The 144,179-nt window shown below is 41.2% G+C and overlaps 1 protein-coding gene across 1 annotated transcript; it reads right to left on the minus strand.

Moving 5' to 3' along the window:
* Window positions 1-26,645: 26,645 nt before the first annotated feature.
* Window positions 26,646-99,239, minus strand: LOC124605758 (UDP-glycosyltransferase UGT5-like). Its single transcript, XM_047137644.1, has 7 exons — window positions 99,122-99,239; window positions 73,141-73,343; window positions 55,612-55,793; window positions 55,057-55,516; window positions 43,226-43,448; window positions 42,921-43,140; window positions 26,646-28,672 (listed from the first exon to the last, which is right to left on the minus strand). Exons 2-7 carry the CDS (start codon window positions 73,321-73,323, stop codon window positions 28,396-28,398), a joined length of 1,545 nt encoding a protein of 514 aa, XP_046993600.1. The 5' UTR covers window positions 73,324-73,343; window positions 99,122-99,239; the 3' UTR covers window positions 26,646-28,395.
* Between the last annotated feature and the right edge of the window lie 44,940 nt (window positions 99,240-144,179).

Genomic DNA, 144,179 nt, shown 5'->3' on the forward strand with positions numbered 1-144,179 from the left:
CGCAGTACTGGCCACCTACTACACAGGCGTTCCCGCGAAAAACATTCGTTGGACCGCTGCCGGCGACCTAGGTAAGAAAATAAAATGTGAGTACACCACTTGACGGTTGTTGAGCTGAAGTACAAGCGGCCGTGGTACGGTAAGAATACAATCTCCAAGTGAAGACGAGTTAGACAAAGCCAGAGATGTGTAAAGAGGACTAGTTTCGCAGAGATTAATTGCAAAAAGGTTTGTTGCCCTGGAAGGAGTATACTGGGGCACACTTGTATGTGACACCAGAATAAGATAAGAATATTAATAAATTAAAATGAAACTGTTGTTGTTGTGGTCTTCAGTCCTGAGACTGATTTGATGCAGCCCTCCATGATACTCTATCCTGTGCAAGCTTCTTCATCCCCCAGTACTTACTGCAACCTACATCCGTCTGAATCTGTTTAGTGTATTCATCTCTTGGTCTCCCTCTACGACTTTTACTCTCCACGCTGCCCTCCAATACTAAATTGGTGATACCTTGGTGCCTCAGAATATGCCCTACCAACCGATCCTTTCTTCTAGTCAAGTTGCGCCACAAATTTCTCTTCTCTCCAATTATATTGAATACCTCCTCATCAGTTATGTGATCTACCCATCCAATCTTCAGCATTCTTCTGTAGCACCGCATTTCGAAAGCTTCTATTCTCTTCTTGTCTAAACTATTTATCGTCCACGTTTCACTTCCATACATGGCTACACTCCATACAAATACTTTTAGAAACGACTTCCTGACGCTTAAATCTATAATCGATGTTAACAAATTTCTCTTCTTCAGAAACGCTTTCCTTGCCATTGCCAGTCTACATTTTATATCCTCTCTATTTCGATCATCATCAGTTATTTTGCTCCCCAAATAGAAAAACTCATTTATTACTTTAAGCGTCTCATTTCCTAATCTAATACCCGCAGCATCACCCGATTTAATTTGACTACATTCCATTATCCTCGTTTTGCTTTTGTTGATGTTCATCTTATATCCTCCTTTCAAGACACTGTCCATTCCGTTCAGCTGCTCTTCCAGGTCCTTTGCTGTCTCTGACAGATTTACAGTGTCATCAGTGAACCTCGAAGTTTTTATTCCTTCATTGATTTTAATTCCTACTCCGAACTTCACTTTTGTTTCCTTTACTGCTTGATCAATATACAGATTGAATAGCATCGGGTATAGGTTACAACCCCGTCTTACTCCCTTCCCAACCACTGCTTGCCTTTCATGCCCCTCGACTCATACAACTGCCATCTGGTTTCTGTACAAATTGTAAATAGCCTTTCGCTCCCTGTATTTTACCCCTGCCACCTTCAAAATTTGAAAGAGAGTTTTCCAGTCAACATTGTCAAAAGCAAAAATGAAACTAGTGTACTATAAACAATGAATGTCTCTGATGGGAACGATACTGTGAATCGCTGACTGTGCGCAACCAGAGAGCCATAGATACTGTACTGTATTGTTGGAGTAAAGGAGCGCTGGTCAAAGTTGTAGGTAGCTGTCTGTGAGCGAAAGACGATGAGTAGGCAGTTTCTGTGGTTTGCTGTGTGAAGCCACCAAGAGTTATATTAATGTAGGTATGTCAATATTGTTGAACATGGAAGCAGAAGTCTTCAGGCAAATAAGGTAAAGATGTTAAATAATTATGATTTCTGTTTTTTCCAGCGCGTTAGTATAGCTGAGTTGGTTGATAATTTGTAATTGTTGAGTAACCCCAGAATGTACGTAAACTGTTTTGAGAAAGAGACTGGTTTGGTATTTCATGTCTGTAATGCTTTTAAGATTTGTTAACAGAGCTATGTGTAATTTGATAGTTTGCATTTATGTTGGATTAAAGAAGAATCAATTGTGAATAATGTAACTGCGATAGTCAGATGCTTTTGAAAAGCCAAACTGAACTTGCAATATAATTTTGTTAAAAAAACTGAATGTTAGCAATTCACCGTAATCAGTACTGGCTCCCAATCCAGGTCATATAATTTTTAAGGAAGTTGAATTTTCTTAGATATTCTCGTTTATCAGCCAAAACAATTTCAGGTGCATTTCAAGTATTATGGCCAGCATTGCACGGTGCTGAGCCTGTAGCTAACACTCATAATTTTTGGGAGAGTCCAGAATGTATCTTGTTACTCCGTTATTGCTTTAGAGGTAAGACAATTTAATTTATTTGTTATGTGAACAGGGCCTTAGTATTCAGTACTTAAGGGGCAGAATGTATTTTGCAGTGACTGTAGTTCTTTATTGGTACACATAGTTGCTTTGCCCAAACGATTGGTGAAGTTTTGCTAACAATAACATAGAGTAATCACACAACTTACAGTTACAAAACGCAACATGACAATTCGAGTACTGTAGCCAATCCACAGTTAAGACTTCATTCAACGTAATCGTAAAGTTTTATTATTTCACATTTATTTTAAAGAACGCTGCACTTTGAAAGATACAGCCCACAACAGCAAACATGTCGCGAGGAGAAGACAGTGATTCATGGAGTGCGTCATTTGTACCACGTAAACGTCGCCGTGTAATGTGATAGCCGAAATTAAGAATTCGTTTGATAGTTCATTAAGTTATCAAATCCACATGATTTGATCCTCAAGGGGAATACTGTGCATTTCCCATTGCTCATTGTCCCAAAGTGTAACAAAGTCAAAGATTATTATGAAATTTTTGTCACACTTGAAGCATCTGAACATATCAGTCCCGACTTGGCCCCATCCGGTTGTCATAATTTTCCAAAACTTCAGGAACACCTTCGACGACTTAACTTTCATTTGACGGAGCGCTGCAAACAGCTGTGATGTCGTGGCCCCGTCAACAAAGTCAAGGAGAGAGAATCGAGTTGTCATAAAGGAAGCGTGTGTCTCTTGTTACTCTGAGGTTTCAGTAAATTGTTCCCACTCGTGTTTAGGTGAGGAATAGGGTGTTAGAGGTCACTGTAAAGCCGACGTTCGATCTGAATGACGTTCCAGTGAATCTTCTTAGTTAAATTAAAAACTTGCTTCTCTTACTAAAGGCCGTAACACATTATGGCGTATTGTATGGCCTTGCTAAGAGACACTGGCTCTATGAGAAATAAGGAAATGTGTAACATTTCGGCGAGTAAACCTAATTATTGAACTTCGTGTGAAGATCCGACTATTACTAAACCGATTTTGGTTGCAGTTTCTAATCGGAATGCCAATGTTTCGATATACACGCATCAAAAAATGTTTTGCATCACCCCAGTTCTCAGAACTCCTGAAGGCAGACGTTAACTGTGGATCTTGTACCACAGACAGAGTCCCTTTGACTCTTAAGAGACGTCACTATACCCACCCAAAGACATAAACAACCATACATGAGTAGCGCCTATTAGACGGAGGGGGTCCGACAGCCAATCAGTTCCAGTCATTCCATCAGGAAGGAGGTACACGTCTCGTATTGTCTGTAGTTCAACCGTGCCTGGATGGTCAATAACGCAGTTCGATCTCGTCCGCATTGTTACTTTGTGCCAGGAAGGGCTCTGAACAAGGGAAGTGTCCAGGCGTCTCGCAGTGAGCCAAAGCGATGTTGTTCGGACATGGAGGAAATACGGAGAGACAGGAAGTTGATGACATGCCTCGCTCAGGCCGCCCGAGGGCTACTACTGCAGTGGATACCCGAGAGCTACGGATTATGGCTCGGAGGAACCCTGACAGCAACGCCACCATGTTGAATAATGCTTTCGTGCAGCCACAGGACTTCGCGTTATGGCTCAAACTGTGCGCAATGGGCTGCATGATGCGCAACCTCACTCCCGACGTCCATGGGGAAGTCCATCTTTGCAACCATGACACCATGCAGCACAGTACAGAAGGGCCCAACAACATGCCGAATGGACCGCTCAGGATTGGCATCACGTTCTCTTCACCGATGAGTGTCGCATATGCCTTCAACCAGACAATCGTCGGAGACCTATTTAGAGGCAACCTGGTCAGGCTGTACTCACTCTCCAGTGAGTACAGCAAGGTGGAGGTGTCCTTCTGTTTTGGGTTAGCATTATGCGGGGCCGACGTACGCCGCAGGTGGTCATGGAAGGATATTGGGGAGACATTCGTCACGACAATTCGCGATCCCATAGTGCACATCTTGTGAATGACTTCCTTCAGGATAACGATATCGCTCGACTGGAGTGGCCAGCATGTTCTCCAGACATGAACCCTATCGAAGGTGCCTGGGATAGATTTAAAAGTGCTGTTTATCGATGACTTGACCCACCAACCATTCTGAGTGATCTACGCCGAATCGCCGTTCACGAGTGCGACAATCGGGACCAACAATGCCTTGATGAACTTGTGGATAGTATGCCACGACTAATACGGGCATGCATCAATGAAAACTACATGCTACTGTGTATTAGAGGTATCGGTGTGTACAGACATCTGGACCACCACCTCTGAAGGTTTCACTGTATGGTGGTACAACATGCTGTGTGTGGTTTTCATGAGCAATAAAAAGGGCGGAAATGATGTTTACGTCGATCTCTATTCCAATTTTCTGTATACTTTCTGCAATTCTCGGAACCGAGGTGAGGCAAAACTTTTTTTTGTTGTGTGTAGATGGTGTTAGTAAGAGTGTGTAGTTTGAGTTCGGTGAAAATTTAAAAAAACCTGATGAACATTAACATTTCTACCAGGGTCTGTGCATTGGGAAAGTATCTTTGTTATTTAGTGTGGACTTGGTGGCAGTATTTAGATTATCCATCACTAAAATGCAATGCATGTAGTTTTGAAGTAGCTTATCAGTTTACCGCATTTTGCTAGTAAATCTAGAAACGTAGTGAAAACAAATTTACAGTAGATTAACTCTCAACAGAGAGAAGTTGAGGGACACTTGGGATACATTAAGTCTTTCCTTGAATCAATTACATTAGCTGTTGCTTTGGATCTGATAGCGGGGTTGTGGAGTTCACTGAGGTGTGTGAACTATGAACAATAATTAATCATGCCACCACAGGCGGTACATTTGAAAGTGTGTGAAAAATAGAAATGAGGTGGACTGCGAATTCGCAAAGTTATCGCTCCTTATCTCTCCTGGTCCGTCATTCTGATGATTTAAACGCCGACTACATCAGTTATTGCGCTTAGCCCACATCCTGTTCCGTGTCTCGCTTCGATATATTATTGTTACAGTCAAAACCCGTTTTTAGTTAGAACGCGTTCTTACACGTTAAAACTAGTTTTTACTGAGCCACTTCGTCAAAACGCTGACTTTCGCTTTTGACCAGCAGTAAATTCTAGTTGTAACTAAGGCTATCAGTAGCAACTAGTTTTAACTAGTAAGAACGAGTTCTAACCAAACTAGACAGGACTAGTTTTCACTAAATTTATTTACGCGCAAATATTAAAATTAAGAGCAACTATGTGTTGATTGAAATAAAAAACAGCATTTTTGTATTGTACAATGTAATATTTATTGGAATATTGACCATACAACCAAACACATTCCAGATAGTGAAAACAAGAAGGCACCGACACGAAAATCGCGAGTGTTGTTGCAAACTGGATGACAACGGGAAAAACATAAGAAGAGAAACGCGTGTGTATTGTGAAGAGTGCGGTGTTGGATTGTGAGCAATACCATGGTTTGAGCTATACCATACAAAGAGTCATTTCTAATAAATATTCTTCAAGAAACTGTGTTTCCTTTAGATCTACCACTAAACCGTTTCCTCATTATATAAAAATTATTAATAAATAATTTTTAATTCTGCAACAGCGTTACTATTGTGAAAACCTTCGAATTGTTAGGTATTTAGGTGTTAGATAATAACTTTCCCCCACAACAATCGCACATAAGCGTGTCAAATACGGGCGGTTACGCCACCGGAGTGGCCGTGCGGTTCTAGGCGCTACAGTCTGGAGCCGAGCGACCGCTGCGGTCGCAGGTTCGAATCCTGCCTCGGGCATGGACGTGTGTGATGTCCTTAGGTTAGTTAGTTTTAATTAGTTCTAAGTTCTAGGCGACTTATGACCTCAGACGTTAAGTCGCATAGGGCTCAGAGCCATTTGAACCAACGGGCGGTTACAATAAGCGCTAGAGGCGCGGAAAGAATTACACGCGCGTTATCAGTTCTAGGCGCCAAAACTCCCCCCTGAGCAAGGCTGCAGCGGCTGACAATAGCCCGCCACTGGGCGCTTTTTGCGACAGCAAACAACACGGTCGAAGAGTTAAGCACGTGCAGATCAGCTTTTACATATTTATCATGGCAGATCTAAATCAAGAAAAGCGATGGAAAGAAGACTTTGTGAGAAGGACGTTACAGATTGAAGAACACGACAAAAGAGAAAACCACTACAATGTTATGACAAAAGAATCTTACGATAAATTAGTAGACGAAATTGAGGAAGCACAATCAGCTGAGAAAAAGACACAGAAGCAGTACATCTACATCTACATCTACATTTATACTCCGCAAGCCACCCAACGGTGTGTGGCGGAGGGCACTTTACGTGCCACTGTCATTACCTCCCTTTCCTGTTCCAGTCGCGTATGGTTCGCGGGAAGAACGACTGTCTGAAAGCCTCCGTTCGCGCTCTAATCTCTCTAATTTTACATTAGTGATCTCCTCGGGAGGTATAAGTAGGGGGAAGCAATATATTCGATACCTCATCCAGAAACGCACCCTCTCGAAACCTGGCGAGCAAGCTACACCGCAATGCAGAGCGCCTCTCTTGCAGAGTCTGCCACTTGAGTTTATTAAACATCTCCGTAACGCTATCACGGTTACCAAATAACCCTGTGACGAAACGCGCCGCTCTTCTTTGGATCTTCTCTATCTCCTCCGTCAAACCGATCTGGTACGGATCCCACACTGATGAGCAATACTCAAGTATAGGTCGAACGAGTGTTTTATAAGCCACCTCCTTTGTTGATGGACTACATTTTCTAAGAACTATCCCAATGAATCTCAACCTGGTACCCGCCTTACCAACAACTAATTTTATATGATCATTCCACTTCAAATAGTTCCGCACGCATACTCCCAGATATTTTACAGAAGTAACTGCTACCAGTGTTTGTTCCGCTATCATATAATCATACAATAAAGGATCCTTCTTTCTATGTATTCGCAATACATTACATTTGTCTATGTTAAGGGTCAGTTGCCACTCCCTGCACCAAGTGCCTATCCGCTGCAGATCTTCCTGCATTTCGCTACAATTTTCTAATGCTGCAACTTCTCTGTATACTACAGCATCATCCGCGAAAAGCCGCATGGAACTTCCGACACTATCTACTAGGTCATTTATATATATTGTGAAAAGCAATGGTCCCATAACACTCCCCTGTGGCACGCCAGAGGTTACTTTAACGTCTGTAGACGTCTCTCCATTGATAACAAGAAGATTAAATCGATTCAAGGTTATTAATATTTGTGGGACCAGGAAGTTAGTGACAAGAAAACAGCCTGTACATTACTACTTACGTGTCGAAAAAATTTTCGATCTTATTGAAGCAGCTCATCAGGCCGTTGGTCATGGAGGTCGAGACAGATTAAGGTTTGAAACTTCAAGAAAATATGCAAACATAACATTGGAGATGATAAACATTTATCTGTCCATGTGTGCAACTTGTCAGCGCAAATGAAGCATTAAGAATAGGGGGCGTGTTTCGAAACCTATACTTCATTCAGAAATGAACACTCGTTGCCAAGTTGATCTGATCGACATGAAAACTCAAGATGATCATGGATTTACGTATATAATGGTGTATCAGGACCACTTGACAAAATTTGTTTTGTTACGTACACTGCAAAGGAAGAGGGCAGAGGAAGTGGCACATCATTTAGCAGATATATTTTTAACATTTGGTGCTCCTTGTAATTTACACTCTGACAACGGCAGAGAAATTCATGGATGCAACACAACATTACCACCAACTGGTCAAACTGTCTTCGCTTTGTACAGTTTATGAAAAATCGGGCATATCATTCTGGTATCAAGAAAACATCTTAGAAAGCCATGTTTGGCAAGACCACGAGTAGGGCTTATGATTTCGAGTTTGCCTCTACATGTTATTAAGGAGACACAAGATGAAGATGATCTTAGAGAGGATTTAAATAAAATTAATGTGGTAGAGGCAGTAAATGAGACACCTGATGAACTGAAAATATTACACGGCTCAGAGGAGATTGTGATTATGGCTAGTAGCAATGGACAGATTACAGCTCCAGCCAGACAAGAAGATGCAGAAGCTTTGCCCAGTACAAGTATACAGTCTCCAACAACAGCAACAGCCAATCAAGAGGATCCAGAAGCCGTAGCTAGTACGAGTGCAGAGCCTCAAATAACTCCTGCTTGTCACGAAGATCCAGAAGCTGAGGCTATTACGAAACGACAATCTCAAATAGGAACAGCTATAGAAAACGCTCATGAAAACCTGACGAAACAGGCCAAAAGAATGAAGATGGCTTCAGATTCAATACACGCCATTGCAGAAACCAGTGACAATATAATTATACCGATTCCTGTTATCGACAGAGCCAAAGCAGATCTCCCCAATATTATGGGAGTTGTTCTTCATAAAGATGAACAGGGCTTGCACAAGATTGGAACGAAATATGAGATATTCGACAAATTGTATTGCAGGTATGTATTTCTGAATTGATTCAAATAATCAAGGACAAATGTCAGACATATTCATTACTTCACTGATTTAATGCTCTGAAAATGTTGCTAACTATTCAAGTAATTAATTAATATTTTAAGTTTTAATACTTACATTGTAATATATTTTATAATATGTATTAAGTACCTAATCGCCTTTCAAACAAGCTAATTAAAAGTTCTCTTCCAGACCTGAATTCTACGTGTCCAAAGAAAAATTCTTGCTGCTGGAAGACATGCCAGAGGCAAAGGTATCAGTAAGAATTGCTGCCGAGATTGCAGCCTTAGGATTAGGGCAAGGATTTGTTCGCTGTGTGTGTGTTTTAAGGTACGTATTTCAAAAAGGTGCTTTTGTAGGAAAAAGGGAAACCTTTGTAACTCAAAATGTCACGACAGTTTGCTTTAGAATAAGAACTAATCAAAATTTAATTGTTAATTTTTTTAGTATGTTTATCTTTTATTGAGACTGTAGCAACTTTTGTCAAATGTATGAGTAATTAATATAATTGTGCTGTATGATTATTTTATTTCCACTTTCGTAACTAATACTGTTAATATGGCTCTGTAAAGTTCCTTAAAATGCTCCTTCAGTGTATGGTTATTTCTGTATTACTGTAGTTGACTTTAATGACTTAGATGCATTATCAATATTCTCAATAAGTATTGCATTGCACAACACAAAAATGCTTTTTTTTTAATTTCAATCAAGACGTAGGTGGTCTTAATTTTAACATTAGCCCCTGAATAAATTTAGTGAAAACTAGATCTAGCTTAGTTAGAACACGTTCTTACTCGTTGAAACTAGGTGATACTGATAGCCTTAGTTACAATTAGAATTTACAGACTCTCAAAAGCGAAAGTAAATTAAAATTAGTTTCACAAGGCAAAACGCGTTTTCTCAAAGTGGCTCAGTATAAACTAGTTTTAACTAGTAAGAACGCGTTCTAACAGGTTTTGACTGTAACATTATCACTTCGACGAATGTACAGACATTTATTGATGACAGATAGTAATCTAGGATGGAGAAATAGTAATTAGGATTTAGGTGTTCCGAAGTTCACCCAGAGTTCTATATCATACATCTCTTGAAACCGTTCGCTTTTCGTCCGCAGCTCGTGGTCGTGTGGTAGCGTTCTCGCTTCTCACGCCCGGGTTCCCGGGTTCGATTCCCGGCGGGGTCGGGGATTTTCTCTGCCTCGTGATGGCTGGATGTTGTGTGATGTCGTTAAGTTTAAGTAGTTCTAGGGGACTGATGACCATAGATGTAAAGTCCCATAGTGCTCAGAGCCATTTTTGAACGTTCCTTTTTCCCGTTTCCTTAGACATCTGGTCAAGTATGAAACGTTCAGTGTTATCAACTTAGGATTTCCCATGGAACGATTTGTTGAGGTCTGAAATCGTGCTAGTAGGTTCCTAGAGACAAGTAAACATAGGGGAGATACGCGTGACTGTGTCTTGGTCCAAGTGAGCTGGGATTTGTCTTGGAGATTTTAATCATTTCCCTAGATGTTTCGTCTTGTCAGCCTCCCATAAGATCGTCGAAAGGTATCGGTAGTACGCTCCTGTGTTTGTTTGTCCATTACGAGCATACTGTGTTAGCGTTTAACTTTTTATTTCCAGAAAACACTCGACATCAGCTTGCGTGATGATGGTTAGGTCTCAGACCTTTTCGGCCATCGTGAATCCGCATGATTCCATTGTATGGCTTGTTCGTTTATCTCGAGGTAATAGTGATACGAGTGTCGTTCAATAAGTAATAAGAAACATGTTTTCTTGGTCAGTTTCGGTCGAAAAAATGCAGAATAAGATGTGAGATGTCGTGGAATACTCCTACTTCAGACCTTTAGTTTCATGAAGTTCCGAGAGATAGTGACGCTAAACATAGCCTCCAAAATGGCGTCTCAAACGGAGATGCGTTCCAAGGAGAGAGCTGTTTCTGAGATTTTTTTTTTTTTTTTGTTTGCATAAAACTAGAGCATCGCAGATATTGATAGGCGCTGGCAGAATGTCTACGGAGACCTGGCAGTGAAAAAAATCAAGATGAGTCGTTGGGCGGACCGTCCGTTATCACCGCAACAAGGTCCCGCAAATCCTTCCCATGTCCCACGTGCCCGCCTGCCCGTCACAGCTGTGACTCGTGAAACATTGGAGCGCGCGGACATTCTCATTCGACTTGACCCGCGAATCTCAATCAAACATCATGCTGCGCAAATGGACGTCTTTGTTGGCACTGCTGTCACACTCGTTCGCCAGTTGGTGTACTCACAGGTGTAGGCCAGCTGGCTTCCTGGCCGTTTAACGGAAGCGTCTAGAACCGCTCGGCCACAACGGCCAGCTAGACCTAAAGAGCAACGACGGATCATCTGTACTGTCTTGCTTGCGCCTTACGAGGCTGATCGTGACAATTTTTGTCGAACATCGTCACGGGCAATGAAACATGGGTCTGTCACTTCGAATCACAAACAAAATGGCAATGTGTGAAATGGTGCCACGCTGCATCTCTTCCGAAGTAAAAGTTGAAAGCCTCACCCTCACCCAGTAAAGTAATTCCGACCGTCTTCTGGGAATCTGAAAGGATTATTTTGTTTGATTTCAAACCTCACGGTGCAGGGATCAACCCGCAGGAAACTGAAGAAGAAACTTCAGCGTGTTCGTCGCCACAAAAATGCAAATGTACTTCTGCGTCTCCATGGCAACGAAAGGCCTCACACAAGTCTGCACTCCTGAGAGGACATCATTGGACTGTTTCCCTTATCCACCCTACAGTCCGGGTCTTACGTCTTCAGACTTACATTTGTCTGCCCGCAGGAGTGTATGATACATGGCGGGGAGGCTACTGATGCAGCAAGACGTCGATCAGTAGAGTGGTTGTCGCATTGAACGGAGATTGAAAAAGAGGGAAGGGGGAATAGTATGCTGTATTCTAATACTGAATAAAACCAATTTCCTTTCAGAAAAAAGAAGAATGTATTGCATTACATACTGAATGAACCTCGTACATACAACACCCGTCTTAAACGGTGATTAAATGGCTCTGAGCACTATGGGACTTAACTTCTGAGGTCATCAGTCCCCTAGAACTTAGAACTACTTAAACCTAACTAACCTAAGGACATCACACACATCCACGCCCGAGGCTGGATTCGAGCCTGCGACCGTAGCGGTCACACACAATAGGTGAAAGATATTACATAGTAAAAAAAATACACTACCGCCCATCAAGATTGCTACACCAAGAAGAAATGCAGATGATAAACGGGTATTCATTGGACAAATATATTATAGTGGAACTGACATGTGATAACATTTTCACGCAATTAGGGTGCATAGATCCTGAGAACTCAGTACCCAGAACAACCACCTCTGGCCGTAATAACGGCCTTGATACGCCTGGGCATTGAGTCAAACAGAACTTGGATGGCGTGTACAGGTACAGTTGCCCATGCAGTTTCAACAAGATACCACAGTTCATCAAGAGTAGTGACTGGCGCATTGTGACGAGCCAGTTGGTCGGCCACTATTGACCAGACGTTTTCAATTGGTGAGAGATCTGGAAAATGTGCTGAGCAGGGCAGCAGTCGAACATTTTCTGTATCCAGAAAGGCCCGTACAGGACATGCAACATGCGGTCGTGCATTATCCTGCTGAAATATAGGGTTTCGCAAGGATCGAATGAAGAGTAGAGCCACGGGTCGTGACACGTCTGAAATGTAACCTCAATGCGAATAAAAGGTGACGGAGACGTGTAACCAATGCCACCACATACCATCACGCCGGGTGATACGCCAGTATGGCGATGACGAATACACGCTTCCAATGTGCGTTCACCGCGATGTCGCAAAAAACACGTATGCGACCATCATGATGCTGTAAACAGAACCTGGACTCACCCGAAAAAATGACGTTTCGCCATTCGTGCACCCAGATTCGACGCTGAGTACACCATCGCAGTGTGGTAGATTCTTTTATGTGTTTGTCTATTTTTTATTTGTCTGTTGTCGATGTATTATGCTCGCGGTAAAAGACCGTAATAACGTGATAAAATTGTCTCTGGTAGTGCTGTTAAAAGAATTACTGTTTGTTGCGCGTTTGAAGAGTCTTGGGACAGACGGCTGGATATTTTTAGCAACTATTCATACATAAGATTGCAGGTTTGAGTGCTGTTGTCCACGTCTCTTCCCGTACACGTCGCATTCAATCTGAAACAATTCTGCTATTTCAATACTTCCAAAAATACTAATAAAGTTCCTGACGCTCACCTTTGTTCTCATGAAATAATAACGGTTTATTGTGTCTCTTGTACAATTCTCCACATAAAATCAAAAGAAGCGAACAGAAAACTCTAGTTACCTTTAGTTACGAATAAACCACAGAGAGAGTAATATTCCGAGTCAACGATATAATTATCATAGAGTCTCTCAGATAACGTCTTTGTCACTTAGCTTTCTCACAGTCAATTCAATACATTAAATATTTATTACACTACAACAGGCGCATCCTGTCTGAGATGCAACGTCAAGGGTAGCTGCAGCCATGGTCTCCGAACTGAAAGTCCATACTTCTACAAACGTCGTCGAACCGTTCGTGCAGATGGCTGTTGTATTGCAAATGTCGCCATCTGTTGACTCAGGGATCGAGACGTGGCTGCACGATCCGTTACAGCCATGCGGATAAGATGTCTGTCATCTCGACTGCTAGTGATACGAAGCCGTTGGGATCCAGCATGGCGTTCCGTATTACCTTCCTGAACCCACCGATTCCATATTCTGCTAACAGTAATTGGATCTCGACCGACGAGATCAGCAATGTCGCGATACGATAAACCGAAATCGCGATAGGCTACAATCCGACCTTTATCAAAATCGGAAACGTGATGGTTCGCATTTCTCCTCCATACACGAGGCATCACAAGACGTTTCACCAGGCAACGCCGGTCAACTGCTGCTTGTGTAAATGCTCTGAAAAGCTAATCATTTGCATATCACAGCATCTGCTTCCTGTCGGTTAAATTTCGCGTCTGTAACACGTCATCTTCGTGGTGTAGCAATTTTAATGGCCGGTAGTGTACATACTTAACATTAAACAGAATTAATCAGTACAAAATATTTACAGAATTAGTGTTGGTGTTAGAAGGTCTGAAGAACAATCTGGACACCCATCGAATTTTTATTGGACATAATCTAGAGGTCAGTTAGTGCACCAAATCCTGCATTGTCAACACTGTCACAGTTATGGACGCCCCGTCGATTTACTGCACTATGTCGGGTAAAAAGAGGTTCGTCACGAAATTAGGAGGTATCCCATCACTTTTATCACGTCAGTCTATACCAGCGTCATCCGACTTTTACTTTATTGGAGCGCTGGATCCACCATACAAGCGAACCCAGAAGCTTTCTAGGGAACGGAGATGTAAGGGGTGCCAAATTTCGAGCTTAAATTCAAAAAACCGGAACAGCTGATGTTTCTTGCCGCTATAATTGTTAGTTGTTTTCTTTGCTGATGCACATTTAATAAAATCGTTACTGTTACTCTACTCAGATATCACGTACCTGTAACGCCATTCATTAGTATTTCCAAAAGAACTTGAAAAGCTACAAGGTGTATTTATAATAGTGTTTTATACCAGGGTTGGAACTTCAGTAGTGGCAACTATTTATTTACGTCTCGTACAAAACAGATACGTGTCAAAGAGTTACTGAACTTCAAAGTAGTCATCAGTAATGTGTATAAGCGGTTGCCAGCGATGTGAAAGTCGTAGGATACTCTTAGCAGTGCCAGTTGTGATGACAGTTCGAGCGGCGCCGTCTGTGGCCCGACGAATTTGTAGCGGTTCTGAATCGAATGCCCAGAAGTGTTTCCTTCAGTTTAGAAATCGAGTTGAACTCACGAGGGCTTAAGTCAGGGGAGAGCAGTAGTTGGTATAGCTCTTAGCAGCCCCATCAGTCAAACAAATCAGTAACAGCTTGCACTGTATGTGCTTGAGCATTGTCCTGCAAAAATAATGGCCGGGTCCCGCAGAAAGTGTCATCACTTCTGTCTCTAAGCTGGTCGTAGGTTGTGTTCGAAAAATAAACAGCATTTGATCTGAAGGCCAGTATGGCAGATGCAGCATCTCACCAACATCTCCGGTGCTCATAATCAGCATATTTTGTAAGTGACTGTTAATAACAAAATCAACATTATGCCTCTCTCACTTGTTTGACCTTTTCTGCACACGTCCCATTCCTAATTCATTAGATATGAAAACATTTCTATATATCTTTCTTCCATTCACAGCAATAGATTGACACCTGATGACCAAAATCGGTACAATTTTTTTTCCCAGCATAACTCGGTTCTACATTAACCTATTAGTACGTCTAGGAAGTTTCTCCCGCCGGCCGGAGTGGCCGAGCGGTTCTAGGCGCTACAGTCTGGAACCGCGCGACCGCTACGGTCTCAGGTTCGAATCCTGCCTCGGGCATGGATGTGTGTGATGTCCTTAGATTAGTTAGGTTTAAGTAGTTCTAAGTTCTAGGCGACTGATGACCTCAGAAGTTAAGTCTCATAGTGCTCAGAGCCATTTGAACCATTTTTGAAGTTTCTCCGCCGTGCAACAATTACAGCCAAACTCTGTGAGTAGCTGCACTTTGATTTTAAGCATCGAGTATCTCCAATTTGTATTTCACAAAACATAAAATTTGTATTTTGTGAAGAAACTATTATCGGAAACTGAGACACGTATTTAAAAACTGGCGTAGATACAACGGCTGAAAGCTGTTGTGGTAGCTGAAGGACCCTTGATAACATTATTGTTTCTTATATGAAATGCATTGTAATGATAGTCCGCCACAGCAACTACTATTACAAAGCATTTAATACTGTTTTGATTTCACAAAAGTACAGAAAAGAAATGTTGTTGTTTTACCTCCCATAATAATAACACACAATAAATTTTCAATTGGGATGTTACTCTTGGTGTTTATAATTACATTTCACATTATTTTAGTAATTAAACTTGTGATGACCTATAATTTTTATGCCTTAGATCTTAATAACGTAATAATGATACCTGGAATTGTTTTCTTAGAGGCGAGGTAAGAATGAGGTCTTGACGGGGGAAAAAGGGTGACTCCAAATGCATTTGTTTTCTAGGGCGTCTAAATAACTGAGGCTGGCCCTGTTATATTGTTATCCCACATCTTGAAGCAACAGTTGAGAACTAAAAACTTTCGCCTTCGATGGATCTGACATATACCTTTCTGCCTCACATAATCATAATTCATATTCCAATGTGCTACGTACAAATGTTCGTTTTGTAATGAGCTATGTTGCATTAGAAATGACGTGTTTAAATGAAATCAGGAATTAGCTGCATTACCGATAGGGTTTCTTCATAGTCAGTAACAAAACCATTGGGAAGCAACCTTGTATTCCGGAAAAATGATAGCTCACCCCACAACGTTATCCATACTTTCCACAACGAATTTTGTTTCTTACAAGCCGTGTTCAAATCTGATCAAGATATGCTCATTTACCACTGCCAGCAAGATTAAAATTAAATGCCAGACCTTGACTGGAACCGGAAATCTTGACATTCGTTCTCTTATCGACGTTCCGGAAAAATGATAGTTCACCCCGCAACGTTATTCGTACTTTCCACAAGGAATTTTGTTTGTTACAAGCCATGTTCAAATCTGATCAAGATATGCTCATTTACCACTTACAACAAGATAAAAATTAAATGCCAGACCGTGTCTGGAACCGAAAGTTTTGACATTCGTACTCTTATCGACATTTTTACATACCCATTTCTTTCATAGAACCTGCATCGACCCCCTCTAGACCAGTGTTAAACTCTTCAAGAGTCATTTCTTTGACCGGTTTCATGCTAATAAAATAAGAAATATTGTTAATGAAAAATAAAAGTATTCTTTGATTGTACAGAAACCAGAAGACAGTGATACGAGTTGAGGGGCATGAAAGGCAAGCATTGGTTGGGAAGGGAATGAGACAGGGTTGCAGCCTGTCCCCAATGTTATTCAATCTTTATATTAAGCAAGCAGTCGAAAAAAAAAGAAAATTTGGAGTAGGAATTAAAATCAGTGGAGAAGAAATAAAAACGTTGATGTTTTCCGCTGACATTGTAATTCTGTCGCAGGCAGCAAAGGACCTGGAAGAGCAGCTGAACGGAATGGACAGTGTCTTGAAAGGAGGATATAAGATGAACATCAACAAAGAGAACAATAGAATGTAGTCTAATTAAATCAGGTGATGCTGAGGGAGTTAGATTAGGAAATGAGATAGTTAGAGCAGCAGATGGCTTTTGCTATTTGGGGATCAAAATAACTGATGATGGTCGAAGTAGAGAGTACATAAAATGTAGACTGGCAAAGGCAAGGAAAGCGTTTTTGAAGAAGAGAAATTTGTTAACATCTAGTATAGATTTAAGTGTCAGGAACTCTTTTCTGAAAGTATTTGTATGGATGTAGCCACGTATGGAAGTGGAAAATGAACAGTAAACAGTTTAGATAAGAAGAGAATAGAAGCTTTCGAAATGTGGTGTTACAGAAGAATACTGAAGATTAGATGGGTAGATGACGTACCTAATGAGGAGGTACTGAATAGAATTGGGAAGAAGAAGAATTTGTGCCACAACTTGACTAGAAGAAGAGATCGGTTGTTAGGACATGTTCTGAGGCTTCAAGGGATCAGCAGTTTGGTACTGGAGGGCAGCGTGGAGGGTAAAAATCAAATATGGAGACCAAGAGATGAATACATTAAGCAGATTCAGAAGAATGTAGGTTGCAGTAAGTACTGGGAGATGAAGAAACTTGCGCGGGATAGAGTATCATGGAGGGCTGCATCAAACCACTCTCTAGACTGAAGACCACACAAACATGCTCCCCAGCCAACAAAGTAGCAAGAAAGTGTTATATGTATGTAGTCAGTTATTTATCCTCTCTGGCGTAGTGGAAAGAAAAGATAAGAACAATAATAAATCACTGTATACGAACTTGTATCTTTGGTTGTACTATATTTATACATGAATATTCCTCTTCTTTCTTGCTTGTCTTTTTAAAGGTCCTTTGTCTGAACCTTGCCATACCATGAAACAGTTAGTGTCCTATCGAATTTTGAAGCCACATCTTCTGTTTGTGTTCTTTTTTTTCTGTTTAGTAGGACACTGTTACTGTTAAGTAACCTTCGTAATAGGTTTCGTACTTCCGAAAATGCGTTAGCTTATTGTGCTCTGTTGTTCGGTAGTGTTAATAATTCGCCATGGATGTTCCTCCTTTCCTGCAAATAAAGTAACAAGTGATAATGGCTAACACTCAGCGGTACCTAATCCATCACGTTTTTGGAAATCACGTGTCGTCTGCGAGCGTTGTATCTCTAGGTCTGAATGTATTTGCAGCTCTTACATATGTATATGACAACCACATTTTAACTCTTCCATTGATAACTTTGTTCTGGAGTTGCAGTTAAGGACATAGAAAATACGACACCGGACTCTTTTTAAAATTTTTATTGTTTGTGATTGTCCGATAGATTATTCTACACTAGAATTAGAGAGTTTGAATTGATTAATGGTTTTACAGTGGTACTCTATTTCTAATTCGTTGTGTTGTGTTGTATATCCTTCCAATCGCGATATTTCTATTTATGGATTTCTCGATATATCTGTGTTTTACAAAACTTGACGATCGCTTTGTCAACGGAATCGGAACGGCGCACTGTGGTGGAAACGTGGAGAAGAGCCTGGCACTTTTGCTCCTGCATCCCATGGAAAGTAATTAAAGATAATTTATGGTCCTTCAGTGCACACTCCATTTTCGTGTGCTATTCTGTTTACGTACAGCAACACAGCAATCAGATTATACAAATCAGTCGTCCCTCATGAGCTAAAATTTTTAATAGTGGAATCCAAACAACAAAAGCTATCATACTATGTTGAAAAAAATTGTAATGAAGCTTAGTATTACCTATCTGGACTCTTGAGGGTTTGCTATTCAATTGTTGTTTCTTAGCAATAACAGAGGTAGCTACTTCAATACCAGACGAACAGGGTATCCTTAGTTTCAAATTCGTAATTGGTAGGCTTTGTCAAGCAGTTCTTCCAGTACGCACAAATGATTCTTCGTTAGATCGTAGGAAGTTTGTGTATGCCAGGCAGCTGACAGTCATCCACAGAACACGGTTCAAAAGCAAACTAAGTTTAAAAAGTAGACAGAATTCGATGTTAAGGTTTGCCGTGGTAATGTATCAGTACGGTGACGACTTTTCTGTAATTTCAACTAGCAAGGCTACAGAAAGTATTCTGGAGTACTTCTGATACCTGTTTCACAAATAATGTATTTTCCATGGAAACACTTGAAACGCTCAGCCGTGTTTAATGAATTATTTAGCTATCTGGACAATATAATAAATACGAAAAATCTTAATAATTCTCTGTTCATAGCGCTTAAACTGTTTTTCTTATCGCAAGGGACATCGTGTATCTAATACACTGAAACATTATCTGTGAAACACAGCCCGTCCTTCTTACTTATAATATTAACGCATTTCATTCAGACAGGCGCTGAACGTTCATCATAGGAAGTTTTTAAGAACTTTTTAGTAACTCTCTGGTGAGTGATACAAACGTTGTATCTCCATTTATACTCTTATTTGTATTTATAAAGACAGCATTTCTTGTTACTTTTACGTGTTATAGACGTCATCCACTAAAGTATTATCCAATGTACAAACAATCTGTTAAGCAGACAGACAATGCATTCGCAGTATATTACTGATAGAATAAAGTACTGAAATTAGTTTATCTATGTAATTGTCTTTCTTTACTTCCCAATTACTAGTATGATAAAATTAACCAAGACGTCACTCATTAATTCGATAGTCACAGAATGTTATATTTTTAAGCACAATAAAGTAGTCAGCAGTATTTCACTATACATTTCTTGGGAACCAAGTATTTTCATAAGACACCCCATCGTCAAACTATAAACGTGTACTCCTCATGACTTTTGTTTGACGTACGTCTCATCAATGAAATACACACTCGTTAATAAGTCTGATGAACATAAAGTGATCTAGCCTTTGCCATGTGCAGCTAAAGTCACTTACCTTTCTGTTTGTCACTATGTTGGGATACCTAGTGTCCATTGGTTATGATCTCAGGAACTATAGGAGACAGGCATTGTTTGTTATGGAGATGTTTGTAGAAACCATGCTGTCAGCTCTTGAGACTGTTCTCGTTACTCTTTAGTATGCAAATGCTTTGTGATGCGTTTCGAAAACTATGTTTAGTTTTAGTGAAAAGTCGTTTGGGTGAAGTAATGTAATCCGTTCGCCAAAATAGAATTTCGTGACGTTGTCAAATGAATCATTCTTCACTAAAGGTTAACGTAAAAATCACAAAAACTGAATAATAAATGAATTGTAATTAAATAATACTTATCCATCAACAAGAAATTGTCAAATTTATATACATGCAATGGCAAGATTTTTAATGGTTTATTTTGTTACCATTTTCAAACAAATACAGACTTCTTCGTATCGAAAGATACGAGTCAAATAGTATGTGCATATTTATATGTAGCAACAGTGCAACAAAAAAAAAATCAGTAAAACTGTGACATCTGAAATGATTAAATATCATCGTAGAGCAATATACCTTTCTTAATAAATTGGCTTAAGAAACATAAAAATTTTAGCAAAAAGGATGGTAGGGCCAGAAAATACAGTACGTGATGAAACTGAAAGGTAGACAATGACATTACTTGAGCCATACGATGGGCCAATGCCGGTAAATTATGCTTGCAGTCATGGCGCAGATAACTGAAGAGGCTTAGCCTACTGGTGTCGCAAGCTGTATACACAGTTTACAATTGCATGTGACAAAGGATTAGTAGAAGTCTAAATTAACGTACGTTAACTTGAGCCGGAAGTATATCGAAATAATAGAATTGGACGATATAAATTAAATCTAAATTGAAATAATAATTTATACAATTGAATTATTATAAATTAATAATTATATAATTTAATATCTCTACCTAAGCCGGTCCCAAGCCAGGTTGAAAAAGAAGGAGAGGGAGGAGTAACAGCTCGTGAAAAAACCTTGGTTCACCTCCCTGATGATAGTACTTGGTAAGGGTTCCTTGCCAGGATAACGGCAAAGACCTGGGCAGTGAAAGCGGAAATGAAGATCATCGGAACTGTGGTACTGGCGGAAGACTCAAGGTTTATAAACAAGATACAACATATTTAAAAGCCCAGACACGTCTGTGTGGTAACTACCGGTGCACGGACCAGCGCCTGTTCACCAGTTGACGTGCGGCTGAACACCGGGCTCCAGGAACCAACAGTTCCTGTTTCTACCCAACCAGCTTTAGCTGGAATCTAATTACTAGCAAAATGATTCGTGCAAGTAATATTAACGTTAAGTCCAGGTGTTCAATCCACTCGCCCTGTGACTACAACCAAGCTGTCGGAATCTGGGGTGCTTGAGTTCGTACGACAGAGGAAGTCAGAGTTCTCTGGTAAATTTCGACGAAAGTCTCACATACATATATTGGAACTTTTATTATCCAAACAGTTATTCAGACTGGCAAATTACCGAATCTCACTACAGAACTCGACAGACAGAAAATTCAAGTCCTCGTACTTCAAGAGACTTGATTCACCGATTCGGAAACAACAGACTACCACAACTATCCTATCTTTAGAAACAAAACAGACAAGAAAATATGCAAAGGAGGTGCATTATTCGGTATGGCCTTTATTGAGAATAAGGACATCCTTGACTCTGTTACAGATGTAAATCAAATCATCAACAGACCGTGCGAATTAAGCACACCAACAAAACATATAGATTTGTTAATGTTCACGCATCTGCTAACATTGACAACGAAAAAGAATCTGAAAAGTCAGAAAAGTTTTGGGAAAGACTAGATACTGAAATGTCCAAAACTCCTAAGGAGGACGTAAAAATTCTTCTCGGTGACTTCAACGTACAAATTGGCAAAGAGCGGAAATATTTTAAAAAAAAACAGTCGGCAATTACGCTGTACACAAATTCACGAACAACAGTGTCAGGCTCATCGAGTTGTGCCAACAAAACAATCTCAAAATCATATCAATACCATTTTGAAAGAACCCTGAGAAGCAGAAAACTTGGCGATCCCCGATCCTTCAGCTAGGTGAGTTTCAAGTAGACCATGTAGCGGTCTCCTATGTTTAAAAAAAAATTACATGACTCTGAAGTTTGCAGAGGGCAGTTATAGATTTTGATCACTATCTTACCAGAGTAAAAATCAAATTCACACTAGAAAGGAAATTCCGAAGGAAAACACCACTAATTCCCAAATTTGATTTGAAAAAATCCAAGAATCGAAAGTTACAGAAGTATGAGAAAAACAACCTTCTAACAACTCGAGAGATTTCCAAACGAAAATTATGCAGAAAGCCAGAGAACTGATCCCATTAAAGAAAAATTCCGTGCACCCATGGTGGAATTCAACCTGTGATAATATAACAGAAGAGAGACAACGAGCCTTCTTCAACTATAATTGTGACAAATCAGAACTACACAAGAGAAAGATTTCGAAGTCAGAAAATAAATAACTAAAATGCTTAGACAAACTACAAAAATATATCATAATGAACAACTAAACTCAGTTGAAGAGGACTTTAGGAACCGCAAAACACACAACTTTTACTAAACGTTTGCAAATCAACTCAAAAGATACAATCCACAAAATCTCTGTTTCAGTAAACAATATGGAAAATTGGCACTAACTAACAAAGAAAACTGTAAAGAATTAGCCAAATATTTCTCACAACTTCTAATTTGCTAACAACCCATTACGATATTCCATAACTTACAAACCAGAACACACGAATAGAACTTCACTACCGCCAACTCAAGAAGAAATTTATAGTCACATTAAAGAGCTCAGAAACAATAAGTTATAGAGATGATGGAATTGCAGCTGAACTACTAAAGAACCTTGGTCCAAATTCCTTAAAAGAGATCACTCAAATCATCCAAGAAATTTGGCCGACAGAAAAAATTCCAGAGGATTGGAACTGTGCACTAATTCACTCATTGCACAAAAAGGGACAGAGATCAGATGTAAACAACTACAGAGGCATTTCACTTTTGGTGGTCACTTACAAAGCTTTATCCGTGTGTCTTGTAAAGACAGCACAAAAACAGCTAGAACATACAATTTCAGGTTACCAAGCAGGCTTTCGCCCTAACAGATCATGATGGGAATAGATCGTTAATCTTGAAACTATTTTAAAAATTAAATCAATCAGGTCCAAAACCAATAGTCTGCACATATGTTGATTTTTAAAAAGCATACGATTATATAGATACACAATCCCTATCTAGTATTCCAGAAGAACGCGAACTAGACACCAAAACTCAAAAACTGATGGAACAAACACTGTCAGAAACCAAATCAAAAATTAAATTCATAGATGAAATTTAGGAACCATTCTTAGTTAAAACAGGAGTAAGCAAAGGTAACGGGATCTCGCCACTATTATTCAACATAATTTTAGATGAAGTAATGAAAGAATGGGAAATGGAACTAAGAAAACAAAATTTTTGGAAGTCAGTAGAACTAGGAAGAAGTCACGACAGTGGAGAAACAGCAGTAAAACAAATCGAGACCCTCAAAGAATGTGTAGAGAAGGTTGCCCTGCTTTGAGAAGACCGAATTAATGCGCTCTAAGTTAGACGTCTCAAAAATGAGATCGACAGGAAGTGCAAAATGGCTGAGCAGGGATGGCTAGAGAACAAATGTAAGGATTTAGAGGCTTATCTCACTAGAGATAAGATAGATACTGCCTACAGGAAAATTAAAGACACCTTTGGAGATAAGAGAACGACTTGTATGAATATCAAGAGCTCAGATGGAAACCCAGTTCTAAGCAAAGAAGGGAAAGCAGAAGGGTGGAAGGAGTATATAGAGAGTCTATACAAGGGCGATGTACTTGAGGACAATATTATGGAAATGGAAGAGGATGTAGAAGAAGATGAAATGGAAGATACGATACTGTGTGAAGAGTATGACAGAGCACTGAAAGACCTGAGTCGAAACAAGGCCCTAGGAGTAGATAACATTCCATTAGAACTACTGACGGCTTTGGGACAGCCAGTCCTGACAAACCTCTACCATCTGGTGAGCAAGATGTGTGAGACAGGCGAAATACACTCAGACTTCAAGAAGAATATAATAATTTCGATCCCAAAGAAAGCAGGTGTTGACAGATGTGAAAATTACCGAACTGTCATTTTAATAAGTCACAGCTCCAAAATACTAACGCGAATTCTTTACAGACGAATGAAAAAACTGGTAGAAGCCGACCTCGGCGAAGATGACTTTGGATTCCCCAGAAATGTTGGAACACGTGAGGCAATACTGACCCTACGACTTATCTTAGAAAATAGATTAAGGAAAGGCAAACCTACAATTCTAGCATTTGTGGACTTAGAGGAAGCTTTTGACAGTGTTGACTGGAATACTACTCTCTTTCAAATTCTGAAGGTGGCAGGGGTAAAACACAGAGAGCGAAAGGCTATTTACAATTTGTATAGAAAGCAGATGGCAGTTATAAGAGTCGATGGTTATGAAAGGGAAGCAGTGGTTGGGAAGGGAGTGAGACAGGGTTGTAGCCTATCCCCGATGTTATTCAGTCTGTATATTGACCAAGCAGTAAAGGAAACAAAAGAAAAGTTCGGAGTAGGTATTAAAGTCCATGGAGAAGAAATAAAAACGTTGAGGTTCGCCGATGACATTGTAATTCTGTCAGAGATAGCAAAGGACTTGGAAGAACAGTTGAACGGAATGGCTAATGTCTTGAAAGGAAGATATAAGATGAACATCAACAAAAGCAAAACGAGGATAATGGAATGTAGTCGAATTAAGTCGGGTGATGCTGAGGGAATTAGATTAGGAAATGAGACACTTAAAGTAATAAAGGAGTTTTGCTATTTAGGGAGTAAAATAACCGATGATGGTCGTTGTAGAGAGGATGTAAAATGTAGACTGGCAATGGGAAGGAAAGCGTTTCTGAAGAAGAGAAATTTGTTAACATGGAGTATAGATTTAAGTGTCGGGAAGTCGTTTCTGAAAGTATTTGTATGGAGTATAGCCATGTATGGAAGTGAAACATGGACGATCAATAGTTTGGACAAGAAGAGAATAGAAGCTTTCGAAATGTTGTGCTACAGAAGAATGCTGAAGATTAGATGGGTAGATCACAAAACTAATGAGGAAGTATTGAATAGAATTGGGGAGAAGAGGAGCTTGTGGCACAACTTGAAAAGAAGAAGAGACCGGATGGTAGGACATGTTCTGAGGCATCAAGGGATCACAAATTTAGTATTGGAGGGCAGCGTGGAGGGTAAAAATCGTAGAGGGAGACCACGAGATGAATACACTAAGCAGATTCAGAAGGATGTAGGTTACAGTAAGTACTGGGAGATGAGGAAGCTTGCACAGGATAGAGTAGCGTGGAGAGCTGCATCAAACCAGTCTCAGGAGTGAAGACAACAACAGCAACAAGTTAGACATTCCGAAACTTAAAACAAATTATAGTGAAATCAACAGACACTTTAAGCACCTCGGTGAAATTATTGAACCAACAGGGCTTGAAAAAGGACAAAATACATTGCAGAAAATCAAGAAAGCGCCTGAACTTATTTTATACTTTTATGACAAGAAATGCCTGTCAAAAGGCACTAAAATTGACCAGTACAACCCATTAAAGTAACCGAGTCACGTATGCAAGTGAAATACTCTCACAGAATCGAAAAATAGATTTACAAGGAATTAAGAAAGCAGACAGGAAGATTATTAGAAAAATTCTGGGACCACTTTACACACAAGATGGATACACACTGCAAACCATCGAAACAACAGAAAAAGTATCAAACATCGAAACTGACATCAGAAACAGACGAATGAAATTCTGTGGACACCTAGACAGATTATCTGGAAACAGACTAACTAAACGTCTATTGGACTACGTGACATCCCTTAAAGCATCAATACATTGGATAACTAAAACAGATTTGACAAAAGCGAAAATTGACGTAGCAAACACATCAGACAGGGATACATTCAGAAGCAAAATTGATAAGTCGAAGTGTATTTCAGAGATGCAACCAAAAACATACTGACCAAAGTGGACAGAAGAAAGGAAAAAAACGCTTCGGGGAGAAAATCAAGAAATATTGTGAAAATAAAAACTCTAAGAAAGATTGAAAATTACTTGCTTATCGTTCTCCAATGGAGGCTTTCGCTAATAACAGTAATGATATTAAAATATAACTTAATACCTGTTAATGTAGAGTTTTGTCATTCTTATCCACAGAACAGCAAAACGAGTATGCAACGAGTGACACCGACTAAGTGTGTGGTAGCTGATATCACAATATGGGACACATACAAATGTGTACTTTTCACTTAACTCGTGCTTCATATTATCTGACATCCATTTTAGGCCAAAAAAATTGTTTCTATGCCAATTTGTTAACACAGGTACGTTGCCCTAAGACGATATTTATCACTTTTCGCAATATCATCCTACGAAACGCCTGAAAACCTTTAAAGCAGTTTTTAGCCTGGAAGCCGCATTGCTCATTTTCATAACTATGCAAATTCTTATTCTTTTTAACAGTGCAGTCTGAAGATGATATTGTGCAATTTCTACGACACAATGCGACACGTTGCCAGAGAACGTGTCAAAAAGTTACTAACGTCGGGAAAGCTTCAAACTACAGCATTTTATTGTACCATTGCTCTACCTTATAACTGTGAAAATTATTTTTGTCTTTTAAAGTCTTACCTAAAGTTGCTCTTAACTGATCGAAAGATTACATAAAAATGCTTGAAATTAAAGACCGCTGGTAATTCTACAATTTCATACACTGGATTCTTTTCCCTTCATGTCACACTTTATCAAATATAAATAAGAAAATCTCAGAAAACACATTTGTGTAAAGATATCTTTATTAGGCGACAGTAACAGGATAAATTTTCAAAAATACATTTCCGTTATACAGCATTGTTTTCATAGTAACATAAACAGGTGCTGTTTGAAAACAAAAGTGTGTTCATATGACTGCCTAACACACAACAGTGCTGCAAAAATACTTTTGCTCCATGGAGGAGGTGCAGAATAACGCAGTACATACTTCGTTAAGACTTAAATAGATATGAAAGTGGAGTTGTATTAGACACTACTTACACGGAAGAAGTAGGCAGTTGCGGGTTGCAGATATGGAACTACTTTAGTTTATGTTAAAATTAAGTTGATTCAGGTTAGGTTATCCAGCAAGAATAATATTTATAGAGGTATCAACATAGTACATTTCAAGACTAAGAATAACGTAACAAAACTTCACAGCCATTTCAAGAAATAGAATATTACAAAAGTTGTGGGTGAAATGACCATATGAAGAGTTACTACGAGGATCAGATACACGCAATGTGTCTCTCAGCATGGGGTTACTACCATTATACCTCTTTTCACGGGCTGGTGTTAATAATACAAATTGTATTAGAAAGATACACTTGTAGTCGGTACATAGGTTTGTGGCCTCTTGTAATGGCCAAGAACATGGACAAGATGTGAACTGTAAAAATATAAATGTTTAAATCTGTCTGAATGTGTATTAACAAGTCTGATTCATTGTAGCATCTTCAGTAACGCAATGAGTTTTTTTGGAAAAAGGATTAACTTCCTGTTGATTACAAGACACTTACAGGAAGCGTGCTGGTTCACTTGGGTACATGAAGGGAAGGAAACTGGCTGTATTCCTCTTGAGGGGACTATCTCTAAATAAAGGAACAAAGGAAGATTATGGTTTAACGTTCCTCAGACGTCTTCTGAGACGGAGCACAAACACGGGTAGGGGAACAAAGGAAAATCAAATTGGACCTGCTCATTTCAAGGAAATAGTCCCGGCATAAATCTTAAGCTTAAGATATTTCGAGCGACTACGAAAAGTTCAAGTCTGGATGACCAGGCAGAGATTCGAAACACTTGCATCCCGAAAGTCTGAAAACATTTTGTGTTCAATACAGTCTCAAAACAATATTTTCGTGGTCTGTGTACAATGCAATACAGTACAGTCACTTATGTGTCCTCTACAACACCCACCTTTCAAGGTTACCTTCAGCTCCTTTCATATTCGCTGAATTTAGCTGTGTGTTCCTGAGTAGATTTTCATCGTTAAGCAGCATCAGCAAGGAATGTCCTTGACCAGATAAGAAGACCAGTGCAGTCCGTAAAGGGAGGGAGTAGTGTTAAGAGAAAATAAAATATCGAAGATAATATGTTATTGGGGAAGGAGACACTGCATGCAATTCTCGTTGTACTTGCGGAAACATATAACTGATACACTTGAGAACAACATGCTCCCTAACTCAATGACTGTATTTACACTTAGAATGAACAGTCGGGGGATGGGTCTGATTGTCTTTATCCACAAGTATGTTCACACATTCACGAAAATTATAATCAATTCCACTGAAAACTGTTCAACCTGCGGATCACTGCCTACACAGCGAGACACTTGGTAATAATTTTGACACTTGGTAATGAGACCGAAGTGCCCACAGTTGCGAATTATGGATTTGACCATTAAATCTTTATTTCTGTTTCATAGATTTTGCACTTTTGTTATGCAAACAACTGTGGAATTTTATTGTCGTCATCCCATTATGACCTCTGAACGGCTCACGAACTTTTCAATTTTCGAGAGAGACTTAGCGTCCTCGCTACGTAGCTGACTCCCTTGTAGGTGACGTAGAGAGCAACGCTGGCAGTCACCACAACGAACGCGATGACGTCGAGCAGTAGCAGCTGCCACCAGCTCAGGTCGAGGGCTGCACTACGCATGTGCGGAGCTCCCTTGTGGCGTATCACGTACTCGATCCACCACACGGCTCTGTCCAGCGACGTCTCCTGGTGCTCGCGGTACACAGCTGAGAAGCGCTCCATGTTCTCCCGATAGCTAAGCAGTAAATACAGGGGTGTAATTTCACTTGCTTACTATCACAGAAACATTTTTAAAGAGAGAAAATGTCATAACTTTTACAGTTGCTGCTGTTGGTTAACTAAACAGAATACACACAACACCTAGTACAACACATAAAAGTAGAACTAGAAAAGGACCACCAGACTTACAACATTTCTGTAGCACTCCTATAAATCATGTTGGTCACTCTGAATTAATGGAACACTCGTAACCATGTCGAGCAACAATCAAAGTGTCAGTCACAGCGTTGTGAATGTGAGACTCATTTAGTATCACAACCCTCATCTTGGCAATCACATTAAGATTAAGAAGTTTGAAAATATCACCTACATTGTATTATACTTAACTGAAACAGAGAAGACTAAAGCTTCAAATGACTGAGTTGTGGTGCTATATAAGAATATGAGAAAGTAAATACAGAAATTAGATAGCAGAGGAAGGTACCCTAAGGGTAACAAAGTGTTACGAAAAATAATTTGCAAAAGAAGGGTCATATTAGTAAGTAAATCACTTTTGCATCTATTAATACTGAAGCCGGAATGTGAGTGTTTAACAACGATCATTGTATGATAAAAGGATTAGTTAAGATACTGGGCTTAGGAAAGATCCAGAAACAGGGTTTACATCCTATGGGAAACGACAGAATATGACAAAGAAACAAACAAAATGCTGCTTACTAGAAAATCGAGTGAATTAAAGAAAAATCACAAAACTCTAATTTAAATCACATTTATAACAATTAATATAGTTGTTCAGAAAGTTTGGTCAGCTTCATACTCATTATTATAGCATAAAATATGAGGTAAGTTAGTAAATTGCACAGTGAAAACATCCATGAATGGTAGATGCATCAATATCTAAAGATATGAAAATGGTGTTGAAGCAAAAAAATATTTACTAGTAAAAACAAGTGAATTAAATAGACATTACAAATCTTTCATTGTAATCAGTTACGAAAACATAAATTTTATGCATGTTCAGAAAGTATTGAGCTGATGTGTACACATAATGAAATCTGAAAACTGAGGTAACACAAGTAATATTATCATAATCATATTGATAAAGATGTAAGAAAGTATACGAAAGTATGATCCCCAGTGAATGTAAAGTTCTGTAATTTATAGTGCCCCAACAAAAATTAGTAGGGGATATTAGGTGGAGAATAGCCATGTTTTTGTCAATTAAATAAAATTTTGCTTAGAAAGGTGAAGCTGTAGAAGTAGCTGAGCTTGCCAACTGAAGTCGGTTCTTCAGTAAGCTACTCCCAATACTTCTTTAGGCAAGCCAGAACGCCCAGCCTCAAGAACGCAAGTGTTAGTAGTGCCTCGGACAACGCCACGCATGATGTCTAACCGGACAGGACCTGAAGAGTTTCCTGAGGCGTATGAACTGAGCTTAATTTTGACAAAGTCATTTTCACTGCAGTCTGCATTCATGCCCGTTTCATTTTGTATCTTTCAAACTGGGCTTAACATGAACAGATGGTATACTGATGATAGTGCAGCAGAGTTTGGCTCAAATGGCTCTGAGCACTATGAGACTTAACATCTGAGGTCATCAGTCCCCTAGAACTTAGAACTACTTAAACCTAACTAACCTACGGACATGACACACATCCATGCCCGAGGCAGGATGTGAACCTGCGACCGAAGCGGTCTCACGGTTCCTGACTGAAGCGCCTAGAACCGCTCGGCCACATCGGCCGGCACAGCAGAGTTTTCTATTCACCAACCAGTGTAGTAGTTAGGGAATCACTTTTCGCCTCACCTGTAATATGTTTGCCGAAATGGTAGCAGACTTTGACTGGCTCACTTCTCTATCTAAAATAGCAAATGGAGTGCAGATTCTACGTATTAGTTCCTCACAAAATTGTGTATGAAGATGGTTACTTTGTAGATACTAACAGTTATATATGCAATACTTTCCGGAATGCACTTCTGCGTGTATTCTGTTTGGTTCATTTAAATCTAAGATGTAATTAAACCTCTTCCATCGTTATTCCTAGTAGAATCATCTTTTGCATCCATTGAGGGCTCTACATTTGTACAAAGTAGTCGGTAACCATTACATTACAATGACGAAAAGTGTCTTTTTTCTGTTACTAACAAATTTCAGTAGCTGCTGTTTAATTTATTAAATTATTAGCAGCATAACGGAACATATATCAGATTTTTCTGCGAACCTTGCACAGTATTTGTTGTCTTCCTGATTACCGTTTAGATTACACCTTTATTTCAAGCCGTGAACAATAACCACCTAGTCTCATGTGGGTGAACCCACAAGTAACTTACTTACTTTAGAGCACCACAAGAAGGCCCTTAATTATCCATCACACATGAGCTATACAAACATTTTCTTGGAAACCCCATTTGGCCCAAAGCAGGTCTTTAGTTTTCCACCACACATGGGCTATAGAAACATTTGCTTTGAAATCCTAATTCATAATATATTTTAGTGCTCCACATTGTTACCCAGAGATTGCGCACAATGCAGGCTTGTGATACACGACCGTGCGAGTGCTCATTACCGTAATCCCACGGCTTGCTATAAATAGCCAGAGCAGCATTTCACCACCACACCCATCTCGGTACACCAACATACCACTTGGTCAATGACTGATAGCATTAGCGGTATGCTTGACGCTTTGATGGCATTGGGGCCAGTAGAGTACGTGACACCGGGGAATATCTGCTCGTCAAGAAGCCATCCAGAAAGCAATACGCGTCAAATCAGCGACCACTTTACTGCGGGTTACTGCTGTCAGGCCGTCGCTGTGTGTAAACTGCAGGGAATGATAGGGGTTTCCCTCCCCTCTCTTTCAAATCATCCCATCCTCTGACTTTAAATCACCTATCCAAGCCAGGGATGTTTTTCTTTTTCGTTCACTGGATATATAAAATTTAACATTCAATTTAAATTTGTAGATCTGTACATAGAAAGTTTTATTAAACTGTCACTATTTTAACATAACAAGCCTGCTCATTAATTTTGGAAAAGACGTTATTTGTTTTAACATTTCAAAACATTTCACACAGAATCTTCAATCTCGCGCTGTCATTGTTGCTTTAACCTAACGTAAGTTCCGATATCCGTTATTCGCGAGCTTGCGAGGCAACTAACATTATTTTTCATTTGAGTGCGTGCAGGCTGCGGAAGAACTATGGAATTTCCTCTCATCCTTCAAACAAAGCAAAATTTCGTCATTCCTGAATAGCAATACATTACCGGGAACGTGATTAAACATTGGCAGTTAGTATACTGAGAATACTGCTAAAGGAGTTAAAATAATCGTTGAATCTAAAAGACGAAGTGGTAATGACGATGATAACAAAGAGAAACATAGTGAATCTTTGGGAACTGAAAACTGTGAGAAGTCTCAAGGTAGGGACGGGAGTGGCAGTAGACTTGAAACTACGTTTTCAAAATTGGCATAAGACTAAGCTGTTGCTGCCTGTACGTGAAAAATAAAACCCTTGGTAATGTCCAGCGTGTTTAGTAGTTCGTGAACTTAAGGTGGGAAGTATGGAACATGTACCAATCGCTAATACATTTCAAGAAGTGATTCTGGTAATAATGCCAAAAAACTACATGATTAAACGGTGATCATGAATTGCGTAGAATCATACGAGCAAAGAAAAGGAAAGTATAGAAAGATGCATGAGTGACTGCGAAAAGTTGTGGGAAATGCAACACCAAATAATAATAATAATAATAATTGCATTTCCTGTCGATCTCATTTTTGAGATATTTGTATTCCTTTATGCCTGCTTCATTTACTGCATTTTTATATTATCTCCTTTCATCAATTAAATGCAATATTTCTTCTCTTACCCAAGGATTTCTACTAGCCCTCGCCTTTTTACCTACTTAATCCTCTGCTGCCTTCACTACTTCATCCCTCAGAGCTACCCATTCTTCTTCTACTGTACTTCTTTCCCCCATTCCTGTCAATTGTTCCCTTATGCTCTCCCTGAAACTCTGTACAACCTCTGGTTCTTTCAGTTTATCCAGGTCCCATCTCCCTAAATTCCCACCTTTTTGCAGTTTCTTCGGTTTTAATCTGGTCTGTTAGCAACGTTACCGTAGCAGACACCTGCAGTCACTTTTATGCCACTTAACACTTGTTCTGCCTCAGAGCTACGCCAACTACCTTCTACCGCCAGTATTACGCGCTCAATCTGTACACTGTTCTCATTCTCGGGGATTCCCCCCAGTCCTAAGCACTATTTTACATTATACACGTTCTCTATTTACAATTAAACATACCATAGCATTAAAATATTCAATTACAGTCATTTTCATATATTAAAGTAATATTACATTTATATTTGTACTACACATAATCCGCCTAGTGGGGGCAGTGTTTCTGTTTTATTTTAATGCCTGGTCAGAATGAAGCATTTTACCGACTTGTAAACCGTTAAAATTTTTAGTTCGATTAGCACGGGATGTAATTTGGACGATAATTGTTGTTTAGCTGTTACATTTGCAGATCTGAACAACAAAGCAGTTCTGATTATTATGCAAAATGGCTAAGCAGGGATGGATAGAGGACAAATGTAAGGATGTAGAGGCTTATCTCACTGGGGGCAAGATAGATACTGCCTACAGAAAAATTAAAGAGACCTTTGGAGAAAAGAGCACCACTTGTATGAATATCAAGACCTCAGATGGAAACCCAGTTTTTAGCAAAGAAGAAAAAGCAGAAAGGTGGAAGGAGTATACAGAGGGTCTATACAAGGGCGATGTACTTGAGGACAATATTATAGAAATGGAAGAGGATGTAGATGAAAATGAAATGGGAGATACGATACTGCATGAAGAGTATGACAGAGCACTGAAAGACCTGAGTCGAAACAAGGCCCCGGGAGTAGACAACATTCCATTAGAACTACTGACAGCCTTGGGAGAGCCAGTCCTGACAAAACTCTACCATCTGGTGAGCAAGATGTATGGGACAGGCGAAATACCCTCAGACTTCAAGAAGAATATAATAATTCCAATCCCAAAGAAAGCAGGTGTTGACAGATGTGAAAATTACCGAACAATCAGTTTAATAAGTCACAGCTGCAAACTACTAACACAAATTCTTTACAGACGAATGGAAAAACTGACAGAAGCTGACCTCGGGGAAGATCAGTTTGGATTCCGTAGATATATTGGAAAACGTGAGGCAATACTGACCTTACTACTTATCTTAGAAGAAAGATAAGGGAAAGACAAACCTAAGTTTGTAGCATTTGTAGACTTAGAGAAAGCTTTTTGCAATGTTGACTGGAATACTCTCTTTCAAATTCTAAAAGTAGCAGGGGTAAAATACAGAGAGCGAAAGGCTATTTACAATTTGTACAGAAACCAGATGGCAGTTATAAGAGTTGAGGGACATGAAAGTTAAGCAGTGGTTGGGAAGGGAGTGAGACAGGGTTGTAGCCTCTCCGCGATGTTATTCAATCTGTATATTGTGCAAGCAGTAAAGGAAACAAAAGAAAATACCAGAGTAGGTATTAAAACCCATGGAGAAGAAATAAAAACTTTAAGGTTCGCCGATGACATTGTAGTTCTGTCAGAGACAGCAAAGGACTTGGAAGAGCAGTTGAACGGAATGGACAGTGTCTTGAAAGGAGGGTATAAGATGAACATCAACAAAAGCAAAACGAGGATAATGGAATGTAATCGAATTAAGTCGGGTGATGCAGAGAGAATTAGATTAGGAAATGAGTTTTGCTATTTGGGGAGCAAAATAACTGATGATGGTCTAAGTAGAGAAGATATAAAATGTAGACTGGCAATGGCAAGGAAAGCGTTTCTGAAGAAGAGGAATTTGTTAACATAGATAGTATAGATTTAAGTGTCAGGAAGTCGTTTCTGAAAGTATACGTATGGAGTGTAGGCATGTATGGAAGTGAAACATGGACAATAAATAGTTTGGACCAGAAGAGAATAGAAGCTTTCGAAAGAATGCTGAAGATTAGATGGGTAGATCACATAACTAATGATGAAGTATTGAATAGAATTGGGGATAAGAGGAGTTTGTGGCACAACTTGACTAGAAGAAGGGACCGGTTAGTAGGACATGTTCTGAGGCATCAAGGGATCACCAGTTTAGTATTGGAGGGCCAGTTTGGAGGGTAAAAATCGTAGAGGGAGACCAAGAGATGAATACACTAAGCAGATTCAGAAGGATGTAGGCTGCAGTAAGTACTGGGAGATGAAGAAGCTTGCACAGGATAGGGTAGCATGGAGAGCTGCATCAAACCAGTCTCAGGACTGAAGACCACAACAACAACAACATGAGTGGAAAATCTGTGCCCTTCAGGTGCAGTTGAAAAACGCACAGGAGGAGCTACATAGGATGAGGAGGGAGAAGGGGTAGGGGAATGGGAGCTGGCTGTTGGTAAGAGATCTGCTAGGAGAAGGAGATTTTCAGATAGTTTAACTATTGGTGTTTTTAATAGATATGACCAACTTTCAGAGTCTAGTGGAGAGGAATCTTTAGTAGTTGTAGGTGTAGGAAGTATGCAGCAGACCTCAGCAGTTACGGTGGCTAGGACAGTTGCAAAGTCTAAGAGAAAGAAGAAGGTTCTGCTGTTAGGTAGTTCTCATGGCAGAGGTGTAGGCCAGCAGTTGCAGGAAGTGTTGGGCAGTGAGTACCAGGTCACCAGCATTGTGAGGCCTATTGCAGGATTGACTCAAGTGACTGTTAACATAGGGGGGTTATGTAGGGATTTTACTAAAGAGGATGAGGTAGTGATTGTGGGTGGGGCTGGTAATAGTATTGACAGGAATGGGGAGTATGACATAGATGGTGACCTGGAAAAGATAGCCACTCAGACTGGCAACACGAATGTGCATTTCGTGGGACTGTTTCAGCGTCACGATCGGCCTCAACTTAATACAACCGTCAGGTGTAATAACATGAGACTTGGGGGTGCGCTGATGACAGAAGGCATGGGTCACATTTCAGTGGTGTCGGTGGAGTCTATCAGCAGAATGGGATTCACTAGACATGGCCTGCACCTCAACAGACATGGGAAGGGGAGGTTGGCAAAGCTTATAGGTGACAGCATAGGTGGGGGTAGTGGAATCACTCATGGGAAAATTCCTGTAGTAGTGGGTGTTAGAGCTGCACCTTTTTTAGATTGAAGTCAGCTGCAAGGTATTTTAACAAAGGAACCACTTTCGACAAAGCTTAGGTATCCGAGTAATGAGGGAATTAGTATATTTCAACAAAATATACAGGGTATTAGAGATCAAGTTAGTGAACTGCTTATAGATGTTGAATCTGAAATTATTGGTATATCTGAACACTTCTTAAATAAGGGGATAATTCAGAGGCTTCCTTTACCAGGATACAGATTGGCTGGCAGCTTTTCCATGAGCTCTTTGCGGTGTGCGGGAGTAGCCATGTATGTGAAAAACGGCATCCCATTTGAGTCAATTGATGTTTCAAAGTTCTGCACTGAAAAGGTGTTTGTATGCTGCGCAGGTGTGGTTAAAATTAGTGGAGCTAAACTTCTAACTTGTTATTTATAGATCCCCAGACCCTGATTTCAAAACATATCTGCTAAAGCTAGAGGAGGTTCTTGGCTCACTTTATAGGAAATACAAAAAGTTAGTTATATGTGGTGACTTCAATATTAATTGTATAAGTGACTGTGCAAGGAAACGCATGCTGGTAGACCTCCTTAATTCATATAATCTTATGCAAACCGTATTCTTCTCAACGAGAGTGCCAGGGAACAGTAGAACAACCTTAGACAACATTTTTGTTCATTCCTCATTACTACTGTAGAAGGGCATTCTGTTAGCAGAAAGGTGAATGGCCTTTCAGGTCATGATGTGCAAATTTTAACTCTAAAAGATCTTTGTGCTGCAACACATGTTAAATATAGTTATCCACTTTTTAGAAAAGCTGAGACAGTTGCTGTAGAGACCTTTGTAAACCTTATCAAGGAACAAGAGTGGCAAGATGTTTATAGTGCTGATACATAGACGATAAATATAATGCTTTCCTCAAGACTTTTCTCGTGATCTTTGAAAGTTGCATTCCGTTAGAACGTTCAAAACTGGGTACTAGCACAAACAGGCATCCTGGGTGGCTGACTAGAGGGATAAGAATATCTTGTAGAACAAAGTGGCAATTATATCAAAACGTTAGAAACAATCAAAATTTAAATGCAGCAGCCCAGTACAAACAGTATTCCAACGCGCTTAAAAATGTTATTAGGAAGGCAAAAAGTATGCGATATGCAGATAGAATAGCTAAGTCTCTGGATAAAATTAAAACAGTATTCAATAATCACTTCCTGAATATAGCAGGTGAACTAAATAGAAACCTAGTCCCAACAGGGAATCATATAGCGCTCTTAGAAGAAAGTGTTCCGAGACTGTTACCTGAAATGCTCCTCCATGATACTGACAAGAGGGAGATTGCGTTAATAATTAAATCACTAAAGACCAAGAACTCTCATGGATATGACAGGGTATCTAGCAGAATAATGAAGTATTGTTCTATGTATGTTAGCCCAGTACTTAGCCATATCTGTAACTTTTCCTTTAGGAGTGGTCGGTTTCCTGACCGATTAAAGTACTCGGTAGTGAAGCCACTTTATAAAAAGGGAGACAGGGATAATGTTGACAATTTTAGAACTATTTCTATGCCATCGGTGTATGCTAAAGTTATCGAGAATGTTGTATGTACAAGGTTACTGGAGCATTTAAAATCACATAATTTGCTGTCAGATGTACAGTTTGGTTTTAGAAATGGTTTAACAACTGAAAATGCTATATTCTCTTTTCACTGTGAGGTTTTGGACGGATTAAATAAAAGCTTGCGAATGCTAGGTGTTTTCTTTGATTTAACGAAGGCTTTTGACTGTGTTGACCACAAACTATTACTGCAGCAGTTGGACCATTATGGAATAAGGGGAGTAGCTTACAGTTGGTTCGCTTCTTACTTTAAGAACAGAAAGCAGAAGGTAATTCTCCGCAATATTGAGAGTGGGAGTGATGTTCAATCCCAATGGGCACTGTTAAGTGGGGCGTTACCCAAGGATCGATGCTGGGGCCACTGCTGTTTCTTATTTATATAAATGATATGCCTTCAAGTATTACAGGTGATTCAAAAATATTTCTGTTTGCTGATGACGCCAGCTTGGTAGTGAAGGAACTTGTGTGTAATATTGAAACAGTATCAAATAATGTAGTTCATGAAATAAGTTCGTGGCTTGTGGAAAATAATTTGATGCTAAATCACAGTGAGACTCAGTTTTTACAGTTTCTAACTCACAATTCAACAAGAACCGATATTTTGAACAGACAGAATGGGCATATTATAAGCGAGACGGAACAGTTCAAGTTCCTAGGCGTTCGAATAGATAGTAAGCTGTTGTGGAAAGCCCATGTTCAGGATCTTGTTCAGAAACAAAATGCTGCTTTACTTACCATTAGAACACTATCTGAAATAAGTGACAGTTCAACACGTAAAGTAATCTACTTCGCGTATTTTCATACGCTTATGTCGTATGTATTATTTTTTGGGGTAATTCTTCTGATTCAAAAAGAGTATTTTTGGCTCAAAAACGGGCTGTTCGAGCTATGTGTGGTGTAAGTTCGAGTACCTCTTGTCGACCACTATTCAATAGTATGGGAACTCTGACATTGCCCACACAGTATATATTTCCTTTAATGTCGTTTGTTGTTAGCAATATTAGCTTATTCCCAAGAGTTAGCAGCTTTCACTCAGTTAATACTAGGCAGATATCAAATCTGCATGTGGAATGCACTTCCTTGACTCCTGTGCAGAAAGGAGTGCAGTATTCTGCTGCATCCATTTTCAATAAGCTACCACAAGAACTTAAAATCTTAGCAGTAGCTCAAACACTTTTAAGTCTAAACTGAAGAGTTCCCTCATGGCTCACTCCTTCTATTCTGTCGAGGAGCTCCTGGAAGAGCTGAAAAATTAAGCAAATTCCAGTGTTACATTGTTGGTTTTCTTTATTTTAACTTACGACTTGTCGCCTGAATATGTTTCCTATATTTAATTTTATCTGTTTCTACTATCGTGTTATGATTTCATGTATTGACTCGTTCCATGACCATGGTGACTTCTCCTTAATTTGGTCCCATGGAACAATAAAAAAGAGTAGAGCTATCACAAAGTGTACTGACAGACAACCTACAAGTGTTGGAGGAAGAAGAGTAGACAGAGATTTCATTATACCTGTCTGTGTCATAAGTTTAGGGACTGGATTAATAAAAACTAGAGTAACATTTAGCTGGTTGTTCTACTGCTTCAGGTATCCTACATAGTCTTCTCCCAGCTGTCTCCTACGTACACAACTTTCATACAGCCATGCGAAACTGTCAGAAAAGTCCTTCTTTGGGATTCTGTTCAACTCGTGCATCACATTGTCTTTAATGTCGGTTACATCGTCAATGTGTTGACCCTTTATGTGGATTTCCGCACTTTCGTCATTTTGTGAAAGGTTCGTATTTAAATTCTCATCAACCATGATGATTTTTTCCAGAAAATAGTTTTCATCGTTTTGAATTTCAGTCAAGCTGAAGCAGCTTTCACGTGTTGTTGTTTTTCTTTATGAGTCAAGATGTGAATGACAAACTTCCTCTTCTACAAAACATTCTGAATAAAGTGCTAGACTTGTGATTTAGAGGTATTGTTCCATTGGGATTTGTGACACGGCAACACTTACATGCTATGGCTGTACTTCTACTACTTAAAACTGCCTTTTCACAATAACTGATCGAATCCATATGTGTTGATTACAGTTGTTATTTAAAGCTACTATCATAGTAACGCCACTCACATGCCTTATAAGAGAGGAATAAAATCAGTCTCGGTAGTCTTTGATGGATAATGTAGAATGCTCTAAGCGGCGACAGCGTTCCAATTTAGGCACACAATGGAGAAGAGTGTCAAAAGAGCTTCACATTTGCAATTAAGTGACGGGGAGGAGACAGAAAATCTGTTAGAGGAATGCGTGGAATTATCTAATCATCCCACATAATTGTCAGCAACACAGATAATGCAGCATTAGATTCCCATAGGGAGTTAACCATGACGGTACAAGAAACCATACTGAGTTTCACATCACATTCAGTCACTGATGGAGGAATGTCTAAATCAACAGCACCGTGACAGGATGATAGAGAAGAGTACGAGCCCTTAGGGCTGTATATAGAAGGCCTGTATATAGAAGAAGGAATGCAAATAATGTAGGAGCCAAAACAAAGACTGCTGAAGGTACTTCAAATAAAGCAAAACGCATTTGGTCGAAATAAGACTTTATACACAAGAAAAGACAGAAAACCTTCATTACTTGTTTAAAAACAATTAAAATCATCCTCAATGCATGTGTTTACAAGTCATGTTCAGTTTTGTTACAACTTCTAAGCAGAGAGGCGATGACCAAGACAGGAAACTAATTCTTTCCTCCCCAAGTGTTTTAAATTGTGAAGACCATGAAATAAAATTACATGAGACTAGCGTCCTAATCAAAAGTTGTATTACCATGCATGTTTGCATAGAGAGTCGCAATAAATACAAAAACATAATAATTATATTAAGAGAAAGGAATAAGTATATAGATTCTTTGCAAAAACAGATGAACTGTAACGATCGATTACTTGTAATCGAGTATATTCTCACCTGTCAGACACTCAGATACATTCAGCGTTATGTGAAGATAAATGGAGTTCTATATACAGCTTATAATTTCCACATATTCTGGAGTTCTTAAGCTTTCAATGCAGTTCCCAGGGTTCTACCTCTGAAGCTTTATCCCACAGATAAGAACTTAACATTAGTCTTATGCACTGACCAAGTCCTCTCAGTCATGATATTATAATAGAAATTGAAATCCATTTTGGTTGATAACTGCTTCTTTTCTGCAGCCTACATTTAAATATATTTACACAAAGAAAATGTTATTTCCTTAAAGTAATTGAGACTTTCCATATCTTAATGAAATCTAACAAACATGTAATTTGCTAAATACCAAACAATAGTTTGTATTAGATAATACTGATGAGGAGACTTCAACAGATTTAATCCATTTGAAGCAAAGAAGGTAAGTTTCTAAAGAAAATAAAATAAAATAATTAATGAATTTTTAAGATAAATGAATTGCTAATCATGAGTTAAAGTTTGAATAATACCTATAAAGCCTGTGCCTCATTATTACAAGTACCATTAGATTTAGTCTATCCTGAATAATAGATAGATTAGGAAGCGTTTAATAATACTGTACCAGCATTAAATGAATTTTCCGCCAATGCTGAACAGAACGCAAGAATAACTACAAAATGAAATAATTGCTAAGTGAAAAAGGTATAATTATGTTCATCCATTACAGCATTGTTTCTGTTCACTAGTACATCTACATGGATTTGTCATTTCTGAGTGAGATCCATGTGAAAATGATACAATATAAATAATATAAATGGCATGGTTGAATCATAAACATGATAGAATCTCTCTGAAGTTACTTACATCTGGGAATGCATACCACTACTGCTTTTGTTCTGCTTTCATCTTCTTTCCTTTGCAATGTTCTCAATTCTGTTTTATGGTCATCGTTAAATCACTGATTTCAAATTGTTATTTCAGCGAAGACTGTACATTAAGAGTTAGTAATTGCTTTGAAATGTTTACACATACAGGGTGTTTCAAAAGGACTTTACAACTTCAAAAATTCATATAAATTTATTGAAAGAAGATCTAGAGCTGGGTTTAGTGCTAGTTTGTAGGGAAACACATCAAGTTTTTTTTTTTTTTTTTATCTTAAACTAAAGATGTTGTATGTGGCTTCCATTGGTTATCTTGCTAACATCTCATCGGAAGTAAATTTCTTCCCACATTCTGTGTTGCATTGTAAGTGTAACTTGCTCAGTGGTGGTGTAAATTCTTGCTCTAATTTCAGGTAGATAAGCCAGTACAGGAGGCACAAACCCAATATCCTTGGTGAATCCCCATAAAAAAAGTCAAGTGGTGTCAGGTCTGGGGGGGGGGGGGGGAGGGGGGAGTCATGTAGTTGGCACATCATGGTTAAGTTGTCACTTTACTTTAGGTAATCCCAGACATCAGCCAGGTAGTGAGGTGGTGCACCATCTTGCATGAAGCAATCATTTCGTTCTTGGTTATCCTCATCGATCTGTGGTATCAAAAATTATTGTAACATATCCAGATACACTATCCCATTGATGGTTCTCTCATGGTAAAATATGGGCTCTACACTTTGTTCTTGCTCAGTGCACAAAAAGCATTCAGTTTAGGACAATCACGAACATGTGGAAATGTTTGATGTGGAGTTTTCACTCCCCAAATCCTACAGTTCTGTGTGATAAACATGCCACTTAAATGAAAAGTCATCATTAAAGATGATTTTGACCAAGAAATGTTCATCCTCATGTAATCGATTTAACATATCCGCACAGAAGTGCTTGCGTGCAATTTTATCAGTGTCTTTTATCACTTGTATGATCTTCAGTCTGTATGGTTTCAAAAGCAAACGGTTTCTCAACACACACCAAACAGTCATAGGTGGGATTTGCAGTCCGCGAGATGCACACTGGGACATAGGGCTGTTGACAAAATGTTGTCTCACTCGCTCAACGACGTCATCAGATGTGCTTGGTAGATCAGATGATTTCACATGTCTTACCGAGCACCCTGTTTCTACAAAACATTTATGCCAATAGTAAATTGTAGGCCTTTTAGGAGGATCTTTAGTATACTTGGTACGGAAATTACGCTGAACTGTTGTCGCCGACTTCGATTCTTCAAACTAAAACACACAGCTAGCACCCTCGAGTCCAGTGAAGGCAGCCATCTTTAACGCAACTGCCATTAGCGCTCCTTACGGTGCGTTTCGGCACTAGCGAACTACGTGAGATAAAACTTTATGTATTTCCCTACAAATTGTCACTACAATCATCTCTGTAGGTACTATGAATTAATTTATATGAATTTTCAAAGTTGTAAAGTCGTTTTTGAAACACCCTGTATTAGTTTGTATTCTCTACTGATGTAACAGTCTTCTCATTTACAGATGTTGGTATATTACGTAAATGCAAAGTTTTCGACTATTTGTAAAGTTTTGTATCTCTAAAGTACTCACACAATGTCAGTAGTGTTTGTCTCATTCCCTATTATGAGTTTTGTGCAACTTTGTGGTGAAAGTATCGCTGTGAATTTGTGTTTTACCTTTGATCGCCGAGAACAGTGCGAATAGCATTCAAAACAGTAGTAGTTGTGACATCTTTAAACTCCAGATGATAGCCAATGCCTGCTTGAACCATTTTCGCCACATTGTTTTGTTGGTCACCCATGAATGGAATTCCGATTAGAGGAACACCAAAGTAGCCTGCCTCATTCATACTCTGGAGCCCACCTTGTGTAATGAACAGTTTGATGTTTGGATGAGCTGCAGAACAGAAGAACCATGTCGCCTCATTATGCCAATATATGCTACCATTAGATATCCTGACAGACATAAAGGTTTCACGTACCCAACACATCTTGCTGTGGCAGCCACTTGGATATTTTGACATTTCCTGGACGGCCAGGGAGGTCATCTGCTTCCCACTTCCACAGTACCCTCTGTGGCAGCTGCGAGAAAGCCTCCAGGAAGGCCCGACGCTTGTGCTCGGGCATCGTACTGCCTCGGACGTTGGTACCCAGGCTGAAGTAGATGACTCCATTTTCCGCGCCATCAAGAAAACTTTGAATATCCTATGACATTTCATAAAACAGGCTTTAAGTTATACAGCATTAACAGTCATAAGGCCTTGACGTCTTAGATACCATCTTCTGTTCCTCCATTAAATATTACAATACGTGCATCCCTACATAGCCTATTACATTTCTAGTCGTCCATAATATGTATTGACATTTTATTGTTTTATTTCTTCGAAATTCATCGTTCTAGCCCTCATCACCACCCGCAGCTCCCAACCCCACCCTCACACATACTCGTCCCACCAAACAACTGTTTTTTTCAAATGTCAAATTATCTCACTTATAAAAGTCCAGGTCAACCATTACAATACAACCTTTAACGTGATAAGTAATATGTAAAATCTTATCTCCTCTCTTATTCTTTGCAAAGAATCCCTCGGTGGTGCTCCGTCACGGTACTTAAACTGTACACATTTTTTTTTGCACTGTCCAACTGCTCCTGTTTCTTCTACACAAATTTCCCCTCAATCCACACTGCACGCCTGTAAAATGGCTTTCTGTCATACCTACTGTCGTAGGAGCTGCTTTTCCATTGCTGTGTTATTATGGCTATCAGCAAACTTATTTTGTTCAAAAGGCATTATTCTCCTGTATGTGGATATGATATCTCTGTCTTTTAATGAGTTTTTCCCACTTTTTGTACGTAGGTGATTAGTTATTCGTGTCTGCTATATTTCAAAACCTATATATTTACTTTTTTATCCCTGAAACCCATATTTTATATTAACTAATCTGTCCACTACATTTCTCAGTTCTTCTAAGTCAGTCTTACCTTCAGCCAAAAGTCTATGCGGCATTTGAGCTTTATCAGCTTCCTCCAAACACTCATAGTCTTGTTTAACGTCTCATGATCGGGGTTCACAGTCATGCAGAATTGTTTAAAAGACATCATATTCGCCTTTGTCTGTAGGGTATTATTCATTTCACAGTTGCAGTTTCGGTCTTTGGGCAATTTTCAAGTGGAACGGCAAAAGATTTTGCTTCAGTGCATGTCAGACTTTAACATCCTCCGACATGTACGCATGTCATCGTGATGAACAGACCTTTTCACTATAGAAATACAGTAATATTAGACGAATGCGAAACTGTGTACACAATTTACGTCATTTGACGACGTACAGAACTTCGCACTTGTCTGATGTTGCTGTATCTCTACAATGAAAAGGCCTACTTTTGACGTTGTGCCAGAGGATTTGTGCTGAAGCAAAATCTTCTGAAGTACCTCATGAAAATGGCCCAGAGGCCGAATTGGCAATTGTGAAATAAATAATCCCACACTCAGTGGCGAATATGATGTCCATTAAACAAAACCACTGTATTTCTTCTTAAGCTGACGTTCATTATGTCTTCGACATACTATTTAGACAAGAATGGCGATCAGTTACTTCCCATCCTACACCTTTCTGAACGTTAGCATATCTTCCTAGATTTTCCAATTACATAACCTGTAATTGTCTTTATGTTGGACAGTCCATTAGTGAGATGACTGTGTACATTATCCTCTTCCATCTAAAAAATTCATAAATATTATTTTTATTAATAAGCTTAGAAACTGTGCCATGCATGTGCGGGTCTTTTCCTAATATCGTTTTTTTTCTGCTCTGGGTTTGTCTCTGGCTCATCGCTGGGAGATCAGAGGACTCTTGGCCACAAGAGTGCGGACGTAAGCAGTGGCGGACCGGATTTAAGCCCGAGCTAGGTGAGCTATGGGAAATTGACAGGTTAGCAGCTGTGGCGCTTGGAGGTCAGCGTTTACCAGGAGCGTGTAAGCACTCCATTTTGGCCGAACATTGCTGAAAGATGGCGAGCCCACCTGTGGAGTGTTTTTGGCGGAATCAAGACGGGGATTTATTTAACTTGCAGCTATTCAACCGTGGAAGGAACGAGTCTGTTTGGAGGAAGCACTGTGAACCTTCCCTTTGATAAAAGGCATTAATTTTGAGCTCAGTAAATGCATCCTGTTTCCTTTCGCACCTGCTTGGTATTAGTCTTTTTACATCTGTCTGTTGTGAACGAAAGGCGCTTATTTGTGGTTTTGATCCAAAGCACGTTTTCGTAAGTTGTGGCGAACGTGCATCAAGTTTGTTGTCTCGTCGCCATGTCACTGAACTTTCTTCAAGGCGCTTTCATTAATTTCAATCTGTAAATTTCTTGCCATGATCTTCCTTACTATTTTCCTTTTTAGGCGCCTTGTATTTTAGTCCCTATTACTGCTTCCCGTTTTAATGAAAATAGTGTTGCTTTGAAGTTGTCAGGCTCTGCTCGTTTTTGAATTTCATTCAGATACTACTTAGCCCTCAGCCTAGTTGGCTTTGTATAGTACTTAGGCCTACTGGAACTCGTGTAGTGGCTTATATTTAAGTATAGTAAGGTTTAATTCTATCTGTATGTGTTTGACGAAGAACAGGCTAGTCTTTATTTAATGAAATTTTTGCTAAGAACTTCACTGCATGCTCTAACGGATCCGGTGATATTCACCAGTTTTGTAATACAATTGTTGAAAAGGTATCTATTTTAGTAAGGCAGCTGGGCAGTTGATTACATCAAATTCGTATTACTTGTCCTTTGCTGCCTGTTTGAAGAAGCTGAGTGGATGTTATATGTCGTCCCTTTATTTGCGTTGCTACCTGCCAGGTCTTACACATTGTGTTTGTGTATTTGATCGGCTACTGCTTTTGTTTCCCGGTCGTCCCGAGGTTAGGGGTTTACCTCACTTCAAACTTTTCAATTATCTAGGCAGTAGGTGATTTAATATAAATGGTTTCTTTTAAATTTTCAAGTAAATCTAAGAAATATCGTCTTTAAGATCAGCCTGTTTCTTGTTTCGTCATTTTGTTGTAAATCTCAGTACGTAGTTACTTATGCATTCCTTGCGATTTAGGCAAATTTCAGGCAAACCTTTGAACACTTTCACCGGCTATAAACCTTTTTTGCATGGTCAACAGCCATTAATTCGATTAAGCTGTACATGTTCTTATTTATCTGAATACTACTGAAGTTTAGTACATGTAAAATTTGTGGTGCTTTTAAAATTTTGTTTTGCTTCAACATGGACCGTTTGGTGAAGCTGCTATATATAGTCATTGGTTTCAGCATTTATGTTGTATCCAAGGTTCTCGGGTGTCCAACCGGATCCGTTCGTGGGACTTCTTCCATGTAAGAATATTTGCATCTGGGAAAGCTTCAAGGCCACCATAATCACAATGATTGCCCCACACAACTGCAAGTGTCAGCCATGTACTACCTCCAAACACAGCTTGTACATCACATGTGAAGTTCAATTTGAGTCCACGAAATACATTTGGACCTCCAATTAGTTGTTGTTTATTAAACTGACCAGCCAAGTCAATATCAATTGCCTTCAAAGAACGATAAACAGAAACGCTGCGCCGCCAGCGACGACGCCATGCACGTCGCAAAGGCATTGCTGTGGCACGTTAACTAACAGAACGTAGCAAGCCAACGCCCAGCGAGACCCAGAGCTATGCTTCCACACTCCTCGACGTTCGCAGAGCGAATGACGCTCCGTGCTGCGGCGCAGCGTGAGCGCTGATAAGACGTCACGCGCCGCTTATCGTGACGTCACTTCCGCTGATAAGTTTGATTTTCGAGCAACACGGCCCTAGTAAAACTAGGGGCCGTGTTGCGTGAGCCACGATATTTCGGCGGATAACCGTTCCGCCATCATCAGGTGGTGCTGATGGAATGATCTGTTTGCGCTGTGTCCGTGGTATTTATGTCCGTGGGGTCCCGAGTCGTACCCCGGTGCGGGCGGCCGGCGGGGCGCCGCGTGGTGGGAGGGGTGGGGGAAGCTGCAGCCACGCCCGGTGCTAGGCGCAGACCATCTCCGTCCGCCGTGGCGGAAGTATCTCGCGTCCGCTCGTGCCGTTGCTCTTTGATGGTGTTTAATAACGGTTTCCAGGTCTTGCTAAGTTGAAACCCGATGTCCCTGTTGATGAGGTTATCTGTTACTCGAATTTCTTCTTGCGGAACACGGTCTCCAGGTGTTTGAGCTCCGTTGGCAAGTTCTGTTCATCAGAGATCGAGTGTGCTCTATGTACCAAGGTGTTGAGCATTCGATTAAGCTGCGCCGGATGGTGGCAACCGCCAAATCCAAAGGGCCTTCCGACAACAGAGGTGCACCAAGAACCGAGATGAAGAACAGCCCGAAAAGAAAAGCAAGCTCTGGCCTTTCTGCCGTTTGGTGGCAACGTGTCGTCAAAAATAGGTAGACTGTTAAGGCGACACAAGATTGACACAGCCTTCCGGCCACCAGCAAAGATTCGTGACCTACTAGGAACGGCAAAAGATGACGTAGGGCTGAAGAAAGCGGGCCTATACAAAATCCCGTGCGGCTGTGGCAAATCCTACATCGGCCAAACAGTTCGCACGGTCGAGGGCCGATGCAAAGAACACGAACGTCACACCCGCTTACGCCAACCCAGCCATTCGACCCTAGCAGAACACTGCATTGAAACCGGACACACAGCGAAATTCGAAGAGACAAAAATCCTGACTGCCACAAGTGCCTACTGGGACAGTATCTACAAGGAGGCATATAAATTCGAGTAACAGATAACCTCATCAACAGGGACACCAGGTTTCAACTTAGCAAGGCCTGGAAACCGTTATTAAACACCATCAAAGAGCAACGGCACGAGCGGACGCGAGATCCTTCCGCCACGGCGGACGGAGATGGACTGCGCCTACCGCCGGGCGTGGCTGCAGCTTCCCCCACCACTCCCAACACGCGGCGCCCCACCGGCCGCCCGCGCCGGGGTACGACTCGGGACCCCGCGGACATAAATACCACGGACACAGCGCAAACAGATCATTCCATCAGCACCACCTGATGATGGCGGAACGTTTATCCGCCGAAATATCGTGGAACTTCGACGAACGGATCCGGCTTGACACCCGAGAACCTTGGATACAGCACATTCGCCAGGAAAGCCTGAGATCTCATAGCACTTATGTTCTTAATCTATAGTTATTTATTCCCACTGCAACTGCTTACCGTATTGTGACACGCTTTTATCATTGGGTCCTAACCCATTGGTGCAGTTGATAAGAATAATTTTCGAATGGTATTGCACTATTACTCTGTTAACTGTTTGTACTGTACCTAATTGTAACCTAAGTTAGTCTGGCTTACCAATGAGACATATGTTTTATTGGGTCTAAGCCAATTGGTCACCTTCTAAGTTTGTTATTTGATTTTCTTACTGTCATTCCCCTATTGGAGTATTTTTCTTATCTTAAAGATTTTGATTGTTTTAATAACTTCGTCCGAACAGGCTTTGGAAGTCCCAACGATAGCGACCGACCGCTGCGTCATTCTCGATCGATAGGTGTCACTGGATGCGGATCAGTAAACTGCTCTCCTGGCCGTTGTCAGTTTTCGTGGCCGGAGCCGCTACTTCTCAATAATTGCTTCTTTTCCTCTGAGTACTATTCCAGTCTGTAATTAACAGTCCTCATACACCTAGCAGATTTATTCGTGCCTTCTCATGTTTTCTGGAAGTATGAAATTAAGCTTCTAGTTTCATAAGGTTTTGACTGTCATACTACTGTGTACAGCAACCATTAGTTTTAGAAATTTCGAAGGTGTCTCATTGACTCACGCAGACTTGTTTCAGCTCCTACCAATCAATGCTCCATCAAACACTGGGTATTTCACAGAATAACTTATTTGTTCCACGTCGAAATCCTCCTCCATTTCTACCACACTAAAGTAGAGAGCTATTTTCCACCAAACGATCTCACAGTATACTGTTGCCAATAATTTGTCTTGTTTTGCTCTACCAGTTTGAATCTTGTTGAGCAGCAGACGTACTATGACTTTTCCAAAATTAGATAAAATCTTCCAGTCAACACCTATTCCAATTTATTTCTCGTGATTTCTTTTAGTAACTCTTAAAGTCAAAAGGCACATAAATTCAGATTATATATTTTGTAAGTTCGAAGAAACTGGCGATTAAATACAATTAGCCTCTAATAACAATATTCAGAAACACAGAATTTAAATATGAACAGTGTGGAGCAAAAAATAAAAATTAACTGGTATTATAAAAAAATGTTCAAATGTGTGTGAAATCTTATGGGACTTAACTGCTAAGGTCATCAGTCCCTAAGCTTACACGCTACTTAACCTAAATTATCCTTAGGACAAACACACACACCCATGCCCGAGGGAGGACTCGAACCTCCGCCGGGACCAGCCGCACAGTCCATGACTGCGGCGCCCTAGACCGCTCCGCTAATCCCGCGCGGCAACTGGTATTATAAATATTGTTTATATTTAACACCCTTAGTATCGAGTTCCGTGTTTCTTATAAAATGAACCAATGCCTACGGAGTACATCGAGTGACATTGTTAAATTTTTTTAGTTAATCCGTATTAACCACAAAAAAAGGAACGAGAGAAGTGGAAAACATTTACAGAACGGGAACGCACATTAGACTCCCAGCTGCCAACCTTGTAGGGTAGGGAAACATTGTTTCACTAAAAACGAATGTTTGAAACGCATATCTTTTTAAGGAAACCGACTATGATGAGAATTTAGTATATTGCTTGTTTACTGTCCCCGTTGTTATAAGCAACAGGGCAGCTCAGACCTGGTACCGTCACATCACCAATTACGCACCAGCAAAATACAGTTACGGAAAATTTCATCCACTGCCACAGACTCTGACGGCCCTCTACTTGTCAGAGCACAAGTCCGGGACGTGGAGAAACATTTCAAACATAGGGATCCTTCAAAGATATGTAAAAAATTATAATAAAGAAAACCAAGGGGACAAATCTAGTCCTAGACATAAGTTCCTCGAAAGGCCAGATACAGCAAGAGGTCACAAAGGAATAGGCAGCTCATATCCATTCTAGACTGATTAACAATAGAAAAACCGGAGGGTAATTACTGGATATGAATTACGTAACATTCACTTCTCTGAAGATAGGGAGCGTGAGGTATGAAGTAATGGAAGATGAAAGGACACAGAAACTGGTTCCAGGTAGTCGAATAATCGATGCTTTTATTAATAAGAACACAGTCATTATGTACAGAAATTCTGATCTACGAATCTAGACTTCGAGAACCTATAGAGGTACTCAAAGTACCCTCCGTCAGACACCGTCAGGTGGCTTGCGGAGTATGGATGTAGATGTAGACTTAGCGTAACCATACTATTTAGCTAAGTCTATAGATAATATAATAACTCATTTTTCCGAATTTCTCAACTATAGCGTGTTACTTACATACAACTGTCTACGGAAGTTTATTTATTTTCGACTTCGTAGGGAACTGACACAACAAATTATGCGGACCGTGGGAGATGTAATTAAGTTCGTACAACTCTAGAATATTTATGAATTATAAGCAGACTTGTAAACGAGAATAAAATGTGTGGACATGTACGAAAATTAATGGTTTTATACACTACTTAATGTAGCCACACGAAAAACTGACGCCAAACATAACTCGAAATTTTCATCGTTATCAAAACATTTGTTTTAGTTGTGAAATATATGTAGAGAACTAGTAACTAAACAAATTTCACATTTACCTGAAGTAACAATATACCGTTTACAGAAAACATTTTAAATCTGCAGTGGGCTTTATAACTACTGCTGAAAGTTTACATAAAATGGTCGATGTAAGTGACTCCATCTGACGCTTAATGTAGAGGAGCAACTGTAATACGCTTTGTGAAGAAATAATATGGGACTATTATCAAACAACCATTCAAATATGAACCCCCTCCCGCTGGTTTCTGTGTTGAAAATGTCTTGTACCCACTATTTCTAAACTTAACGCTGCGTCAGAAGATACTAAGATTAGTGATATCCTTTAGGATAAGGATGCTTCATTAGTGTGGTCGCCTCCTCTTTTCCTTCTATTGAACGATGTTCTCTTGCTTTTAGCTTTTGGTGTTTTATTTTGTTATTGCAGTTTCGGCATTTGCGCCATTTTCAAGCATAATATATGGAAGTATAGGTTGTCACTAAGCAGAGATAACAACGAAATATCCACATATCTGTCTAATGTCTGCCTATATTCAAAAATATTATACCTGAAAATGGCATAAATGTCAAAACTGCAATTGTAAAATAAAACACTAACAGCTAAAAGCAAGATAACATCATTTAAAAAATTAAAAATGCTGTAAACAAATATTACGAGAGAACAATGCTTCGTCTTCTGTTCGATGCTTCTTACTCTCTAATCAGTTATAGGTACATCAGTCTTCCCTAATGGTTTTAACCGCCATAACCATCGCTTCTCCAGATCTATGCACGTATTCCTGAATTTAGATCGACAGCTTCTTAGTCTTTATGACAGCCTGCTAATGTACAATCTTAAAACACATGACATCAAGAGTATTTATGAAGAACGTTTCACAAACATCACGAAGTTTGCCAACACTACACACAGTTAAGACATTTTTACCGCCTCTTTACCGCCATTGCGCAGAGGGTACTTCCTTCGGTTAAAAATACCATTACTTACGCCTCACATAATGGCATTTCACCCCTATGGGTCCTGCTTCATGTGCCTTTGTTTCTAGAAAAAGAACACCCAATTCAGCTTGTCCCTCTAATGAGTAAGATACTTTATGTATAAATAAATTTATAGCTCTTGAATAGATAAGGTTTTGTTTGTCGTGAGAAAGATCTGGGACTTTGATTTATTTCGTACATTTTGTTGTTTCCGTACGTTTATCGGTGAGAGACTTAAGAAAATCATTCAATCTAAAAACTTTAAAATGCTACTGAAATATTTTCCTAAATATTCCCCAGAATTACCTATATGAAGTAAAAGGTTATTCTGACACAACTTTATAAAGTTAGCTGTTGCTTTTTAATTTATCTGTGCCTTTAAGTTGCGAATTGCTGTTTTCCAAACTTGTCGCCAGTATAAAAGACTCTTGAAGTTAACTGCCTGTCATGAAATGTTCTCGATGTAAGTTATGTTGGTATGTTTCCATTGTCTGCGAAATACAAGCCCTTAGCCCTAGGATTACATGATTTGCGTGTAATGATTCTTTCAGTAACATTCATGTGCATCATGTAAGGAAATGTGGCACGAAAATTACTGTTCTTCATTTACTGTAGTGATCAACAGACAACGTCGACAGCGTGCTGACGGTGATCGTGGACAGTGAAATTTTATGTAGAATACTATTGAAAAACGATTACAAAAGACCTGTAGATCACTAACAGTTTATACAGATATCTAGGACCATGGATGTCAGTACTATCTGGGAGTGATTAACAATGGTGTAATAATATGCATCTACGTGGTTCTGGACTGAATATTAATAGGAGTTACAAGTAAGAAGTTGTACGTTCCAGAAAATCTGGCTAATGAAATTTAGGCAGTGTGCATATACTCCATAAATTAACAGGAGGTAGTTTGGGAAGCAAAGACTCCAAAGCACCTATAAGGAGGTACAGTTTACGCATTCTTGTTGTCTATGATTCGAAAAGAAGTTGTTTGTAAATAAAATTAGAATATGGATATAATTTCATTACTAAACACAGCCTTCAGAAATGCCTTCACAAAAGAAGACGAAGGAAATATTCCATAATTCGAATCGAGAACAGCTGCCAGCATAAGTAACGTAGAAGTAAATATCCTCGGAGTACTGAAGCAACTTAAATCACTTAATAAAAGCAAGTCTTCTGGTCCAGACTGTATACGAATTAGGTTCCTTTCGGAGTATGCTGATGCATTAGCTCCATTCTTAACAATCATATACAACCGTTCGCTCGAAGAAAGATCCGTACCCAAAGACTGGAAAGTTGCACAGGTCACACCAATATTCAAGAAAGGTAGTAGGAGTAATCCACTAAGTTACAGGCCCATATCGTTAACGTCGATATGCAGCAGGATTTTAGAACATATATTGTGTTCGAACACTACGAATTACCTCGAAGGAAACGGTCTATTGACACACAGTCAACAAGGGTTTAGAAAACATCGTTCCTGTGAAACACGACTAGCTCTTTATTCACATGAAGTGCTGAGTGCTATTGACAAGGGATTTCAGATTCCGTATTCCTGGATTTCCGGAAGGCTTTTGACACTGTACCACACAAGCGGCTCGTAGTAAAATTGCGTGCTTATGGAATATCGTCTCAGTTATGTGACTGTCAAAGAGGCCACAGTTCGTAGTAATTGACGGAAAGTCATCGAGTAAAACAGAAGTGATTTCTGGCGTTCCCCGAGGTAGTGTTATCGGCTCTTTGCTGTTCCTTATCTATATAAACGATTTGGAAGACAATCTGAGCAGCCGTGTTCGGTTGTTTGCAGATGACGCTGTCGTTTATCGGCTAATAAAGTCATCAGGAAATCGAAACAAACTGCAAAAGATTTATAAAAGATATCTGAATGGTGCAAAAAGTGGCAGTTGACCCTAATTAACGAAAAGTGTGAGGTCATCCACATGCGTACTCAGAGGAACTCGTTAAACTTCAGTTACACGATAAATCAGTCTAATCTAAAAGCCGTAAATTCAATTAAATACCTAGGTATTACAATTACGAACAACTTAAATTGGAAAGAACACATAGAAAATGTTGTGAAGAAGCCTAACCAAAGACTGCGTTTTATTGGCAGGACACTTAGAAAATGTAACAGATCTACTAAGCAGACTGCCTACTCTACGCTTGTCCGTCCTCTTTTAGAATACTGCTGCGCGGTGGGGGATCCTTACCAGGTAGGACTGACGGAGTACATCGAAAAAGTTCAAAGAAAGGCAGCACGTTTTGTATTATCGCGAAATATGGGAGAGAGTGTCACAGAAATGATACAGGACTTGGGCTGGAAATCATTCAAAGAAAGGCGTTTTTCGTTGCGACGGAATCTTCTCACGAAATTCCAATCACCAACTTTTTCCTCCGAATGCGAAAATATTTTGTTGACACCGACCTACATAGGGCGGAACGATCACCACGCTAAAATAAGGGAAATAGAGCTCGTACGGAAAGATATAGGTGTTCATTCTTTCCGCGCGGTATACGAGATTGGAATAACAGAGAATTGTGAAGGTGGTTCGATGAACCCTCTGCCAGTCACTTAAATGTGATTTGTAGAGTATCCCTGTAGATGTAGATCTGTTTTATTCACCTAGGTATCTTTATGAATCATGGATAAAATGGTCCCTGCAGGTTAAAATGTGTTGCTGATTTGATGCAGAAAATTTTTAACAATGCCTGTGTTTCATATCTCTGTTCCTGGTTCTCTTGCAAATAGATTATAACTTCTTTCCTCACTTGATACTTACTTTGGAGTAAAACACACCTGATATCATTCCTCCGGGTTTGTCTTTGGGAGGTTGGTGATTCACTATCGCCCCCTTCCAGTCATCCTGCTTTAGGTTTGTAGGATACATCCAAATCGTTTCGTTTCCTCCATCAACGAGCAGCTGATTCCTCGCTTAATTCTTCTCCCTCTAAGATACTACTCCATATATGTTAAATTTTACTCCTCCCTGATTTGCATGCATTCTTGTCTTCTTTCACATTATGTGGAACTAATATTGTACCAACACTGATTTATTTAACTAAGCACTTCAGTGCAGCAACATTAGTACCTACCTTGGGTAGAGGCTTTCGTTGCTTTTCGATGTGCAGCCCTGTCAGTTCTATCACATTTGGTAGCATCGGCCGTGGGTAGTTCATGCTGAAGTGATTATTCACGAGGATCAGGCTTATGTTTGTTTCTGTTTTCAGCACAGATGGCGGTTCAGCACCGAAATACGTTCTCATGACCTCATCTTGAGTCTTCAGTATTACATTCCGCCAAAGGTAATTCAGACGGAGTATTATATACGTGTTGTACATTCGCTCCCAGAAGGACATGTGATCGGAGTAGCCAAGCATGAGATCTGGGCAGTAGGAAGGATTGTTGGGATTTCCATACGAGGTATGGACGGGAGAGGGGATACCTAGGGACACGAAACCAACCAGCGGCGGTGATCCCAGCTCATATACCAAACCGTAGTAGCACTGGTACATGAGATGCTCCAGAATAATGACGTCGAAAGATGGCCGGGATCTGAAACATGAAACCGCTCGTTAACTACTCGATATCAAACCTTGGAAAGCTATCAAATATAGCTTTTCACATCTACACTCCACTGTGCCACTTACCTGAGGAAGTCTTTGATCTGAGAAGAGCCAAGCTGTAGTTCGCAAATACGTTTCCCAGCTTCTTCCATCATACTCATCAATACAATGGGACTTGTTTCAGACATGGATGTAAAATCAAACGTTGCTCGCCAGTAATCGTACGTACTAGACAAGTCTATTTCCGTGTAATTCTGTACATTTTTCTGAAAAGAAATGGTAAAGTATTTCAGCAATAATTTTGTGTACATGGCTACTTATACTGTCTACTCACTGCATAAGTCTGATTTGCTGGCATCGACAAACATCAACTTGCTGACACATATCTTTCAATTTTCTGGCTAACTGCTTTGTGTGTAAGGTCGATATCATTCTTGTTGTTGCAAACTCTGTGATGGGGTTGAGGCGTGGCGCCTTATGCCCCTATTACACGATGCGCGTAAACCGTACACCTATGCACCAGCCCTGCAAGCGTGCATGTCTGTAACTACAGACTGGTTCACGTAGACTTATTACACCATCCACGCGGGATATACAGGGTGTTTCAAAAATGACAGGTATATTTGAAACGGCAATAAAAACTAAATGAGCAGCGATAGAAATACACCGTTTGTTGCAATATGCTTGGGACAACAGTACATTTTCAGGCAGACAAACATTCGAAATTACAGTAGTTACAATTTTCAACAACAGATGGCGCTGCAAATGATGTGAAAGATATAGAAGACAACGCAGTCTGTGGGTGCGCCATTCTGTACGTCGTCTATCTGCTGTAAGCGTGTGCTGTTCACAACGTACAAGTGTGCTGTAGACAACATGGTTTATTCCTTAGAACAGAGGATTTTTCTGGTGTTGGAATTCCACCGCCTAGAACACAGTGTTGTTGCAACAAGACGAAGTTTTCAACGGAGGTTTAATGTAACCAAAGGACCGAAAGGCGATACAATAAAGGATCTGTTTGAAAAATTTCAACGGACCGGGAACGTGACGGATGAACGTGCTGGAAAGGTAGGGCGACCGCGTACGGCAACCACAGGGGGCAACGCGCAGCTAGTGCAGCAGGTGATCCAACAGCGGCCTCGGGTTTCCGTTCGCCGTGTTGCAGCTGCGGTCCAAATGACGCCAACGTCCACGTATCGTCTCATGCGCCAGAGTTTACACCTCTATCCATACAAAATTCAAACGCGGCAACCCCTCAGCGCCGCTACCATTGCTGCACGAGAGACATTCGCTAACGATATAGTGCACAGGATTGATGACGGCGATATGCATGTGGGCAGCATTTGGTTTACTGACGAAGCTTATTTTTACCTGGACGGCTTCGTCAATAAACGGAACTGGCGCATATGGGGAACCGAAAAGCCCCATGTTGCAGTCCCATCGTCCCTGCATCCTCAAAAAGTACTGGTCTGGGCGCCATTTCTTCCAAAGGAATCATTGGCCCATTTTTCAGATCCGAAACGATTACTGCATCACGCTATCTTGACATTCTTCGTGAATTTGTGGCGATACAAACTGCCTTAGACGACACTGCGAACATCTCGTGGTTTATGCAAGATGGTGCCCGGCCACATCGCACGGCCGACGTCTTTAATTTCCTGAATGAATATTTCGATGATCGTGTGATTGCTTTGGGCTATCCGAAACATACAGGAGGCGGCGTGGATTGGCCTCCCTATTCGCCAGACATGAACCCCTGTGACTTCTTTCTGTGGGGACACTTGAAAGACCAGGTGTACCGCCAGAATCCAGAAACAATTGAACAGCTGAAGCAGTACATCTCATCTGCGTGTGAAGCCATTCCGCCAGACACGTTGTCAAAGGTTTCGGGTAATTTCATTCAGAGACTACGCCATATTATTGCTACGCATGGTGGATATGTGGAAAATATCGTACTATAGAGTTTCCCAGACCGCAGCGCCATCTGTTGTTGAAAATTGTAACTACTGTAATTTCGAAAGTTTGTCTGCCTGAAAATGTACTGTTGTCCCAAGCATATTGCAACAAACGGTGTATTTCTATCGCTGCTCGTTTAGTTTTTATTGCCGTTTCAAATATACCGGTCATTTTTGAAACACCCTGTACTTGCCGCACGTGCGCAGTACACAATGATAACGAGCAAAACGCAAACAGAACTTCCTGACCTCTTGCAATGTCGTTCGTTCTGCCGCGCGAAACACAAGGGGTGCCCTGTGACATATTAGGACAACATTTTTTCAAATTATTTATGTGTCTCGAGGTTCCTATTTAATAAGAAATTGTTTTTTATCATTATTTATTAAGTGACTACTATTATCTTATTTAGGTTACTACTGTACTGAATTACAGACTCAACAGTTAGTTTTATATTACGAGACTTGGTTACACAGCTATATGTATTCATACAGCATTTTGCACAAGGAGGACCCACTTGTTTTTAGAACTATTGCTCTGGCAGTGACAGTAAATCTTCGGATTAGGGCACAACGAAGACGAAAACAAAAAGCCTGACGTTTTTGAGTTCGACCACTGCTGAAAGGAAGGGATAGTGGTGGAGGATTATATTCACTGCTTATGAAAGAACTGAGGCCCGAAGATCCATATGAACTTTGGAGCTTCGTGAGGATGAATATGCCCAGTTTCGAGAAGCTGCTATCTATCATAGAAGATGGGATTAGCAAAAAAATGGTTCAAATGGCTCTGAGCACTATGCGACTTAACTTCTGAGGTCATCAGTCGCCTAGAACTTACAACTAATTAAACCTAACTAATCGAAGGACATCACACACATCCATGCCCGAGGTAGGATTCGAACCTGCGACCGTAGCTGTCGCTCGGTTCCAGACTGTAGTGCCTAGAACCGCACGGCCATGGAATTAGCAAGTGTGACAGTAATAAGGGAGGCTGTCTCACATTTCCGAAAGGAAGAATTAAATCATATGTTTATACGTTTTGTGGTCATACCAGCTTACGGTTCTAGACGCTACAGTCTGAAACCGCGCGACAGTTACGGTCGCAGGTTCGAATCCTGCCTCGGACATGGATGTGTGTGATGTCCTTAGGTTAGTTAGGTTTAAGTAGTTCTAAGTTCCAGGGGACTGATGACCTTAGCAATTAAGTCCCATAGTGGTCAGAACCATTTGAACCATACCAGCTTAGATCACGCATAAAATACCGGTCAAAGCCCTATTACGTTGCAGGCTGGTTGTAACATTACGTTTCCTGGCTACTGGAGAAGCATTTAGGAGTCTGGCGTTTAGCCACAGAATAGCACAGCCAATCATTTCGAAAGTTGTTGTGGATATATGCACTGCAATTTGCAACACCTTAATGTACTTAATGGTGCACCTGTGTTAATTTTTCCATATATATATATATATATATATATATATATATATATATATATATATATATATATATGAACTTTGGAGCTTCGTGAGGATGAATATGGCCAGTTTCGAGAAGCTGCTATCTATCATAGAAGATGGGATTAGCAAAAAAATGGTTCAAATGGCTCTGAGCACTATGCGACTTAACTTCTGAGGTCATCAGTCGCCTAGAACTTACAACTAATTAAACCTAACTAACCGAAGGACATCACACACATCCATGCCCGAGGTAGGATTCGAACCTGCGACCGTAGCTGTCGCTCGGTTCCAGACTGTAGTGCCTAGAACCGCACGGCCATGGAATTAGCAAGTGTGACAGTAATAGGGGAGGCTGTCTCACATTTCCGAAAGGAAGAATTAAATCATATGTTTATACGTTTTGTGATCATACCAGCTTACGGTTCTAGACGCTACAGTCTGAAACCGCGCGACAGTTACGGTCGCAGGTTCGAATCCTGCCTCGGACATGGATGTGTGTGATGTCCTTAGGTTAGTTAGGTTTAAGTAGTTCTAAGTTCCAGGGGACTGATGACCTTAGAAATTAAGTCCCATAGTGGTCAGAACCATTTGAACCATACCAGCTTAGATCACGCATAAAATACCGGTCAAAGCCCTATTACGTTGAAAACGCAATAAACCACGGAATAATGTAGACAGAGAGGTAAAAATTGACACACATGCTTGGAATGACATGGGGTTTTATTAGAACCACCCCATATTGCTATACGAGTGAAAGATCTCTTGCGCGCGTCGCTTGGTGATGATCGGGTGCTCAGCCGCCACTTTCGTAATGCTTGGCCTCCTAGGTCCCCAGACCTCAGTCCGTGCGATTATCGGCTTTAGGGTTACCTGACGTCGCAAGTGTATCGTGATCGACCGACTTCTCTAGGGATGCTGAAAGACAACATCCGACGCCAATACCTCACCATGACTCCGGAAATGCTTTACAGTGCTGTTCACAACATTATTCCTCGACTGCAGCTATTGTTGAGGAATGATGGTGGACATTTTGAGCATTTCCTGTAAAGAACATCATCTTTGCTTTGTCTTACTTTGTTATGCTAATTATTGCTATTCTGATCAGATGAAGCGCTATCTGTCGGACATTTTTTGAAGTTTTGTATTTGTTTGGTTCTAATAAAACCCCATGTCATTCCAAGCATGTGTGTCAATTTGTATCTCTCTATCTACATTATTCCGTGATTTATTCAGTTATCAAATTTATACTGACTTTTTGACCACCCGGTATATATATATATATATATGTATATATATATATATATATATATATATACTTGTGTGTGTGTGTGTGTGTGTGTGTGTGTGTGTGTATGTGTATGTGTGTGTTCTACTCAGAGTTTTGCAGTCCCCGTCTGTCTCACTGCGTCAAACTCACGGACTTTCTCCCCTATCACGGCCAGTTTCTCTTTTCTGACACGCTGAAATAAAGCAAGAGACGCAGTCAAATCAAACATGAACTTTGTAAATTAAGGCATTACGATACAAAACGAAAATCACCGTATAACGATGCACATTACTCAGAAGGAAATAATTGCCGACGTACCTTATTATTACACAGCTGTTCATACATACATCTTCCCTCGCTGTATGCTTAACACCTCTTTGTTCCATTTCATTTCTAGAATACGAAGCAATCAATAGTAAATATGCTTTCACAAGCAGCCAGTATAAAAGAGAGTCTACTGCAAAAAAAGCTTTTTTCTGTATTTATGAAACCCACTTACTAAAAACATGCGGAAAAATCCCCAGATGAAAATCTGGAACTAGCCACTAGCCGCCTAACAGTAAGCAAATACCAAGCAGAAAGCACTGTGGTACCGCCTTATGCACATGCGCGAGTTATCGCTGCCTAGCGCGCATGCGCGGATTGACTGCAGTTTAGAACTACTCTCTATTCTGGCGCGCGGATAATGTGTCTGCAAATTTTCGTAGTTTCGCGCGCGTTCTACCGAAATAATCCGTACGTCATAAGAATAAACCTGATGTAAGCATTGCACTATGTATTCTTCCGCCGGCCGCGGTGGTCTAGCGGTTCTAGGCGCGCAGTCCGGAACCGCGCGACTGCTACGGTCGCAGGTTCGAATCCTGCCTCGGGCATGGATGTGTGTGATGTCCTTAGGTTAGTTAGGTTTAAGTAGTTCCAAGTTCTAGGGGCTGATGGCCACAGATGTTAAGTCCCATAGTGCTCAGAACCATTTGAACCATTTTTTTGTATTCTTCCGCGTTTGGTGGAACCTCAATAGAGTTCAGTTTCACGTGGGACTGCAGCCAAACTGTCTCGGGTTTTGTCATAATAAGGGTACGTTTTGTGCTGTGCGTGAAGCGCACATCGACTTAGCGATAATACAGGACAACTGCTGTACTGGCGCATTTAACTTGGACAGCACTGGCCGATCAGCTGGTACAGCTAGCCTGCAGTGATGTGACCAGCTGTGGTTCACAAGTAAAAAGAGACGAGCAGGGGAGCAATCCGGATTCGAATATCATTTAATTTTTAAGCAGAATGAAATAATACACTGCAAATCTCCCACAATGCGCTCCTTAAACCACTAGACGAAAACCGCAACATGTTATCGTTTTTAGCTAACTTACTACTTTAATTAAAAACAAGAATGATGAAAATTGCTGACGTAACGACAGGGTAATTTTTCTGCATAAGCTGTGTTTAACGTTAGAGAGTACTGAAGGATTTCACCGTATAGTTAAAAATGGTTCAAATGGCTCTGAGCACTATGGGACTAAACTGCTGTGGTCATCAGTCCCCTAGAACTTAGAACTACTTAAACCTAACTAACCTAAGGACATCACACACATCCATGCCCGAGGCAGGATTCGAACCTGCGACCGTAGCAGCAGCGCGGCTCCGGACTGGAGCGCCGTATAGTTAAATATTCAAGCCACTGAAGGTATTACAGTCAGTCGTCTGGTAATTTCTTAGCTCCTTCCTTATCGGAATCGGAGAAATACATTTCAGTTCTGGAAGTGTCACCTCCTACGTTGATAACGAGCCAATCAACAACAGAATCCACGAATCCAACCACGCGCAGCATTTTCTCTTATTCTTTTATGACGACCGTTCTATATCCCGCCAGCGTTCGGCAGTGACGTGTGAAAAAGCTGCGTGCTTTAGTTCGAGTACATGTGGCAACTTAACAGTGTTGTTACTTCTCGGGCCAAATCTCGCAACTTGGCTCCAGATCAGTGCTGGTGGGTTCATATTTTAATGGTACAGTAGCAAATGCAGAAATGCAGCATTTGTATAATGTGCTCGATATTGTGAAAATGATTATTTTTCATGTTTCTGCGGTACGTATATATACGATACTCTGTGGTATAAAACGATGAACATAGTCCAAATATAGAGGATTTGGTTTTTAATTTTTGCCTTAAAAATTAAATTATTATGTTTTCTTAACTTTAATTTCTTAATTTAAACAACTTTTATGAACAGTCTTTCATAAAACATCGATAATTAAGAATTTATATTTGAAATGGAAACAGGAATTTCGTGTCAAATATGTAATTAGAAGCAAGAAGACGTGCATCATTCACAAAAAGTGATGATGAGTTTTATGATTACGTGATGTAGGTATTTCAAATTGAATGAGAAAAAAATGATACTGGGGAGATTTGAAGCAACGCACGAATGGCATGATTGGATCTACATTCAGTCACACTACCGATTGCGCTGTACGTTCAAGGTGGCTTTGTCATTTGCAGTATATACAACGCTCTGAAAATTTTATAGCCGATAATCTCCGTAAATTTATGAAAAACATTAAGAATAGCTCATTTCTCGGCCCTTTCTTACAGTGTTCCATGTGCGTGTTTCACTACGGAACAGAAAGCAGCTTCAGTCACTTTCATGCTGCGATTTAACAGCGCGACAATGAGAGCACAACAGTGCAGAGGCTGTAACTGTACACGATTTTTGAAATAAAAACTACACAGCTAAAGCGTGATTAAGAAAAACATTGATGGCTGTTAATACATTTGAAATCTTAAAGTTTCATTTAACGTAACTTCTTAATAAGATATCTAATACATAAGTAGGACCTACTTCCAAGAGCGTAACAACACTAGTATACTAGTGCTACGGCTTCTGAACAATCATCGCGTTTGTGTTTGTTTACATCATGTTTATTCTTATGACGAACGGATTATAGATGGCTGTTGCACTAGACCAGTACCGTTCGCGGCGGATCGCCGGGTAATACCCACTTTACATCGCTCCCGTCTAGAGCTTGTGTATCGGGAGAATGACTCATGCGTTCACAGTGACAGATGGTCTGAAGGGGATTCAGTCCAGTACGTAGTTTTAATTTTCATCCACCAGAGTCCAGTAGTGTACAGAGGCATTCAAGAAACATGTCAAGAGAATGTGTTTGTAAACTTGTCTGTTTATTTCTTGGGGCTTTCTTTTGTTATTTATCTTTGTAAAGTTTTGCATATGCTTTTAGTAGTGTGAATGATGCGTGAATGTGGTCGAAAGTAAATATGTAGATCATTGCTCTACTGATGAACGCTCTACCAACGAGTGTGAGAAAGTTTTAAGACAGTGTGAATGCAGACGACGGGGAATTTTGTATCATAATATGTCAAGTAAGTTTATGGTAAAATGAAAGCTAATCGAGTGCAAATGAAAATAGTTAATGATGTAAAGTATAAACAAAACAAATATTTATTACGGGACAAAGTACAGTTCGAAAGTGGGTTACTTTTTGATTTGTTAGTCATGCAAGGCGCGAACTAACGGGCGAGAATAATGTTTTTCTATTGGCCTTAAGGAACCCCCCCCCCCCCCCCCATGAACCATGGACCTTGCCGTTGGTGGGGAGGCTTGCGTGCCTCAGCGATACAGATGGCCGTACCGTAGGTGCAACCACAACGGAGGGGTATCAGTTGAGAGGCCAGACAAACGTGTGGTTCCTGAAGAGGGGCAGCAGCCTTTTCAGTAGTTGCAGGGGCAACAGTCTGGATGATTGACTGATCTGGCCTTGTAACATTAACCAAAACGGCCTTGCTGTGCTGGTACTGCGAACGGCTGAAAGCAAGGGGAAACTACAGCCGTATTTTTTCCCGAGGGCATGCAGCTTTACTGTATGGTTAAATGATGATGGCGTCCTCTTGGGTAAAATATTTCGGAGGTAAAATAGTCCCCCATTCGGATCTCCGGGTGGGGACTACTCAAGAGGACGTCATTATCAGGAGAAAGAAAACTGGTATTATGCGGATCGGAGCGTGGAACGTCAGATCCCTTAATCGGGCAGGTAGGTTAGAAAACTTAAAAATGAAAATGGATAGGTTAAAGTTAGATACAGTGGGAATTAGTGAAGTTCGGTGGCAGGAGGAGCAAGACTTTTGGTCAGGTGAATATAGGGTTATAAATACAAAATCAAATAAGGGTAATGCAGGAGTAGCTTTAATAATGGATAGGAAAATAGGAGTGCGGGTAAGCTACTACAAACAGCATAGTGAACGCATTATTGTGGCCAAGATAGACACGAAGCCAACACCTACTACAATAGTACAAGTTTATATGCCAACTAGCTCTGCAGATGATGAACAAATTGATGAAATGTATGATGAGATAAAAGAAATTATTCAGGTAGTGATGGGAGACTGGGTGACTGGAATGCGAGAGTAGGAAAAGGGAGAGAAGGAAACATAGTAGGTGAATATGGACTGGAGGGAAGAAATGAAAGAGGAAGCCGTCTGGTAGAATTTTGCACAGAGCACAACTTAATCATAGCTAACACTTGGTTCAAGAATCATAAAAGAAGGTTGTACACATGGAAGAATCCTGGAAATACTAGAAGGTATCAGATAGATTATATAATGGTAAGGCAGAGATTTAGGACCCAGGTATTAAATTGTAAGACATTTCCAGGGACAAATGTGGATTCTGACCACAATCTATTGGTTATGAACTGTAGATTAAAACTGATGAAACTGCAAAAAGGTGGGAATTTAAGGAGATGGGACCTGGATAAACTGAAAGAACCAGAGGTTGTACAGAGTTTCAGGGAGAGCATAAGGGAACAATTGACAGGAATGGGGGAAAGAAATACAGTAGAAGAAGAATGGATAGCTCTAAGGGATGAAGTAGTGAAGGCAGCAGAGGATCAAGTAGGTAAAAAGACAAGGGCTAGTAGAAATCCTTGGGTAACAGAAGAAATATTGAATTTAATAGATGAAAGGAGTAAATATAAAAATGCAGTAAATGAAGCAGGCAAAAAGGAATACAAACGTCTCAAAAAATGAGATCGACAGGAAGTGCAAAATGGCTAAGCAAGGATGGCTAGAGGACAAATGTAAGGATGTAGAGGCTTATCTCACAGGAATATTAAAGAGACCTTTGCAGAAAAGAGAACCACTTGTATGAATATCAAGACCTCAGATGGAAACCCAGTTCTAAGCAAAGAAGGGAAAGCAGAAAGGTGGAAGGAGTACATAGAGGGTCTATACAAGGGCGACGTACTTGAGGACAATATTCTGGAAATGGAGGAGAATGTAGATAAAGACGAAATGGGAGATACAATACTGCGTGAAGAGTTTGACAGAGCACTGAAAGACCTGAGTCCAAACAAGGCCCTGGGAGTAGACAACATTCCATTAGAACTACTGACGGCCTTGGGAGAGCCAGTCCTGACAAAACTCTACCATCTGGTGAGCACGATGTATGAGACTGGCGAAATACCCTCAGACTTCAAGAAGAATATAATAATTCCAATCCCAAAGAAAGCAGGTGTTGACAGATGTGAAAATTACCGAACAATCAGTTTAATAAGTCACAGCTGCAAAATACTAACGCGAATTCTTTACAGACGAATGGAAAAACTAGTGGAAGCCAACCTTGGGGAAGATCAGTTTGGATTCCGTAAGAAATATTGGAACACGTGAGGCAATACTGACCTTAAGACATATCTTAGAAGAAAGAATAAGGAAAGGCAAACCTACGTTTCTAACATTTGTAGACTTAGAGAAAGCTTTTGACAATGTTGACTGCAATACTCTCTTTCAAATTCTAAATGTGGCAGGGGTAAAATACAGGGAGCGAAAGGCTATTTACAATTTGTACAGAAACCAGATGGCAGTTATAAGAGTCGAGGGACATGAAAGGGAAGCAGTGGTTGGGAAGGGAGTGAGACAGGGTTGTAGCCTTTCCCCAATGTTATTCAATCTGTATATTGAGCAAGCACTGAAGGAAACAAAAGAAAAATTCGGAGTAGATATTAAAATCCATGGAGAAGAAATAAAAACTTTGAGGTTCGCCGATGACATTGTAATTCTGTCAGAGACAGCAAAGGACTTGGAAGAGCAGTTGGACGGAATGGACAGTGTCTTGAAAGGAGGATATAAGACGAACACCAACAAAAGTAAAACGAGGATAATGGAATGTAGCCGAATAAGTCGTGTGATGCTGAGGGAATTAGATTAGGAAATGAGACACTTAAAGTAGTAAAGGAGTTTTGCTATTTGGGGATCAAAATAACTGATGATGGTCGAAGTAGAGAGGAAATAAAAGGTAGACTGGCAATGGCAAGAAAAGCGTTTCTGAAGAAGAGATCGAATATAGATTTAAGTGTCAGGAAGTCGTTTCTGAAAGTATTTGTATGGAGTGTAGCAATGTATGGAAGTGAAACATGGACGATAAATAGTTTAGACAAGAAGAGAATTGAAGCTTTCGAAATGTGGTGCTACAGAAGAATGCTAAGATTAGATGGGTAGATCACATAACTAATGAGGAGGTATTGAATAGAATTGGGGAGAAGAGGAGTTTGTTGCACAACTTGACAAGAAGAAGGGACCGGTTGGTAGGACATGTTCTGAGGCATCAAGCGATCACAAATTTAGCACTGGAGGGCAGTGTGGAGGGTAAAAATCGTAGAGGGCGACCAAGAGATGAATACACTAAGCAAATTCAGAAGGACGTAGGTTGCAGCAAGTACTGGGAGATGAAGAAGCTTGCACAGGATAGAGTAGCATGGAGAGCTGCATCAAACCAGTCTCAGGACTGAAGACCACAACAACAACATTAAGGAAAACTGACCAGCCGGAACGGAGTGCTCTTCGCGCGTCTTTTCTCTTGGTGATACAGAATGCTTACAGCTGTCTAGAGTAGTCGCAGTCTAGAATAGTCGGAGCCCAGCCTTTCCATGGTACGGTCATGTGTAGTATGAGCTCCGAAGGAAGTTATAATTTGCCAGTTTTAGTGTTTTAAAGGGAAGGCATATTTATTCCGGTGTTTGTTTCAGGAAGTACGGATTTTTTTAGAAATTTTGTGTATTTCGCATACCATATTGAGCAGATCGCTGACTAAAAACTTGAGTGCATTAGATACCGATAAACCTAATAATATGGCGAGCATTTTCATTTAAGAACAATCCGTGCTTAGTAGCTGTTCAGATTTCGGGAAATACTTTACCATAAACTTGATAACGCGAATGAATGGATTTGTGCATGGCTATGTTAAGATTAGCACGGGCTTGACAGGGAAAGTGTACATTATCAAGGTTCAGAATATACAGAAGTTTCCAGTATTTCCACCTTTAATTCAAAATTAAAACCTTCTCCCGATTCTTGGAATAGTTATGTTCTATGCTGCCTGGTGCGAGTTGCAGTACGGTAGGTTTCTGGTCAGTTTTCCTACCGTCGACCTACTGCAACACGTTCACAGATAGGTGTAGGTAATGGACGAAAGGAACCACGCTGCCGCTGGGTGTTTCACTTAAATCATTGGCATAATACTGAGTTGTTATTATAGTACAGCAAACAGTGTGTTTTTGCTTAGAAGGTCTCCGACTTGTCAAGTTGGGTGGGTTACGATGAAGATGAAGTAATGTGACTGGTCACCAAGAAACTAGGTTGTTATTGGTAGATCTATGTGGGTATGTTTCCTTAAAAGCTCTCTTACAGACCAAGAATCGTGGCTTAAGATCATTGAAACCTCTTTGACTGGTTCATTTCCAAGAAATGGGGTGTTACAAGAAGATATAGACAGGGAGTATAGCTTGGGATGTCATGATTGCTGTTCATACTGAAGAGCCATAGAAACTGCCTAATATCGTGTAGGGCCCGCACGAGCACGCAGAAGTGCCGCAACACGTCTGAAGTAGTGCTGGAGGGAAATGACACTATGAATCCTGCAGGGCTCTCCATAAATTCATAAGAGTATGAGGGCTTGGAGATCTGTTCCGAAAAACACGTTGCAAGGCATCCCAGATATGCTCAATAATGTTCATGTCTGGGGAGCCTGGTGGTCAGCGGAAGTGTTTAAATTCAGAAGAGTGTTTCTGGAGTCACTCTGTAGCAATTATGGACATGTGCGGTGTCGTAACGTCCTGCTGGAATTGCCCAAGTCTCCATACCCTTACACCTCGATCCGCTCGATACAATTTGAAACAAGACTCGTCCGACCAGGCAACATGTTTCCAGTCATTAGCAGTCCAATGTCGGTGTTGACGGGCCCAGGTGAGGCATAAAGCTTTGTGTCGTGCAGTCATCGAGGGTACACGAGTGGGCCCTCGGCTCGGAAAGCGAATATCGATGATGTTTCAAATGCGTGTGTGAAATCTTATGGGACTTAACTGCTAAGATCATCAGTCCCTAAGCTTACACACTACTTAACCTAAATTATCCAAAGGACATACACACACACACATGCCTGAGGGAGGACTCGAACCTCCGCCGGGTCCATCCGGATGATGTTTCGTTGAATGGTTGGCACAATCACACTTGTTGATGGCCCTGCACAGAAATCTGCAGCAATTTGCGAAAGGGTTCCACTTCTGTCACGTTGAACGATTCTCTTCGGTCGTTGTTGGTCGCGTCGTTGCAGGATCTTTTTCCGGCCGCAGCGATGTGGGAGATTATATTGATGTTTTACCGGGTTCCTGATATTCACGGTAAACTCGTGAAATGGTCGTACGGGAAAATCCCCACATCATCGCTACCTCGGAGATGCTGTGTCCCATCGCTCGTGAGCCGATTGTAACACCACGTCCAAATGCACCTACATCTTGATAACCTGCAATTGTAGCGGCAGTAACCGACCTAACAACTGCGCCAGACACTGGTTGTCTTATACAGGCGTTACCGACCACAGCGCTGCATCCCGCCTATTCACCGTATCACTGTATTTGAATACTCATATGCCTATAGCAGTTTCTTCAGCGCAGCCTCTAAGGTATTCTATCCTGTGAGAGCCTCTTCATCTGGAAATAACCACTGCAAGCTACATCTTACTGAATACGCTTCTGTATTCATCTATTGGTCACTTTCTATGATTGTTACCCCCCGTCCCCCCCCCCCCCCCCCCCAATTTTCGTCCAGTACTAAATTGGTGATCCCTTGACGTCGCAAAATGCGTCCCATCAACCAATCCCTTCTTTAGCTCAAGCTGAGCCACAAATTTCTTGTCTCTACAATTCTATTCAGTACCTCCTCATTAGTTACGTGTTCAACGTACCAAATCTTCAACATTCTTCTGTAGCACCACATTTTGAAACCTTCCACTCTCTTTTTGTCTAAACTGTTTATCGTGTATAATTCACTTCCATACATGGCTACACTGCAGACAAATACCTTCAGAAAAGACTTCCTTAGAATTAAATCTATATTAGAAGTTAATAAATTTCTCTTCTTCAGAAATGCTGCCAGCCTACATTTTGCATCATCTCTACTTCGGCCATCATCAGTTATTTTGCTGCCCAAATAGAAACACTCATCTGCTACGAGGCCTGTTCAGAAAGTAAGCTCCGATTGATTGTCAAATTGAAACCACAGTGAACATCAGAAATGTTTTACTTGTAACAATTAGCTACACCTTTCAGCTACTTCTCTACGTAGTCGCCGTTCTGACTTAGACTTTTGTCATAGCGTTGTACCAACTTTTCAATAGCCTCATCATAGAAGGCAGCCGCCAGTGCTTTCCGCCAATTCTCCACGCTGGCCTACACCTCGTTGTCTGTGTCAAAATGTTGTCTTCAAAGACAGCGGTTCATGTGACCAAAGATGAAACTCAGGGGGAGACAATTGCGGACTGTATTGTGGGTAATCTAACATTTCCATTTGAAAACGATACAGGAGCATCTTCATTGCCCCTGCAGAATGCGGCTGAGAATTGTCGTGAAGACGAAACAGCACGACAGTTATGTAATGTTAGCCGCATAGCTTCAGGCGAAATTTCTCACCAGGCCCTCGTACTTGGCGGCAGACACTATTTTCTAGACATCTTTACGCACTCACTGCGAGCTCAGAAATGAGAAGAGCGACGTGATGCTAACTGGGGTTATACTAGAGACACTACCCAACACATCTGTGCAAAGCTTTATCGGATTTTCATAGTCGTTTCCATTTCGCGACCGATCGGAGCTTACTTTCTGAACGCCCCTCGTAGTTTAAGTTTCTCGTTTCCTAATGTGTTTCCCTTAACATCACCTGATTTAATTCGACCACAATCCATTATCCTTGTTTGGTTTTGTTGATGTACATCTTATATCTTCCATACAAGACGCTGTCCATTCAGTTCCACTACTCTTCCAAGTCCTTTACTGTCTCTGACAGAGTTACAGTGTCATGGGTACACCTCCAAGTTTTGTTTCTTCTCCCTATTCTTTAATTCCTACTCAAAATTTTCTTTGGTTTTCTTTACTGCTTATTCAATGTGCATATTGAATGATATCGAGGATAGGCTCCACACAAGCTGTAAATAGCCTTTCGCTCCTTGTATTTTACCCATGCTGCCTTCAGAATTTCAAAGATAGTATTCCAGTCAACATTGTCAAAAGCTAACTATACGGTAGAGCTACATGTCCTCGGGAAAAATTACTGCTACTTTCAGCCGTTCGCAGTACCGCCACAGCAACGCCGTTTTGCTTGACGTTGAAAGACCAGATTAGTCTGTCATCCAGACTGTTGTCCCTGCAGCTACGTACGATAGGTACAATCCTTTGTAATTCTATTGCTTTTGCAATATTTTAAGTACAGGTAGCATGCAGTCTCCTTTAATCAATGTGAACAAGAACCTGCTTGATATAGCGATGTAATTTTTTATAATTTCCTTTTGAAGTGAGTAGCTAAATAACAAGCTAATACTGTACAACGCCAAAGACGTTTTTTTTTTTTTTTTCGAGTGCGAACGATTGCAGCTATCTTTCGGCACCACTGGTATTCCCAGCAACATATCTTATGAGCCGCGCGGGATTAGCCGAGCGGTCTAGGGCGCTGCAGTCATGGACTGTGCGGCTGATCCCGGTGGAGGTTCGAGTCCTCCCTGGGGCATGGGTGTGTGTGTTTGTCCTCAGGACAATTTAGGTTAAGTAGTGTGTAAGCTTAGGGACTGATGACCATTGCAGTTAAGTCCCATAAGATTTCACGCACGTTTGAACAACATATTTTATGATGTGAGTGTCGCAGCACTGGATCATGTGGTAAATTCTGATTCTGTGATCAAAAATATGGTTTGTGAGCTGTATAATGCTGTTATCTAAGTTTTCGTTAAATAAAATTGGAGGTTTCCTTTCTTCTATTTTATACTGAGGGAACTGAGCAAATTTTGTGGCAACCGTTAGCACATGGTACATCGCGATCATGTTATCCTGCTACGTTGGTCTTCAGCACGTCTGATGTTATGCAATTGTGCCTGTGACGAAGAGCTACTGTGAGGAATAATTTTCTGTGCACTGTCTACAAATAAATTAGCTGAATACCCCGTAAGATGTATTGCAAGCAATCTACGTTACAAAACCGCATAGACATATTCACAATGTAGATAAATAAAATATCTGCATCTACAAGATGTGCCTGGAAAAAGCCTTTATAAAAAAGTCTTCTCGGCTAGCATCAACCTACAGCGTCCCTTCAACGCGACGTTTCGATAAGACCAGTGAGAAGAAGATTAGCATCCGGTCTCCTACTTTTGCGTTACAGGCGAAACAACAACGTACATTCCGAAACGAAAGATATTAGGTGTTTGTGTAACCAATGACAGTGATACTGGTAGAGTACTCTCCGTATTATCAATAGCTGCTTCTTTCTTAGGTTCGATCAACACGTAAGTATTACGGCCATGCATCGGGAGCTGAAATGGGAATCTCTGGGGAAAAGGCGACATTCTTTTCGAGTAACACTGCGGAGAAAATTTAGAGAACCGGCATTCGAAGCTGAGTGCCAAACGATTCTGTCGCCGCCGACACACACATTGGGTGTAACGACCGTGAAGATAAAATACAAGAAATTAGGTCTCTTACTGAAGCATATACATAGTTATTTTCCCCTCGCTCTATCTGCGAGTGGAACAGGAAAGGAAATGTGTTGTAGTGGTACAGAGTACCCTCCGCCAGGCACCACACTGTGGCTTTGGAGTATCTACGTAGATGTGGATGTAGATGTAAATGTAGAAGTCAGAATGTTATCAGCGAATTTGTGATGATGTATAATTTCCAAGCAGAGCTTATGTGGAAGCCACTGACCCAGCAAACCAGCTAACTGTATCACATTAAATCTCCACTACTTCCTAGCATCCGTAGGGATAGTACCACTAGACCTTATTACTCGAACATTGTTGGCTTGCTGAGTTTACGTTCTGTATCACCTTATAGCGTCGTATTTGGTCATATATTGAAGACCACAACTGCGCATGGTGCTGTAGTAAAAATAGTAAAATAAAATATAATAAAGACCCCTGTACCACAATTGGATCGTTAATAGAATGTGAAACGAAATCTCGTAGTTATGTATTTTAAGTGCGAAATTTACATATACCCATCCTACCGAGGTTCCTATAGCTGGGCTTTTTATGCGTGGCCGAGTTGCCAAACACTTGTCTTCTCCACCATTGTCCTCTCCAGCTTTTCCTCATCTGCGCGTCTGCGAGGGAGTACCTTCTGTGCATCTGTTACCTTCTTCAGGACGGGTAAAACGATGTTCGGAATTTATGAAAAAAGATGCTTGACGGACTCCAATATTTTACCACGTGATGGTGTTTTGATCAATCGACGAAACGTTCCACCAAGATAGTGCTACCCAGCCGAGCGACTCGTCAGTGAAAGGCAGTGAGTTTCATCAGTTCAGTTTATGAAGATAAGATTTTACGCTTCAGAGTAAGATTTATATAATGGACTCATGTTCATGTGTTGGTTTTTATGGTTTGCACTCTTACCTTCACAGGGTCCGTTGTAATAAGTGTGACCTGGTGCCCTCTCTTGGCAAGTTCGAGAGCTATCAGTCGGAAGGGCAGCTGGTGGCTGATAGAGGGCGTTGGGATGATGCCCAAAATCCTGGCCGAATGCGTACCTCCAACAACCAAAATCAGCGTCAATGTATGCACCAAAATGGTCTTCATGGCACCACTGTCAGGAAACTCTGTAAACGAAAGTAATGTTATTGTACTGACGTACATGGGAGCAGTATTAGCTGTATATACATCTACATCCGAAAGAAAGAAAAAATGTGATGCCTTGTCGATTGTATTGTCGCCAGAGACGGAGCACTCGTTCTGGTGATTAATGAAGTAAGCGGCTGAAATACCGAACACCCTGTCCCTCCAAATTCTCACCTCGCTTCCTGTATCCGCTCACTCTCCCGCACCCATACCGTATATGCCTGTTCAGTTTGCCACGTGTTTTATAGTACCCGGAATAACTTAACCCCAAAATTGAATCCCAGCACCACACACCCCCAGCAGTGAGAATCCTGGCCCACCTCGTGCCACCTTACTTACCTCTCCTTACTCTACGCCCTTTCCACACGATAATTTCAAACCCTTCCGCTCCCACACCATAAAATGATTCCTGACATCCACCCAGACTACGCTGTTAACCTGTCCCACCACTACCTCTTCCAAGAGAAGGCTCCAACCTATCCAACAATTCTACACCTCCCCTCCCCTCACTCTTCCCAATACTCATTCCATATCACATAACTTCCTCTTCGATAACACTACATTTGATATCCTCAGCTAGAAATTCGCAACAGCACCCTAAAGCACTGTACTCCTCACAGTTTTCACTACTCCACGCGTCATCATCCTATTAAGTACATCAAGGTACTTATCTCTATACTTGTCAATATCGTTTATGCATTTTATAATTATATGGTTAAAATCCGTCTGTTGTGGGCTGTAAGTAACAAATAATCAATAAAAATACCTAGATATTTGGACGGAACAAACCAGAAAGCACATAAAATTACGCTATGTTATCAAAAGTGTCCGGACACTCCCAAAAACATACGTTTTTCATATTAGGTACATTGTGCTGCCACCTGATGCCAGGTACTCGATATCAGCGACCTCAGTAGTCATTAGACATCGTGAGAGAGCAGAATGGAGCGCTCCGCGGAACTCACGGACTTCGAACGTGCTCAGGTGATTGGGTGTTTCTTGTGTCATACTTGTGTCATACGTCTGTACGTGAGATTTCCACACTCCTAAAGATCCGTAGGTCCAATTTTAAGTGATAGTGAAGTGGAAACGTGAAGGGACACGTACAGCACAATAGTGTATAGGTCGACCTCGTCTGTTGACTGACGAAGACCGCCGACAGTTGAACAGGGTCGTAATGTGTAATAGGCAGACATCTATCCAGACCACCACACAAGAATTCTAAACTGCATCAGTATCCACTTTAAGTACTACGACAGTTAGGCGGGAGGTGAGCAAACTTGGATGTCATGGTCGAGCGGCTGCTCAAAAGCCACACAGCACGCCGGTAAATGCCAAACGACGCCTCGCTTGATGTAAGGAGCGTAAACATTGGACGATTGAACAGTGGAGAAACGTTGTGTGGAGTGACGAATCACGGTACACAATGTGACGAACCGATGGCAGGGTGTGGGTATGGCGAATGCCTGGTGAACATCTGCCAGCGTGTGTAGTGTCAACAATAAAATTCGGAGGCGGTGGTGTTATGGTGTGCTGGTGTTTTTCATTGAGGGGGTTTGAATCCCTCTTTGTTTTGCGTGGCACTATCACAGCACAGGCCTACATTGATGTTTTAAGCACCTTCTTGTTTTCCACTGTTGAAGAGCAATTCGGGGATGGCGATTGAATCTTTCAACACGATCGAGCACCTGTTCGTAATGCATGGGCTGTGGCGGAGTGGTTGTACGACAATAACATCCTTGTAATGGACTGGCCTGCACAGAGTCCTGACCTGAATCCTATAGAACACCTTTGGGATGTTTTGGAACGACGACTTCGTGCTAGGTCTCAACGATCGACGTCGATACCTCTCCTCAGTGCAGCACACCGTGAAGAATGGGCTGCCATTCCCAAGAAACCTTCCTGAACCTGATTGAACGTATGTATGCCTGCGAGAGTGGAAGCTGTCATCAAGGCTAAAGGTGGGCCAACACCATATTGAATTCCAGCATTACCGATGGAGTGCGCCACGAACTTGTAAGTCATTTTCAGCCAAGTGTCCCGACACTTTTGATGACAAAGTGTATTTAGAGATTTAAGCTTTAATACTTCGTATTTAAAGCGCACAAATGCAGATGTATGCCAGTAACACTTTTCATTATTGTCGATTTCATTGTTTTAAGCTGTAGACAATCTGCTAGTGTATTTATGTTTTTCCCGTATTTTTCTGCAGATCAGAAGATGGTTATTATAGACCGAAACCGGCAGTTTTATGACAAAAATATTTGTGACCATTGACGTGAAGTAAAGGATATTTACTTTAATACTGGATGTCCAGATGCAAATCCATAGTGGACAACAGTAATTTAGGCAACGGCCTTGCCGCAGTGGCTACACCGGTTCCCGTGAGATCACCGAAGTTGAGCGCTGTCGGGCGTGGTCGGCACTTGGATGGGGGACCATCCGGGCCGCCATGCACTGTTACCATTTTTCGGGGTGCACTCAGCCTCGTGATGCCAATTGAGGAGCTACTTGACCGAATAGTAGCGGCTTCGGTCAAGAATCCCATCATAACGACCGGGAGGGCGGTGTGCTGACCCCTCCTATCCGCATCCTCCCCTGAGGATGACACGGCAGTCGGATAGTGCCGGTAGGCCAGTCGTGACCTGAAGCCGGAGTGAGTACAATAGTAATTAAAGAGTCCTCTCGCCCTCACCCCCCTCCAACCCCATCTGAAAAACAAGGAAACAAACAACGTTCCCAGCGACGACGGTACGATAATTTTGAGGGACGTGTGACAGTAATTTGCCCAGATTTAATCTAACGTGGTCGAAAATTCTGCCGAAATACTACAGTTCAGGTAAAACAGTTTCTACTAAGGCTGACTGTTATGATCAACGAAATACGGCTTCGTGGAGTCAACATCTGCTACTTTTACTTTTAACAATTGATAAATGAGTCACACGGCAATTGGCCACTGGTTTATTCTGGCTAAAGCAAGAACAAATGTGAGAACTAATCCATAGAGTTTCATCTTCTAGACAAAGGACTCAGAAGTTACCGTCATGCGTAAGTACTTGTGTCTCGTCACAGGATACCAAATTTGTACGGCTACTTGAACAATTTCGCGACGATGAAATCGTGGAAGAAGATAAGGCCGAAAGTTCATGACGGTGTAGATCCTCTTCCTCGATTACAACTATGACCGAAATGCTTATGGCGTACGGAGAACAGTGAGGCACGGACTTGCTACAACGAGGGTTATTCGGAAAGTAAGGTCCGGCGAGGTGCGAAATGGAAACGGCAGTGAAAATCCGATGAAGCTTTGCATAGATGTGTTGGGCAGTGTCTCTAGTACGTTCGTCGATCGCATCGGTTCTGAGCGCACAGTGAGCACGTAATGTTGCTTAGAACAATAATGTCTCCCGCCAGGCATTAGGGCCTGGTGTGAGATTTCGCCTGATGTCATGCAGTCCACGAAACATAACACGTAACATAACAAAAAAAAGTCGACGTAACATTCCTCCTGCATGACACTTCTCGGCCGCTCTCTGAAAGGGCAACGAAGATGCTCCTGCAGCGTTTTCGATGGGAAGTGTTTGATCACCCACAACAGAGTCCGTAATTGACTCTCCCTAAGTTTCATCTCTGCTCATATGAACCGCTAGCTGTGAAGACGACGTTCTGGCAAAGACAATGAGCAGTAGGCCAGCGTAGAGAAATGGCAGAAAGCACAGGCTGCTTCCTTCTGTGATGAGGATATTGAAAAGTTCGCAGAACGCTACAACAAATGTCTAAATCGAAGCGGCAACTACGTAGAGAAGTAGCTGGAAAGTGTACCTACTGTTGCAAATAATACATTTTTAATTTTCACAGTGGTTTCCATTTTGCAACCGATCGGACCTTACTTTCCGAATAGGCCTCGTAGATGCTACAAACGAGATGATTCTTCGTATTTTTCATTTTTCTTTGTTTAAAGGATTCCTTTGGCAAATTTTTCCAAGCTTACTGTGCTGCAGGTAAGATAGCGAGCAAATGATTGCGTCTCCCGAACAGCGCTGGCACCATAAAATTGACCTGGAGAAATCTTTACATTCGGTGTACTTTTGAAAGAGGGGTTAATACTGCCGTTTCTATGACATTTCGATAGCCCATACGCGCTCATTGGCTAGTTCTAAATGGCGAGTGCTTCAATGTATTCATTCTGTCCCGGCTGGGCCCAGGTTTGGTAGAAGTAACAACACTATAAAAATGTAGCGAAATACTGGAAGACCTACCGCAATCGATGCCTAGTGCAAGGATTCGCAGTTGACGTTATGTATGTGACGTGAAGTGATGTATTATGCACAAATATGTAGAAAAACTTGTTATGTTATGATTACACGATTGACGAACACTCAATGGAAACATGTACATCCGTTAAATATCCGAGTGAATGCGTACGCCGTGGTTTTAAGTGTTAACAGTACATAAAACTAATCATAGGAAAGGAGCAAGCCATTCATTGCTTGATCCTTGGAAAGTGTAGTCCACCAGCGAAGGAGATATCTCTCAGCCTTGTTCTACCGATATTTCTGTTTTGTTCGCCAGCCTGGGACCCTTGCCAGATAAAAAATCCAGAGAAGAGCAGCGTATTTCGCCATGTGTTCGTTTAGGAATGGCAAAAGCGCAATGGATGTGCACAAGCAACTATAGTATCAGTATAAATGCTTATGGAAAAACTGTTCTGAAAGTCTTACCGTCTCTGAATTCAATAGGACCCTCAACATCTGGTGTCTAGAGAACTGAAGTAAAAGGTATACCGAAGTAATGACCTGGCCATGTTTTCATTATTCCTTTTAATTGAAGCACACTTGTATTAATGGAACATACAGCATAAAGACGATTATATTCCGTAGGTTTCGTGCTTAAGGTGTTAACGTCATAACATGTTACTTATTTTAGTGTTGCAGACACACCACTGTTCTAAACGCAAAGTTACGGGCTGTCAGAATGTGTCATCAGTCCCTGGATGTTAAATGGAATCTAAGTGCCTTCTTGTACTTGTAAATTCGCTTGTATTTATTATGCTGAGGGACATAAGGCTACAGAAAAAATACTGTATTTCTTAAGAATGAAAGATTTTTGTATAACGCAGGCACGTAACTTTGCTACCTTGTTTGCTTTAATACTTTCAACCCTGTTGATTGTCCTAATCTGCTTTGGCCCTTAAATGTGCGCGTCTAAGGGATTTGTTTCATCAGTATCCCAGAATTATATACGTTTTTTCATATTCCACCCGGTATAAAGAGCTTTTTCATTTGTTTCCTAACCAGACAACGGTACAGTATTGTTGTGGGACATCTTGCGCCTGTCTAGCCAGCAGTCAACACTACATCCGAGGGAAGTGGTTACATAGCCGAAAGGCGCCGGCCTTCCCGGAGACAGACCTACCTTAGCCATCATCCAACCTACCGCGAAATCGCGTCCCATGTAGCAATAGAGGTCCTTGACTCCAACTGTGCCATACGGTTGTCCATACTTCCCTCACCTATGGTTCGACAGCGTGAGCCACGATTAGTGGCACAGTCTCCAGCGCCTGCAGAGTAAGGTGCTTCGGGGAGCCTGCATGTCCCTCAACTCATGAGCATTGTTAACTCTGCAAGAGGAGACAGACATGGTCTCTCTAAAGACGACCATTCGAGAGAAGGTGAGGCGCCTGTACGACAAATTGGACGCCCTGCGTGACACGGTCAATGGCTGTCAACACATTGGCACCACGACTCCCAGGCATTGGCACCACCACCCTGTTCCTGTTAGGATCCCCGAGGAGTAGGATTTGGACCACGGCTAACGATAGCCCTGCTAACAGCAACTCATACTGTGGTAGATTTTGATGATACCACTCATTATGTGCAATCTTTGGTATGGCCATTACTATAACTACCGATGTAGTTGTGTCACTTCTTACTGACAACATTAAATTTCCACCACAGGAGGCTGATACAGGACTTCAAATCCCACCGCCGTACCTTCAACGTCCAATACAATGGTGTCATTGTATTTATGTCATTGTAACATAGAAATATTTTATTCCTAAACTATTGGAGTTAGACGAGTATAAATCAGTCACGCACTGTACCGCAACCTCTGCCCCCCCCCCCCCCAATGCCCAAAAAGAGAGAGAGAAGAAGAGTATTTCACTTTCTGGGCCAGGCGCCAAATGCAGTCGCATTCCATCAATCAAGAAGGACGCTGTGTTTCATGTCAGTGATCAGCTAGTGGACTTGTAACATTTCATGTCTGCGTTTCTACTCTAGACTAGGCAGCGTTTCATCATACTGGAAATCTGAAACTGAAGTGTCGTTCTGGGAGTTTTAACTCATACTGAGTGTAAGTGCACAAATGTTTAATTTTCACCTGTCCCATCAGGACTTGAACTTTGATTAACAGAGTGAATTGTGTATATACTAGTTAATGATATTTTCTAGCGGTGTTTGTTTTCTTCTTATAGTTCTTACATCTTCAGACAATGTCGATGTTTGGTTCAAATGGCTCTGAGTACTGTGGGACTTAACATCTGTGTTCATCAGTCCCCTACAACTTAGAACTACTTAAACTTAACTAACCTAAGGACATCACACAAATCCATGCCCAAGGTAGGATTCGAACTTGCGAACGTAGCAGTCACGCGGTTCCAGACTGAAGCGCCTGGAACCGCACGGCCACACCGGCCGGCCTCGATGTTTATCTATTCTTCCTGTAAATACATCTTCATTTAGTACTCAAAAAGATACTTTCTTTCCAGTACTATTTTTTCCTTATTCAAGAGTAAATGTCTTTGTCAACTGATTCATTCTAACATTGTACTAAAACACACAACAGAAAAGATGCATTATGTTAAATAAACTTAGTTCTCCCAAATCTGTGTAACATTTATTGTCAGACAAACCAGGTGGACACAACGAGTATTTGATCACCAACAAACCAGTATCAAACTATTTATGTACTACGTTGGATTCATATTGAGCCGTTGAATATGGTACATCCCAAAATCGGCCAATAGTGTGAAAATTAATGACTGCGACCATAACACTAATAAGATGTGAAATTGAACTGTATTTCAACGTCAAAGTTCAGATACGAAGGTAAGTCGATAACTCATATATGAAATTATTTCTGTTTCGGAAATATTTTAAGTTGCATCACTGACCGAAGACGTCATGTAAAATGATACGAGGTACTTTAAGTTCCCGCACTGACTCAGGCAATAGACGCGAGTAGATCACCCAATAAATTTCGAAAAAGGCATGCCAGGCTGGAATGTCAGTATTCATAACTTAAAATAAAAGTATTTCTTTATTTGGCAGTTCACTTTCTAATCGCATTTATCTATACAATTTCCCATTATATGACGTTCTGGAGGGACTCCGTGCATTCAAGAAAATGCTCTTAGTTCAGGAGGGAGCAGCTACGCACACTGTAAATGCCGCAGTAAAACTAGGCCATTTCTCGTTGAATCGCACTAAAATTATGCCATTTCTCTTCAAATGCGAGCTAGATATCACACGAAAATTTCGACATTTCTTTGCGTGCTAGTACGCAAATAAAATGCAGGATTACAGGTTTTGTAGTGCTCTCTCTGCAATAATTATAAACTAGCGTTGAGTGCTAAAATCTGGTCAGCCATGCTACGATGAACTCAAAGTAGCGACGCAGTTTTCTCTTTCTGAGAGAGTGCTACGTTGCTCACAGACTTCGTGCACGCTGTTGTTAAGTGAGTCGATATTCTAGCTACTCTATTTTAGCACATATTGTCCCCAATAAGATCAGTGGTTAATAATATGGCCTCATTCAAAAGAAACTGCAGAATTTATCCATTGAACAGAAATACCATCTGCTCTTGAAAAACCCTTCCGTAACCGTTGAATTGGTGCAGTCCTCTCGGACATTGCAAACTAGCTGTAAAAATCAAGAAACCACACAGTATGGTGTTGAATGCCTATTGATTACAGATATGTGAAGCAACTTACGTTGTAGGCAAATGAAAAGAAAGAGTGTGGTAGAATTCACATGATGACTTTACTAGAGAAATGTTTGTTTGGGACTGATGTGACACGAGTTAAATTCTGATCCAGCAAGTAAAGCGAAAACGAATTTCTCGCCAACGCTCGGAACATTTCGAAAACATTCCAACTATGTTTGTGCACTAATATGTACCGTAAATAAAGCATAGCTTCATCACTTGAAACCAACAATCAATGCAGTCATTGTAAACCGGTTGTTCTGCATCCAAAAAAGATAAAAACGAGAATAAATAAATTAGTTTTATTATGTATCTCTAAAATGAAAAATAATAGCTGACAATTATCACACAAGTTTTGTAACTACTCGCAGTAGGATGAAAAAATAATTTGAGGGAATAACCGGGCTAAACAACGATTAAATGTTAATCATATTAAAATCTGATCATATGGAAACTGACGCATTTCATAAGCATAAGATTCCGTCTTCAGGCTCTACCCATCACAAGGAACGGAACAGACGCAGATGGACTCCAGATGTGCGCATGTCGAGTACGCGTTTGTGCCTATTTACACTGCACGAGAGCCTCTAAGTCGCACAGACTGTGTAAATTCGTCACTCCAACTTTCCTGCTGCATGTTGCACAGAACCAAAGGCACATCTATATCCGTGCGTGTCAAAGCACACGATGTTCCACGACTGGTGCCGATAGAAGCCGATGCGTTCACTCACAAGAGCTACTGTAGCGAAGATGTCTGCAGCTGTGTACTTCACAACTCCCGCTGAGCGCTAACAGACTGATATTGAGGGGAAAGAACAAAGAATATGGCAACTCGGTGCAAAGAACACATGGTCGTTTTAACTTAATAAAATGAATCGAAACAGTGGCTTCTTCACATCGACATTGAAGATTGTCACCATAATAACAAACGTGATGAAGCGTTAAACTAAATTCTCTGATCAATGATCACAGTGGAGGGAAATGAAAAGAAAATAATAACTCAGCGGCCAAAGTGCTGCTGGAAAAGCCATGTAATTTATATCCGAAAGAGAAGTGGTTATGGCAGCGGGGGTTTATAGGTACAGTTTTTTGACAAACTTCGATTCAACGATGGCATGGAATCTTAAAGTTGCCGGTAACTTCTCGGAATTACGCTACGGGCCATTAAAATTGCTACACCAAGAAGAAATGGAGATAATAAACGGGTATTCATTGGACAAATATATTATACTAGAACTGACATGTGATTACATTTTCACGCAATTTGGGAGCATAGATCCTGAGAAATCTGTACCCAGAACAACCACCTCAGGCCGTAATAACGGCCTTGATACGTCTGGGCATTGAGTCAAACAGATCTTGGATGGCGTGTACAGGTACAGCTGCCCATTCAGCCGGCTGAAGTGGCCGTGCGGTTCTAGGCGCTGCAGTCTGGAACCGCTAGGCCGCTACTGTCGCAGGTTCGAATCCTGCCTCGGGCATGGATGTGTGTGATGCACTTAGGTTAGTTAGGTTTAACTAGTTCTAAGTTCTAAAGGACTAATGATCTCAGAAGTTGAGCCCCATAGTGCTCAAAGCCATTTGAACCATTTTTTGCCTATTCAGCGTCAACACAATACCACAGTTCATCAACAGTAGTGACTGGCTTATTGTGACGAGCCAGTTGCTCGCCCACCATTGACCAGACGTTTTCAGTTGGTGAGAGATCTGGAGAATGTGCTGGCAGGACAGCAGTCGAACAATTTCTGTATCCAGAAAGGCCCCCACAGGACCTGCAACATGCGGTCGTACATTATCCTACTGAAATGTAGGGTTTCCCAGGGATCGAATGAAGGGTAGAGCCACGGGCCGTAACACATCGGAAATGTAATGTCCACTGTTCAAAGTGCCGTCATTGCGAACAAGAGGTGACCGAGACGTGTAACCAATGGCACCCCATACCATCACGCCGGGTGAAACGCCAGTATGGCAATGAAGAATACACGCTTCAAATGTGCGTTCACCCCGATGTCGCCAAACACGAATGCGACCATCATGATGCTGTAAACAGAACCTGGATTCATCCGAAAAAATGACGTTGTGCCATTCGTGCACCCAGGTTCGTCGTTGAGTACACCTTCGCAGGCGCTCCTGTCTACGATGCAGCGTCAAGGGTAACCGCAACCATGGTCTCCGAGCTGATAGTCCATGCTGCTGCGCCGGCCAGAGTGGCCGTGTTGTTCTCGGCGCTACAGTGTGGAACCGCGCGACCGCTACGGACGCAGGTTCGAATCCTGCCTCGGGCATAGATGTGTGTGATGTCCTTAGGTTAGTTAGGTTTAAGTAGTTCTAAGTTCCAGGGGACTGATGACCTAAGAATTTAAGTCCCATAGTGCTCAGAGCCATTTGAACCATGCTGCTGCAAACGTCATCGAACTGTTCGTGCAGATGGTTGTTGTCTTGCAAACGTCCCCATCTGTTGTCTCAGGGATAGAGACGTGGCTGCACGATCCGTTACAGCAATGTGGATAAGATGCCTGTCATCTCGACTGCTAGTGACACGAGGCCGTTGGGATCCAGCACGGCGTTCCGTATTACCCTCCTGAACCTACCGATTCCATATACTGCTAACAGGCATTGAATCTCGACCAACGCGAGCAGCAATGCCGCGATACGATAAACCGCAATCGCGATAGGCTACAATCCGAACTTTATCAAAGTCGGAAACGTGATGGTACGCATTTCTCTTCCTTACACGAGGCATCACAACTACGTTTGACCAGGCAACGCCGGTCAACTGCTGTTTGTGTATGAGAAATCGGTTGCTAACTTTCCTCATGTCAGCACGTTGTAGGTGTCGCCACCGGCGCCAACCTTGTGTGATGCTCTGAAAAGCTAATCATTTGCATATCACGGCATCTTCTTCCTGTCGGTTAAATTTCTCGTCTGTAGCACGTCATCTTCGTGGTGTAGCAATTTTAATGGCCAGTAGTGTAGTAATTGTTTTTCCATCCCAGTAGCCCGCTTCTGTTGTGTAAGGTGCAGTAGAAACAGAAATTATGCTAGCTCATCCTCAATTTCGAAACGATTATTCGTCCTCTAAAAGATTTTTTTTTTCGAAGAAATATCGAGTTCCACTTTACCCATTTTTTCGCCCTTAGTAACAGCTTCGTTCTTTTGCGGTGTCCACTGCCCAGTGCGTAAAATGTAGCGGCTGCTGAGACAGCAATAGCTTCTGATTTACTATTAGCAATTAGCACTCGACACCATAAAATCCGTGCACTGATGTGCGCTTTGTGGCGTCTCTCTCTCTGTCTCTCTCTCTCTCTCTCTCTCTTTCTCTCTCTCGCTAACTACATGAGATTTCTCATGTTCACATTATTACTCTTTGAGGAACTTGTAAATCGACAAACAGTCGCTGTATATCGAAGAGCAGGAAAACAAACTTCTGGAAGCCATGGCAGATGTTACTGACCTAGGAGGCACTGTTCAACACACCGCATGCTCACAACGTATCCGGTGCCTGATGAGATGACTCCCGATATTAACAAAAGAACACGACTTAGTCAAAAAGAGTTTTACCATTTTTGTGAAATAGTTTGTGCTCCTATTCCTTGATGACCGATATCTTTGATGGATTGAATCTGGAGACGAAATCTTGTACATTCGAGTCACTTTCAATGTGATAGATTCTAATGCGATTAGCATTATTAAACATGGTTAAGCCCAAGCATTCTTTTACTGCCTCAAGTTTGCTCCATCGACCTATCTATAAGGTGCATTCAAAAAGGAACGAACCAGAGACTTTAAAATGAAACCTGCTAAAGGGACCGTAATGTCATTGCGTACGAAAGAAAGTGTGGATCCTATAAAAGCACTGAGAACCGAAACTCGTCACTAGAGGGACATGGCTTCATAACCACGTGACCACAGAGCGATCACAACACGTGTCAAAACTCAGTAACACCAAAACCAGAGAAATGGAGGCCTTAAACAAAGAGAAAACGGAAAAAGTGGGTTTCCTTACAGCGGAAGGGATACGGGGGACGAGAATTCATCGAAGAATGACACAGATGATCGGAGAGCCAGCGTCGTTGCTAGGTATTTTGCCGCCCTAGGCGAGAACTGAAAAATGACGCCCCCTCTATTTTACTTCCACTGACCTCCTCGATATCCTCTTCCCCAACCCCCTCCTCCACTAACAACATGCGACTGCACGACAACGCTAATCCACTATTACCCATTTAATCATTAAATTAAAGTGCCCAGACATCGTCATTTTCTGGGGACTGTCCTCAGTTTACATACTCTGTCCTCAATTGCTTTAAAACTGACTGAGGGAAACAAATGTTTTCATTTTCTTATTTCTTGTCCCTAGTTTTTGAAATTTCCCAAAAGCATTGAAGTAGGAAGACTGTGCCGTTAGAACTCAACTGAATACACCAAATTTGGCATCAGTTACGTATTGTTTTTGACTGCAATGATATGCAGTACGCACAAATACAGGGACAATAGCTTGCAAGGACAAAGCATATAATTTCTCCAATTATGTACCGTCGATAAACAAGTCATGAGACACCCTCTTCTTGATTGTTATTTGCGTGTACGCGAAATTTTAAGAAAATGAAAGGCGATTTGTTTGAGGAAAGGCAATGTAGTGATTTTCTCGTGCTGCGAGAGTCAGACACTAAGAGAGAGCGTTACAGACAAACACCAACTCCTTTCTTTGTGTGAGTACAATGAACTGCACTTACCTTTTACTCCTTTTAGATATGTTGAAGGAGAAGTACAAGACCTCGGTTGTGAATTCGTGATCGTTTATTCACAGGTAGTAATAGTAGAACCAAGAACATCAGCAGAACCACTCAGTGCAACTGACGCTTCACAAATGATCTGCCAAGGCAGAAACAAAAGGAAGGGCTGACGGACGTATGGTATCAACTCGCAGACATCGCAAGTCAGTGCACAGGCCCTGCTCCGGCGCTCGACGGACATGAATTAAGGTCGTGTTTTGTTTCCATTTCGCGCTCAGTAGCGGCTGCTTTAGTTTTGAGATAGATAAAGGCGATGTGTTTACTTTCGTCAAAGTAGATAAAGACTTATGAAGAGTTAGTTTTGAGGTAGGTAAAGGCTATGTGTTTACTTTCGTCAAAGTAGATAAAGACTTATTAAGCCTTCTATATGAGGCTGAGTGAGTAACAGGTTAAAATTATATTTTTGTTTGACGTTTTAGAATTCGTGTCTATTTTAATTTAAGCTGCTGATATACAGGGTGGTCCATTGATAGTGACCGGGCCAAATATCTCACGAAATAAGCATCAAACGAAAAAATTACAAAGCACGAAACTCGTATAGCTTGAAGGGGGAAACCAGATGGCGCTATGGTTGGCCCGCTAGATGGCGCTGCCATAGGTCAAACAGATATCAATTGCATTTTTTTAATTAGGAACTCTCATTTTTATTACATATTTGTGTAGTACGTAAAGAAATATGAATGTTTTAGTTGGACCACTTTTTTCGCTTTGTGATAGATGGCGCTGTAATAGTCACAAACGTATAAGTACTTGGTATCACGTAAAATTCCGCCAGTGCGGACGGTATTTGCTTCGTGATACTTCACCCGTGTTAAAATGGACCGTCTTCCAATTGCAGAAAAGATCGATATCGTGTTGATGTATGGCTACTGTGACCAAAATGCCCAACGGGAGTGTGCTATGTGTGCTACTCGGTATCCTGGACGATATCATCCAAGTGTCCGGACCGTTCGCCGAATAGCTACGTTATTTAAGGAAACAGGAAGTGTTCAGCCACATGTGAAACGTCAACCACGACCTGCAACACATGATGATGCCCAAGTAGGTGTTTTAGCTGCTGTTGCGCCTAATCCGCACATCAGTAGCAGACAAATTGCGCGAGAATCGGGAATCTTTTGAGATTCCCGATTCTCGCGCAATTTGTCTGTGTTGAGAATGCTACATCAACATCGAATGCACCCGTACCATATTTCTATGCATCAGGAATTGCATGGCGACGACTTTGAACGTCGTTTGTAGTTCTGCCACGGCACAAGAGAAATTACGGGACGATGACAGATTTTTTGCACGCGTTCTATTTAGCGAAGAAGCGCCATTCACCAACAGCGGTAACGTAAACCGGCATAATATGAGCTATTGGGCAACGGAAAATCCACGATGGCTGCGACAAGTGGAACATCAGCGACCTTGGCGGGTTAATGTATTGTGATCGATGGCAATATAAATGGTGCAATGTATGCTGATTTCCTAGATACTGTTCTACCGATGTTACTACAAGATGTTTCACTGCATGACAGAATGGCGATGTACTTCCAACATGATGGATGTCCGGTACATAGCTCACGTGTGGTTGAAGCGGTATTGAATAGCATATTTCATGACAGGTGGATTTGTCGTCGAAGCACCATGCCATGGTCCCCGGATTTCTTTCTGTGGGGGAAGTTGAGGGTATTTGCTATCGTGATCCACCGACGACGCCTGACTACATGCGTCAGCGCATTGTCAATGTATCTGCAAATATTACGGAAGGCGAACTAGTCGCTGTTGAGAGAAATGTCGTTACACGTACTGCCACATGCATTGAGGTTGACGGACATCATTTTGAGCATTAATTGCATAAATGTGGTATTTACAGGTAATCACGCAGTAACAGCATGCGTTATCAGGAATGATACGTTTACAAAGGTACATGTATCACATTGGAAGAACCGAAATAAAATATTCAAACGTACCTACGTTCTGTATTTTCATTTAAAAACCTACCTGTTACCAACTGTTCGTCTAAAATTGTGAGCCATATGTTTGTGACTATTACAGCGCCATCTATCACAAAGCGAAAAAACTGGTCCAACTAAAACATTCATATTTGTGTACGTACTACACGAATATGTAATAAAAATGGGGGGGGGGCTCTTGTTTAAAAAAACGCAATTGATATCAGTTTGAGCTATGGCAGCGCCATCTAGCGGGCCAGCCATAGCGCCATGTGGTTTCCCCCTTCAAGGTAGACGAGTTTCGTGCTTTGTAGTTTTTCGTTTGACGCTTATTTCGTGAGATATTGGCCCGGTCACGATCAATGGACCACCCCGTATACGACGTGCGCGAGCAGGCAGTGAGCTCTCCAAGTGCCGTAAACATTCGCTTCTCACGCGTAGTCTGGCTCATGTATCAGTCAAAGATGCTGCGTTAGCTAGGTTCAGTAACACAAATGTGTGTCGGGCTGAGCACACTCTGTGATCACTGGTCTTAGGTTCAGTTAAGGGCCCCACACACAAGCGACGGATCGCAACGATCCGTTAAATGGTCGACCGATCGCTTCGTATACCACACGTGTATGGGCAAATCGAAGCGATCGGTCACTGCTCACTGATCGCAAGGAAATCCCAGGAATCCGAAGCATCGCATAGATTCATATCTGCAGGGTGGCTACCTCGCTGGTTTGCAGTGATGTGTGCCAATATGTTTGCGGTGGTCATCAGTCCCCTAGAACTTAGAACTACTTAAACCTAACTAAGGACATCACACACATCCATGCCCGAGGCAGGATTCGAACCTGCGACCGTAGCGGTCGCGCAGTTCCAGACTGTAGCGGCTAGAACTGCTCGGCCGCTCAGGCCGGCTCGTTGAGTAGGAATGTGACGTAAGACATTATAGTTATTCAGAGACCACGAATTAATGAGAGAAGCAAGGTGGAAGCCAGAGATGTCTTCAGTGCTAAGAAGGAATACAAAATACATCCTTCCATTCTGCATTGATTATCATTTTGGGACTTGCACTATAGACATAGAATTGATGGGAATTTTCAGTAACAGTCCCGATGCAATGGGCTCCATCTGATGATTCTTAGTTTTTTATGAAATAATTGCACACGTTTTAAAGTTTTTAAATTCTAAACAGAATAACATATATATTGTAATATTAAGATGACATTTTAATTTAAACATTCTAAGCGTATCTATTACACAGCTTAGTCATGTCCCTTGACACCTCATGTAATCTAACTTTACCTTACACAGTTTATAACAAGAGTTATGGTAATCAGTAGTGCGGCTCTTGACAACATTATAGCCATATGTATAACACAAACAAATTGAATAAACACTTGCAGTTTAATTACAAGACAAATGAATAGAAAAGCAATTAAGGACCAATGAAAGAAAAACTAATTGCATTGGCACACTGGAAAGATATATACAACCCATTTAGCGTCAGCGAAAAATATAATGTGTCACAGAGTAACCTACAATCTCCAAGAAAAGCGTTTCAAAATAAATTTATCAAATTATAAGTCTCATTCGTTTTAAATCTACTTTTTACAAGTATTCGTGGGGATATGGAAATCAATTGCAACTACTCATGGATCATTTTCCACAGCAGAACTTCTCGACACAGTGGAACTCATAATACCGTTTATAGTTGCTTCAAAATTCGCACGTTTGTAGGTTGACGAGGCGAACAACCGACAGCAGGCGGTATCATACGCGACGGGTCGCTACCGCCGCTATCGGAATACTTGAAGCGAAACGCTGCTTAAGTCAGAATTAATTTCGTCACTTGGTCAGTATCTGTCTCCTGTAAGATTAATTATTGAATAAGGTTTCATCAAAGGCGTGTGGATCTCAGCCACTAGTCAGTTTTAAAATTAACTTCCTCATTTATTTCACAGATACTTTGCCTTGCTGTGTTTTGCGTGTTTTCGTACAAGTACTGGTTCGTAAACCAGCGTAGCTAGATGTTGGTTGGAGTTTCTTGCCTTTGTGTGACTTCACATGATGCTGTTGTGCTCGCGTGTTTGGTAACTATCCGGGAATCTGTTATATGGAAATGTATAGTGTACTTGTAACCACCTGCAGAGGAATTCTTGTAAATTCGAGATTTTGTTCCCCACTTTGTGACAAACAAGCTCAAAATCCATTGTCTGAACAAGTAGTGGTTAGTAAGCCCAGAATCCGTACGGCTTTTACGAGGTAAGACTTCTCTCTCATATGGATCGCAAGTTATGTTTATTTGAGTCAGCGTCCAGACAATTTTATTTTGTTAACTGTGAAAAACCGAGGCCTCCAACACTAATACGTATAAAGTGTGACAGGGCCTGAAGGGTCGTCTTATAGTTTCACATTTAAATTATGTATCGTAAAATTTTTATTGTTAATTCGATTTTTTATACAAAACCTAAATAAAAATGGGCTTCATGAGTTTCGGTTCCTTTGTTCCTGAATGCTTTGTCCTGAACAATGTGATGAACACGTGTACCTTTAGTTTAAAGTATACCGAGTATAAATTTTGCTACGTGGTAATAATGCACACGGATTTTCCTCTTGCTTTATTAACCTGTACTGTAGATTTATTACGCACTTATTCGTCACGTGATGTCTATGTCTACAGCTTCGATTCCTTTTGTAATGTAACAATCCTTCCGTCTGAACATTAAGCTATATCTCCACGAAGTTAGTACAAGATGGCTAACACTAAAGGATGCGAAAGTTTGGGCCACCACGTTGTCTGCAGCAAGCTAGTCCACTGCACGATTGCTGGTTACAAAGCAGTGTACAGCACTTCTTCTTTTCGGCTTTCTGTTCGGGCATAAAGCGCGCTGCAAGCAAGATCACAGGTAAGTGCCAATTGTCCATTATGTCCCCAAGTTAACTAGAATGTTGAAGACTTGGTTAGATACAGAGCAATAGAGCATATAATTTTGTGGTATATGCAACAAAAATCGTTATCTATGTATGGATTATGTTTTTAAATAACAGTCAATGAATTCTGCTGGTTTTAAATTTCTGTTGTAGCCAGATACCTGTTCGTAATCAGCCCTTTGCATTTGTATACTCATAATTAGCCAAATGTTCTTAAATAATCATGTTTAATCAGTTGTACTGCAGTTTGCTAACCTTTCAACATTTGTTTTTCTACGCCTGCTCAATTGTGGTTATCGCAAATTGATGTTGAACCCCGTTTCTCTAGCACATGGAGGTCCAATACGTGAACAGCATCTACTAGTTTCGCACCGAACCATATATGTACACGGCTCTGCCAGTTTTACTGATTTGTAGTAGTCAGCTATCACAAAAATGTTTTCAGTTTCGTTATATTAAGTGCCATTGCTATGTGAAGCAAAAGTAATTGTGAAGTTTCATCTGCATCGTAACACCACGCAAGTGTATTCCACATTTTCGTACTAAGTGGAAAGTTCGCCATCGGAGAAGAATAACAGCTTCAAAAGTTTAAAATTTCGTAAAATTAGCATATCGTCTTAAAACTGTGTAGTTTTCAGGCCATAACGTTATTATTTGCATCGTTTGGTTCCTTGTTGGCATATTAGTCGAATATACGTGGGAAAACTGAGGCTTCACAGCAACAAAAATCTGAATGTTAAATATATGTACTTAAGAACTGCTAATGAGCGAATTTAAAAATTTAACGCAAAATTACTTTTAAATGGCTTTATTCGTGCGCCATCAAGTATAATAAAGAGCTGTGGTGCCACCTCAACATAAAAGACAATGTATGCTCCGTTAAAACTGTGCGTATTCTGCTCTATGCATCGAAATGCTGACTTGTCAAAGAATGGCTTGAAAGTGACTGACACATTTCAAACTAAAATCTGTAAAACAATCCTCCAAACACATTGTGTAACAATAGATGCAGTCTGTTCACAGCGCAGACAGTCTTAAGGAAACGGCAGAACTTCGATAACACAATATGACAATGAAAACATAGTTGAAGAGAGGCTGTGTAAGTGCGGTACAGTAACTTAATTAAAAGTATTACACTGAGTACACTTTCATTACATTTCTTACATCCAAAGGAAAATGCTTCCTACATGATTCTAATTTATTTACGTTTGCTAACAAGAATTTGAAAGTCCGGAAAATCGGAAAGTAGGAGTAAAAAAAACATTCAGCTTGCAAAAACCTTTACCATTGATCTAATGAAACCAATGATTATTTGGACAACATTCGCAGCATTAATGTCAATGTTACTAAGCGATCGCGCTACAGAAAATCAAGAAAGTAACAGTAAATACACAGCAGCACTAGTTGCATTATAGTCTTTATCTACATCCGGTTTAGATCCACAGTGGTTATCAAGATAACAAAACTAATAACGCCATATCGATGTGAAGACAGATTTCCTATCTCGAATATGAGTTTACGTCGCAGGCATTGTGAGCAACTCGGCACCTGATAATGAACTTAGTGGGAGGGAAGTACATAGTAGTGTAATAATGGCTTGTTTACTATTTCAACTGATGTTTGAAGCGTTACCTCTCTTTCATGCTACGTGTATATAAGTTATCGGTCGCTATTAGAAATTAATACTCGAAGATACTACAGAAATTACATGAAATTTTGCTACAGAACTATGAAAAGTAATATGTTAAAGAAGATCTTTTGCAAATATTAACTAATATGTAAGCTGAATACTGTAGGCAAAATTCTAAGCTTAATTTCTGGTGCTGTTCACTTACTGCAATAAGTGTATGACCATGAAAACAACTCAAAAATGAACGTAACATGAGAGATTCGTTTACTCCACTGCAAGACATTTCATTTAAGAAAGCTGACAGCCTGGTAATAAAGTTTTATGTGAGATTTGAAAAATTGCTCGATATCTGCAAAATTTCTTTAGGTACCTATTGGGTCTTAGATTTTTAGTGTGAGAATGACTGATTAAATATCTCCAAGACTTCAGAGTGTTGTGCATTTCTTACGTTCAGCATTTTTATAACATCTTTCTCAAACGGACTAAAAAGTATAAAATATTTTCTTCTAACCCGATACAGATTCGTAATCCCCAAAGAGATAGTTCTGAAAATTTCTTCTTGTGAATCTTTAGTACTTATGATAACATTTCTAAAAAGAAAAACATGGGGCACAGTTAGGAGTCAATTAATGCATGAATACTTCACCTTAGTAACTAACAATTTTATTGCACTGCAAATAATACCTACTGCTGTGTGATTTTTGTTAATTATAGCTTCTCTTTATGCTCCTTACTATTATCTATTGCTTGTGCTTCGCATTTTTCGTTTTAAATTTTACATGTGTTGTCATAGCTTCTAAAAATTCATAGCACAGATTTTCAGGACTATCAGCATGAGGCAAGGACTCCGTCTGGGGATAGGAGAAATTATTTTGTATTAACAACTTTTTATTTAAATAATTACCTTTTGTTTTTACTCTCGTGAGTCTGAAATTTGTCCATCAATTTCAAACTCTTTGATGACATCATAACAGACACATTTGGTAAATTTCAGATTCATTTTAGTTTCTCCTCATCCGAGGAGCTTCCTACAACGTATGTACTATATCGCGAAATGACCGAGAAATTAGAGAGATTCGAAGTCACACAGAGACCTACCAGCAATCGTGCTTAATTGCGAAACATTCGCAACTGGAACGTTGAAAAGTGGGAAGTAGCAGTGGTACAGAAACTACCCTTCGCCACACAACAGACATGAAAGTACATTAATATTTCACTGTCATCCTCTTCTAAGCTATATGGAAAGTTTTAAGTTTCTAGCTCATCGGGAAGTTAGTTTAAAATCAATGTGTACTGTTCACCAGATACAAAAAACAAAGTACCCTCTGGAACACACAGGACAACTAAGCCAGTTATTATTGTAGTATCATCCACTTCTGAGCTATATTGAAAGTTTCAGGTCCGTAGCTCATCGGGAAGTTAATTTGAAATCAACTGTGGGGAACCAACAGAAGGCGGGTGGTTATTTCCTTATAAGAGCCAAAATATCATCTGCTTCGACCTACAGAAGTCCGGGACTCAGTTGCCATCTTCTAGGTTATCTGCATCAGCACGTCCTGATGTACTGTCTATTGTGCTAGCCCGTAACTCCCAGAGAAAAAGAACCGCCACAGAACAAAAAGTTACAGGTATGCTGATCTATTGACGAATATGTCCACAGATGACGATCAATCTGTCAGTTATAACTGCCACAGAAAAATAACTTCTACTCATGATTAGCCACAATTTCTACAAGCTTTTAAGGAGTGAAAGCTTGTTAGTCAAATGGCGTTTAGTAATGTTTATTATAAAGCTGTGTGACAAATGATAATTTATTATACAGACATCAAAAAAAGTTTTGCATCACCCCTGTTCCCAGAACTCCTGAAGATAGACGTTGACTGCGGATATTGTATCACAGACACAGTCCATTTGACTGTTCAGAGATGTGATTAAGCCCTCTCAAGGATGTAAACAACCATGCATGGGCAGCACCTATTAGACGGAGGGGGTCCGACAGCCGATCAGTTCCAGTCGTTCCTCCAGGAAGGAGATACACTGCTCGTGTTGTCTGTTGTTTAACGATGCCCTAGACGGTCAATACCACGGTTCGATCGCGTCCGCATAGTTACTTTGTGCCAGAAAGGGCTCTTAACATGGGAAGTGTCCAGGCGTTTCAGAGTGAACCAAAGCGATGTTGTTCGGACATGGAGGAGATACAGAGAGACAGGAATCGTCGATGACATGCCTCGCTCAGGCCGCCCATGGGCTACTACTACTGCTGTGGATGACCGCTACCTACGGATTATGGCTCGGGGGAACCCTGACAGCAACGCCACCATGTTGAATAATGCTTTTCGTGCAGCCACAGGATGTCGTCTTACAAATCAAACTGTGCACAATACTGCTTGATGCGCAACTTCACTCCCGACGTCGATGGTGAGATTCATCTTTGCAACCACGACACCATGCAGCGCGGTACAGATGGGCCCAACAACTTGCCGAAAGGACCGCTCAGGATTGGCATCATGTCCTCACCGATGAGTGTCGCATGTGCCTTCAACCAGATAATTGGAGGAAACCCGGTCAGGCTGAACGCCTTAAACACATTGTCCAGCGAGTGCAGCAAAGTGGAGGTTACCTCCTGTTTCGGGGTAGCATTATGTGGGGCTGACATACGCCACTAGTGGTCATGGAAGGCGCCGTATCTGCTGTACGATACCTGAATCCCATCGTCCGACCGATAGTGCAACCATATCCGCAGTATATTGGCGAGGCATTCGTCTTCATCGACGACAATTCGCGCTCCCATCGTGTACATCTTGTGAGTGACTTCCTCCAGGATAACGACATCGCTAGACTAGAGTGGCCAGCATGTTCTTCAGACATTAACGCTATCGAACATGCCTGGGATAGATTGAAAAGGGCTGTTTATGGACGACATGACCCACCAACCACTCTGGATTTTCTTTGCTTCGTGATGACTGGGTGTTGTGTGATGTCCTTAGGTTAGTTAGGTTTAAGTAGTTCTAAGTTCTAGGGGACTGATGACCATAGATGTTAAGTCCCATAGTGCTCAGAGCCATCTGAACCACCAACCACTCTGAGGCATCTATGCCGAATCGCCGTTGAGGAGTGGGACAATCTGGACCAACAGTGCCTTGATGAACTTGTGGATAGTATGCCACGACGAACACAGGCACGCATCGATATTAGAGGACGCGCTACTGGGTATTAGAGGTACCGGTGTGTACAGCAATGTGGACTACCACCTCTGAGGGTCTCGCTGTATGGTAGTACAACATGCAATGTGTGGTTTCATAAGCACTAAAAAGGGAAGAAATGGTGTTTATTTTTATCTCTATTCCAGTTTTCTGTACAGGTTCCGGAACTCACGGAACCGAGGTGATGCAAAACTTTTCTTGATGTGTGTGTATTAGGACTCACACGGGGAGGCCACGACGTTGGGATCACGGATTTACTTCAAACTTTGTACATCTCTAACAGCCCATTAACGCACACAATATGCAAGTTATAAGGTGCACTACGCTGGCAGTTCTGAGAAGATCGCAAGAGGACTTTTACACGTCTCTTATGTAAGTGAAATACCTGTGTGAGAACGGTGGCTGTAAGAAGTAATTGTAGTCAAGTCTTTAGCGTTCGCGCGTAGTAATAAGGTCGTGAACGAGGAGGTGATTGGAATCCCTCTGACAATTAAATTTTTAACTACATTTTTCTCATCACTGGCCACATTAATTGATTTATATGACATTTTTGGGTAATATAAGGGGCAAAAACCATGTGCATTTTCATGAAATTGTAGTGAATTTCATACGTTATTTGACTATTTACCATTTTCAATTCAAGTTTCAAGTACGAGGGACAGGCTTGGAAAGCACAGGGAAAACCTCGATAAACAGATATGTGAGTGACGTTATTCACAATTAGTAATATAGTAAGTCACAATGTGCCACTCGATGGATGGGCTCTGGACATCATGCATTGCAGGACCCTATTTGTCGTATAGACATGGAAAACATAAATTGAAAGGGCATCTACTTCATCGAATGAAAACAGTTTTCTCGCATTTACAGAAAATGTTTAGGGTTTCTAAGGGAAAACACACTTCGTTGACATTTTGGAAAATTTCCCTTTCTTTCGCTAGTTTGGATGCAAACCGTGCATAGCGCAACATTTTGACAAATATAGGTGTTGTACGATGGAATTTAATTAAAATTAGTATGTAGTCAAATAAGATGAAATGCGCTAAACCTTCATGCAAGTGAACGTGGTTTTTCATATTTATATTACCTCTCAAGCGCCATTCAAGTTAAATAATATGATCAGTAATGAAAACCTAGATTAATAATTAAGTCTGAGCGGAGTTCGTATTAGATAGCTCGAACGCTAGTCACTTGTCCACCAGGAACTCTAACATCCACCCCTTCTCACACAGACATAAACCACGTAACAGACGCGTCAAATTTCTCTTGTGATTTTCTCGGAATTGCCAGAGCACCCTACTACTCGCACATTATGTTGCTTTACTGGCCTACTAAAGGTGTGCGAAGTTTGAAGTAAATGTGTCACCGCTGCGTCGTCTACATCTACATCTACACGGATACTCTGCAAATCACATTTAACTGCCTGGCACAGAGTTCGTCGAGCCACTCTCACAATTCTCTGTTATTCTAATCTCGTATAGCGCACGGAAAGAACGAACACCTGTGTCTTTCCGTACGAGCTCTGATTTCTCTTATTTTGTCGTGGTGATCGTTTCGCCCTATGTAGGTCGGTGTCAACAAAATATTTTCGCATTCGGAGGAGAAAGTTGGTGATTGAGATTTCGTGAGAACATTCCGCCGCAACGAAAGACGTCTTTGTTTTAATGATGTTCACACCAAATCCTGTATCATTTCAGTGACGCTCTCTCCCCTGTTTCGTGATAATACAAAACGTGCTGCCCTTCTTAGAACTTTTTCGATGTACTCCGTCAGTCCTGTCTGGTAAGGATCCCACACCGCGCGGAAGTATTATAAAAGAGGACGGACAAACGTAGTGTAGGCTGTCTCCTTAATAGATATGTTACATTTTCTAAGTGTCTTGCCAATAAAATGCAATCTTTGGTTGGCCTTCCCCATAACATTTCCTATGTCTCCCATCCAATTTAAGTTGTTCGTAATTGTAATTTCTAGGTATTTAGTTGAATTTACTGCCTTTTGATTTGACTAATTCATCGTGTAACTGAAGTTTAACGGATTCTTTTTACCACTCATGTGGATGACCTCACACTTTTCGTGATTTAGGGTCAGTTGCCAATTTTCGCACCATACTGTTATCTTCTCTAATTCGTTTTGCAATCCTGATGACTTTATTAGTCGATAAACGACAGCGTCATCTGCAAACAACCTAAGACGGCTGCTCAGATTGTCTCCCAAATCGTTTATACAGATAAGGAACAGCAAAGGGCCCGTAACACTGCCTTGTGGAACGCCAGAAATCACTTCTGTTTTACTCGATGACTTTCCGTCAATTACTACGAATTGTGGCATCTCTGACAGGAAAACACGAATCCAGTCACATAACTGAGAAGATATTCCATAAGCACCAGTTTCACAACAAGCTGCTTGTGTGGTACAGTGTCAAAAACCTCCCGGAATCCTGCCTTCTATAATCAGTATTTATAGGCGCAAAAAAAAAAACTTTGAAAAATACAAGTATGATGAAGCAAACATTCAGCTACTAATAGCAGACATATAATACCTCTATAGTAAAGCTCAGGAGGAGGCAGCATAGTTTTTTTTCTTTTAAGTAACAGCCTCCTCTCTAAATTTAGATGACTGAGTGCTAATAGCATTATGCATTATGACAGTCTGTTGTTGCTACAATATACATATTACGCTTCTCTGACGTTTTACCTTGTGTGCATGCACAGCACGACTGGTTCCATAGCCCTGAAGTTTCTTGATAGTGTCTACGGAACACGATGAATGAACGAATGAATGAATGGAAACGAGAAGACGGAGGACACCTAAAGTGTTTGCATATTTACTTCTGTCAACGCCTTCAGCAAAAGACTGTTTCTTCTTGATTTGCGTTCACCAAGATATACGTCCGTACCGCTGCAGCCCCATTGATAAACTGCTTTTCCGAAATACCTCATATCGTTGCGTGTCGTATGTGGCTGTCTACTGCAGTTATACAAATATTATTTTCCGTTGTTTCTCATTGTATGAAAAGCCAGTTTACTGATTAAATTTCACGAATTCGCTTCCTGCTTTGGAACGGCAGATCTAAATATAATTTCTTACCCTCAAAAATCTTCTGCGTTACGTCTTTATGGCTGGTGAGATATTTCGCTCCATAGAAAGTAATGCTACTACTGTTTTCCTCAAGGCAACAAACCTAACTAATGAATTATTACACAATGACTATATTTTGCGTTTGAACCTTATTACGAAATTGTAAAGAAAAAAAATAGAGACAATTGAGCTGGTCGCTAGAGAAGTACGTTTACCTATTATGCAGGGATGGCGACCGTAGCGACGTCGCTACTCTTCCTCTTGGTGGTGACTACAGCGGCCGGTCTTCCCGCTTGAGTGTTGCTGCGGTGGCGGCAGCAGCACAACTTATCCCCTCCCGCTCCCTCTGCGGTCCTGACGGACGTAACCACTGCAAGGTCACAGAAGCGAACTTCCAGCCGGTCACGGACGAAATCGTGCTCCTCCACGCTGGTGGGGGGAACGTGGGCTCGGGACAGCACACGCCGCAGGCGTAGTAGACCTGTCTTGCAAAAGGCGGTCCAGAGCCACAGTCAGCATGACACACATATTTGCAAATGATGTAACACTGAGCTATCGCACAGTGTAACGTCTCACAACAACAGCGGCTTTAAAAGATGACGAGGCTTCTCCTGAGCAGGACTAGGACCCCCAACAGCTCTTTAGGACCCGCACGGTATCAAGCAACTGCTACCTCATTCTGTGCGCGGGTGGGCCACAGTTTTGTAAGGATTCAGAATTGCCACTACACTTTCTTGGCCACTAATGTTATTTAACATGTAAGTAACGCCTCATTAAGGGTCACAGTAGAATCCTGCACGGTTCACCAAGCTGGGAAAATCTCTGCCAATATAAGAGGCCGAAACTACGTCTCCATTGTGCCAGTCTTTCATGTTGACTCCTTAGAATCAGGAGCGGGCTGGAATCCTGCACGTGTGCGGTGCACTTGCACGTGTGCAGTTAACAGGCGTTCTGCGTGCACACCGGGGCAAGCTGGCCACCCGCTTCTCTCCCCTCCCCACCGTCTCTCCGCTCCTTCCTCTGTAATGCAATTTGTTTCCTAGCTTGCTTTATTGAATCAAGGAATGAGGTTAGTAGGAGTGCTTGAAAGAAATCATGATTTGGAAGAGTACCTATTACCTACGATACGTTTTATTTAATTATCACAGGTGGAGTTTACAATACGTTTAATGTCTGGAACAAAATTTCTTCATACAGACAAACGCAAACAGTTATGTAAATTTTCATCACTGATGTTTGCTCTTAACCGAGACTTATTAATTTTCATAACAGAAAAAAATCTCTCACAAACGTATGTCGAGCCAAACATTGACATTATATTCGCGGCTTCACGATGGAGACGAGAAAACTCTTGCTGTGGAAAGTCGTGATAAAAGTCTATTACACGTCTTGCCAAAAGGAAGTTGTCTCTCAGACGAGAATTACACTCTAGATCTATTAATTCCATTTGCAAAGTGGGATGATTATCATCTACAGAAACATCAAATGGTCTCGAGAACCATACAAAGCTTGGGATAAATATGATATATCCCAAAATCACTTCAGAAATTCCGTTCTTATTGCACTAAGTACGGAAACATATTCTTTGCAATTCTGTTCTCGCACAGTAGACAGAGTAGGGAAATGCACAGCGTTCCCTGACGAGAGCTGTCGTTCCCACAGATCAAGCTTGCTAGTGAAAGCTTGCACTTTTCAGCCTTTTCACAAATTAGCTGATTTTCTCCTTGCAAACTTGTGTTCAATGCATTCATGTATCCGGTAATGTCCAGTAAAAATGCGAGGTCGACAACCCGCTCTGGATCTTCTAACTTGCGGTCGTAACTTTCTTTGTCCTTTAAAAACTGATTTATTGGTATTCTCAGCTCAAAAATTCTTTTGAGTACATTACGGAGACTAAGCCAGCGGTGTGGTATGGTAGGTCACCCCACTCTACCCCAATTTCAGCTAAATATGTGAGAAACTTTCTATGTGTAAGCCCGTGGGATCTCAAATAATTAACTGCCCGAATAACCACTTGCATGGCGTCCCCCAGTTTTGCTGCTTTTGCACAGAGTACTTCCTGGTGCAAAATGCAGTGGATGCTGTACAATGATTCTTCTGTACGCTGCAGCTTCTTCCTTAGTAATCCAACAAATCCCATTTGTTCCCCTTTCATTGCAGGTGCTCCGTCTGTTGTCGCTGACACCTAACGTTCCCAGTTTAAACCAGCTGAATAGACAGCTTCTTCAACGGCTTCTAGGATGTCCGAACCAGTGGTCGTGCTTCTCAAAGATAACATTAAAAAAAATCCTCTGTTATGTGGAGAGCAGTGTCCACACCGCGGACATAAATCACTAATGCCGCGGTGTCTGAAATATTTGTGGACTCATCAAGTGCGATGGAAAACGCAATAAACGCCGGCACTGCACTCCTTAATTAATGGTAAACGTCACCCGCCACGGCACTTATACGACGACTTACAGTCCGCCGAGAAAGAATGGTAGCTCAAAACTGATTTGCATTCAGTGGGCAAAGTAAATCAGCAGCGTCATTGATGCACTCCTTTATAAACTCACCTTCAGGCAAATGGTTTTCCAGCTCTCGCTGGATTAAGCGCAATGTTATAACTCGCACGTACCGCCGGGCTATCATTGCTGTCGTCCTGAAAAATTTAAAACAGTGCTCCATAAAATTTTAAATCAGTTCGACGAGAGACATGACGGAAGAAAGTCGCAGATCTCTCGTGACAACAGCAACTTAAGTCAGATTCTTCTAGTATCGTCAGATCGCTCTTCTTAAGCTTAGTCAATTTCCCCATCCGCTCAGAATCCGACAATAAATTGTACTCGTCCTTGTGAAATTTATTATAATGGCGTTCAATACTGAACTTCCGCTGACCGGCGAGAATACTGCCACATATTAAACATTTCGAATTTTCACGTTTTTGCACAAAGACAAAATGATTCTCCCATTCCATTTAAAAGATAGCAAATCTCCGTTTCCTTGATTCTCTCTGCATTTTCCGGCTCTTGAAATACAACGTTCACTACGTAGTGGTCGCTTCGCATCAACGTCCGCAGCTTAGCCTGGTACTACACTGCCGCAACCTGCCGGCTGTAGCCACTGCCCCGGTCGACGACTGCACGCGAGCAGCACACGTGCAGCGCTGTGCGCTCATGAGTCGCGTGCAACGTTTGCCTACCCCTGCCGTTTTTTTTTCTTTAGTTTTGTTCATTACTGTTCGTTGTATTTGGTCGTAGCGGACGTCACATGACATCCGTTAAAGTTCGTTTGTTGGTCCATTGACTCAGTTTTTTTATTACAGAGACCAACCAACTCTCTGACCGAACACGCTGAGCTACCGTGCCGGCGCCTTAGATAGTGAGGTGGACGCACCACTCCCAAGTCGTTTGTTCAGTCATATTACGTAACTAGACGCTGAGAGGACAAAAGTCATGGGATAGCAATAGGCACACATACAGAAGGTGGTAATTCGCGTATACAAAATATAAAAGGGAGGTACAGTGTCAGAGTTTTCATTTGTACTTAGATGATTCATGTGAAAAGGTTTCCAACGTGATTATGACCCCACGACGGGAATTAACAGACTTTGAAAGCTGACTAGCAGTTGGAGCTCGACAAATGGGACATTTGGTTTCGGTAATCGTTAGGGAATTCAATATTCCGAGATCCACAGTGTCAAGAGTGTGCTGAGATTAACAAATTTCAGGCATCACTCCTCACCACGGGCTTAGCAGTGGCCGACAATCTTCCCTTAACGACCGAGAGCAGCGGCGTTTGCTTAGAGTTGTCAGTGCTAACAGACAAAAATGCACAGTGTACAATAACAGCATAAATCCATATGGAACGTATGACGAACGTATCCGTTAGGACCTTGCGGCGAAATTTGGCGTTAATGGGCTGTGGCAGCAAACGACTGACGCGAGTGCCCTCGCTATCGGCACGACATATGGTCGTGACCATATCGTTTGGAGATTAGACTACCGGAAAACCGTTGCCTGGTCAGTTGAGTCCAGATTTCAGTTGATAAGAACTGCTGAGAAGGTTCGAGTGCTGCACAAACTCCACGAATCCATGGACCCAAGCTGTCAACAAGGCACTGTGCAAACTGGTGGTAGCTTCATAATGTTATGAGCTGTGTTTACATGGAATGGACTGGATCCTTTGGTCCAACTGAACCGACTGTTCACTGGAAATGGTTATCTTCATCTACTTGGACACCATTTTCAGCCATACAGGGACTTCATGTTCACAAAAACTAAATCGTGCCACCAGGCCACAGTAGTCCACGTTTGACTTGGAGAACATTCTGGACAATTCGAGCGAATGATTTGGTCATCCAGATCGTCCGACATGAAGTGCATCAAACTTTTCTTTTTCTTAAGTCACCAGTCTTCTGATTCAGTTATTTGCCGGATGTACTCCAATCTCTGTCTTCCTCTAAAGCCTTTGCCCTCTACAACTCCCTCTAGTACCACAGAAGTCACTGCCTGATATCTTAACAGATGCCCTATCGTCTGTCGCTTCTCCTTGTCAGTGTTTTCCACATATTTCTTTTCTCTCCGATTATGGGCAGAAGCTCCTCATCCCTCACTTTATCAGTACACCTAATTTTCAACATTCGTCTGTAGCACCGCATCTCAAATGCTTCGATTCTCTTCTGTTCCTATTTTCCCACAGTCCAAGTTTCACTGCCATAGAATGCTGTGTCCCAAACGTACAATCACAGAAATTTCTTCCTCATATTACGGTCGGTGTTTGATACTAATAGACTGCTTTTGGCCAGGAATACCCTTTTTGCCAGTGCTACTCTGATTTTAATGTCCTCCTTGCTCCGTTCGTCATTGGTTATTTCCTGCCTAGGTAACGTCAGCTACATCGTGACCATCAATCCTAATGTTAAGTTTCTCACTGTTCTCATTTCTGTTACTTCCCATTACTTTCGTCTTTGTTAGGTTTACTCTTAGTCCATATTCTGGACTCACTAAACTGTTCCTTCCATTCAGCAGATCATATAATTCTTCTTTGCTCTCATTTAGGATAGCAATATTTTCAGCGAATCGTATCATTGATATTCTTCGCCCTTAAATTTTAATCCCACTACTGAACCTTTCTTATATTTCCATCATTGCTTCTTAGATGTGCAGATTGAACAGTAAGGCTGAAAGAGTACATCACTGTCTTACACCATTTTTAACCCGAGCACTTCGTCGTTGGTCGCCCACTCTCATTATTATACCCTCTTGGCTCTTGTACATACATTACCCGTCTCACCCTGTAACTTACTCCTATTTTTCTCAAAATTTCGAACATCTTGCATCATTTTACATTGTCGAATGCTTTTTCCAGGTCGACAAATCCTATGAACTTTTCTTGATTTATTTTCAATCTTGCTTCCATTATCAACCGCAACATTAGAATTGCCTCTCTCATGTCTTTACCTTTCCTAAAGCCAAACTGATAGTCCATCTAACACAACCTCACTTTCCTTTTGTGTATTATTCTTGTCAGAAACTTGAATGCAATAGCTGTTAAGCTGATTGTGCGATAATTCTCGCACTTGTCAGTTCTTGCAGCCTTCGAAATTATGTGGATGATATTTTTCCAAATATCTGATGGTATGTCGCCAGTTTCATACGTTCTACACACTAACGTGATTAGTCGTTTTGCTGCCGTTTTCACCAATGATTTTAGAAATTCTGATGGAATGTTATTATCCCTTCTGCCTTATTTGGTCTTAAGTGCTCCAAAGTTCTCTTAAATTCCGACTCTAATTATGGATCGCCAGTCTATTCTATAGCGACTCCTGTTTCTTCTTCTATCATACAAATCTTCCTCCTCATAGAGGCCTTCACTGTACTCTTTCTATCTGATCTCTCCTCTGCATTTAACAGAATTCCCGCTGCACTCTTAATGTTCCCTCCCTTGCTTTTAATTTCACCGAGCCGGCCGCGGTGGCCGAACGCTTCTACGCGCTTCAGTCTGGAACCGCGGGACTGCTACGGTCGCAGGTTCGAATCCTGCCTCAGGCACGGATGTGTGTGATGTCCTTAGGATTAAGTAGTTCTAAGTTCTAGGGGACTGATGACCTCAGATGTTAAGTCCCACAGTGCTCAGAGCCATTTGAACCATTTGAATTTCACCGAAGTTTGTTTTGACTTTCCAATATTCTGGGTCAGTCCCTCTAACAATCATTTCTTTTTCAATTTCTTCACATTTTTTATGCAGCCTTTTCGTGTTAGCTTCCATGCACTTGCTATTTATTTCATTCCTCAGCGACTTGTATTTCTCTATTTCTGAATTTCCCTGAAAATGTTTGTACTACTTTCTTTCATCCATCAACTCAAGGAGATGTTACAATAATTAGACGTGATTGAAAGGTCTGTTCGTCCACGACATCCTGCACCGGCAACTTTTTCGCATTTACGGACGGCTGTAGGGGAGGCATGGCTCAACATTTCTGCAGGGAACTTACGGCGACTTGTTGAGTCCACGCCAAATCGAACTGCTGCACTTCGCCGAGCAAAAGAAGGTACGACCCTATATTACGAGGTACCCCATGACTTTTGTCACCTCAGCGTGCTGTGAATTTCCCGGTGTATTTGGACAGCCATAATTCCTGAAACACGAGTTTCCTCCTTCTATGTTTTGTATCTGGAGCCACCTGATGCTCCGTCTCCTGATCCTGGCATACAGTGAACTTCTACATCTACAGCTTCATTCTGTAAACCACCGCAAAGCGTATGGCAGAGTGAACTCTCGTTGTACCACTTATTGCGGCTTGTGCTCGTGGCCCTGAGCACTATGCGACTTAACTTCTGAGGTCATCAGTCGCCTAGAACTTAGAACTAATTAAACCTAACTAACCTAAGGACATCACACACAGCCATGCCCGAGGCAGGATTCGAACCTGCGACCGTAGCGGTCGCTCGGCTCCAGACTGTAGCGCCTAGAACCGCACGGCCACTCTGGCCGGCACTTGTGCTCGTTCCATTCAAGTACTGAGGGTGGGGAGAGTGACTGTTGAAACGCTTCTGTGCGTACTGTAATGAGTAGGATCTTGTCTCTGTGGCGATATCTCAGATAGCTATGCTACATTATTACATTCCTTACTTGAAGGTGGTTTCTAGATATTTGTAAATGACCTTCTACGGGATGGTTTATATCTGTCTTCCAGGGGGTATGGCAAGGTTCCTCCCTATCCCCGTACTTACTTAATGTGTATAACAGAAAGCAATCGACAAAGTGAGAGAAGTTAACATAGGAGTAGAAATTCGTGGAGATAAAGTAGACATGCTGATATTAGCCGTTGACATAGCATTAATCGCAGAAGGTGAAGGAGACCTGCGAAAAATTCTGAGCATAATGGATCGAATATTGGAGGAGGAATTCCACATGACAATCTTTCTTTCTTTCTTTCATTTGCTGGTGCCTCGTCCCGCGGTTTCGCAGGGTCGGCACGGTTAGGAACGGATTTGGTAAGATTAGTTGTAAGGGGTGGCCGGATGCCCTTCCTGCCGCCACCCTGTACCCCCCCCCAGGACGGAAAGAGTGCACCACAGGTGTCTGTGTCTAGTGTAATCCAGGGAATAGTGCGAACATATTCAGATGTCAGCGAGTCGTGTAACTGAGGCGGAACGTGGGGACCAGCCCGGTATTCACCTAGTGGGATGTGGAAAACGGCCTAAAAACCACATCCAGGCTGGCCGACACACCGCCTGCCGTCGGTAATCCGCCGGGCGGATTCGATCCGGGGCCAGCGCGCCTACCCGAGTCCAGGAAGCAGCACATCAGCGCTCTCGGCTAACCTGGCGGGTTGAATTCCATATGACAATAAACACACATAAACCAGAAGTTTCAGTCTGCAGTAGAAACAAAGAAAGCAAGACAGCAGTAAAATTGAAAAATGAAACAACTCAGGAAGTGAACGAGTTTAATTCAAATGTTCAAATGTGTGTGAAATCTTATGGAACTTAACTGCTAAAGTCATCAGTCCCTAAGCTTACACACTACTTAACCTAAATTATCTTAAGGACAAACACACACACCCATGCCCGAGGGAGGACTCGAACCTCCGCCGGGACCAGCCGCACAGCCAATGACTGCAGAGCCCGAGACCGCTCGGCTAATCCCGCGCGGCGAACGAGTTTAATTACGTAGGAAGTAAAATTACGAATGATGGAAGGAGCGACAAGGAGACAGGTTCCAGAATGGCACAGGCCAAGAATGCTTTTAATAAGAAGAAAAACACATTCGCTACAAAGAATGTGAGCCCTGACGTGAGGAAACGAATGTGGAAAACTATGTGTGGAGCATGGCAACATACGGCAGCGAATCTTGAGACGGTAGGAGTGAGAGAGGAGAGGAGACACGGAGCTGTCTGAATATGGTGCTACAGAGGAATGATGAAAATCAGCTGGAGAGAAATGGTCACGAACGATGAAGTCTTCGTTAGAGTAACAGAGAGAAACACTTGAAAAGAACAACCGCTCAGCTGATACGCCATACTTTTCGACATGATGGTCTGTTGAAAGAAATTACAGAGAAAGACCCAGAGTGGAGTATTTTGAACAAATAATGGAAGATATGAATTGGTTTTCGTGCTACGAGCTGAAACGGAAGTCTGACAAGCCATAAGAAGGGGGAGCTGCTGCCAACCAGTCTCACGGCTGCTGACTAGAGAGAGAGAAAGAGACAGAGATGTACAAGCGTCTGCCAGTCCAGTTTTCATGGGGTTTACGTGACGCTCTCCTACAATTGAAACTAACCTGTGATCATTCGTGCTCCATTTTTTGTTATATGTTCAGTATCCGCTGTAAGATAAATTTTGGTATCTGCCAACCACACATCCGCTCAAAAATATGTGCACACCTAATTCGGAAGCCTTAATGACGCTTTGAGCTCTGACCGGGACACTTGTAACGGGGTGTCTGAACGACTGTGGAGGAACTGCAGATCATTCTTTCTCAAGAACCTAAACCAGAGATGGTAGCTATGGTAGAGGCTGGGGTCTGAAGCGAACGCGACATTCCAACTCAACCCAAAGATGTTCGATTTGATTCAGTCTGCTCTTGGCAGGCCAGTCTGTTTCAGGAATGTTACTGTTCTCATAGGTGTTGTTTTACGGCGGTGTGCATTTTCGAGCTGATAACAAACAACAACCGTCTCCGAACTTTTCCTTTACTCTAAGCAACACACAGTTCTCCTTTCCAATTGCTTTGGCACTCATAAGTGCTTACTTTGGCTACTTTCACGCCTCTTTTAAAAACACCCCTACACAATGGTCGACTGTCCCGTCTTGATTCAGATGTGGTTGTCCCTTCCCGTTTCCACTTCACACTCACATCACCAACTGACAACTTGCTCAGCTTTAGAGGGGAATAAGTGCCCGATGAATTTATTACGCAGGTGACATTCAATGTCTAGTCTACATTTGAGGTTACTGATATCAAGTAACCGATCCAGTCTCCAATTACTGCTTCTCTACTGATAACTGAATACTCCCCGTGATATCTTGCAATCAAATCCGCATTACATAGGGGTATCCGGAGACCTTGAGCAGGTAGTGAAGGCTACATGTTTTCTAAGCATCTCCTTTGTATTCTTACTGCTGTAGTCTCTTCACCTGTGCACAACTACCGCCACTTAGATCCATTTGAACCTGTTCACTCCAGAGTTATTACCCTCCCTCCCCCCCACACACGCATCTCTTCCTGCCGTTACCAAATTACCTATTTCTTGATGCCCCTGGATGTGTCCTGTCAAACTTTCCTTTGTTTTTAGTTAAGATAAGCTGTACACTACCTTCCATACTGATTCGGTATAGTACCTTTCCAGCCGGCCGGGTGGCCGAGCGGTTCTAGGCGTTACAGTCTGGAACCGAGCGACCGCTACGGTCTCAGGTTCGAATCCTGCCTCGGGCATTGATGTGTGTGATGTCCTTAGGTTAGTTAGGTTTATGTAGTTCTAAGTTCTAGGGGACTGATGACCTTAGAAGTTAAGTCCCATAGTGCTCAGAGCCATTTGAACCATTTGAAGTACCTTTCCATTTGCTGTTCAGTCTATCCTCCTAATCTTTAACGATCTTCTGTAACAGCACATTTCAAAAGCTATAGTGCTCAGAGTCATTTGAGCCATTTGAAGTACCTTTCCATTTGCTGTTCAGTCTATCCTCCTAATCTTTAACGATCTTCTGTAACAGCACATTTCAAAAGCTTCTATCTTCTTTTGGCCTGTCCTTTTTTTGTTCACTCATTTTCGTGTATGCCTGTATTCCCGATACATGCTTTCAGAAAAGACTTCCTAACACAAAAATTTACATTCGATGTTAATGGATTATTTTTTTTTTTTTTCAGAAAAGCTTGTCTTGCTATTACCAGTGTATGTTTTATAATGTAACATCCTCTTTCCTTCTGCCACGGTGACCAATTGTGTTGCCTAAATAGCAAAACACGTCCATTTCGTAGTGTCTCATTTCTTCTCTGATTCCCTCAGCAATGAGTCCTTTTCCGTCCCTGACAGAATTACAGTGTCATTGACAAACAATGAATTTTTATTTCTGTCACCCTAACTTTATTTCATTTGAATCGCCGTCCGATAGAACGCAATTCCAGTGCCATAAACAACTATACCAACTCGCTCGATGGGGATATCGTAAGTGAGAATATGCTCTTTGGGAGAATTCTTTAGAAATATAAATTGTTTGCCAGGCTCGTCGTTTACAAAACTACTGTTCTTCAGTTGCGAATCATTTCAAAGCTTATCGAAAGAGGGAGTGGAAAGAATTTCACGTTTCGGTAAACGACTATTCTATTCACGCAAAGACTACTTTGACTCAAGTGTTGGATGGTATCAGATATACGACGAGCGTCAAGGAAAAGCTATTTCTTAAATTTCAGAGGTCAGACATTTGAATATGTCTATAGAGCAACATGATTTCCTCCGATATACATCTCTCACGTTGACGATCTACATCTACATCTACGTATATACTCCGCAAGTCACTGTACAGGACTTATAACCTTTCCTATTGTATTCACGTATTGAGCGAGAGAAATAACAGTGTATGCCTGTTTATGCATCCTAATCCCTCTTCTCATATTCACATGACCCCTAGGACAGATATACGTATTCGACAGTATAATGATCACATGGTCTTCTAGCAATACAGGATCACTAAATTTATCCAAGAGGGTTTTTTGATAACAAAGCCGTCTTTCTTCCAAGGATTCCGATTTATGATCCCCGAGCTACACTACTGACCATTAAAATTGCTACACCACGAAGGTCACGTGCTACAGACACGAAATTTAACCGACAGGAAGTAGATGCCGTGATATGCAAATGATTAGCTTTTCAGAGCATTCCCACAAGGTTGGCGCCGGTGGTGACACCTACAACATGCTGACATGTGGAAAGTTTCCAACCAAATTCTCATACACAAACAGCAGTTGACAGGCGTTGCCTGGTGAAACGTTGTTGTGATACCTCGTGTAAGGAGGAGAAATGCGTCCCATCACGTTTCCGACTTTGATAAAGGTCGGATTGTAGCCTATAGCGATTGCGGTTTATCGTATCGCGACATTGCTGCTCACATTGGTCGAGATCCAATGACTGTTAGCAGAATATGGAATCGGTGAGTTCAGGAGGGTAATACGGAACGCCGAGCTGGATCCCAACGGCCTCTATCACTAGCAGTCGAGATGACAGGCATCTTATCCGCATGGCTGTAAGGGATCGTTCAGCCACGTCTCGATCCCTGGGTCAACAGGTGGGGACGTTTGCAAGACAACCACCATCTGCACGAACAGTTCGACGACGTTTGCAGCAGTATGGACTATCAGCTCGGAGACCATGGCTGCGGTTGCCCTTGACGCTGCATCACAGATAGGAGCGCCTGCGATGGTGTACTCAACGACGAACCTGGGAGCACGAATGGCAAAACGTCATTTTTTCGGATGAATCCAGGTTCTGTTTACAGCATCATGATGGTCGCATCCGTGTTTGGTGACATAGTGGTGAACGCACATTGGAAGGGTGTATTCGTCATCGCCATACTGGCGTATCACCCAGTGTGATGGTATGGGGTGCCATTGGTTACACGTCTCGGTCACCTCTTTTTCACATTGACGGTACTTTGAACAGTGCACTTTACATTTCAGATGTGTTACGACCCGTGGCTCTACCCTTCATCCGATTCCTGCGAAACCCTACATTTCAGCAGGATAATGCACGACCCCATGTTGCACGTCCTGTTTGGCCCCTCTGGATACAGAAGATGTTCGACTGCTGCCCTGGCCAGCACATTCTCCAGATCTCTCACCAATTGAAAACGTCTCGTCACAATACGGCAGTCACTACTCTTGATGAACTGTTGTATCGTGTTGAAGCTGTACCTGTACACGCCATCCAAGCTCTGACTCAATGCCCAGGCGTATCAAGGTCGTTATTACGGCCAGAGGGGGTTGTTCTGGGTACTGATTTCTCAGGATCTATGCATCCAAATTGCATGAAAATGTAATCACATGTCAGTTCTAGTATAATATATTTGTCCAATGAATACCCGTTTATTATCTTCATTTCTTCTTGGTGCAGTAATTTTAATGGATAGTAGTGTATAATCCTATCAGGGTGTATCTAAGACCGTTTGGTGTCTGATTCCTGCTTCTTTCATAAACACTCAAACCAACGTCGGTATGATTAGAGAAAATCCTAATTATATGTAGATTTGGTGAGGTTCTCTTCTTACACATCATATGCTTCTGGAAGGGCGAAATGTTATACGTCTACATTCTGCAGTAGTCTACGAATAATGTAATACTTTAAGAAGGTGAAGCAGTGGCTCCAGGTGCGATGAATGCACAACAAGAATTTGAAAGATATAATATTCTCACTGAATTATTTGAACCTTCTTCTCAAATGAATGTTAGTTATCCGAAATTATTGGATCGCTTTGTTCGTGTTCCACTAACTTTTGCAGCTTAAATCAGACAGAAACCCAGATCCGGGGAGTCAACCTTATTCGCTCTGAATAAAAATGCGAAGTGATTTTCTTCGTTGATTTGCTCCCGCTAATATGAGCATTACAGCCGCTTATCGTCGCTTACAAGCCTGAGCAATCTACTTCTTAAAACTACGTAATAAATTGGTTTTGCAGGTGTTGTAGCATTAACACGCTCTATCATTCTAACCGGCACCGTTTTCTATCTGTTCTTCCGCAACAGTGGGCTGCAATTGATGAGTGTAGCAGTAAGATTTTTACATCGACAGTGTCGGAGACAGATTTATAACTGTCTTGAAGTATCCTTGTTTTCATGAGCAAGGATTAAAATAAAATGGCCCCTCTAAGAAGCAAACATAATTACATAGTGTCCAACATAAGTTATGCGGATCATTTGTAGCTACGAGAGAGGTAGCCATTTTCTCACTAGAAACTGTTTGTAACACATATTATATTAGCTCAGGATTTATTATGCAAACTCTGACTGTGGGTTCCTCAGACAAATATACACAAAAAACAATCATATTAGCAGAAAGATGCTATTGGAAAGCAAATTGTATTATCTGAGGCGTACCGGATGTGGTTACGCTGGTTTGGTTCATTAATAAATTAACCAGTGTGGAGCTATGAGCACTGATAATAAGTCTACGCTAAATGTACACCCTTTGACATAAAATCTGTCTGGCGTCCGGTATAATGATCACACGGTCCTCTCGCAGTGCAGGATCTCGAAATTTATCGAAGAGGGTTTCGCGATAACAACGCCGTCTTCCTTCCAAGATTCAAGTCTAAGTCTGCGTCGATTGCAATATGAGACAAATAACCTGGCCACGCTGAGGATACTCTTAAGTCCAGGTACCTGCGCATTATGGCGGCACTGTGGGCTGCAACAGGTCCTCGAGAAAGTCTCGTCTTCTGTTCGAATTGTTATACTACCTGAATGCCCGAGGTATAGGGGTAAACCGCGCGCCGCCTGAATGCAACGTCTCGTTGCCAAAACCGCTAGTTATCTAAATTTTTTAAAGCGCCTTTTGTCTAAATGCTGAAGCCTTTAGTGTAATTTACATTTGTGCGAAAAATTTCTGAGCAGACTGTCTGCCTCTAAACGCGCATGCCTCAGAGCTCTCCGAGCGAAGTTGGTGGTGTTCTGGTAGCTGCTACCGCGGCGGCACTGCCCTTCCTCGTACTTTGTTGAAAGCGTCAGCTACTGCTCATCGCTTTCGAGAGTATAATATACTTTAGTCTCGTTGAATGATGCTCCAAAAAGTAGTCAACGGTTTGCATTTACGCTCGATAGCAACGGAGGCAGCCAACGCGTTTTTATATGATGTGTATTGTATTACTCTACTGTGCAAGACAAGAGTATGGCTCAAAATTAATTTTATAGTGGGTGATCCAGTCTGACTACCTTACTACTTCCTTTAATGTTATTCTTAATGCTTCAAATCTCGTTTCTGTCTCCTTTAGAAGCGATTCTTCTTTCCCGTCAGAAATTCGTATGTTTTCGTCAAGCCACGGCCAGTAACTGTGGTGTAACGAGTTCTACTGTAGTGATTTGATTTCTTAGGATAAACATATGCAATAAATTGTGTAAATACTTTGCAGCGCATGCTCAACAGAAACGCAGGCGAACTGTCCATGTTGAGATCTAATTTATCGAGAACTTGACCCTGATCGGAAGTGATATCTAAAATATTCAATTAGATTTAAACCAACAAAATTGCCCATTTTGGAGCTGTCCAGTCTGGTAGGAAGGCGTTAACATCGGTGTCACTTTGGTGAGTAATTGCTGTTTCACAGATATAGCACAGATAAAGTATATTCGCTTCGTAACTGTTCCCCTGACATATGGCTTCTACGTGACGAACAAAACTCAAATTCGTATGGTTGACGGTCGAGTTGAACTTCTTCAGAGACGGTTTTATGGTGAAGAAACTTGGTGTTCACCTATGACAATTAACACACATTGCGTGAATACTTAATGTATAAAGGTTTTCTTCAGATTTTGTTCAGGAAATTCTTGTAACAATCTGTAGCTGCATAAAATAAAACGGAAAATAATAACCTAGAGTGTACTGGTCCGCACTGTGGTTAGAACTAATCATTCATACCGCCCTTGCATTGCAAGACATTTACAGTCTTCATCGGCCTGGTTTCTTTATCATTTAGAATAAGAAAAAATGGGTGCTTCCTACAACCATTTCTAAATATTTTTTCGTTTTTGCTTTTTTAATTTTTTAAAGTCTTTTTCGTCTGGAGCCTGTTAAAATTAAAGTCTTATATAATGTAAGTTATACTTCCTCTATGATGAACCTAAATTCTGTGAATGCTTAGTGCCTGTTCTTTCGGACATGTCCGAAAAACAGACACCACACGGAATCTGCAACTGTGATGCACGTTAAATTGCAGATGGAGGAGGGAGAAAGGAAAGGAAAGGGGAGGAAATATCCATGTCAGCTGCACTGGGACTTTATGCGGAACCAGTGGCGACGAGACCTGGGATCTCCTGCTAACTAGGCAGTTGGTTAACCAAATTACATGTAACTAATTAAATCAAAAACTTTCTTAATGAATCAGAAACTCACTGGAACACAGTGGTGTTTTGTGGTTGAACCAAAATAAAGGTATAAACGTGAAACAAAATACACTACTGACCATTAAAATTGCTACACCACGGAGATGAAGTGCTACAGACGCAAAATTTAACCGACAGGAAGAAGATGCTGTGATATGCAAATGATTAGCTTTTCAGAGCATTCACACAAGGTTGGAGCCGGTGGCGACACCTACAACGTGCTGACGTGAGGAAAGTTTCCAACCGATTTCTCATACACAAACAGCAGTTGACCGGCGTTGCCTGGTGAAACGTTGTTGTAATGCCTCGTGTAAGGAGGAGAAATGCGTACCATCACGTTTCCGACTTTGATAAAGGTCGGATTGTAGCCTATCACGATTGCGGTTTATCGTATCGCGAAACTGCTGCACGCGTATGTCGAGATCCAATGACTGTTAGCACAATATGGAATCGGTGGGTTGAGGAGGGTAATACGGAACGTCCCGTCTTGCTGGGTCCCAACGGCCTCGTATCACTAGCAGTCGGGATGACAGGCATCTTATCCGCATGGCTGTAACGAATCGTACAGCCACGTCACGATCCCTGAGACAACAGATGGGGACGTTTGCACGAACAGTTCGACGACATTTGCAGCAGCATGGACTATCAGCCCAGAGACCACGGCTGCGGTTACCCTTGACGCTGCATCATAGACAAAAGCGCCTGCGATGGTGTAATCAACGACGAACCTGGGTGCACGAATGGCAAAACGTCATTTTTTCGGATGAATCCAGGTTCTGTTTACAGCGTCATGATGGTCGGATCCGTGTTTGGCGACATCGCAGTGAACGCAAATTGGAAGCTTGTATTCGTCATCGCCATACTGGCGTATCACTCGGCGTGATGGTATTGGGTGCCATTGGTTACACGTCTCGGTCACCTCTTGTTAGCATTGACGGCACTTTGGACAGTGGACGTTACATTTCAGATTTGTTACGACCCGTGGCTCTACCCTTCATTCGATCCCTGCGAAACCCTACATTTTAGCAGGATAATGCACGACCGCATGTTGCAGGTCCTGTTCGGGCCTTTCTGGATACAGCAAATGTTCGACTGCTGCCCTGGCCAGCACATTCTCCAGATATCTCACCAATTGAAAACGTCTCGTCAATGGTGACCGAAAAACTGGCTCGTCGCAATACGCCAGTCACTACACTTGATGAACTGTGGTATCGTGTTGAAGCTGCATGGGCAGCTGTACCTGTACACGCCATCCAAGCTCTGTTTGACTCAAAGCCCAGGCTATCAAGGCCGTTAATATGGTCAGAGGTGGTTGTTCTGGGTACTGATTTCTCAGGATGCATGCATCCAAATTGCATGAAAATGTAATCACATGTCAGTTCTAGTATAATATAATTGTCCAAAGAATACCCGTTTATGATCTGCATTTCTTCTTGGTGTAGCAGTTTTAATGGCCAGTAGTGTATTCATCTTCGTGTCCTTATTACAAGTCAGTTAAAGTACGAAGTTATTTAACTCCTTACATGTCTTAATTTGCATTTAGAAGCAGTACATGTGAAAGGGTGGTCGATGTTCTTTTCCTTTCTGTGGGTGGGGTGAGCGAGGGAGGGTGGCCACAGTTCTGTTCAAGGACATGATGATTGTTCAGGTCAGTATCCCAAAATGTTAGCAGCTGAACTTTCATAGTTTGTTTCAGTGTTACGACTGGAACAAAAGTGGCATCTACTCGAAAATCTAAACACATGTGAAAAGGAATGAAAGCACTGTAGTAGAAAAATTGCAGTGCTTATTAGGGATGGGTCATTCACGAACGGACGAGTCCGAAGGAACGGTTCACCAAAGTGAACAGAAGGACCGAGGAACGGTCGTTCACCATTCACAATAGTAGCAGCCAGTCCTCGTTCCTGGAACGGTCGTGGCCGCTGTCGTTGCTCACCCCGCCTCTTTCTTTTTGTGGGTACTTACTCATTCCCCTTTCCATTTCAACTTTTTTATAACTATATAAATTATATAACATTAAGTCGCATATAGTATATACATTCTTTCAGGCAGCAAACACAGGAATCTATTTCTCACTGTATTACCTTGATCAATTGTAGAATAGAGAATTATCACAAGGCGAGATTTGTATTTTATTCATAGATTTTCTGGTTTCGTCTTCGTGATTTAACGACTCGTGTTTAAAACACCTTTTAATAAATTTTCTGATTGTGATGTAAGAAAACTGACACAAAACTTGCGATTTTCGCATTTCTTCCAAAATTAAAACAATACATTTAATGAGACTCTCAGTCTTCACATTTGTTGTTTTCTTGTGCTACCCTATGTTTTGTTTAATTGCGCAAAAAAATGAATTGTTTGTGATTTCGCCTCCGTAGGAGAAGGAGAAGGGATGCCCCTACATTTGAAAAATCGTAGAATGGCATAAAATTATATTTACTTTTAACTTAAAACACCTCAGAAGTACCTCCATAGCGAATGACTTTACTATTTTCAATTATAATTATTAATACTCTAATGCTGCATTAATTTCAATAATACAACCTATAAACCTACTACTCAAACATTTGTAAGACAAATATGACGAGAAAATCAAATTTTCTTTTATTTGTGTATATTCTTTGATGAAGTGTCTTTTCTTTGCGCTGGAACCTTATGATGATGTTCAAGCAAACCCTGAAGTATATACAGCTTCCGTTCTTGCGCATAATTTACAACTTTTTGTTTAGTAACTAGGTGTAGAGCGTTGTCATCATCATTTACATGCTATTTTGAAGAATCTGTCTTTAGGAACTTGTCGTTCTTATCAAATGTTTTAAATATGCTCTTCTTTTATTAGAAACGATCAGTTAAGTCACATTAGCAACAACGTCCGGGATTTGATCGATTCTCACTTCAGTCCCTATGTATCAACTTGAAACACTATATATCTTAGTTTGTTTGTTCTGTTTCGCGGTTCAATGTATTGACTGTTTCAGGAGCCGGCCGCGGTGGTCTAGCGGTTCTAGGCGCTCAGTCCGGAACCGCGCGACTGCTACGGTTCGAATCCTGCCTCGGGCATGGATGTGTGTGATGTCCTTAGGTTAGTTAGGTTTAAGTAGTTCTAAGTTCTAGGGGACTGATGACCGCAGATGTTAAGTCCCATAGTGCTCAGAGCAATTTTTCAGTTTCAGGAACCATAAACGATATTTCAGTTTTTGTAGAATCACTCGCAGGGTATCACTATCGACAAGGTGAATGATGCGTGTGAAGTTTTGAAAGATTTCTCAAATCCAAATACGGAGCTTTGGCTACTGAAGTGCCACTGGCCCATGCTTTGCCGTACACGGCGGTAAGGAAATATACAAACAGCACAGTCTGCTCTTGTGGTCGCAGTTCAGCTTCATCAAGGAACACAATTTTTTTCAATACATAAATGATTTTCGCCATCCACCTTGCGTGATGGATTCCTTTGGAGCACGGGAAGATACTTCATGAGACGGTTCTTCGAAAGGATAATTTGTAGTTACTTCAAAAACTATCAAGTTAATCGTCTCTCATATCTTACGTCTGCAACGTAAATTCAAGAGATCTCTTTCTGAAATGTTGACGTCAAAACATACGCACCTCTAAAAGTGGTCGTATTTCATGCAGTTGTGACAGAGACTAATGACTAAACAGAAAAGCCATTCAGTGCGAGTTTCATGGACAACTTTTTCCCGGATTGTGGTCACTGGCCCGTCACATGACCAGACTAATGTGATGCGTTCTGAGAACTCGTTCAGCTAAGGAAATGGAAGTAAACAAGTTGTCTACATAAGGTATTCAATAAAGTTATCATTCAGGTGTAATAACTGGGCGTACATGATTTTTTTGTGAAATTTATCTGAAATCCGTACAGCACAAAAACAGAAAAAAAGAACTTTGAACAAATAAAAGTGAACTGTTCCGAAAAAGGAACCATCACAAATGAACTACTTCCCAAAGACGAAAGAGTCTGCTCATCTCTAACACTTATTGATATTTGGCACCTGTAAACTACATTGTTAAAAACCGTTCAACAACTAAGATCGCATAAAACATCTTTTTATTTAAGACAGCCGGTTTCAACAGAATATGCTGTCATCTTCAGATCTGGAAGATAGTGCATATACAAAGTGACAGTTATTGTACTATATGACATAAAATCGCCATAACTTCTGAACGGTTTGCATTAGGACGTTCAAACTACGCGTTTGGCAGGGGGACGTGATGGGAGTTACTATGCGCATTACTGTTTGATTTGCCGGTGAAGCCCACTTTCATTTCGACGGGTTCATCAGTAAGCAAAACTGGCGCATTTGGGGGACTGAGAGTCCACATTTCGCAATAGAGAAGTCTCTTCACCGCCGATGGATAACTGTGAGGTGTGCAGTGTCCGGTGACGGAATAATCGGTGCGGTATTCCTTGATGGGATAATGACTACCGAACGCTAGGTGAAGGTTTTGGAAGATGATTTCATCCTCATTATCCAGAGTGACCCTGATTTCGACAACATATGGTTTATGCAAGACAGACCTTGACCCCATCAAATCAGGAGAGCGTTTGATGTCCTGGAGGAGCACTTTGGGGCAGCATTCTGGTTCTGGGGTACCCAGAGGCCAGTGGTATGCGCCTCGATTGGCCGCCATACTCTCCGGATCTGAACACATATGACTCCTTTTTGTAGGGCTACATTAAATAGAAGGTGTACAGAAACAACCCCAAAACCATTGCTCAACTGAAAACAGACATTCAGGAAACTTCCTGGCAGATAAAAACTGTGTGCCGGACCGAGACACGAACTCGGATCCTTTGCCTTCGCGGCCAAGTGCTCTACCAACTGAGCTACCCAAGCACGACTCACGCCTCGTCCTCACAGCTTTAATTCCGCCAGTACCTCGTCTCCTGCCTTCCAAACTTCACAGAAGCTCTCCTCCGAACCTTGCAGAACTAGCACTCCTGGAAGAAGGGATATTGCGGAGACATGGCTTAGCCACAGTCTGGGGGATGTTTCTAAAATGAAATTTTCATTCTACAGCGGAGTGTGCGCCGATATGAAACTTCCTGGAGTTTAAAACTGCGTGTCGGACCGAAACTCGAACTCGGGACCTTTGCCTTTCGCGGGCAATTGCTCTGTCAACTGAGCTACCCAAGCACGACTCACGCCCCGTCCTCACAGCTTTAATTCCATCAGTACCTCGTCTCTAGCAGCCTCGTCTGTGGCTAAGCCATGTCACCACAATATCCGTTCTTCCAGAAGTGCTAGTTTTGCAAGGTTCGCACTAGAGCTTCTGTGAAGTTTGGAAGGTAGGAGACGAGGTACTGGCGGAATGAAAGCCTTGAGGACGGGCCGTGAGTCGTGCTTGGGTAGCTCAGTTGGTAGAGCACTTGCCCGCGTAATGAAAAGGTCCCGAGTTCGAGTCTCGGTCCGGCATACAGTTTTAATCTGCCAGGAAGTTACATATCAGCGCACACTCCGCTGTAGAGCGAAAATTTCATTCTAGAGCCATTCAGGAGGTTATCGACAGCGGGCCATGCAGAATTTCGCTATTCGTCTGCGCCACATCATCGCCATTGATGGTAGGCATCTCCAACGTGTCAGAATCTAAATTCGAATATCTGTAGTGATGCTTAAATGTTGAATAAAATGTGTGCACGCCGTAGTTTGTAAATAATTTACGTTTGTTTTTCATATAGTTCAATAAATGTCATCCTATACTTGGAATATGTCTCAAAAGTTAAGATGTAGCATTTGATATAAGAGTTTTAGACTGGTATTATAAAAGCCAGAAGTGGACCAGTATATTTACGAACTTTAAAATCTTTTGAGGTAAAACATATTCACTTTACGCTGACCTCACGCACAAGATATCAAATGGATAAAAGCAGTACATTATACTAGGTTTGTCACCGTTAAATGTGCTACTTTTCTCCACTAGACATCTTGTACTGAGGTAAAATGAACATGTTTTACAACAAAAGATTTTAAGGTATGTAAATCTGCAAGTCCACTTCCAGTTTTTATAGCACCAACCTAAAACTTTTATAATAACTGTTGCATCTTAACTTAAGAAATTCCATATACATACACTTTCTTATAGACCTGAAAATGACACCATAGTCTGTTGAAACCGACTGCCTTAATAAAAAAAAAATATTTTATGCTATCTTGGCAGTTCCCTCAAACTGAGAAAATTCAATGCATATTATGTGACAGTCCCCTTCAAATGCTTACTGCCTACAGGAAAATTTAAGAGACCTTTGGAGAAAAGAGAACCACTTGTATGAATATCAAGAGCTCAGATGGAAACCCAGTTCTAAGCAAAGAAGGGAAAGCAGAAAGGTGGAAGGAGTATATAGAGGGTCAATACAAGGGCGACGTACTTGAGGACAATATTATGGAAATGGAAGAGGATGTAGATGAAGATCAACTGGGAGATATGATACTGCCTGAAGAGTTTGACAGAGCACTGAAAGACCTGAATCGAAACAAATCTCCGGGAGCAGACAACATTCCATTAGAACTACTGACAGCCTTGGGAGAGCCAGTCCTGACAAAACTCTACCATCTCGTGAGCAAGATGTATGAAACAGGCGAAATACCCTCAGACTTCAAGAAGAATATAATAATTCCAATCCCAAAGAAAGCAGGTGTTGACAGATGTGAAAATGAACGAACTATCAGTTTAATAAGTCACGGCTGCAAAATACTAACGCGAATTCTTTACAGACGAATGGAAAAACTAGTAGAAGCCGACCTCGGGGAAGATCAGTTTGGATTTTGTAGCGATATCGGAAAACGTGAGGCAATACTGACCCTACGACTTATCTTAGAAGCTAGATTAAGGCAAGTCAAACCTACGTTTCTAACATTTGTAGACTTAGAGAAAGCTTTTGACAATGTTGACTGGAATACTCTCTTTCAAACTCTGAAGGTGGCAGGGGTAAAATACAGGGAGCGAAAGGCTATTTACAATTTGTGCAGAAACCAGATGGCAGTTATAAGAGTCGAGGGGCATGAAAGGGAAGCAGTGGTTGGGAAGGGAGTGAGACAGGGTTGTAGCCTCTCCCCGATGTTATTCAATCTCTATATTGACCAAACAGTGAAGGAAACAAAAGAAAAATTTGGAGTAGGTATTAAAATCCATGGAGTAGAAATAAAAACTCTGAGGTTCGCCGATGACATTGTGATTCTGTCAGAGACAGCAAAGGACTTGGAAGAGCAGTTGAACGGAATCGATAGTGTCTTGAAAGGAGGATATAAGATGAACATCAACAAAAGCAAAACAAGTGAGAGGCACCCACATGCCTTGCTCATACTGTGGCATCAACCAGTCAGGCCTGCAAGATGAGTGGTCTGCCAAGTGAGTGGACTCATTCTTATTTATCGAGTAACATGAACTCTCGTACTCACAATTAAGTTACAAATTATACTCCTGTATGAATAATACGCAACGGAAACGCATATCGGACTATCAGTGATTTACAGAACTCTGACTGTTCACTACGCACTGGAAATACCACATTTTCTTTTTGTCTTTTATTTAACGGCTTTTATCAACACGTGGCCACCGCACTGAATATGAATGGCGCACACATTATAAATTCGGGACATCATGACAACATACAATTCGAAGTAAAAGTCCACCAATCTTTTTCTTTTCACTGTCTTATTTATTCCGATAAATTCTATAACCTAAACACACAAATTCTATAACCTACAACAATAACACATGAGAAATTCCGCCCAGTGGGCATGGCTTTACATTGGTGAATCTCTATATTATGGTCTCGTAATTATTTAACGCTACAGTGCACTTTCTGGATAGGATGGTGAATCTTTTATTATTTCTCACACTTCTACTCTCACAATCATCAACACGAAACTTTCCTCCAGACCGAGCAGTATAAAAGGAACACGCATAACCCACTAATCTTTTGAAACTACCTCGCTACTCTCCCATGCAATCCACACATACCCAAATTACATGACATACACCACACTACAATATGAAATACTACACAGGGAATAGTCACAACATCATCACTTTCAGCTTTCCCACTTCAATTAATACACTCCTGGAAATTGAAATAAGAACACCGTGAATTCATTGTCCCAGGAAAGGGAAACTTTATTGACACATTCCTGGGGTCAGATACATCACATGATCACACTGACAGAACCACAGGCACATAGACACAGGCAACAGAGCATGCACAATGTCGGCACTAGTACAGTGTATATCCTACTTTCGCAGCAATGCAGGCTGCTATTCTCCCATGGAGACGATCGTAGAGATGCTGGATGTAGTTCTGTGGAACGGCTTGCCATGCCATTTCCACCTGGTGCCTCAGTTGGACCAGCGTTCGTGCTGGACGTGCAGACCGCGTGAGACGACGCTTCATCCAGTCCCAAACATGCTCAATGGGGGACAGATCCGGAGATCTTGCTGGCCAGGGTAGTTGACTTACACCTTCTAGAGCACGTTGGGTGGCACGGGATACATGCGGACGTGCATTGTCCTGTTGGAACAGCAAGTTCCCTTGCCGGTCTAGGAATGGTAGAACGATGGGTTCGATGACGGTTTGGATGTACCGTGCACTATTCAGTGTCCCCTCGACGATCACCAGTGGTGTACGGCCAGTGTAGGAGATCGCTCCCCACACCATGATGCCGGGTGTGTGCCTCGGTCGTATGCAGTCCTGATTGTGGCGCTCACCTGCACGGCGCCAAACACGCATACGACCATCATTGGCACCAAGGCAGAAGCGACTCTCATCGCTGAAGACGACACGTCTCCATTCGTCCCTCCATTCACGCCTGTCGCGACACCACTGGAGGCGGGCTGCACGATGTTGGGGCGTGAGCGGAAGACGGCCTAACGGTGTGCGGGACCGTAGCCCAGCTTCATGGAGACGGTTGCGAATGGTCCTCGCCGATACCCCAGGAGCAACAGTGTCCCTAATTTGCTGGGAAGTGGCGGTGCGGTCCCCTACGGCACTGCGTAGGATCCTACGGCCTTGGCGTGCATCCGTGCGTCGCTGCGGTCCGGTCCCAGGTCGACGGGCACGTGCACCTTCCGCCGACCACTGGCGACAACATCGATGTACTGTGGAGACCTCACGCCCCACGTGTTGAGCAATTCGGCGGTACGTCCACCCGGCCTCCCGCATGCCCACTATACGCCCTCGCTCAAAGTCCGTCAACTGCACCTACGGTTCACGTCCACGCTGTCGCGGCATGCTACCAGTGTTAAAGACTGCGATGGAGCTCCGTATGCCACGGCAAACTGGCTGACAATGACGGCGGCGGTGCACAAATGCTGCGCAGCTAGCGCCATTCGACGGCCAACACCGCGGTTCCTGGTGTGTCCGCTGTGCCGTGCCTGTGATCATTGCTTGTACAGCCCTCTCGCAGTGTCCGGAGCAAGTATGGTGGGTCTGACACACCGGTGTCAATGTGTTCTTTTTTCCATTTCCAGGAGTGTATTTATCCCAGTTTCACTCGACACTGCCCCACTTCGTAATTCTACTTTCCTACTATGAACTCTGGATATATATGCACGTCTTCCTGTGCAATGCAAGCCAAGTGGCGTTGCTGGATAGACGGCCGACTCACCTTGCTTCTCTCTCAGAGTTTGAAGCTAGCGTCACACGGAATCATATCACGCAAAGTAATATTAAGAACGTATTCATCACACACGCGAGTCCTCAACTGATACCATGGACGAGTACTTCTCTTTATCTTTTGTCTCATACACAGTTTGAGACTCACACAGTACTCACCACGTGGAAGTACTCGTCTCTAATTTCAAGTCCTGCACACGCCATTTCTTAAATATTTCAACTTATGGTACACACGCTATTTCTTAAATATTTCAACTTATTGTACACACGCTAGTAATTCAGCTTAACTTAAGCACACGGAAGTATTTCAACATATTGCTACACGTGGTTTCATTGTGACCGTTGGACACTTCCGAAGATTACCTGCCTGACATTTAATTCTCCCCACCAAAGTTCCTGAAATAGAGAAATTATTATTTCAAACTACTCTTAAATACTCCACATGCATACCATGTCTCCACTCTTTTGTGTTTACGGAGCACAACTAAAACAGGTCTTAACAGCACAAGATCCAGCGGCAGAGTGCTGAAACATGGCCGTTCTTCAGCTCCTCTCGCACCTCTGTCGAAGTGGGGGAAGACCGTGCTACCGTATTGGTCAGCCACATTTCAGGCGCTCAAAGCTCCAGTAAGTTTCATCTCTTTGGTTCCACCAAAGGTGGCCAAAGGATCGTCTCAGAGATGATCATATATTCACATTCACTATCTGCGGTTAGCAGACGACCAGACATTCATTCATTTCACAGATCTCATCAAACTGGATGTAGGGATTTATTTTGAGGGAGTGCACATGTGATCAATTAAATAAATAAATTGTCATTCTTTCCCACACTGGTAACCGGCTTCGCTGTATTAATTGAAATTGAGTTATTATTAGAAAAAAATATGTTGTTCAGACAAGAATAATGAAGTATGTTGTACCTATTTTCAATGTCGGGTGGTACTGTACCCTTTCTCAAGGGTAATGGAATGTAGTCGAATTAAGTCGGGTGATGCTGAGGGAATTAGATTAGGAAATGAGACACTTAAATTAGTAAAGGAGTTTTGCTATTTGGGGAGCAAAATAACTGATGATGGGCGAAGTAGAGAGGATATAAAATGTAGAATGGTAATGGCAAGGAAAGCATTTCTGAAGAAGGGAAATTTGTTAACATCGAGTATAGATTTAAGTGTCAGGAAGTCGTTTCTGAAAGTATTTGTGTGAAGTGTAGGACTGTATGGAAGTGAAACATGGACGTCACGTAGTTTGGACAAGAAGAGAATAGAAGCTTTCGAAATGTGGTGCTATAGAAGAATGCTGAAGTTTAGATGGGTAGATCACATAACTAATGAGGAAGTATTGAATAGGATTGGTGAGAAGAGAAGTTTGTGGCACAACTTGACTAGAAGAATGGATCGGTTGGTAGGACATGCTCTGAGGCATCAAGGGATCACCAGTTTAGTGTTGGAGGGCATCGTGGAGGGTAAAAATCGTAGAGGGAGACCAAGAGATGAATACACTAAGCAGATTCAGAAGGATGTAGGTTGCAGTAGGTACTGGGAGTTGAAGAAGCTTGCACAAGATAGAGTAGCATGGAGAGCTGCATCAACCCAGTCTCAGGACTGAAGACCACAACAACAAAGTAAAAGAGTGGGTAGCCGAAGTAAGGTGATTTTCTAGAATATATGTTTTCTAATGCGTAATCTGAAAAGTCAGAAATTAATTAGAATGAAATGTTTACGAATTTCACAGACTGACTTGGGTAATTCTCCAGAAGATTCTAAAAAAGCGCAGTATTTTATTCATTACAAGAAGAAAACCATTAACTTTTAAGATATTGGTATGGCAGTCAATAGATTAATTTTTTTCATTGGTTGATTAGCTCCGTTGGGTAATTTAAAGACTGTGATTGGAGTGTTGTGAGTTACGTTTCAGCGATTTACACTCCAAGTTTGAAGGGCTGAATATCTGGCTTCGCAGTCTCTTAGACCTAGGCCTCCTTCGTTCAGTGGTTTCGTCAGGTGACAGCTGGCTACCCGAAACAAGCTGCCATTCCAAATAAATCAGTCTATGTACTTTTTTTAATTCTGCGATACATTAGCTATCGTCGATATAATTTGCGCGATATACCACATTTTGGACAGGACCAGTACGTTTACACAAGATCTGATCCTCTGAATGATGCGTACTATTCTCTATATGGGCACTTCTAACTTTTTCTACCATTCATTTGGAACTGACATCAATTAACTCGTTTATGTTTTTCCTTAATTTCACTCCTAACTCTTTCATTTCAACAGATTCGGTGGAGTGACGTGGCTCGGGATGAGTACCTTCACCCATCTACAAGAACTGTGTTGTTTGTCTTTACCCCTGTTGCTTCTTTATATTAGTCCATCACTGCTAATATTTCTGCAATCTCTTGGGGTTCTGTAATTATAATGGTAACATCATCAGCGTAGGTATTCACGGTGAATCGTTCTGCGCCAACATGTAATCCTGGTATTGTGATACTGGGTCCTAAATAGATGACTAACACAATCAATGATAAGGGACAATCCTGCCAGACTGACCGTTGGATTTAGAATGCTGCTTTGAAATATCCGTCATTTGCACGTTGGAAGCTAGGTGGTATTGAATCGCTAAACAATAAATCTGTTGTTGCTTGTGGAAATCTGAATTGCTCTTGCATACTCCTTAAATACTGACGGCCGACGTTATCGAAAGCTCTCTGTAAATCTATGTTCAGTAGAGCTAGTATTTGTTCCTCGTGCTTCCATGAGTAGAATGTTGTACCTCTCAAGGAGTAAATTCCATCTATAATACTTCCGTTAAGTACTCTACCCGTCTGTTCCCGCCCGAGGATGTCTGGAAAGCTCTGCTTTAATCTTGCCGCTACGACACGAGAAATTATTTTAGAGTCAGCACATAAAAACGTTATCTACCTGAAATGTGTTACTCCTCGTGATGTCGGTTTCTTACTCCTTTTTGGAGTATACGGTGTCCCCATCGCTGTCTCTTTCTTGGTACTTCCATGAGCTGTTTCTTAATAGATGACCAGAACAGTTTGCAAAAATTCGTAGGCGACACCGTCTGCTACTAGACCCCCGTGTTTTGGTAAAATTCAAACAATATCATCAGTTTCTCCCTAAGATACTAGTTTTGACAGCAGAGTGGTACTTTAGTTTGTAAAATGTGACGTACCATTTTGTAGCAGCTGCGCTTAGATTGTTGTGCACTATACACTCTGGAAATATTCTCTGATCCCTTCACGACTAATATAGCCGTTCCAAACTGTAGATAGTATTTTAGCCGAAAATCTCTGTTTTTACTTTTTAGTTCTCTTGTAAGGTGATAAATAAACCACTTCTCATATGGTATACGTGCGTAATCCTTGCAGGTGGTTTTTTTACGCAGTTCACGAGCGATATGGTAGTAGTACAATATATTATTTCTCCTGGTTTCTATAATCCTGTAGGCAACATATATAAATAGCTTCCGAGTAACGGGTTTTGCAAGGTTCTCCCACCACTCAATCATCTTACGAAAGAAATGTTTCCGGTTAACCCACGATTTGCAAGGAGCACTGAACTCTGTTTTTACATTGGTATGTGGAGTACGTTACACTTTAATTTCCCGTGTCCTTCGCTAATTGTTCTGGGACGAGGTAGACCTTTTGCTTTAACGGATACAGCGTGATTGTCGGAGAGCTGACAGGGAGTACCTCATAATCTTGCATAGTTATTCCCGTTGTGATATAGATTCTGCCAAGCCCTGAGGCTGCTGCTGCCAAGATGCACGTGTAGTGGGGACGCGTGGTACCAAGTCGCTCAACAACTTAATTCAAGTTCAGACCTCCGACCACATTTTGCAGGGGACCACAGATGTGTGTTGTGCCTTTCGAATCTATCGTCCGAAAAATGCAATTAACATCTCATGCGATGGTGATGTCGCCCTTGGCGTGAATACAGAACATCTTCGGCAAAAACAAATTTGCCCTTGCAGCTCCGTTATTGGGTCCAGAGGGAGCTTAGAGATTTTAAAGGGCGACCCCATTCAGAACGCCTATAGCTCTGCCCCCTCCCAGCTCTTCTTCTACGTCCTGTAACTGTAATCCATCCTTAGTTAAAATACATAACATACAGCAACCCCTTCCGCCGTTGCCAACGTTGTTATATACAGTATATGACTCTTCACAAACGACTTATTGGAAAAAGGAAATATTCACATCGTTAGTTCTAAGAAATTTCGCCAAAAAGGTCTATCGTTTTTCTGTTCCTTATCCTATTAGTATTTTAAGTTAAAAACGTAAGCACTCTTCTGCTTTCCGTAAAACTAACTATTAATTTGTTACCACGTATTTATGTCTTTAATTTTTTGGTCCAGGTTCTTTTTCTGTTTGTGCAATTTGCGTATCTACCTTTAGTCTGTCTTCTCGGTGTTCTTTCACTTCTTCACTTATCGTTTTGTTACGTGACATGTTTAGATACGGTTTGAGTTTCACCCATGACGAACTTGCGGTACTTTCGGGTTTGAGCGATGTCTGACCGCTGGCGACTTGCTCAGAGTCTCTAACGGTGCCTCAGCTGAGCTGTTAGTGACGGAGAAAGTTATTTTTGAGGGGTGTCTTACTTTCCTTCTTTGTTTACTCCATTCCTTGTCTACTATTGAAGCGTCACTCTGCTGTTGTCACGTTGTAGCCTGTTGTCATCGAACGCCCGCCGGCTGCTGTTTACTTTCCCGAGTAGCATGGTTCAGGGGTCTGTTACGTCCGGTACAGGTGACGTATGTACCATTGATAGTTCTAAAGGTGCGTCAGCCGCAAGTCCTGCGGCTAAATTCGATATTTTATAGGCTGGTGTTTGTAAAGATTTGCCACCGTCGTCTTCTGCTTCCAAGTTAGAGTTTTCCTTTTCCAGGGGCCGTTTTTTGGTCTTCTGAGGTTCACTGACAATAGGATGTTCATCTACTGTCACTTCGGTGTCACACTCTTCTGCATAAATTAATGCTTCATCTACTCTTGTACTGGTCTCTTGTGTAGTAATTACAGGTATGACATCGATCGTTCTTCCACATCCCTTGCTACATGTCTGCACGTTCAGTGACGCTCCGCTTCATCAAAGGAGAAATGTCTTCACAAGTGATTAGGGGTGGTCGTGTACCCACCGTTAAGGTAACGGCGCAATTATCTCGTACAGTACCGGTCGGTGTTACATGCTGTAATTGCAGCCTGGTACAATGTTGTAGATTGTTTCTCAAAAGAAACACACGCTGCGGAGCTGCCCTGCTTCGTTACAGACATGACACTTTGGTTCCTGACCGTGGTAGTTAACAAGGGCCTCGCAGCCAGATGAAATAACGTTGGAGGGAAGGGGTGAAAACTTTTATGAACATCTGTACTTACCTGATACCGTTATAAGATCGAATTTTGTATCCGTAGGACCACTTTTCAAATTCAATGTAGTTAGTGTTGTAAGGTACCTAGCTTATTTTTGATATTCGATGAGAGTGGTGAGTTGTCTTTTTATTCGATGAGCCACTCTTCATACGTGTACACTGGGTACTTTTTCAGACATAAGTCTTTAGTAGTCGATATTTACGCCACAGAGTTTCTGAGTACGCGCAGTGCGATCTTGTGGTTGTCAGTTACATTGTTCTTGCTAGTATAGCACTCGAGAGTATAAAGTCAGAGAGTCTGAAGTTGGTCACGTTGCTGGGCGGTCTGGGAGTAACTAGCAGGACACAGGAACGCAACGCAGAGAATGCTGATTGTTGGAAATATGGTTTTGTAAAGCCTGACTTTAGAAAAGTGAAGATATTCAGGTACTGCTGCCAGTGCGTAATTTATGATGAGTTTCAGAAATGTGAACTATTGGTTTGACTTTTTTTTTTTTTTTTTACTGATTTGGGGTCGATTAGTTTGTTTCTGGAGACGTGATTAAGCAAAATTGATTGTTCACATGGTATGGACTCAGATTTTTAGATTCACTACTACTTTACCATTTCATTAAAGAGCCACATGGCAGAATTAAAAATTTTATAGGAAGTGAATTTTGTAAAGAATGTTCTAATTGACAAAAGTCAGTTTTATAATACAGTTTTTAAAAGCTAATGTCCTTTATAACATTTAGCCAATTTATTTTCATCCACCGTCCCCTCGCGAAAATTTTATTTTGTAAGCGTGTGTCACCGCACAGCACTTAGCGGAACACTGGTGCTCAAGCTTAAAGTGTAATTTGCTCAGCAGAGCTGCATTTCCTTGCGTTGCACTTGGACAAGATTTCTTTTGCTGCATTGCTACTGTGCTACATCCTAACATTCGCCACTTTCAAGCAGTACATCTGCATCTACATAGATACTCATGCATGGCTGAAGGTACCCTGCACCACTATCAGTCGTTTCCTTCCCTATTACACTTGCAGATAGAGCTCATTTCAGTTTTGCTTTGATCTCTTCCTTTAATCCGATCTCGTGTCGGTCCTAAACACTCGGGCAGTATTCAAAACTAGGTCGCATAGCGTCCTATATGTTGTCCCCTTTACAGATGAACCATACATTCCCAAAATTCTCCCACTGAACCGAAGTCGACCATTCGCTTTCCCCACCACAGTCCTCATGTGCTCGTTCCATTTCATATCGCTTTACAACGATAATCGCAGATATTTAAAAAGCGTGACTGAGTCAAGCAAGACACTGCTAATGCTGTATCCGGACATTGCGGGTTTGTTTTTCCTACTCTTGCGTACTAATTTACTTTTTTCTACATTTAGATCTAGCTGCCATTCATCACACAAACTCGAAATTCTGTCTAAGTCGTCTTGTATCATCCTACAGTCAGTCATCTTCGACACCTTCCCCGTACACCACAGCGTCGTCAGCAGACAATTGCAGATTGCTGCCCACCGTGTCCGACAGATCATGTATACATAGAGAAAATAATAGCAGTCCTGTCACACTTCCCTGGGGCACTCCTGACGACGCCTTTGCCTCTGATGAACACTCGTCGTCGAGGGCAACGTACTGGATTAAATTAATTAAGAAGTATTCGAGTCACTATCTGGGAACTTATTCCGTATGTCGTACCTCCGTTAACAGTCTGCAGTGGAGTACGGTGTCAAATACTTTCCAAAAATCTATAAACTGGAAACTGCATGATGCCCTTCTTCCATAGTTCGCAGTATACAATGCGAGAAAGGGGCAAGCTGAGTTTTATACGAGAAATGCTTTCTAAAACCAGGATGATTCGTGAAAGTTAGCTTTTTGGTCTCCAGTAAATTTGTTATATTCGAACTCAGAACATGTTCTACAGTTCTGCAGCAAACCGATGTTAAGGATATTTTGTAATTTTGTAAGTCCGCTCTTTTACCTTTCTTGTATACAGGAGACACCTACATTTTTTGCAGTAGTTTGGGACTTTACACTGGGTGGATTCGAGATAAATGCAAGATAGGTAAGGGGCCAATGCGGTAAAACTGAATTGGTTGTAAAACTGAATTGGGATTCCATTCGGACCTGTCTACTAATTTGTTCTAAAATTTTCCAGTTGCTTGACTACGCAGGGACTCTTATTAATGTCTCATTCATAACGAAATCTGTCCGATGGTCAAACGACGGAATGTTTGTACGATTCTCCTGCGTCAACGGTTTCTTAAACTTAGAATTTAAAACGTCGGATTTCGCTTTACTGTTTTCAGATGCCACATCAGACTGGGCAACAAGTGACTAATTGGAAGCCTTAAACCCGCTTAGTGATTTAACGTATGAACAGCATTTTCTCTGGTTCTCGAAAAGATCTTTTACAAAGCTATGACTGTGATAGATCCTGTATGCTTCTTTTCACTGACGCACGAATATCTACTTTCTTTTGCCTATTGTCATTTGCACGTTCTTTTTTGAACCGAGAGTGCAACCGCCTTCGCTTCCTCAGCATTTTCCGAATTTCCTTGCTAAACTACCGTAGCTCTTTCCCGTCCTTAATCCTCTGAATAGGCCGATATGTACCGAGACCACAGTTTAAAATCAATTTAAACTTTGCCCATAATTCCTCAATGTCCATCATACTTTAACTAAATGGAAATGAGCGTATGGCATCGTTGGCCGGGAGGCCCCTATTCGGGGAAGTTCGACCGCCAAGTGCAAGTCTTATTTCATTCGTCACCATACTGGGCAACTTGCGCACCGGTGATGAGGATGAGACGATGATGAGGACAACACAACACCCAGTCCTAGAGCGAAGAAAATCTCAAATCCGGCCAGGAATCGAACCCGGGCCCGCCTGCACGGGAGACGAGCACGTTACCACCCAGCTAAGCAGGCTGACACTTTAACTAAATGATTGTAAATCATTGTCTAAGTGAGATGCCAATTGCTTATCTGATGTTTCTAACGGAAACACTCTCCTAGCCTTCTTGACTGATTAATTTTCGTAAGCGCTGTCGCCATGATGACGTCATTACCATTGATCTCCGTCTCTATACTGACGCCATCGTTAAGGTCCGGGCTGTTTGTAGATAAAAGGTGTAAGATACTTCGATTGCATATGGGCTGCTGACCTAGCTGCTCAAGAGAGTTTTCGGAAATCTTACTCAAAAGTACTTCACAATACTGTCTGTCTGCCCCCGACCCCCCCCCCCCTCTCCCCCTTGCAAGATATGCAGCACCGAGTTTCCGTTGCCACAAGATAAATCATGAAAGAATTGTGGGGTCATTTTAACATAACTGTTAGGACGCAGCAAGATTATTTACAGCCGAGAATTGCATTTCAAGATTATCAACAGGTCAGTTCAAAGTTAGGTCAGTGCTCATTTCTTTTGCCAGATATTCTTATTATTACAGTGCAGTGTTACATGTTCTTTTCGCCATCAGTCTGTGTGAAGTCTGCATTATCTCCTGAAACATCGAAGTTACTATCTAACCAATCATGTATTTCCAAGGCAGTGTGCTTACCATGACGATATTCTTGTAGAACGAAAATCTAAATGCGTTTTTCTTGAGAGATTGCGACACGGTGAACAAGTGGGCAGCGGAAAAACTCCTCTCCTCCACTAAACAAAAACGAGGCTTATATGGTAATACTCAGCACTTACACGTCCGGAAGATGTACAGCCAAACGATTAAGCGCACTTGATAACAGTTCTCCCAGCCACTAGACGTCACACCACGATGCACCGCTAGACTGCGTCCGCACTCGAAGAGTAACAAGCCGCGACTACGAACCACTGAGCTGACGAGACACTGGTGGCAAGCAGGTCTGTCTCACCGCCTCGGGAGGATAGCCAGAGAGGAATACGAAAGCTCTTACGAGTGGACGAATAACAATAATAATAGTAACAATTACAAAATAAAAGTGAATAAAGTTCATTAGATTACAGAAGAATGATGACAATTAAAAATAAAAGTATACTGATGTTCAGTTAGCGCAATGCAAAGCTTTCCTTATTTTATTACCGAATTCTGCTCTGGCTATTTCCAGAGAAAAAAAAAGGAAAAAATTGAATTAATACACATAGGTAGTACAGCGAGATATAAACCATCATGGGTCTTTTGATTGGTTTCCGCCACGAAGTCCTATTCTGTGTCAAACTTTTCACCTCAGAGTAGCACTTACAAGCTACAGCCTCAGTTACTTGCTGGATATATTCCAATCTCTGTCTTCCTCTACTCTTTTAGCCGTCTACACTTCCTTCTAGTACGATGGAGGTTATTCCCTTATGTCTTAACAGTTATCCTATCATCCGGCCCATTTTCTCGTTACTGTTTCCCATATATTACTCCCCTCCCGATTCTGCGAATATCCACCTCATCCAGTAACTTGTCAGTTCACCTAATCTTAAACATTCTTCTGTAGCATCACATCTCAAATGTTTCATTTGTCCTCTGTTCCGGTTTTCCCACAGTCCATGTATCACTGCCATAGAATCCTGATCTTCAAGCGTGCATTCTCAATCTTCGATTTACCCTCAATCCATATTCTGATCTCATTACGCTGTTTATTCCGTTCAACAGATCTTGTAATTCTTCTTCACTTTTACTCAGGATAGCAATGTCATCGGCGAATCTGATCATTGATGTCCTTTCACTTTGAATTTTAATCTTACACAAGTACCTTTCTTTCATTTTCATCATTGCTTATTCAGCGTGTAGATGGAACAACAGGGAGACCACATCTCTGACTTACATGATTTTTAATCCGTGCACTTCGTTTTCGGTGTTCCATACTTATTTTCGCTATTGGTTCTTGAACTTATTGTATATTCTCCGTCTTCCTCTCCTATTTTTCTCAGGATTTCGAACACCTTGCACCATTCTGCATTGTCAAACGATTTATCCGGGCCGACAAATCCTATGAACGTTTCTGGATTTTTCTTCAGTCTTGTTTCCATCATCAACCGCAATGTCAGAACTGCCTCTCTTGTGCCTTAACCTTTCCTAAGGCCAAACTGATGGTCATCTAATAGATCATCAGTTTTTCTTTACCATTTTCTGTATAATATTCTTGGATGCATGAGTTCTTGATCTGGTGGTGCGATAATTCTCGCTCTTGTAGGCTCACAGCTGAGACGAGTTGCTGGGGGTCGTTGCAAAGTAATCAGTTAGGCAAATTCGTACCAACCTTGAATTGTTTTACGATGCTAATCGTATATTAAGAATTTATATAAGAAGACTGCATTCTCTGTCAGTCGAGTCAGTGCTCTAATGAACTAGCTATGCAGTCATTAGCCTGAAAAATGAAGATTTTAACAGTGGCTTCTAAAACAACATAGGTAAAGTTACGTTATTTGCAGTTTTCAATCTCTCGGAGCGCTGCAATATGAGTTAGTCCGATTCGAACGACAGTAGTGATGAATCGTTCCCTCCGGGCCGACAAATTAAGTCACACTGTGCGAAGATTATTTTTCGATAGTGATACTGACAATGAGAACAGAAACAGAAACACTGGAAGCAGTTTTTGTTCAACGCTGTGCAGAACGTGCATCATGTGTTGAAGAAAGAGTACCTATACAAACAAAAGATTTATAATAGGTGGTCAAACGATAGTATCAAAAGGTTTAGGAGGGCATAAGCGCTTATATGATAATGCTGTAATGAAAGCTGTACCGAACAATATATTTCAATTATTTACAGGAGATATAGAATTTGAAAGACATTTTAATTGTCTTTTAGAGGATATGATCATTTCATGAGAATCTCTTCTCTGAAATAAATAGATTTAACACCTTGGAAACTTTCGATACAATGCGTAAGTCGCGCTATATAATAAAAATTGTCAACTTTAATTATAAATTAATTTCATTGAGTTAATCACATTATTAATGTTTACGACATTATGATCAAATTCGTGAGCCGATTTTGTACAATGTTCTATGCATAGATTGTTATTTAAATGTAATTATTATTAATATGCATGATGAAGGTAAATTACGAACATTGACTAACAATCATTTTGTTAATCGGCCTAATAATGTACTGTATACAGCAGAACAACCTAGACAAGATCATTACGATTTGGCAAATCAGGAAATTTTATGTACTTCTGAATCTCACTAATTTGAAACAATTCTACAAATTGACACTCATACAGGCCCTCAGTGTGCTCTTTTCACATAATGGCTCTCCTGTCTTCATTTAACAGTGGAATTCCCTCTGCACTCTTAATGTTACCAACCTTTCTTTTAATTTCACCGAAGGTTATTTTGACATTACTATATACAGAGTCAGACCTTCTGACTTGCGAATTTACTTTTCGATTTCTTCACATTTTTCACGTAACCATTTCGCTTAACTTCCCTGCGCTTCCTATTTATTTCATTCCTAAGTGATTTGTGTTTGTGTATTCCTGACTTTCCCTGAATATTTTTGTACTTCCTTCTTTCGTCGATCAACTGAAATATTTCTTCTGTTACCTATGGTTTCTTCGCATGTACCTTCATGCCACCTACTTTTTTCTCTCCAACTTCTGTGATTGTCCTTTTTAGAGACGTCCATTCCTCTTCTACTGAACTGCCTATTGAGCTATTCCTTATCGCAACATCTATAGCCTCAGACATCTTCAAGCGTATCTTTTCGTTGCTTGATACTTCCTTAGCTTATTTATTCTTCCTGACCAGTCTCTTAAGCTTCTGCGAAATTGTGACGTGAGTCTACAACTGCCACTAGATACGCCTTACAATCTAATATCTGCTTTCGGAATCTCTGTCTGAGCATGATGCAACCTGACTGATATCTTTCTTCACATCACGGCTTTTTCCAAGTGTACCTCCTCCTCTCGTGGTTCTTGAACAGAGTACTTGTTATTACATCTGTAATTTACTTTTGCAGAACTCGTTTAGTCTTTCTCCGCTCTCATTCTTACGACCTAGCCTATATTCTCCTGTAACGCTTTCTTCTACTCCTTACCCCACACCCACATTACAATCCACCATGACCATTATATTTCCATCTCCCTTTATGTAGTAAATTACCCGTTCAATGAAATTATGTAGTTTCTTTATCTCTTAATCTCCTGCTTGCGATTTGCCATGTATACCTATGCTAATGTTATCGGTGTCCAAATAACCTTATAGCTCGGATAACCACAGCTAAAGATCTTGTACCTAATGTGAAGGACAATAAAATAATTTAAAATCAAATATGGTAAAATAGTCTGTATTAAACTGAGTGAAAGTCCAAGTCCGCATTAGCTGTTTATTATGTTATTCCCCGTTTGACGACCGGTTTCATACCCTGAAGGTATATTTTCAGGTCATATAAAACAATGTTTCATGTGACACGATCTCCAAAGTGCAAGCGCGCATAAAAGCACGTCACTCTTCGGACCATGGATGAACCGGCTGATGAGCATGCGCTCCGGATGTTTTATTGATCATACACGGTTCGGATCGAATGCCCATCAATCGGTTCATCCAAGGTTTTACCGACGAGTGACATGTTATTATGGGCATTTGCACCTTACAAATCGTGGCACATGAAGTACTGTTTTATATGACCTTTAGATACACCTCCACGGTATGAGACCAGTCATCAAACGGGAAAAAACATAATAAACAGCTAGTGCGGATTTGGACTTTCATTCAGTTTAACACAGACTATTTTAACCTCTTTGATTTTAAATTGTTTGATTGTCCTTCACATTATGTTATCGGTGTTGATTTGCTGTCGATTGCAATGAGAACAATCCTGTCACTGAACTCTTCAGAGTTACTCACTCTCTGTCTCAAATTCTTGTTCATAACGAATCCTACTCGCGTCACAACATTTGCTGCTGTTGCTGATATTACCCTGTACTCGTCTGACCAGAAATTGTCTTCTTTCCATTTCACTTCAGATTTTCTAGCTTCCCTACCACCTCCACACTTCAGGCATTCCACGCGTTGACTCGTCGAACGTTATCCTTTCGTTGGATGTCAATATTTTTCTCTTGGACAACTCCCCGTTGACAGCCCCTCCCGGGGATCCAAGTGGAGGACTAGTCCGGAATCTTTTGCCAACGGAGAGATCAACGTGATACTTTTTCGGTTAGAGATCACTTGATCTGTGGATACACTCTATGGGTCTTTAACGCAGAGATTTCGATTGTCTTCTGCATCCTCATGTCGCTGATCATTCCAGATTATTCTGCCTTTTAGGGGCAGTTTCCTACCTAAGGGCAAAAATGACGGTGACTTCTTATGCCAGAAGTCTTCGCTCGCCATTGCTGATGATTTTTATTCAAAATTTAAGCAGTGGCGAGGCTCCAACCCGAGACTGAGAATTACTAACCAAAGACGTTCCCCCTAGACCATGGATACCAAAATAACCAGCAAAAGCCCTTAACTTAACGCTCGAAATGAGCCTTGCGGCCTACAGCAAACATGACGTATCTTCGTTTAGCTTTCTGTCATTGCTTTGGTGGTAGTCAATGCTGACAGTTCACGATATGAAATGCAAAATAAGTTGAAATTTAAGTGTTAAATTACCTTCCTAGGGGCGAAAAATTAAATTTACGATCCTGATCTTACGTAAACGCGATGACTATTCAGATTACTTCATCAGTATGAAAAGAGAAAGTTGCGAGAATTGAGCAAGATCACTCGGCACCAATCCCGAACATTAGTGAACGATCATGGGGTGACAAACATCTTCAGCAATGTTGGCAAGTCCCAATAGCACTGACAATATGAAGAACGTCATGCGCATCCCACAATGTGCTCACTGGTAACCACCACAGCCTGCTCCAGCCAGCCCTCAATTGAGCTGCGCTACCAGACACCGAGGTAAGGACAACTTCGAATCGACAATAAATTAAACCACTGAAAAATACAGGTGAGATGCACATTTAACGGCCCTTTCCAAATTGTCAATAAACAGTCAAATACTATGCACTGGTGACCTCAAATGCACTCTATCTACGTCCAGTCTAGTGCCATACACAACTAGTATATCAGAAATACCATCAAGATGTGAAGGTGTTATGGATAACAGACTTCCACATCGATGCCACAGATTAAACAATTATATTGTGGATTCAGGGGCATCAATTGAACGTACGACTACCGAATCAGAAACAAAACAGCGAAATGTGTAGTTATGCACTTTTGTATGTTTCTCATCTCCAGATTTACCATTGGTAGTAGCTTGCACATTGCTTCCGTGATTTATCCCATCTTGCTTGCTACGAAGGTGATGAATAAAATATAGATTCGTGTCACTGACAATCTGTTCATAGACTTCCTTCTGTTTTTTTAATGTAACTTGGTATTCACGATTCACACCACTATGGCTGGTCTTCGAGGTTACTTGGAGACAAATGACACTGGCTGTTCAGATTCGCCACTTAATTTGTGGTGATTAGCAGCGCAATTGAAGTAGTTGCGAAAGAGAACGATAATATACAGCTTTTGCAGAAAGATTGGAACTAATTATTTGCAATTCCTGCTACCAATCACTTTTGTTGCCTTATGCTTAACCTAACATAATACAACGCGTTTCGAACATGTTCTGTTCATCATCAGGTGTTTATTCATACGTACATACAGAGAAATGTAAATTGTCTTAAACTAAATTAACGTAGAACTTTTTGTCCATTGTTAGTTACTGTAATGGCTGGTGTGGCAATTGGGGGGAAGGGGGAGAAGGGCAGTGGATGGCTAGAAATCGATGTCGGTGATGTCTTCTACTGGTTTTTCTTGGTGTTGGTGGTGTTTGGGATCACAACCTGTACAGGATTCAGAAAGTTTTACATCAGTTGTGTGTTGCGAAAATTTTTTGGAGGCTTTTATATGACAGTTGATCACTTACGATTTTATCGCCTTGTCCCTTCACTTGCATCACTGATGTAGTGGCGGAGCTGGTGAGTAACATTACATTATTGCACTTTGTACTTTGTCACTGTTTTCCGACGCAATTTACTGCATAAATTGTTTCGTCACATAATACAAGATGGCGAACTTGTAGCACTTGAGTTAGTATCGATTATTTAGATTTTGTATCGATATTCTTGGTACTGACAGATTTTTAGTCGTTTATTTACATTGACACATATTGAATCTATTGAGTTAGATCGGGCTTAAGACTGTGGAAGAACTTTAAGTTTTTGAATTCGGTTATGTCATTAAGAATGTTATCTCCATGTTTTTTTATTATGAATGAAAATTCCCATTTCTTCCATGATATCCATTCTTTCAATGTTAGCTATCTTGAGTAAAATTTCGAGATTGTCTTCGTTTTTCAAAGGATGGCCTGTGTCTTTAATGTGAGTTGCTACTGCTGATTTCTTACATTTATCAAGTCTGTAGCAGTCTAAATGTTCTTTGAATCAAGGTCTGAAATTTCTGTCTGTTTGGCCTACATAATATTTATTGCATTGGCTGCAGGTAATTTGGTGAATGTCAGATGCATTAAAACTTGTATCTGGTAGTTTTATATTGTGAGTAAGCTACCTACTTAGGTTGTTGTTGGTACTGAAGCTGATTTTTACATCTGCATTTTTGAATAGTCTTGCTAATTTGTCAGATACTATTCCAAGATATGGCATTTTTACATATTTTGCTGTTGGGGCACAGTCAGTGGTGAGTGTGGTGTGATGTTGTTTGTTCATTCTGTTGTGACATGGTATTAATTTGTGAAGGATCATATCCATTGTTTATTGCAATATATGTTATGGTCTGACTACTGTATGTTGAAGTGGAAGTCTGTGTGCTCTGCACAGCATTGATATATAAACACCTTTTTTGTGGGAGGACAGATGTGTAGAGTAGTTTGTTATCAGTGCCAGTAGGTTTCCTGTAAACACTGAAACATATCTTTTGGTTCTGTTTTTATATTTTTATGTCAAGTAAAAGTATGGTGTTTTTCACTTCTTGTTCAAGGGTGAACTGAAGATTTTCATATAAGCCACTAAATTGTTTGAAAATGTTTGTGACTTCATCTTCTGTGGCATCAAATAGAATGAGGGCGTCATCTACATATCTCTTTGCTTGTGATGTTATCATTTAGTGTCAGTATTTTATTTTCTGTATGTTTGATAAATATTTAAGCTATTAGGCCACTGAAAGGGCTTCCCTTTGCTAGTCCTAGGTCCTGCTTGTAAATTTTATTGTGGAAAGAGAAGTAATTATGTGAGAGTACTAAAGTAAGTACATCTATAAGTTATATGATTTCTGGTTTGCATATTGTCTTGTTTCTCAATAGGTTCATTCTTACTATCTCAACTGTTTTATCTACAGGTATACTGCTGTAAAGGTTTACAATATCTAGGGATAGAAGCACAACTTGAGGTGGTACTGTCAAATCTTTCATACTGTTAATAAATTCATAGCTCTTCTTTACGGAATATGATTTTTCAAATGTGTATTTTTCTACAAGTATGTTATTTAGTTCTCTCATTAATTTGTACACTGGGCTATTAATTGAGTTCACATTAGGCCTGATAAGTGTGTTGGTTTTATAGACTTTCGTTGTGCTCTGAGTTTAGGGGCTATTGGATTCATTACAATAAGCTCTCATACTTGGTTCCTAGTGAAAAGGAAGTTACTGTTGTTGAGGCATTTTCTTTGGTTTGGAGCCAACCTGGACTTCATGTATGTGGTTGTTTGCAAAGAATTGGAGTGTTTTAAGTAGATAATCATACTTAAACATATTAACTGTTGAGGAAACTTTATCAGATTTTACTGCCAGGGCATTATGGTTTTGTATTTTCTTATTCATTCACTGAAGTATGTTTACTTCATAGTTATCTGTTTTTATTGCTTTAGTGGCTATGTGTTTTTCTATAATTTTATTGGCTTTGTGGCCTAGTACTGCTTGTTCAGTGTTGTCAAGTTTTGCAAAATCACTAGCTATCTTTAGTGAGCATATGGTGTCCTTTATGTTGTTGTGATTAATGCTTGGATTTATATTATGCTTCAAACCCTTATTTAGTGGTGTCGTTCCTGTCTGACTGAACTGAATGTCACTTGAATCTACAACTCATGGGAAAAATTTGTGGGTGTTACTGCTCTTATTTACGTATTTATTGATAGGAAGCTTGTTTCTCTCTCTCAAATTGTCAAGTTCCTTTTGATGAATGCTGTTTACTTTATTTTATGTGTTTTTATTATGTTTTGAAGGATGTAATGGAGTAACGGGATCTGTCCTGGATATGCCAATAAAATTAATTTCGGATAGGTGTTGTAAGCTATACGGTCTAGGTGTTCTTTCATTTTATATAATTGTTTTCCTTCGTATCTTAGCTGGAACTTCTCACCTCTGGCTTTAGCAGGTTGTGCTGAGGTAAATTTACAGTTCCTCTTAATGTTCACATATTTAGTTAGTATGTTTTCGTTTGTACAGGATTTGTCGAATTTTATATCAAGACAAGTTTTAAGTAACTTTAATCTGATGTTTCTGTATGTACGAAATACTTTTACAACTTGGCTGGTTGAATCATAATTATTTTCGACCATAAAGGCTGAGTTTGTGATACATGACTGTGTGGGATAATTATTTATTTGTAATTTCTGTTACCACTCACTTATATCGTTTTATGTTTAATCTAACGTAATACAACGCGTTTCGAACATGTTCTGTTCATCATCAGGCGTTTATACATACATACATACCAGAGAAATGTTACTTAAAAATAAATTGTCTTAAACCAAATTAATCTAGAACTTTTTGTCCATTGTTCGATACTGTAGTTGCTGGTGTGATATTGGCTGGGGAGGGGGGCAGTAGTTTATTGTGGAATAACTTGAAGAAGCTACGCATTGGTAAGGCAAAGAACTTAGATGAAATGAGGTTGATGAAATAAATTAAACATTTCGAGATGAACCTTAAATCATGCTAACAGCACAGGTACTCCATATTCCAGTCCAGCCTAAAAATGTTATTTTTTTCTCTTCTTGTTAGGGAAGTATGTGAGATCAGCGACATCAATATTTTTATGAAATCGGGAAGAGAATGAAATTATTTATAAAATAGATAAGCATTGAAAATGTTATTAAAATTACATTTTATCATCACAAATCGTATGTAACCATCCGCAACTAATAGTAAATGTAAGTTATAGAACTTCAGTGTTTGCTTTAATTTTTACTTCTAACCCGCAGGGTGTTATTTATTTTAAAAACGTTCAAGGTATAAAAATATCTATGCACCACTAGCACGTGCATATCCCACAGTCACATTCCTTAATGCGATTATATTAAGGAAAAACAACTTCGTTAACGCTCTAAATACCACGCGATCTGACGATAATTTCACGGCAAACCAAGCATATGAAAGCATCTTCTCGAAATCTGAAACCTCCAGTTGTATACGTCTCCAGTGCTGTACTTTATTAATTTTATCGTATCTGCTTGTGATTTCCGTTTGCTGTGCTATGAGAACGGGCGAATGTAATTTTCGACGTGCCAGTAAAAGTATCCGTTACAGGATTGACAGAGCGGCGTACACTACGGCAGAATCACTTTTTATGAAGACGTCAATACAAAGATTTCATCGACAACCGGACCATCGTATGAGGAGGGTCAGCTTCGTACACTCCACGAGTCAATAATGTACAGAAACGGTTCCATTTTTAGTGTTCCTTGCCTCAGTCAGAAACAATGGAACCGTTATACTAGTATCACTTCGTTGTGCGTCCGTCCGTCCTTTCGTTTGCCTGTCTGTATGTCTGTCCGATTGTTAAGATCTCTATTTCCAGAAACAGCTAGAGGAAACAACTTGAAATTTATGTAACTTACCAAGTTCTACGGTCACTTAACGTTGTACATAATTTCAGATTCCAAGTAAATGCAATCAAATGTATAAACCATGTACAACATGCAGGTAACACAAACGTAAGGGGTGGGACGTTTGTGAGTGGAAAATAACGTCAGAGACTGAAGCTGAATTACTTCATCTTTATGTAAAATGAAAGGAGCTTTAAATTATAAGCCTTATCATCGGACAGATCGAAGATGAAACAGGATTGTGTGTGGTCACATTGACTAGAAATCTTCCTGAAAGTGAAGCGTCTGAACAGCGACTGAAAATGTAAACGACGAAAGGACTTTGAGTCCTTTACAAATAAGTTAAAGTTTTCCTTCGAGTCGGATTTCAACCAGCAACCAGCCGATAAGTGCTCGCAAACCACCGAAGCGAGCGTGTAATACTGGATTTAATGGCAGTCAGTTTTTCCAATTTTCACTGTGACTTTAATTTCGTTGAATGACAACATCCTTCTTTGCAACAGTGGGCAAGCATATCTCGAAGATAAATTTATGTTAACTTCAGAGTGCAATACATTCTTAAGTCAGGGAATCTGTGCATCGACGTTGTGACATATTGTGGTACAGTACGACCACGTTTTACGCATCTTCTCATTCTTTGGAGTGCTCAAAAACTTTGTTTCAGGAGTTTTAATGGATGTATTTGTCGAATGTGGTGCTGCACACCACTTGTAACCTATTCTCCGAAACGTAAATTCCGAAACAAGCTGTCACTGTGAATGAACTTCGTGACAGTAGGAGCAGCGACCTAGCCAGTGACGTCACAGCCATCACATGACTCAGATGGAGCGTTTTAGAGGACTTTTAAGTTATCTGAAATTCATTTCCATATTTTTTTAAATAATATTGAAATTCAAGACTT

This window comes from Schistocerca americana, chromosome 3 (genome assembly GCF_021461395.2).
Source record: "Schistocerca americana isolate TAMUIC-IGC-003095 chromosome 3, iqSchAmer2.1, whole genome shotgun sequence".
Lineage (NCBI taxonomy): Eukaryota > Metazoa > Arthropoda > Insecta > Orthoptera > Acrididae > Schistocerca > Schistocerca americana.

Bases quoted from the DNA above. Each gene is read 5' to 3' on its own strand.
- LOC124605758 (XM_047137644.1), bottom strand. From the start codon at position 73,323: ATGAAGACCATTTTGGTGCATACATTGACGCTGATTTTGGTTGTTGGA. The intron at 55,794-73,140 runs GTAAGAGTGCAA...ATTTCTTTTCAG, and splicing joins TTACAACGGACCCTGTGAAG to AAAAATGTACAGAATTACAC. The intron at 55,517-55,611 runs GTAAGTGGCACA...TTCATGTTTCAG, and splicing joins CAGATCAAAGACTTCCTCAG to ATCCCGGCCATCTTTCGACG.